The 144,179-nt window shown below is 42.6% G+C and overlaps 1 protein-coding gene across 2 annotated transcripts; it reads left to right on the top strand.

Moving 5' to 3' along the window:
* Positions 1 to 65,860: 65,860 nt before the first annotated feature.
* LOC121282306 (sestrin-1-like) lies at positions 65,861 to 122,558 on the top strand. Of its 2 annotated transcripts, XM_041195968.1 has the most exons (11): positions 65,894 to 66,002; positions 76,326 to 76,447; positions 95,541 to 95,606; positions 100,471 to 100,671; positions 103,481 to 103,663; positions 104,564 to 104,803; positions 106,968 to 107,118; positions 107,721 to 107,839; positions 109,681 to 109,871; positions 113,240 to 113,384; positions 120,456 to 122,558. In XM_041195968.1, exons 4-11 carry the CDS (start codon positions 100,480 to 100,482, stop codon positions 120,543 to 120,545), a joined length of 1,311 nt encoding a protein of 436 aa, XP_041051902.1. In that variant the 5' UTR covers positions 65,894 to 66,002; positions 76,326 to 76,447; positions 95,541 to 95,606; positions 100,471 to 100,479; the 3' UTR covers positions 120,546 to 122,558. The 2 variants fall into 2 exon arrangements, with proteins under 2 accessions (XP_041051901.1, XP_041051902.1); XM_041195967.1 differs by lacking the exon at positions 76,326 to 76,447 and having other exon boundaries at positions 65,861 to 66,002.
* Positions 122,559 to 144,179: the final 21,621 nt, after the last annotated feature.

The raw sequence follows: 144,179 nt of genomic DNA, 5'->3' as shown, positions 1-144,179 counted from the left end.
GCATTTTTATGAGGCATGCTTTCTTTCAGGTGCTTGATTGTGCTGCATGGACAGTTTTTGCAGCTTTTTTTTTGTGCTTTATTTTATTATCGGCAGCTCTGCAGCTCCCCGAGGCAGCTGTCTGCCTTCATGGAGCTCAGTGGAAACGCTCACCCGTGCCCGTGGTGACGATGTGGCCCACCCTTTTCCCACCCCCACCCCGGCAGCACTGAGTTTTTCAGCGCGCGTCCCACGCTGACTGGCTTTTAATTGGCCAGCCAGCGTGAAATTGCAGTCGGGGCCGGTTTCCCGCCCACTCCAGGGTCCGCTGATCGTGCATGCCTGGTGAGGGAAAAATTCAGGCCATACTTCTTAAATTATGCTGCCCGGAATTGGACACAATATTCCAGCTGAGGTCAAATCAGTGTTTTCTTAAAGGTTTACTATAAACTCCTTATCTATACTCTATATTTCTACTTATAAAGCCCAGGATCCGGCATGCTTTAATACCAACCTTTCTTGCCACCTTCAACAATTTGTGGAGATATACACACCCAGGTCCTGCTGCTGGTGCACTGCCTTTAGAATTGTATTCTCTATTTATTTATTTTTATTCATTTACGGGATTGGGCATCACTGGCTGGGCCAGCATTTATTGCCCATCCCTAATTGCCCTTGAGAAGGAGGTGGTGAGCTGCCTCCTTGAACTGCTGCAGTCCCTGTGGTGTAGGTACACCCACAGTGCTCTTCCTCCCAAATGTATCACTTCACAATTTCCTGTAAGTTCCCATCCATGCCACATACCATCCTGACTTGGAAATATAACACTGTTCCTTCTAAATCCTGCAACTCCCTCCCTAATAGAAAATACCTATACCACACAGGCTGCAGCGGCTCAAGACACCATCTCAGCACCACCTTCTCATAGGCCATTAGAGATGGGCAATAATTCTAGCCTTGCCAGTGACACCAACATCTCATGATAAAAAAAAATGCATCTGGTGCAAGAGCATGAGACTAAAATGTAATGCACAAAACCAGACAATGGACTGATGTGGCATGATGCTCTGGTCTCCTGCTGCTCTGTGCTACTTTGGCAATAGTGGGCAGGTCCAGAGCATCAATTCCTCATGGAGTGCTTTCCAAATCCCAGCCTTGGTCATTCGTGTAGAGGATCATCATGAAGGGCCACTTGGGAGGACAATGAGATGCAGGCCGCTCCCTTGAATATATCCCAAAGGCTAGATGCACATTGATATACAGAAGCCTAGGAGCCAGTTACATGTCCATCTTTTTCCCATGCATATGACACACATGGGGCTACCAAGGGGAGAAATTAATGAAGTGAATGTCTCATTTTCTGCAGCTCCGCTATCCCACTTCAATGCCGAATAACTCCCAATCTTTTTCAAGCTGAAGTACTGATAGGTAAGTATATAAAAGCATAATACAGTGGAGGCTGAAAATCTGAAATAAAAATAGAAAATGCTGAAAATACTCAGAAAGCCTGGTAACATCTGTCGAGAGTTAACATTTCAGGCCGATGCCCTTTCATCGTAATTGTACTAATGAAAGGTCATTGATCTGAAGCATTAACTGTTTCCCTTTCCACGGGCGCTCTCAGGCCTGCAAAATATTTTGAGCATTTTGTATTTATATTTTAGTGATATTTTTGTTTGGTTTCAAGGTGCACTGTGTCTTAAATTAATCATATTTCTAATATAAATTGTCAGCTTTTGTATATCTGTTTGCTGTAACTTTTTACCCACCAGGAGCCCTCTAATATAGCAGCTTTGAGCACTATAGAATCTTTCATCATTGTCACAGCTGTACATCTTGCCTAAAGATGGCAAATATGCAGTCACAGTTGGTTAAACAATTCCCATATTGAAATAGTTGACATTGGCACTGGGTTGGCACCAAAGACATATAACACCATAGAAAAAACATTAGTAGCTGAAGCATTGACTAAAGCCTCCTCTGTTGGTTGTTGTAGCTAGCTATGCAGACAAAGGTGTTTCCACGCTGAACCTCATGATAGAGCTGAGTTAACTATCTCAGCCTGTGTGCTGTCAAAGGCCAAGATAAATGGTTTTGCTGTCACGGTTCAAAGAGTGAAAATCAGCCAAGTTTCCTATACTTAATCACTCCTGAAATATTCGTGCTGGAAAGAGGACATTGGATGAACTATCCTGACTCACCATAGTCAAATAACTATTAACTTTGATGCCTGAATTTTCCTGATAAAAACTGCCCTACTTCAGGTGGTACAGGGAAGCCTGGTAAGAGAAATGCAGAGAGGGGCTGCAGGGAATGGAAGGTGAATTTCTGTAGATCTGAGGCTTTCCACCAATTCCCACCCCAAGGAAATACCATCGTAGTGTTTGGGGCCAGATATATGAAAGCACAGTAAATACTGGAAGCAACTTCTGATATACAAGATGACTGAAATCTCAGGGTTTAAGGGTCATTACTATATTTTACAAACATTATTAAATGAGAATTCAGGTTAGATGAATAGCTGTCATAAATCTCCTCAATAATCCTGATCACAGCTGAAATGGCAAGATAGTGACATCATGAAGCCCACCATTGCCTTTCTCTTCCGACCTTGATTTCACTCACTTCTGCCAGGACCACCAATGGCCAGCCTTTCCCCCCTGCCACAAGTAAATGCCAGAGGGGAGACAGGTCACAGGTACATTGGAGCAGGAATAGGTCATTCAGCCCCTCAAGCCTCTTCCGCCAGCCTTTCAGAATATGACTGATCTGTATCTCAACTCCATTTGCCCACCTTTCCTCCGCATCCTATGATACCATTGTCGAACAAAGATGCAGCCATCTCAGCCTTGAAAACTTTAATTGACCAGCACCTTTTGGAGGAGCTAGTTCCAGAATTCTACCAGCCTTTGTGTGAAAAGGTGTTTCTTAATTTCACTGCTAAATGGCCAAGCTTTAGGATTATGTTCCCTTGTTTTGCATTCTCCCACAGATGAAATAGTTTCTCTGTACCTAACTATTGAATCCTTCTTACATCATAACACCACAATTAGATCACCCATCAACCTTTGAAACTCAAGGGAATACAAAATATATTGAAAACAAATTATCTCGATTCAAGTTTTGCTTATTTGCTTTTTCTTCATCAATGATTCTAATGCAGCAGCCCATCTACAAAAAATCCACAGTAGCCACAAACTATTGGTTAAAATCTCTAGCCATAAAAAAATGATATAACCCTGTCAAGCAGTTTAGGCAGAGACTGCTGAGTGGATTCAGAGTCCGCTTGCCAATCAGTCAGCACTCTCTTCTCATACAGTTGTTGTTTCCCATGACATTGGTATTCTCGCGATTGTCCTGATGGGTGCTTGTCAAAAAGCTTTGACAAAATGCCATTTTTCAGCAATACTCAAGTTCTGTACTACCAAACAACTATTAACAGAGTTGTTGACTAATGATATCAAGCAATCTCTATCAATCTATTATGGGGAGGCGATGATGTAGTGGTATTGTCGCTGGACTAGTAATTCAGAGACCCAGGTAATGCTCTGGGGTACCTGGGTTCGAATTCTGCCATGGCGGATGGTGGAATTTAAATCCGATAAAAATCGGGAATTAAAAGTCTGATAATGACCGTGAGATGATTGTTGTAAAAACCCATCTGGTTCCCTAAAGCCCATCTATCCTTTATGGAAGGAAATCTGTTGGCCTCCATGTGACTCTTAAATGCCCTACAAAGTCACAAAAAGAGAATGGGAATGAAATAGGTTGAACCACCTGGCATCGACCTAGGCATTGGAAACGACAATGGCAACCTCAGCCCCGTTGACCCTGCAAAGTCCTCCTTACTAACATCTGGGGGCTAGTGCAAAATTGGGAGAGCTGTCTCACAGAATAGTCGTCCTCATGGAATCATACCTTACAGAAATGTCCCAGACACCATCATCACAATCCCTGGGTATGTCCTGTCCACCCAGCAGAAGTGGTATACAGTCAGGAGGGAGTTGCCTTGGGAGTCCTGAACATTGACTCTGGACCTCATGAAGTCTCATGGCATCAGGCCACACATGGGCAAGGAAACCTCCTGCTGATTACCAAGTACCGCCCTCCCTCAGCTGATGAATCACTGCTCCTCCATGTTGAACACCACTTCGAGGAAGCAGCAAGGGTGCAGAATGTACTCTGGGTGGGGGACTTCAGTGTCCTTCATCAACCTGGTGAAGCTATGACACAGGACTACTTGTGTGCTAAACAGCATAAGCAGCAAGTGATAGACAGGGCTAAGTGATCCCACAACCAACGGATCAGATCTAAGCTCTGCATTCCTGCCACATCCAGAGTACCACTACTGGCTGAGTCCTAAATGATATAGCTGCCAAACTGAGTCTGCGGCAAGTGGTGAGGGGAAAAACGTACTTGATCTCATACTCCCAACCTGCCTGCCGCAAGTGCATCTGTCCATGACAGTATCGATAGGAGTGACCACTGTACAGTCAGTGTGGAGGATACCCTCCATCGTGTTGTGTGGCACTACCACTTGCTAAATGGGATTGATTTTGAACAGATCTAGCAACTCAAGACTGGGCGCCCACAAGGCGCTGTGGGGCAGCATCAGCAGCAGAACTTTAATTGAACACAATCTGTAACCTCATGGCCCAGCATATCCCCAACTCTACCATTACCATGAAGCCAAGGGACCAACCCTGGTTCAATGAAGAATGCAGAACAGCATGTCAAGAGCAGCACCAGGAATACCTAAAAATGAGGCATCAACCTGGTGAAGCTATGACACAGGACTACTTGTGTGCTGAACAGCATAAGCAGCAAGTGATAGACAGGGCTAAGTGATCCCACAATCAACAGATCAGATCTAAGCTCTGCAGTCCTGCCACATCCAGTCGCGAATGATGGTGGACAATTAAACAACTCACTGGAGGAAGAGGCTCCACAAATAGCCCCATCCTCAATAATGAAGGAGCCCAGCACATCATTGCAAAAGATAAGGCTGATGCATTTGCTATAATCTTCAGCCAGAATGAGTGGATGATCCATCTTGGCCTCCTCTGGAGGTCCCCAGCATCATAGATGCCAATCTTCAGCTAATTCAATTCACTCCAAGTGATATCAAGAAACGGCTGAAGGCACTGGATACTGCAAAGGCTATGGGCCCTGACAATATTCTGGCAATAGTGCTGAAGACTTGTGCTCCAAAGCTTGCCGCACACCTAGCCAAGCTGTTCCAGTACAGCAGAAACAGTGGCATCTACCCAGCTATGTGGAAAATTGCCCAGGTATGCCCTGTACACAAAAATCAAGACAAGTCCAATCTGGCCAACTACCGCCCCATCAGTCTGCTCTCCCTCATCAGTAAAGTAATAAAAGGGATCATCAACAGTGCTATCAAGTGGCACTGGCTTAGCAGTAACCTGTTCACTGACGCCCAGTTTGGGTTCCACCAGGGACACTCAGCTCCTGACCTCATTACAGCCTTGGTTCAAACATGGACAAAAGAGCTGAACTCCCGAGGTGAGGTGAGAGTGACTGCCCTTGACATCAAGGCCGCATTTGACAGAGTGAGGCATCAAGGAGCCCTAGAAAAACTGGAGTCAATGGGAATTGGGGGAAAACTCTCCACGGGTTGGAGTCATACCTAGCACAAAAGAACGTTGTTGTGATTGTTGGAGGCCAGTCATCTCAGCTCCAGGACACCACCGCAGGAGTTCCTCAGGGTGTTCTCAGCCCAACCATCCTTAGCTACTTCATCAATGACCTTCCTGCTATCATAAGGTCAGAAGTGGGGACGTTTGCAGATGATTGCACAATGTTCAGCACCATTTGCGACTCCTCAGATACTGAAGCAGTCCATGTCCAAATGCAGCAGGAGCTGGACAATGTCCAGGCTTGGCCTGACAAGTGGCAAGTAACATTCACACCACACAAGTGTCAAGCAATGACCACCTCCAACAAGAAAGAATCCAACCATCGCCCCTTGATGTTCAATGGCATTGCAATCACTGAATCCCCCACTATCAACTTCCCGGGGGTTGCCATTGACCAGAAACTGAACTGGACTAGCCATATAAATGCTGTGGCTTCAAGAGCAGGTCAGAGGCTAGGAACTGTGTGATAAGTAACCCACCTCCTGATTCACCAAAGCCTGTCCACCATCTACAAGGCATAAGTCAGGAGTGTGATGGAATATTCCCCACTTGCCTGGATGAGTGCAGCTCCCACAACACTCAAGAAGCTTGACACCATCCAGGACAAAACAGTCCACTTGAATGGCACCACATCCACAAACATTCACGCCCTCCACCACCGATGCACAGAAGCAGCAGTGTGTACGATCTACAAGATGCACTGCAGGGATTCACCAAGGCTCCTTCGTCAGCCCCTTCCAAACCCACGATCACAACCATCTGGAAGGATCAGGGCAGCCGATAGATGGGAACACCGCCACCTGGAAGTTTCCCTCCGAGTCACTCACCATCCTGACTTGGAAATATATCGCCATTCCTTCAGTTCGCTGGGTCAAAATCCTGGAACCCCCTTCCTAACAGCACTGTGGGTGTACCTACACCACATGGACTTCAGCAGTTCAAGGGGGCAACTCACCGCCACCTTCTCAAGGGCAACTAGGGATGGGCAATAAATGCTGGCCCACATGGAATCCCACATCCCATGAATGAATAAAAAAAATACTGTCCTATAGAATCAGGCATGTGCTGAATTTGTAAAATGTATTTAGGACAGTTTTCTAGAACAACATATTTCACAATTTTGACTTTGGATTTGATAGTTCCGGACATAACTCCATTATTTAAGGAGTTGAGGGCTGGGGAGTGTGAGGGAAACAGCCCTGTAGGCTAACTAAAAAAGGAAAATGTTTCCTTTTCCTGACGTAGCTGTTGCATATCTTGTTGCCACGTTTATAGAGCACCTCAACTCATCCATTCATACACAAAAAAATTTAGGCTAGACATTTGGGTGCATCTCATGTTACATCCAAATGCTGTTTTTAAAGGAAAATGTTGATGATCACCACCGATTAACTGTGGAGCAAGTGGAAACTGCATAAATCTGTCAGAGAACAAGTGTTAACAGAGACTCTAAGCACAGATGGGCTCTGTTTGCCCTTATTGATATCTGTAGCTTCAATTTACAGGGAACTGTCACCTTTGTCCTTGTAAGCAATGTGAGGCTTCACTTTCCTAAGAGGTAGCTATGGTTTGCAACTAGAGCTGAATCATGGCAGCAACAAGGTATGGATAAGACTTTGCCTCTCAGAAAAATGACCCATGAAACTTGCTAAGCCATTTCCTCCTCAGAAAATTGCAGAAGAGATAGAATAAGGAACAGAAGCAGCCTACCACTGCAGGGCCTGATGTGCTGACCCAGTAGAAAATGGGGAATTGCCAAAGTCTGAAGGCTGCCATTTCAGAAAAGCAGGCTGACACCACAGTTGCAATAGAATGGACCATGACTACAAAGTAGCGAAACACAACCTACACTCTCAACAAGTAAAAAGATCATGGTCTATGGACTTATTGTCTGAAGGAAAACATGAATGTTACAAATAATAGGATGATGACAAAGAAATGTAGATAGGCCATGTTGTTCAGGCATATGTATGATTTGGAGAGGACCTTAGATCCTTTAATTCAGGGCTGCATAAGCAGTTTTTAAATGAAAGTCTTATCAATTGATCCAGACTTTCTAGTTGCACATCAGCCTTATCTATTTTATCTTCTATCTTACGTTCCTCCTCCTCCTCAGCACCAGGCTAGATTTTCTGTTCCTCTGGCTGAAGGATTTCCTCGCTTAGTGCATCACGGTACAAATGTTTGACTAATGTGACAAATGTCACCAATGGTGGACTGAGAAGACTCAGAAGCAAAAAGAACTTATAATTTTCTTTTTATGTAATACAAGGGTGACTTTCACAGTTACAGTCAGTGCTGTATTAACTCGGTAATTTTGTTTATTCATTTACAGGACCTGGGCTTCACTGGCTAGGCCAGCATTTATTGTCCATCCCCAAGTGCCCTTGAGAAGGTGGTGGTGAGCTGCTTTCTTGAACCACTGCAGTCCCTGTGGTGTAGGTACACCCACGGTGCTGTCAGGGAGGGAATTCCAGGATTTTGACCCAGCAACAGTGAAGGAAAGGCGATATACTTCCAAGTCAGGATGGTGAGTGGCTTGGAAGGGAACTTCCAGGTGGTGATGTTCTCATGCATCTGCTGCCCTTGTCCTTCTAGATGTATACACACAACCTGTCGTGAAGCAGCAACAGTGAAGGCAGGTCTCCTCAGACAGGCCCAAGTAGCCTTGCTGAGGACTAAAAACTTATTTTCTGGAATGATGCCAAATTGATGCCAGATGCTTGAGGTGCAAGCCCAGCCTATTCTTCCTTTTATCTGATCTCTTCTCCCTCATCCAAATCCATGATAACCATTGGTAGCCCCAGTGGAATACCTGTGCTGAACTCACATCGTTAATAAAAGTGTTGTTACTACAGATCAGTGTAACAGAAGTCTGATGTTCTTGTATCTTTGTCTTCTTGTGATATTGCAAAATTGCATCTGTAAGCAGCAAAAAAAAGCTGCATAAGCAGTAATACAGAAACAGCAATGTGACAAGGCAGCAAAATACAACTTGCACAAAAACACTCAGTCTGAGTTTTGGGAGTCACAGATCAGTAGTGAGCAGCATGGAAACCAGAAAGCATCTTGTCTTCTACAGGGAATCAGCAAACAAAGAGTGAGGAGGCCAGAAAGCACAAAGAACTCTTTGTGGGGCCAATTTGACTTAATTTCCATTAGATTTAGATGTATAATGAGGGCTATGCATGTTCTCATGCCTTGAAAAAAAATTAAAATGCCTTGATTCCCGAATCTAGAGTGCAGCAATGATGGCATTTGGGCCTACCTAGCCAATTCTGTGATGCATTTGGAAAATGTGTGGGTGTACAAGTAAACTGTCAGACCTTCTCAATTAGATTCCAGCCTATAACTCACTCCAGGATGCACACTATTCCATACTAAACCATCGGAATGCTTCAGTTAGGTTGCTGCCTGGGACAGGCTCGATAAGCCACCTGTTTTCTTCCTGACCATCATGTTCATGTGTGTATTTACCCCTGAATTTCCATTATTCTATAAATATACCCCCTGATTCCCTCAGTTAGATTACAGCCTGTAGTTCACTCCCACCTATCCATTGCTCTATAGGAGAAATATAGTGAGGCAAGACTTCAAGCATAAATACTAACTGGATCTGAGTAGAGTGGAGATAAGGTTCAAACACAAGCAGGCCAGTTCTGCTTTCTACACTCTTGTCTAATGAGGTTCCGCACCAGGAGAGCAGCTTTACAAAGTTTACCCTGAAAGTAAGCTGTCAGGACCTCTTGATGAGAACCCAGCCTGAGATTTGCTGCTAGGCATTCATTATTCCATACGTAATCTTGGTATAAGCTTTAGTATTTTGATTTTCAAAAGGTTAAGTTACTTCTGAAAATCCAGGAATCTTTAATGGCACAACTACCCTGCATTGGTAATGAGTGAACTACATTTACATTGCCCACCTTGACCTGGAATTACCTGCTGAGCATGACCTGGAATTTGCACCTATCCCTGCCCTTTCCTGTTGCCATTCTGCTGGTATCAATTCATGCTCAAATTTCCTGCTAAACTCAGTAGCATATGCCCAAAGATAAAGCGGGTGTAGCTCAGCATAAATGGCTATTGAAGTTTGAACATAATTGGAATGTAATCAAGTTTGCAATACTTTAACTCAGGTTTTCAATTATTCCTAACATTGATTAATGTACAGTAAAAATTTATTGTAAATTATTGTTCACAGTTCTATGGAGAGTTTAAGATCGCCATAAAACTGTGCACAATTAAAAGATATTTCTCAGGTTCTCGTGAAGGTCTTTTGAAATTCCCATAGAAATCTTCTGGCATGTTTAAACATAATGTAACTTTTTCAGGCTACATGTGTATATATTTGTAAGAATTGCACTTAATCATTACTAATGATACAGAACATATTTTGTAATAAAACAGTCTTTGAAGTTAACAGAACCTGTGTCTGATCCTTCATCATTTTGTTTGGGGGCCGCTCATTGTGTAAAAGCCTCCCCTTTCGATGCAATGCATCCAGTTGATGCATCACGTGCCTTGATTCTAGCTGCCACAATCTTTTTACAAGGACAATACCAGAACTGATTCCATCAATTGCACCCAACACTCTGAAAAGGCCAGCAATCCTATGGAAGCACAATGCCCTTTGCCTTTGCTCCTTCATGGGCATTCTAAATCTCCAGCCCTATAGCACAGTCTGCTGTCAACTGCAGACCCATTGTCCCTTGATTTATCCTGCACATGCCATATGTACCAGGAAGGATCAAACCCATAAAAGCTGAGGGCCATAGTAACCTTCGTTTCCACAGTCCAGACTCTGCTGCATATGAATCGGGCCTTTACGTCAATGGGGAGCAAGTGCCAGTGTCAGCTGCTAGCCTCGTTTGTAAAGAAAAGTCATTGCAATGTCAGCAAATCAAACCATCTCCTGGAATGTCAAGTGAGGTCTTTACATTCTCCAGGCAGGTACTTGCTTGAGGGGTACTGTTCCCACTAGCAGTGCTCCACTCACAGGACCTCCTGTCTCTGGTTCTCTACCTCCTGCACCTTCTCCTCCTCTATTACAATATAAAGCAGGGCTAGTGCCAGCTAAAGAACTATTCTTTTCTTCTGAAATTAACTACAAATTGGCTGTCTGCATAACAGGATGAGAACAGGGCAGCAATTATGCTTCTGCTTCAGCTGACTATGGGTATCTGTGCACTGAAAATCTGATCACAATTTAAAGAGAGGCTCTGAATAACTGTAAATGCAGGTAACTTGCATCTGTAATTAGAGGGTCAGGATATTCTATAGTTGGAGATGCATTTGATGCAGTGATTGATAGAAGCTCATAAAAGACCCAGCTCTCTCTCACCACCACCTCTCTCCATCCACGACTGTCACTGAATTGTCATACTGCTTGTCCGACATCCAGTCCTGGATAAGTAGAAATTCCCTAAATATTGGGAAGACCAAAGCCATTGTCTTCGGTCCATGCCACAAATTCCATTCCAACTCCATCCTGTTCCCTGGCAACAGGAAGGCTGACAGAGCTGGTGCACGTTAGATTTTAATTGCTCCATTGGAAGCACTAAGCTATGGAATTCCTCCATTGAAACTTCTCTGCCTCCCTACCTCTCTTTCCTCCTCTAAGATGCATCTTAAACCTATGTCTTAGGCAAGCTAATCTTATGTCCTAATGTCTCATTTTGTGGCTCTTTGTCAAATCTTGTTTTTGACAATGCTATTTTGAAGCACCTCCGGACGTTTTAAAGGCATTATATAAATGCATGTTGTTGTTGGTGAGATTTTGCTATGTTTATAACACACTTGCATATAATTCACACAAAAATTCTGTGACCTTTTAGACTGTATTTGTTTTGCACCCAGATTGCACGTGTTTATGGGTACAAATACATAGGAATTTCCAACCCTTTAGGTTTTTTTGCATGTCTGAGACTTCATATCATAATGGTCGGATCCATTTCCTGTTAATGGCTGTCCTCTTAAACGTCTATGTAAGCCTATAAACTTCTCTTGTTTATTACTTTGCAAAAGCTATCAGGCAGCAGAGCTTCAAATACTGTATGAGCTCAACTTTGCTAACTTGTGCAAGGCCAGCTTGAGGCGATTGTGTTCTGCCCCCTATTTGCGTATGAATGCACAACTTCTGGTGCCTGGCTGCTAGCTCTCCCATTGCTCAGATACTCACATCACACCACCTTGTTGCTGGGCAGAAAAAGAAAGCGACAACACACAGCCAAAAACAAACTGATGAAGAAACGTTTTCTTTTTTTTCAGAAAGAAAAGCAATTCCCTCATTTCCATAAAGACTAGATATAAATGTGCCAAGGCACTGACTCCACTGCTTTCTTCATTTAGTCTTTGGATCCTTCAATCATTCTGCATTCGGCAGCAGTAATTAGATCAGAGAGGAAAAGACTGCACCTCAAAACCCCGCCTCCCCCAGTGCTCTGATTGGTGCTGAAGCATCTTTGTAAGTCTACCACTGGTGTTTCAGATCTGCTTACTGTCTGCATACAGACGCGCACAAATAATCAGCAGATTCACAATGAATACCTTTGTACTTTATTTGAGGAGCCATACGAAAAGCAAGAGAGAGAGAGAGAGAGAAAGGTTATTTCAGTGAAAGTGAGAGACAAGCTGAAAGAAGTTGATGATGTCAGCCTGTTAAGCTGTAAAATGTACCAGTTTAATATTGAGGTGGCCTGCCCCCAATCTGCACTAGAGCTGGTTCAATGGCTAAATTTGTGGGGGCCTCATTTTTCAGGCATCCTGGGTGGGCCTCTAAAACAGGTATTATGTGTAGCTGAAGGGTGTTCCGGTAGAGCAAGAGTTAATGTGGGATTGCCCAGAAGGGAAAAAACAACAGTTCAGGCCGGTATTCTTATTTCCCAGTTTTTACTGGTTTTCTCTTCTGGGTGGGGAAGCAGTACGGCCCAGGTATGAAGTAGAGAGTCACGTGATGGTAGACTGTATGTAGTAGAATCTGGAAGAAGCCAGCATAGAGACAGCACCCATGCAGGAGATGTTATGAGTTACCAATGTATGGTTTATACTCAGCCATACAAACCTCCAGACCTCTTAGTGAGGCACCCAAACAACCTTACAACAAGAAAGCTGCAGCAGGGACCACAGCCGATGTCATAACACACGTCAGCCAAATTAAACTGAAAAATAAGAACATTTTAAAACCGAAGGCAGAGCTTAAAGATTGCCTTCCAGTATATTTCCTCCAATTTAAAAGTTCACCAAATAGCCCAAGCTTCTTGCTTTAAAGGTTTCCTGCAGAGTGAACAAGCTTAAAGAAATGGCACTGTCAGGGCAACAGGAGCCGACCAAGCATGGGAAGAACAAAGAGAAGTTAATAAAAGGCTGCTGTGGAGCCATCTCGAAGAAAACAACTTTATAGAGGTACTCCCCTGTTATGAAAAATGGTCATGGCTGGTAAATGAAAACTACCAGACCAATTTGAGCTCATGCAAGGGCCAAACCACAATTGGACATCTTGGTGAAGAAATATTTTGGATTACAGGAGTGCATCAGGGTTAAGTAAAACAATCAGAAGGAGTACAAGCTAATGTGTTTTTATATTTGTTTGGTGTATTTGTGGATGAAGTAATCATAAGATAAGTTATAGTTGCTTCCTCAACCATATTGGGTAAGCTACTAAAAGCTTTTAACAGGTATTTTAAACTCCGAGATAAAAACAAAAAAACTGCAGATGCTGGAAATTCAAAAGAATAACAGAATTACCTGAAAAAACTCAGCAGGTCTGGCAGCATCGGCGGAGAAGAAAAGAGTTGACGTTTCGAGTCCTCATGACCCTTCGACAGAACTTGAGTTCGAGTCCAAGAAAGAGTTGAAATATAAGCTGGTTTAAGGTGTGTGTGGGGGGGGCGGAGAGAGAGAGGGAGAGAGAGAGAGAAGTGGAGGGGGGTGTGATTGTAGGGACAAACAAGCAGTGATAGAAGCAGATCATCAAAAGATGTCAACAACAATAGAACAAAAGAACACATAGGTGTTAAAGTTGGTGATATTATCTAAACGAATGTGCTAATTAAGAATGGATGGTAGGGGACTCAAGGTATAGCTCTGGTGGGGGTGGGGAGAGCATAAAAGATTTTAAAATATTTAAAAATAATGGAAATAGGTGGGAAAAGAAAAATCTACATAATTTATTGGAAAAAAAAGGAAGGAGGAAACAGAAAGGGGGTGGGGATGGGGGAGGGAGCTCACGACCTAAAGTTGTTGAATTCAATATTCAGTCCGGAAGGCTGTAAAGTGCCTAGTCGGAAGATGAGGTGTTGTTCCTCCAGTTTGCGTTGGGCTTCACTGGAACAATGCAGCAAGCCAAGGACAGACATGTGGGCAAGAGAGCAGGGTGGAGTGTTAAAATGGCAAGCGACAGGGAGGTTTGGGTCATTCTTGTGGACAGATCGTGTGGTCTCCTCTACATTGGAGAGACCAAACGTAATCTAGGCGACCGCTTTGCAGAACACCTGCGGTCTATCCACAAGAATGACCCAAACCTCCCTGTCGCTTGCCATTTTAACACTCCACCCTGCTCTCTTGCCCACATGTCTGTCCTTGGCTTGCTGCATTGCTCCAGTGAAGCCCAACGTAAACTGGAGGAACAACACCTCATCTTCCGACTATGCACTTTACAGCCTTCCGGACTGAATATTGAATTCAACAACTTTAGTTCGTGAGCTCCCTCCCCCATCCCCACCCCCTTTCTGTTTCCCCCTTCCTTTTTTTTCCAATAAATTATATAGATTTTTCTTTTCCCACCTATTTCCATTATTTTTAAATATTTTAAAATCTTTTATGCTCTCCCCAACCCCACTAGAGCTATACCTTGAGTCACCTACCATCCATTCTTAATTAGCACATTCGTTTAGATAATATCACCAACTTTAACACCTATGTGTTCTTTTGTTCTATTGTTGTTGACATCTTTTGATGATCTGCTTCTATCACTGCTTGTTTGTCCCTACAACCACACCCCCCCTCCACTTCTCTCTCTCTCTCTCTCTCTCCGCCCCCCACACACACACCTTAAACCAGCTTATATTTCAACTCTTTCTTGGACTCGAACTCAAGTTCTGTCGAAGGGTCATGAGGACTCGAAACATCAACTCTTTTCTTCTCCGCCGATGCTGCCAGACCTGCTGAGTTTTTCCAGGTAATTCTGTTTTTATTTTAAACTCCATGTTGTGGAGAGTGCAAACCTTAAAAGAAGGCCCAGAACACTGAAGTAAAGCGCAGAAGGGGCAAGCAGACCACAGGGCAAGGGAGAGAGGAGACCCCAGAGCTGGAGAGACAGGCGACCCCAGGCTGAGAGAGGCAGGAGACCGCAAACTGAAAGAGACAGAAGATGCAAGGCTGAGTGAGACAACAGTCAAGCAAACTGCAAGATGGTCGCAGACCATGTTAGCGTAGTGAAAGTGCACGAGCCGAAGAATTTAGTGCAGAGGGATGAAGAGGTTGAGAAGCAACCAAAAGACTTTTAAATTGAGCTTTTTGAAAATGCCGACACATTACCCAAACTGAAACAGCAAGTGGCAGTGATTGAAAGAAAGTTATCTGAGGTAACACAAAATAAACAAACCCTGCAAAAAGAAAATGAAGCTATTCCACAGGAAAATGTTTGTATCAAAGCTGAGTTAGAAGAACTCACCCAGAAGCACAGCCAGCACAAGAGCAGATGGAAAATATACTCAAAGAAGTTGCTGGCCTGAAAGACTCTTTGAGGAATCAATACGTGACCCCGGAGAAACATGACGAGCTAAACAAAAATGTTGAATACTATAGCATTGGAACTATCAGTAGTGACAAAACAATACGCTGAAGCACAGTGTGAGTTGGCAAGAGGTCAACAAGAAAATAAACAGTTAAAAGAACAACTAATCATCCTTCAAGTTGAAATGCAAAAGGAGTACATAACCTTTAAGCAACATGAAGAAATGAAGACTGCCTTGAACAACGGAATGGAAGAACAGCAGAACAAAGTCAAGGAAAATCTGTTGAATTACAAGAAAGTTCAAGATGAAGTAATTGATCTTCACAAAGAAAAGAAAATCCTGTTGAAGAACCTTCACATGCTGCAAAGATCCATTGGGTCAAAGTTGTTCCTCTGGAAACTTATGAAGAGAAGCAAAATGAATTTAATGTCACTCTGAATGAATTGAAGAACTCCGTCACAGCTGTTCTGATGATGCCACTTTCAAAAACAGTTCCTCTGACATGTCCTCCTTCTTCCTTAACCGAAGTTTTCCATCCACGGTGGTTGACAGGGCCCTCAACCATGTCCGGCCCATCTCCTGCACGTCCGCCCTCACGCCTTCTCCTCCCTCCCAGAAACATGATAGAGTCCCCCTTGTCCTCACTTATCACCCCACCAGCCTCCGCATTCAAAGGATCATCCTCTGCCATTTCCGCCAACTCCAGCATGATGCCACCACCAAACACATCTTCCCTTCACCCCCCTCCCCCCGGTGGCATTCCGTGGGGATCGTTCCCTCCAGGACACCCTGGTCCACTCCTCCATCACCCCCTACTCCTCAACCTCCTCCCACGGCACCTTCCCATGCAACCGCAGAAGATGCAACACCTGCCCCTTCACTTCCTCTCTCCTTACCATCCAAGGGCCCAAACACTCCTTTCAAGTGAAGCAGCATTTCGTTTGCACTTCCCTCAACTTAGTCTGCTGCATTCGTTGCTCCCTATGCGGTTTCCTCTATATTGGAGAGAGCAAACGCAGACTGGGTAACCGCTTTGCAGAACACCTTCAGTCTGTCCGCAAGCATTACCCAGACCTCCCTGTTGCTTGCCATTTCAACACTTCACCCTGTTCTCATGCGCACATGTCTGTCCTTGGCTTGCTGCATTGTTCCAGTGAAGCTCAACGCAAACTGGAGGAACAGCACCTCATCTTCCGACTAGGCACTTTACAGCCTTCCGGACTGAATATTGAGTTCAACAATTTTAGATCTTGAACTCCCTCCTCCATCCACACCCCCTTTCCATTTCTTCCCCCTCCTTTTTGTTTTTTTCCAATAATTTATATAGATTTTTCTTTTCCCACCTATTTCCATTATTTTTAAATGTATTTCCATCCATTGCTTATCTCTACCTTTTAGCCCTTTTAGTATTCCTTCACCCCGCCCCCACTAGACCTATCTGTACCTTGTCTGTCCTGCTTTCTATTCTTAATTAGCACATTCCTTTAGATAATATCACCATCTTCAACACTTCTTTGTCCTTTTATCTGTGACATCTTTTGGTTATCTCCACTGGTTGCTTGTCCCAAGCGGTGTTTAATATTCCAGGAGGAAAGAGTTACAAGAAAGAGACTAAAGAGCTGAAGAACCAGCTGAGTGGAAAAGAGGAGACCTGAAAGGAAAAGCTGTAGAACCTTCCAAGCTGCGAGTGGATAATGAAGCCATAAGTGAAATGATTACATAACTGAAATATGTGAAGACTTCACTGGAGACAGACCTGGCCAACAGTGAAACCAAAATGAAGGACAAAGACAAAGTTCTGCTGCAGATGGAGAAAGAAAAGACAGAAATAAGATCAGAAAATATAAATTCGATGCTGAAGATCAAGAAACTATAAGAAAAAGCACTGGATACCTCAAACTTACTGAGAACCATTGAGCTGTTGAAAAATGAAATGGCTGAAATGAAAATCAAGGACCTAGGATATCAAGAAAAAGTACAACAGTTGCAAGAGACAGTATAAGTTCTCACAAAGGAGCATGAAGAGTCTCAGAAACAACTAGCAGAAGTAAAATTAAAGAATGCGAGCTGGAAGGAGAGCACAGGGGAATTAGGCTCTGTTAAGGAAAAACTATTCAGTGTACAGAACCAACCTTCATGTACAGAAGATGAGTTTCCTACTGCAAAATTAGAACTTGATGAACTTCAAGTGTCAGAAGTCTCTATTAAGGATTGTGAAAATTGCTTGGAACAGGAGAATGCATTGCTAATGAATCTGAACAGTTGGCTGAATGCAGAATTAACAACCAAAAGTGATGAAATTCTTGAGCTTCAATCCAATCTGAAGAACATGAAGGATGAGATGCTCAGTATGGGCAAGCATATCCAGAGTTTGAAAGCAGATAAGGAAAATTCTAAGAAACAGATTGAGGATCCAATGAGTGACTTGAACAAGTCTAAAGAGCAGTCAGTAACCATGGAAGAAAGACAATGAAAATAACTGAATGCCCAGGTGAAGTTGTTAAAATTATATAACAGTTTTGCAGATAACTCTGAAACAAAGGCAATTGAACTCACCAGAGTAGTTGCTGAGCTAAAGAAAAAGATTCACAAGGTTGGTAAAGATTTGGAAAATAAAAGAGTAAACAAATATTTGGCTAAAATTGTAAAACAACTGGAAATGAATGTTCCGATTTTGAAATGTCAAAAACTTGGCGGACCCACGGAAAAAGAAAATCCCTGTCCATTCTGGGAGGGAACGGGATAAGCTCAGTGTCTGGACAAAGTAGACGGGTTGTTGATAAAGAAAAACGCAACTTGAAAGAGCGCAAAAAGCGAATCAAGCAGTGACAGCCAAATACCAGAAACAAAAGCCAAATGAAGAAAGTCAACCCAAAACAACTGAGATTGCCATTGCTCCAAACCTGACAGGAACGAGACCTGGAAGATTAGTCATGCCTCCAGACTATCTGAATTTATAAAGTCAGAGACTTGGGGAAGGATTTTCCGGTCGGCGAGCGGGGGCGGGGCCCACTCGCCAATGTGTAAAATGATGCACGGTGATGTCGGGCAAGCGTCCTGAGGTCACCGAGCATCATTTAGATTTTCAGTTCGGCGGGCACGCAGCCAACTCGGCTGCATGCCCGCTGAACTGTCAAAGGCCTATTATGGCCTGTTAAAATTTAATTAAAACAGTTAAATGAGCTGCCCATCCAACCTTAAGGTTGTCGGGCAGGCGAAGAGCCCAGGCGGCCTTCGCATTTTTCATGAAACCTCATCCATGGAGGGGATGAGGTTTCATGGAGCGTTTTAAAATTCAATAAAAATTATTTAAAAAATTCATTGACATGTCCCAGCTCATGTGACTCTGTCACATGAGGGGACATGTTTTAAAAGTTTTTTTTCCCCTTCATTTAACTTTTCAAATATTAAACTGATCTCCCTGAGGCATGCGCAAAAGAGCGCAGGCCCAGACTCAGAGAATTTCCCCTCCCCTCCACCCCACCGCCCGTACAGGGAGCGCTCAGTGCTTCCGGGTGAGTGTCACACTAGGCAGTCCTTAATTGGCCCGCAAATGTAAAACGGCAGCGCAGACCCAATCGGGGGAGCCAATCGGTTTGCATTCGCTCCTGCCCACTCCGGCACAACCCCCCTAACGGGGGGAAAATTCAGCCCTTGAAGTGGGGGGTGGGGGGGGTGTCCGTGGGTGACAGAGAAGGGGTAGCATGGAAATAAACATTGCATTGTAAATATATTTTGGTAAGGACTTGGGTGGATGTATAGTATAAGGGTGGGCAGGCAGATCAAGGATTAATGCGGGACTGGGGAAACAGTACTGCCTACAGTATGGTGTAGAGAGTCACATCATGGTAGACTGTGTGTAGTCGCGTTCTGGAAGAAGCCAGCATGGAGAAAGCTCCCAGGCAGGGCTGTACCTTGGAGATAGTTATGTATTACCAATAAATGATTTATGCTGAACCATACAAGACTCCAGACCTCCTGTTGAGGCAGCAAACAACATTGCAGTAATATGATCCTTCAATTAGTTTAGAGGCCAAAGGCTTGCTGGACAACCCAATTTTTGAAATCTGTTGGCAATGAGTGGGATCTGACCAGCTCAGGATTATACAACACCTCAAGCATCTGCCATTAACATGTAGGGAGGTGGAAATTATTTACTTTTTAAAAAATATTCCACTGAGCAGGAGAGCTCAGCCAATTCCACAGGATTCGCAATTATCACCAGCTACCCATCACTACTGCCCCCCCCCATCGACCCCAACCCTCCCACCCATCCCACCCCCAACCCCCAACAACCCCAACCCATTGTAGCTCATTATACTTCTCAATGTCTTACCTGAGGGCTGCATGAGCTGCCTTTCTGGAAGCATGACGAACACAGGCAGCTCACTGTGAGTATGCTGACAAGGCTCAAAGACCAATTTTGATCCTCAGGCCTCTTAGATCTAACAGCTGGTTGTGCAACACCAAATCTGGGCCCAAAAAGTGTTCCAATCCAAAATCTACCTCCATGTACAATTTGTATTTACTCATTTTTGTTTCATTGGGCACCATCATACGAAGAAAAATAAAATCAGATCATCGAGGTGGTAGTGATGCTAAGAAACGACTCCAATTCTTGTGGTGTAGGTCTCTGTGATTTTTGGTTCTTGTTTTACAGTAAGATATGTAAGCACACCACCTTCTCAAGGGCAGTTAGAGATGGGTAACAGTGCTGGCCTTGTCAGTGACATTCATATCCCAAGAAAGAATAAAACAATCATTCACCACTAGTGTATTTTCATTGTTTGCTTTGGTGTGCTGTTCTGTGTCTGAGAGGAGATGACCCATGGGCAGAATCCCATTGTAATCAAACTTTCTTTCTTAGTTGGGACATCCTGCGAAATAGGTTTGTAATACTTGGAAACTATGAGACACTAAGCATTAGCCTCTCTTTTGAGGCTAACTTCTTTCCATTCCTCAGTTGTCTCCACATAGTTGGCACCATCCAAGACCAACAAGTGGCAGCTTGGGACCAAGGATGCTGTGAAATCTAAGAGATTGCAAGAGCTGCCCAGTGGCTATTCTTTCATTAATTTTCTCTCCCTTCCTCCTTGGAACCATCCATTCTATGCACTGAAGCTCCCTCAATTATGGCCTCGGTGCTGGCAGCCTTCTATTTTGTAAGATGATAGTTTGCGTCTTAGTAGCCAACACTTTGTTAATCATCGCCTGATGCGGCTCAGGAGCCCTAGTCTAGCATGGCGGTCCCTGCTGCAGTTGCTGCAGAGGAAGACAGTTGGCTGAGAAGATGCGCAATTCGCCGGACTCTGTTTTCCCTGGGTCCTCTTCTTAGCCAGCTGAGCTTTTCATTTCTGATCACCTACCCCAATGCTCTTCCAAACAGTGAGACTCCAGAGATCACAGCCATCAGCCACTGTCTCCCAATTGTGAGTGTCGATGTCTGCCAACTTCATATCTCAATTGTAGGTGTCCTTGTAGTGGAGGTATGGGTGACCAGGAGATCATGCCCAGTGGCCTGTTCACCATACAGAAGGTTTTTTGGTATATGCCCTTCATCCACCAATGAATATGGTTGAGCCAGCACAAATGTCATTGGCTTAGCAATGAGTGTATGTAGATGGATTGGAATGCTCCAGGACTTCTGAGTTGGTGACCTTGTCCTGCCAAGAGATTCTGAAGATACATCTGAGACAATGAAGGTGGAAACTGTTCAGCCTTTTCTCCTGCTTAGCATATGTTGTCCAGGTCTCACGACTGTAGAGGAGTGGTCTGAGGACACAGGCTTTGTAGAATCACAGTTTGATGTTTTTTTCTCTCAGGATGCTATTAGTCCACATTCATTATGTCAGTTTGGACTTTTGTGATGTGTATGTTGATTTCAGCATCAAGTGACAGGTTGCTGGTAGTTGTGGAGCCTAGGTATATGAAGCTATCAACAACCTCCAGCGTCACATTGTCAATGCTGATAGATGGTGGTATGGGAACGCTTTGGACTACGACATTTCTCTTCCTGATATTGCTGATCAAACCAAGTTGATTAGCTCAGATGATTAGATGGCTTGCATATGGATCAGATTAATACCATCAGCATGAGGTCCAGATCCCACACTGGCTGGGGTAGACTTGAGGTCTCATCATGGCATTAATTAATCAATTACTGCCAAATGGACCACCAATAGTGATCAGGAGTTAGGTGGTATGACTCTTGACTAATTGCTTAATTAATTTTATTTATTAAATTTCTGATTAATGGGTAGAAAATGTTTGAGCTGTTCAAAGCCCTGAACATCAGTACTAGAAAATAGAATGCTTTCAGTTCTGGGAAGCATTGACAGCACCAAGCAATCCCAGTTGGGATGAAGAATAAAGTATTTTTTACAATGCCCAACTAGAGATTTGAGCCCAACATCTACAAGGTGCCCCTACACCAAGAGTGGAGGTCTATTTCCCACACCAGCCGCTCCTTAAAGGGTCTCAGAGTGAGATTGCAAATTTAATGCTGATTAGTTCCAGATGATGGATATTTTACAGTGAATTCATCCCAATTGGGAACTGGGTTTGAAAAGCCTAATTTCATTGCTTTTTGGACACTTACAACTGAAAGAGAGGATATTTGTCACCCCATCAATCTATGATACAATTGAACACAAGCCTTAAAAATTCAGACTGTTCTTATTGCCTTTGCTTCCCACTCCATTAAAATGGATCAATCTTAGCTCTTACCTCCAAGAGCACAGCATCAAACAACATTCAGGAGGGTGGGAAATCCCCTAACAAGCTTTGCAACAGCCATCTGATCTGCCACACTTCCCTGATGCCCTAGGATCAAATTCCTTGGCAGTTCTGTCAATCTCCCACCATAACTCTAGCTGATTCCCTGTTGCTTCCTGATGTGTCTGATTCACTTTGTAAGGGCAGAAGAGACATTTCTCTTCCATTGGTTCAGCAGTGATTCAGCCTATCTGTGGAGGCCAATGGAGCTTCAAATGAGTTGAGGTGTACTGACCTCCAGATGGGCAGATAAGCCTTCTTATACATGGTGTGGTGGGGGCTGGGGGGGTGGGTGGGGGGGGCACCGAATGGGTGATTGGGGTGGAGGGAATGAGAACATAGCCAGGATTGGTGGAGCATGTATAATCTGCTCTTTAACTGTGGACAAGCACTGAGCACATGGAGCAGGCAAGTATAAGACATGTGTCCATAGTGGTGATTATGTCCAACTGCTCCATCCAAATTAGGTGCTCATCCATTAACCCTAGAAACTCACATTAGACCATCACTGGAGTACAGCAGCTGATCCCTGTAACTCCTCGTCCCTCTGTAATCCCCTGTAACCCAGATCATATCTTAAGAATATTAGCTCCCTTTAACTGTTACCATGATTTAGGCTAAAGCTGAGTATGTAAACCCTGCTGGATGCAAATTTTCAACAAATTTGCTTTCATTCTTCTCTCACTCTCTCTCAGGGAACTTAAAAATTCTACAAGCTGTTTAGAGACATAAATGCCCCCACACCTGGTCTCCGGCTTGATGATGTTTCTTGGCGTCAGAGTGATTTTTTTTGCATTTAAAGGAACAGAAACACCTAACAGAAATAGCACAGAGTAAAGCCGAGCTATTTTCATTTTCCTTTCTCGAAACTTTCAATTTTAGCAGCATAGCAACACCTGAGGGGAAAGGGCAAATAAAACAACATCTGAGGAAACTCTATTTCATGAGGTGAGTCACCCACTTAGCAGCCTACACTCACAAATGAAATCAAATGCCTAGTAGAATCTCATTGCCGTTAGCTGCACCCTCACAAAGGCAATCCTCTTTTAATCAAAAACAGAGGAAGTTCTAATGAAGGGTCTACAATCTAAGCACTACCTATCTTTTTCTTTTAAGATGCTGGCTGCCCTCTTACATATTTCTAGTATTTTACTGTCTCTATTTCAGTGATTTCATTGTTTTTCTTGCCTCACAGGAAAACATCAGTTATTCTTCAAACAAAACCTACAGTTGCAAGAGTCTCACATTTCAAAGCCATATTTTCTTCATGGGTCTTAAGTCTGGTCTTTGAATTTTTGTTCACAGAATAGTTCTATTTGATTGTGCCCTCCACTCTACAACAAAACCTCTCCAATTTCCTTCCCCCTACCTCTCTGTCTCTTTAGAGGGCACTGATTTATACTGGCTCTGTAGCCTCTGATAGCCTCTTGGTAACTTACTCCACACCAGGAGTGGAAGCATCTATATGTCTCTAAATAGTTGGTACAACTTTTAAGTTCCCTGAGAGTGAGAGAAAGAAAGAAGAATGAAAGCAAATTTGTTGAAAATTTTGAAACATTCTGTGGAGAATTTTTCATGAAATCTGCAGGACAGTTCCTTTCTTTGTAATCAAATGGATATATCAGGTCTTGGCAGTAAAAGAAAAGCGTATGAAATTATTACATAAACACTGGGTTAATTTATTGAATAAGCAACATCTGCATGAACAGTGAGGTTTTATTGTACATTCATTCAACAATTAGTGAGCCTGATTAAATTTCATCACCAGTCTTAGATTTCATCCTTTGACACCTTTCTTTGATTCATTGTTGGTAATGCACAAGGGTAACCTACAGCAATAAGGAGTGTCATTTCAAATGGTTCTCTTGGTGAGTTCCTGATCTTGGTTATGTTGCAGCGTGCAGAGAAGTGTGTATTAGGGGTCATCCCATAGTGAAACCTAGATCCAGGTCAGTTTGATCAGTTTCTCTGTCAGAAGACATGGAAGACTGAGATAAAAACAAAAAAACTGCGGATGCTGGAAATCCAAAACAAAAACAGAATTACCTGGAAAAACTCAGCAGTCTGGCAGCATCGGCGGAGAAGAAAAGAGTTGACGTTTCGAGTCCTCATGACCCAGTAGTTCTGTCGAAGGGTCATGAGGACTCGAAACGTCAACTCTTTTCTTCTCCGCCGATGCTGCCAGACCTGCTGAGTTTTTCCAGGTAATTCTGTTTTTGACATGGAAGACTGGTTGGTTAATTTTCTTTCTGTTGCTGATTGCAAGTGGAAGGTTAAAAATTAGCATCCAGCAGGACTCACTCACTCTTCACACTCTTATTGTGTGAAGATGGACAGGATTACTGGCAGGTTATACATCTGTGAAGGATCCTATCTTATCCTCACCCAATGTTTACACATATTGGCCTAGAAATTGGATTGTGCAGCACAAAAACGGTGAAGTGTCCAATATGGCATGAAGTGTGCACTCACGCATTCTGTGCTAGAAGAGCAGCAGGTGCCAAATTAGGGGTCCCCCAAAGCTGTTCAAAAAGCATGCTTGAAACCAGCACTAGCTCTATTTTCTAAGCAATTCTAGCAACTAAGGCACCTTTCTCATATTGGATTACGCCTGACCAAAGCATGCAAGCTGCAATCAGTTTTCTTAAGCCTAAAGCAACCAAACCCGTAACAACAAAAATGTGCACTTAAGTAGTGGCACCATTAACATAGCAAATTGTCCTAAAGCACTTCACAGGACCAATCATCAAATGCAATTTGACACCAGTCCACAGAAGGAGACATTATATTAGAATAGGTGATCAGTAGCTTGGTTAAAGAAGCAATTTTTAAGGAACATCTTAAAGAAAGATAGAGAGGCAGAGAGGTTTAGGAAGGGGATTCCAGGCTTAAGATTTAGGTGGTTGAAGGTTTGGGCACCAATAGGGGAGTGAAGAAAATCAGGATGCACAATGGGCCAGAATTGAGGAATCTCTGAAGGTTGTAGGACTGGGAGACATTACAGAGATAGTGATGAGGCCATGAAGGCATTTGAACACAAGAATGAGAATTTTAAATTGGGGTGCTGCCAGACCAGGAACCAATATGGGTTGGCGATTACAAAGGTGTTGAGTGTCCAGTATTTGATGTAGGTTAGGATATGGCAACAAAGGGTTTGGATGAGCTCAGGTTTACAGAGTTTGTAAAATGAGAGTTTGGAATAGTCAAGTCTAGATGCAACAAAGGCATGGATGAGGGTTTCAGCAGCAGATAGACTGAGTCAGGAGAAATATGGGCAATATTATGGAGGTGGAAATAAGTGTTCCTGGTGATGGAGAGGTTATGGAGTTGGAATCTCAGCGCAGAGTCAGATAGGATGCCAACATTTCAAACAATCTAGATCAGCCTCAGGAAGTGACCAGTGAGAGCGATGGAGCCAAAAGCAAGGAAACAGTTTGTGGCGTGGACCAAAGAAAATGGGCTTTGTCTTCACAATATTTATTTGGAGGAAATTTCTGTTCATTCAATTTTGGATGTCAGCTAAATAGCATGACAAATCAGAGACAGTGGAGGGGTCAAGAGGTGGTGAGCTGGTAAAGGGTGTTGTCAGCATACATGTGGAATCTGACATTGTTTTATCAGGCATTGTCGTTGACGAGTAGCATGTAGCGAATGGAAGGAGAATGGAAACACTAAGCTACAGCCAGGTTGCGAAGGGTGAGGAAGGATAATTTACCCTGGTCACTCACACAAGATGTCACATGACTTTGAGGAGGACTGTCTCAGCGAAGCAGCAGGGACTGAAACCTGAAAGGAGAGGATGAAACATAGCATTGAGGGAAAGGAATGCATGGATTTGGGAGTAACATCATATTCAAGGACTTTGTGGATGAAAGAGAGATTGAAGATGTGGCAGTAGTTTGCAACAACCGAGGGGTCAAGGGCAGACATTTTGAGAATATGGTTGATGATGACTGATTTGAAGGTGGGGAAAATTATTAACAGTATCAGTTAGCAAGGGGGCCAGGCAGTTTGGTGGGAATAAGGTCAAATGAGCAGGAGTTGCGTCTCGTAATCGTGATGAGCTCAGGTAGATCATGAAGGGAGATAGGAGAAAAACTAGAGAAGGACGTAAGTTATTTTCTAGGACAGGGGCAACCTTGGAAGAAGTTTGCTTGGTTTGCTTGTGAAGAAAGGGAAACAGCAGAGGCGGCTGATTGGACAATCTCAATATCAGTGACAAAGAAATCCATGAAGCTCCTCGCACTTGTTGTTGGAGGTGAAAGTAAAGGTGGAGGGGAGAGGGGTTTACAAAGACAGTTTGTAATGGAGAAGAGAAGCAGCCCTTAAAAGGACCACTGGAGGATGCCATGAAAGGGATATTAATAAATGAATAGAAGAATATGAAAGAAATCCAGTATGTTGACAGGTTGAGAGGAGGAGGCTGCAATGTTTACATTCTCAAGCAACCAGAGCACAGCCAAACTGCAGAGATCAGCATTCATCACTTAATGTAAAAAGGAAAGAGCAGCACGATGGAAGTTGAAACATTTAATAATAAGTTGCATAGGTGGTTGAATGAAAGGGGAAATGAAGAGATATGGGAACAGGATGGACAAATGAAATTAGGATGATTGCTCATGCGGAGGATAAAAATCAACAAATATTAACTGGATTGCAAGGTTTATTTCTGTGTTGTAATTTTTAGGCAGTGGTCAACTTTATCACTGCAATTATTTAAATCATGTTGACATTGGTTGAGAGAAATCAAGAAAGACAGGGTCTAGCTGGAGTGACTATGTAGAAAGACTGAACTTTAGTATTTGATATCACAATTTGCAGACTTGCACCACATACATTGATTAAAAATCTGATTCTATTGGCCCAATTAATAGAACATACGAGGAGTTAGCCCAAGTATCAAAAGAACATCTGAGCCCGAAGCCATTCCTTGTTGAGGAAAAGAATATGATATGGGAATGAGTTAATCATTCTGAGTTAATTAGCAAAAATTGTAAAGAAAAAAGTGTTTCTGGCATTATGATTATTTAGGTTGGTTGGTATCAGTCACTATTCAAACTGAGGATTAGTAAATGCATAGCAATGTTAAATCCCATAAGTTTAATATTTCTGTGTTTAGCACAGCTAAACAAACCTTATACAATCAAATTCAGCTTGCGCAATAACAGGTCACATGGCTTGGTTAGTGAAAGTGTCCTGCTGTTATTTTGCAATCTGGTCTCAAGGTGGAAGTCCATTTTCTCAGTCACATATATGGCAAATTTATGCCAATTAAAACTGGATCATGCCATCAATGTTTACCATCAGATTTGGTTAAATTGATGTCAGTTCTATTTTTTTATTCTACTCATTTTGATCTTATCAATGTCTGTCAACCACTTATGAAGATAGCTTGTCTCTACTTATTCTTGTACAGTGGGGTAGTCTCAAAGTAGATTTCTTCACAGCTGCCATCAGAATCTGGACAGCATTGTTGGATAAGATGCACTTTGACCGCAAACTTGTTAAGCACTTAATTGTTATCCCACACTCCTTAATCATAATCTGGCAAAATTGTGACTATGCTAATCTGCTGAAATTAAGAAGGATTTCACAAAGATTTGTCAATATGAAGGTTGGTTCATTCAGTATTTTCTTCCTTTCATTTTAGAATGTTGTGGCACTATACCAGTTGGTGGGTGAGTGGGCTGCTCACTCCTACTAATTGCTAGATGGTGTGCAACAGTAGTCAAGGTGATTACTTTCTCCTACTCATTTTCATGAGAAATACTTCATCTCCTGAAGGCCACAAATTCACAGGACTAAAAACTGCATTGCCCTAGTTTTTGGGTGTGGAGGGCACAATTTGCCACTTGCACATGCAGATTTAGCTGGGGACTGCGCCGTTTTCATGTACCTGCCTCATCTGCATGATTGCAGCATTGGTCCAAGCAGCTCCAGTACTGCCTCGCTGTCCTCCAAGCTGCCTGCTGCCTGTGCGCGCAACAGTGGGGGAGGTCCAATAGTGTTGTTTGATGATCACGTGGTACAGCCAGCCTGCTGCTCTTAAAGGATAGCTGCACAAAAATGTTGCTATGATTTAATTTATTGTAAAGTGAATGCAGGGCAGACAGAAGGTTTCAGAATGTAGCAATGGAGGCATTACTGGTGCAGGTGGACAGGGAGGTCAACTTCTCGAGTCTCATCCCAAAGATGTGGCAGCAGTACCACAAGAAGTTGTATGACCTCATGCTGGTGGTCAAGGTCAGTGAATGTATCTTCAGATGACATACTCTACACAGTGCTTCACCTACTCCGCATGCTGTTCAATGTACAAAACTCATATCACTGGCCCAACAGCACTCCCTGGCTACAGGCTGCTCAAGCCCAGACGAATCAGCACATTCTGTTTGCAACCCTTGTTCTAGCCTCCAGTGCCAGTAACTGAGCTAGTGGCTGTTCATGTCAGATCAAGTGATGGGGCCTCTTCATCAGTGCTGTGCTATTGTTCTCATTCCTCTTCTTGAGGCTCCTGTGTTTGGGCAGGTGGCAGCTCTTGGGTGGCTGAGAGCAGAAAATCAGAAGGGGAAGGTTAGTATGAGGGAAGTGGGTGTGGGAGGTTGAATGGGAAATGAGAGGTCCAAGGTCACACCATCTGCAACTTGCTTATCATCTTAGATGGTAGGATGACGGTGTGCTGGAAGTCAAAAAGGGGCATAAGGCAGAAACATACTATCATTCCCTATGTTCTCAGTGATGTCGGATGCCACAGGTCCTGCCACAGTGTGTTTCCCCATGATGCAGAGAATCAGCTCCTCTGTTGGGCTTAGGAAATGCAGGTGTCCTTGTCCCCCTATGATCCTGTTCTGTTCTCTTTTACAGTGTGCAGCTCTCAGAGCTTACACCTAACATCCAGATACTCCATCTCACCCTCACACATCTACCAATACTACCAGCCTCACACCCACTTCTTGCTGCCTCCAAATACCTCCAGCTATTCAGCTATGGCAGGCAGATTACCCAAATATAGTGCTACACCATCACTAACATTCTGTCCTCTCTCTTGCAGAGCAAGGTGGCACACAAGATAGCACTTCAAGGAGAAGGCCTGCTAACACCTTCCCAAGAGCAGATGGAGATGAGCCATAAATGCCAACCTTGCCCCAGTGACATTCATATTTCAAGACTTGAGCACAAAAAGAAGTGACAACCAATGGATTACTTCTGACCTACAGCAACTGTTGTTATGTAGAAAACACTGCTGGCAATTTGTACATAAGGACGGACCATGATAAAATGTAGAGTAATTTTCACCAGGCCAGGCAGCATCTGTGGAGCGAGAAACAGAGTTCCAAAGAAGAGTCATATTGGACTCAAAACGTTAACTCTGTTTCTGTCTCTACAGATGCTGCCAGACCTGCTGAGTTTTTCCAGCACTTTTTATTTCAGCGCTCCAGCATCTGCAGTATTTTGCTTTTATTATAGAGTAATTTCATTTGACTCAGCTTGATTCACTGGAGCTATGGCATCAAAGTAACTGGAACAACAGCATATGGAAGTTTCGTCAGGAAACACCTTGCTTGGTTCCTACTCAGCCACTGCTTGTGAGATATTCTGCTGGAATAATAAATCCGCCATATGATGCTATACATCCCCCAATGTATCTTCTGCCATTTGTGTGGTAGATGAGTCTGGAACATACAGGGTTAATGTGAGACTGAGTGCAGTACAACCCACACAATGATGTAAGAAGGCACATGACTCAGATCTAGGGCCAGTGTTGTGTTGGCCAGAGACATGTTAAGACCTAGATAGCTCCATGCCTGTACCATTTACTGTATATTTGTATATAGTTACAAGTAGTTAATAAACACTTGCTGTTAACATACAGAAGACTATGAAGACTTCTTTAACTGACATGTTGTGTAACCAGCACCATCCCAACAATTTGTGTGCTTAAGCAACACTGGGTGTATGGAATGAATGTTCCTGCCTGCCATCCAGTGTTGTTACGGAGATGATGGCGTGTATTTAAAATTTAAAGAGCTGAAGCCTAGATGCAATTGATCAGTTACACAAACTAAGGATTTTTTCTTCATTCTTGGGATGTGAGCAATGCTGACAAGGGCAGCATTTGTTGCCCATCCATAATTGCCTTGAGAAGGTGGCACTGAGCCACCTTTTTGAATTGCTGCAGTCCATGTTAGGAATGGAGTTCCAGGATTTTGACCCAGTGACAGTGAAGGAACGGCAATATAGTCCCAAGTCAGAATGGTGTGTGACTTGGAGGGGAACTTGCAGGTGCCGGTATTCTCATGTGTCTGCTGCCCTTATTGTTCCAGGTGGTAGAGGTCACTGTTTGCAAAGTGCTGTTAAAAGAGCTTCAGTGAGTTGCTGAAGTGCATCAGTGCTGCCACTGTGCATCAGGGTGGAGGGAGTGAATATTGAAGGGGGTGGATGGGGAGCCAATCAAGCAAGCTGCTTTGTTCTGGATGGTGTCAAACTTCTTGAGTGTTGTTAGAGCTGCACTCATCCAGGCAATTGGAGAGTATTCCATCACACTCTTGACTTATACCTTATAGATATGGGACCTGCTTTGGGGAGTCAGGAGGTGAGTTACTCACCACAGAATTCACAACCTCTGACCTTCTCTTTTAGCCACAGTTTAATAAAAGATCTTGCTCCCTATTATACTAGCACTGGATCTGTTCACCACCATATGTTGCAATGCGCCTCTGAAGTGTGCTGTAGCCAGACTGCCCAGTCAACACCCCACCCTTTCGCTCAAGACAGCTCCCAGGCTCACTCTCTGGCAGAGGGCCATGAACTTGCCAAAATGATGCAAAGTAACAGACCCTGGGAAATAAATCAGGGTCGTGATCATTGATAGGGCTGGACAGAACTACCACCCTGACAGAGGTGCACTAAAATATAGCAAAACAGAAAATAAAACCCAGCAGCTGTTACAACAGAACAAACCAATGCCCTGGCCGAATGCCGTAAAGTTGGTTCGGACCATACCAAATCAAGGGGCAATAAGTATAAGATAGTCACCAATAACTCCAGTAGGAAAGTCGTGAAGAACTTACTTACCCGGAGAATGATAATAACATGGCACTTACTAACTGGTCGAGCAGTTTAAGGGAAAGCTAAGTAAATACATGACAGAGAAAAGAATAAAATGTTATGCTGACAGAGTTAGATGAAGAGGGGCAGGAGGATGCTTATTTGGAGCACAAACACCGACTTAGATCAGTTGGGTTGAATGGCCTGTTTCTGTACCCGTATCTTCTTTGTGGTTCTATGGTTTTTGAACTGTGGGCTTGAGGGCAGGAACCAAAGCTACTTTTGAACAAACATAGATGGCATGCTTTGTTCTGTCAAATATATGATAGTGAATTATTTTTGAATCTGAGCGTTGGTAATAAAAATCCACTCGAGACTGGTGAAAAGGGTACATATGTGGCTGGACCTGTGTTAAGCTAATTTGGTAGAAGGCAGCAAATCAACACAAATCTTCGGTAAGGTAAACCAGCTGATTCCTGCAATAAGAACAGATTACAAGAAATAAATGGACTATGTAAAAGAAGCTTAGCACTCAAAAAGATTGCACACTCAAGGAGTTAGATTATCAACTTCCTGCAGCAAATATTATATCAATGTTAGATTGTACACTTGTGTATACTTTGTTTAAAATGTGTTCAGTATTTTTAACTTAAAACAAAGTGTAATGTGAAAGGTTACTGTTGTCAAAGGCTGGAGAGAGAACCTATGGAGGCAAAGGATAAATTCCAGTAGCTTAAAAATAATTGCCCAACAAGGTTTACGGCTCATTATCTTGGTGCTGAAAGCCTCCCTCCATTTCAAGGCTAGGATAGATATGAGAATTTAGGAGGAAAATGATCTAAGACATAAACTGAAATGATCTTGTTACAAATGTGAGACTTTTAAACTGTCTCTTCTAATTTAAAGTTAAAAAAAGTGTCCTGGAATGGGGGATGGTAATCATGCTGAACTCTGCCCAGAGTCAGGCCGGTGTCATTCAGTTGCCATGTTGAAATTCATAGAAGCTCAAGTGCCAGTTTTCACTCCTTGACAGGAGTAGGCCACTCATCCCTTTGAGCCTGCTCTGCCATTCAGTGAGATCATGGCTGACCTGATTATAACCTCAGCTCTGCATTCCCGCCTACCCCCGATAACCTTTCACCCCTTCAAGAACCCACCCACATCTGCCTTAAAAATTTTCAAAAACTCTGCTTCCACCATCTTTTGAGGAAGAGAGTTCCAAAGACTCACAACTCTTTGAGAGGAAAAATTTCTCCTCATCTCTATCCCAAATGGATATCCCCTTATTTTTAAACAATAGCCCCTAGTACTAGATTATCCCACAAGAGGAAAAATCCTCTCCACATCCAACCTGGATTTTATATGTTTCAATCAAGTCACCGCTTATTCTTCTAAACTCCAGTGGATACAAACCCAGCCTTTCTTCATAAGACAACCCACCCAATCCTGGTATTTGTTTAGTAAACCTTCCCTGAACTGCTTCCAAAGCATTTACATCCTTAAATAAGGGGACCAATACTGTACACAGTACTCCAGATATCCAGTGGTAGGATATGGTAGAAAAGACCCAAAAATGCAACACCCACACAAAGGAAGTGAATAGATCACCATATAATTTGTCTGCACTAGTGTTGGTTCAGGGATGAATGTAGAAAACCAAGAGAACTTGGTGCTCTCCTTCAAATAATGGGACCAAGATAGATAGGTTCTTGATTGGTAAGGGAATCAAAGGTTACGGGGAGAAGGCAGGAGAATGGGGTTGAGAAACTTATCAGCCATGATTGAATGGCGGAGCAGACTCGATGGGCCAACTGGCCCAATTTCTGCTCCAATGTCTTATGGTCTTATGGTCTTATGATCTAAAACATCCATCTGTGCAGGAAGCTTAGTGCTTCATCTGAAAGATAGCACCTAAGTAGAATCGACACTTCTTCAGTACTGACCTAAAATATCAGCCTACGTTTTGGACTTAAGTTCTGCGGTGGGGCTCCCTATGACCTTTTGCCTGGTGTTACCTGTCGAATCAAGTTGATATTTGAGAGATACAAGTTACCATCCAGGTAACAGGTCCATGTTTTCTCTTCTGCACAATAATACTGCACCCACCGTGCCACCACCACCCACCCCCCCACACCAAACCCCCCACCCCCCACCCCCGACCCCCAACCCTCCCATCCTTTCAAGGTGACACACATCCCTCACCTTCCCCTCTTATGACTCAGACTGAAAACTGAGAAGAGGCAGGGGCTCTGTGGCACTGAGCACTCATGGTCAGACACTGAATCACACACTTTCTGGCCATGAGCCTTTCCTGCTACTAGGGGATAGTCCACACAGGCCAGCAATGTAAAAAATACAGTCTGAAAACACATCCCACCTGTGACCAGGGCAATTTGCAACCCAGTGGCATTAAAGGGTGAGTTAATGGTGCTTTTCCTCCTCTGTCCACCAGGTTTGTGCGGAGCTTAAAACCAGCATAGACACATGTTATAGCTCAGCTTAAGAGAGAGGTATCAGTAGCTACACCAGCTTATTTTTATCACTGTGCTCCCTTCAGAATCAGTTATATCACATAAATGCAGTATTCATTCAAGCTCTTTCAGCTTGGGATCTTTTTTGATTCTTCTTTGTTGGAGCTAATGAAGTCAAGTCAAAAGGATTTGAGACACCAACTGGAAAATTTTAAATATTATATACAAAAAACATAAATGTAATGTAACAACAAGAATGAGTGTGAAAAGTGTTTATCTGGGAGCTGGCACAGCAGGCTCCCTTTAAAGTTCCAATCTTCATCTTATTCCAAAACAACGCATGCTGTGCTAAAAGCTCTCTCTTTCATTACTGTTGCATTACTAACCAGTGCTGTGTAATAAAAAGTTTCTGTCTTGCAAGGCTAATATTCCTGTTTACAACAGACTATTCTCAACAGTTGCCGTGGATATTCATCTTCTTATCCTGTTCATTGGGATGGTGTTACCTTGTTGCAGCATTATTTTTTTTCCTTTATTCATTCATGGGATCTGAGCATGGATGGCAAGGCCAGCATTTGTTGTCCATCCCTAATTGCCCTTGAATTGAGTGCCCAGACCATTTCAGAGGGCAGTTAAGAGTCAACCACATGGCTGTGGGTCTGGAGTCACATGTAGGCCAGACCGGGTAAGGATGGCAGATTTCCTTCCCTAAAGGGACATTAGTGAACCAGTTTTTAATTGCAAGCAATGATAGTTTCATGGTCATGATAGCCTTCAATCTGATAAAAGGTCAAATTTTTTGCATAAATCTCATGGCCATGAAATTGGACTTCATAGCACTGTTGGTTTCGGTACAACCAGAACCCAAAGAGGCTATTGATGGTGTGGGAACTAGTTCCAGGGACTTCCAGTGTGGCCATGTACATTAACATCTTTGGAAGGGCGATGGTGTGGGAATGCCATGTGTGTAGTGGACGAATGGAGAGTGGGCAGATCGTGATATTGGTCAGCATCTATCGTCAATTTGGCACCTAACCTGCCATTTTGAATTTGACAGATGCTGTTAAATCTTGTCTTAGACACAAACAGCTGTACAAGGCGACGCACCCCTATGAATGCCCACCACCACCACCGCCGCCCCCCCACTCCCCCCTCCACCGGTGCCAGCCTGCATTATTTAAAGGTATCAGCATAGGACTTAGAGGTGAGATTCTTTTGACTTTCTTTTGCTGCTGTAGAATTAGTGCATACTGTGTTGTTGGAGGAGATCTCACAAGCTGTTGGAGTCAGGAGGGAGTGATGTTGGACTTTTGCAAGGAGTTGAGTGGAGTTTGAAGGCCCCTGAGCAGAAAGCTTGCTCTCAGCTATGCCTGCAGTCCCTCTTGGGCTGCAACATGACAGGAAGATGAAGCAGAGAGGGCAGAGAGGAGAAACTGTCCACAGAGGGAGGAGGAGGAGGGATCTCAACAAAGGGCCTTGCCCAACTAGGGTATCAAAAGGGAAGTTCTACTTCTACCTCTGTCAGGATCAGTGTCTAAGGTAGCCATAATTCACTAAGGAGGTAGTCACTGCACTGTGCCATCTCCTCCAACCAGACCTGCAGCCACAGGACAGGGTGAGGATGGTGCTGCCAGTGGCTGTCAAGGGCAGTATTGAGGAAGTGTTACCTCCACTTAGGTGCTATATTTCAGATGAAACACTAAGCTTCCTGCATAGGTGGATATTTTAAATGCCACTATTTGAAGAAGAACACAGAGTTCTCCTGATGTCTTACATTTATCCCTCAATCAACACTAGCAGAGACAATTTGTATGATTATCTATTCATTTCCTGTGTGTGGGTGTTGCATTTTTGGGTCTTTTCTATCGTTATAACTATAGATTGTTACAATTCCTGTAGTGACCACTAACCTTTAAAAAGAAATATGAATTATCCAGCGACCAATGGAAAGAATTGTACAACAAGTTCTCAAGTTTTAAGACTTTTACTCCAACAAACAAACTAAAATCAACACTGCTAAACATTATTTAGTAGGCTGACCTCGCCAACACTTCACAGTTCCTCTTGCATCACTGTATCAGGGACCTCACCAAGGCCCTGCAGAGGGGACTTCCTAGTCTTCTCTCTAAGCAAAAAAAATGCACAGTGTGTGGGCATATGGCTTTACCAGGGTGGCAGGCTTCCCAATTGCCATCAGGCTCACAATGGGGGGATGTAGAATCACAAAGGTTTCCACTCCCTTCAGATGCAATTAGCATGTGACCAAGCACAGGCAATCATGTTGGTGAATTCTCGTTACCTGGCATCAGCCATAATGATTTTATCCCTTGCCAGTCAGCCATTCCCACCACCCCTGAGCCACCATGATAAGGGCTTTAATGCCTGACCACACATGGACAGTGCTCGTGCAATGAGAGCAATGCTGCTACCAGGAAAGTTGTAGAGTAAACTATTGGTGCTCTCAAAGGTTCCATTGCCTGGACCACTTAGGGGGGTGCTCCAATACTCAGAGTGGGTCCCCCAATTCAAGATGGCTGTTGCTTACCTTTAGGCCATCAGCAAGTAACTCGAGGGAGAAGAGGAGGAGGAGTGAGAAGAGGAGGCAGAGAGAAGCAAGCATTTGGTACATCACTACTTCAGATGGGCTATCTCTGATCAGCTCATTAGGCTTTGGTTTCCTTAAACATCCCCAGATGATCATTGCTCCACAATTTCCCATATTTCCATCCTCTGCTACAGACCATTGTAGTACCCTCTTGACAAAAGTCTTGAAATTAAAATAACACCACAAAATCAATTCCATAATAACTTTATCCAATAATATTTCCAATAATATAAACAGAACTATTCACCCTTGTACTTGCCCTTCATGCCTATCTTACAGATGTCTTTGCCTGACCTGGTGCTCCTAGTGCAAAGTAACTCTGGTAGTTGAATTGTGCCTATTGGAAGGCTGAAGCTAGCCTATTGGGAGGCTGCAGATGTCCTTGTGGGATGTCGTCCAGCAGCTCTGGGCCTTGGAATGCCAGCTTCACCAGCAGTTTGGGCTGTTTGTCTGAGAGGCTTCGGCAGGGGCACTGGCAAAGTGGCAGTGGTGGGCACATGAGTGCTGTCAGCCTGAGAGAGGACAACATCATGTAGCCACTGCTGCTACCCTGGGGCGGCTCCTCAGCAATCCTCGTGAAGGCTCAGTCATTGAGTGTGCTCAAGGTAGAGATCGACAGATTTTTAGATATTAAAGGCATCAAGGGATATGGGGATCTAGCTGAACATGGAGTAGGCCTGAGGAGCTGAATGTCCTACTCCTGCTCTTACGTTCCTAGTAATCTGCAGGAGCACAGATTATTGACTGCTGGGAGAACCTGCAACCTCCTTTAAGTATGGGTTTCTGCAGCCAGGATGGCATTAGTCTGAGCCTGCATGGCCACAAGCTGAGCTTTCATGACCTCAGTCTGAGCTTTGACTGCAGGACTGAGATGTTGGGTGGCTTCAGCCTGTGCTTCAACGGAAGCTGAGACAATGGTCACCAGATACTACATCGCGGCTGGGTCCGCAAGTATTGTCATGGAGTTGCCCATCAATTGCAAACCAGAATGGATGGGTTCTGAGCTCTGCACAAAGCCCTGTACCAAGTTGGAACTGGATTCCTCCATATTCCCTGACAGAAACACAAACTCTGTAGTCAGCCTGCAAGTGCACCAAGCATTTCTGTGTGCATATCCATAAATCTTTTTCTGTATGCTGATTGAAGCCCTCATCTGACTCCTCTGTAGCAGGATTTGTCTGCAGTCTCGCCCATTGATGAGTTGGCACACATGCAATCTTTTTCCCCTGTCCTGGCTGCAGCCAACTCGTGCTTGCTGAGTCACCACTTGATGCTCACACCTCTAAAAGATGCACAGCGCCAGTATCTGAACCAGTGGCTTCAAGCGTCAGGTCAAGTGATTGCTCGTCTTTATCAGCCGTGCATGGTGATGTTGCACTGGCCAGCCAGCTGGCAAGTCCTGCATCTCTGAAAGCAAAAATGCAGAAGGAGAAGGTTGGGTGAGAGAAGGGTGCGGATGGAAAGCAGGGGCTGTGTGTTACACCATCTGCAGCTTGCACTTTATACCTGTACCAGGTTGCAGGATGAGGGTGAAGGAGGGTTTGAGAAGGTGCATAAAATAAGAACATGGGGTGATGTCAATGATGCCTGTCCCTGCCGTCCCAAAAATTGGGAACGCCATCGTGTCCAAGGGGCTCAGGGGATGCAGCCGCGCCTGTTCCCTGGCCATTTGGGGAGACAGTGGCAGAGTAGTATTGGAACTAGACTGGTATTCTAATGACCCAGGGTAATGCTCTGGGGATCGGGTTCAAATCCCACTCACAGCAGATGGTAAAATTTGAATTCAATTTAAAAAAACCTGGAATTAAAAGTCTGATGATAACCATAAGAACTCATCTGGTTCACTAATGTCCTTTAGGGAAGGAAATCTGCTGTACTTACCTGGTCTGGCCTAACTGTGACTCCAGGCCCACAGCAATGTGGTTGACTCTTAAAATGCCCTCTGAACAAGGGCAATTAGGGCTTGGGAAATAAATGCTGGCCTAGCCCATGACACCCACATCCCATGAACAAATAAAAAAAATCTCTCTGCTGCTCCCTCTTTTATGTACTTCCTTGTCCTTCGAGAGAGAGGGAAGAGCATCAGCAAGTCTGTTGCAATGCATTTCAATGATGCGTATGCCACAGCTGAATAGCTGGAGCTATGTAGGGGTGAGGCTCACAGCAGTGGTAAGCATGTGAGGGTCAAGTGGGTCACATGAATGTTAGCCATGAGTCCTTTTACAAGAGATTGCTGAGGGGTTAGTGATGTGGTGTGGCGCATTGAGGAATTTGTGCACTTGTTATTAAACAGATAGGAGATGGCATTTGAAGGTACATTCATGTGAAGCCATTGAACTTTTTGCAGAACTGCAACCGGGTCAACACAGCCAACCACAGAGCAAGCTATTTTAGATCTGGTAATGTGCAACAAGACAGGACTAATTAATGGCCTCATAGTAAAGGTGCCCCTAGGGAGCAGCGATTTTAACATGATTGAATTTCACATTCAGTTTAAGGGAAAGAAGAGTGTCTAAGACTAGTGTTGTAAACTTAAATAAGGGCAATTATGAAGGTATGAAGGCAGAATTGGCTAAAGTGAACTGGAAAATTAGGTTAAGGGTTAGGGTTGGGATTAGGTCAGTAGAGGAGCAGTGACAGACATTTAAGGAGATATTTCATAACACACAGCAAAAATACATTCGAGTTAGAAAGAAAGACTCTAGGGGAAGGACCCACCAGTTGTGTCTAACTAAAGAAATTGAAAGAAAAATCTTACAGTTCTGTAAAGGTTAGAGGAAGGTCAGAAGATTAGACAGAATATAAAAAACAGCAAAGAATGACTAAAAGATTAATAAGGTGGGAGAAATTAGAGTACAGAGAAAGCTAGCTAGAACTATAAAAACAGATAGTGAGAGTTTCTACAGGTATTTAAAAAGGAAAAGTATAACTCAACTGAATATTGGTCCTCTACAGAGTGATCTAGGTGTTTAAATAATGGAAAATAAGGAAATGGTGGATGGAATGAACAGATATTTTGCAAAACAAAAACAGAATTACCTGGAAAAACTCAGTAGGTCTGGCAGCATCGGCGGAGAAGAAAAGAGTTGACGTTTCAAGTCCTCATGACCCTTCGACAGAACTTGAGTTCGAGTCCAGGAAAGAGCTGAAATATAAGCTGGTTTAAGGTGTGTGTGTGGGGGGCAGAGAGATAGAGAGACAGAGAGGTGGGGGGGGGGTGTGGTTGTAGGGACAAATAAGCAGTGATAGAAGCAGATCATCAAAAGATGTCAACGACAATAGTACAATAGAACACATAGGTGTTAAAGTTAAAAGTTGGTGATATTATCTAAACGAATGTGCTAATTAAGAATGGATGGTAGGGCACTCAAGGTATAGCTCTAGTGGGTTTTTTTTTATAATGGAAATAGGTGGGAAAAGGAAAATCTTTATAATTTATTGGAAAAAAAAAGGAAGGGGGAAACAGAAAGGGGTGGGGATGGGGGAGGGAGCTCAAGACCTAAAGTTGTTGAATTCAATATTCAGTCCGGAAGGCTGTAAAGTCCCTAGTCGGAAGATGAGGTGTTGTTCCTCCAGTTTGCGTTGGGCTTCACTGGAACAATGCAGCAAGCCAAGGACAGACATGTGGGCAAGAGAGCAGAGTGGAGTGTTAAAATGGCAAGCGACAGGGAGGTTTGGGTCATTCTTGCGGACAGACTGCAGGTGTTCTGCAAAGCGGTCGCCCAGTTTACGTTTGGTCTCTCCAATGTAGAGGAGACCACATTGGGAGCAACGAATGCAGTAGACTAAGTTGGGGGAAATGCAAGTGAAATGCTGCTTCACTTGAAAGGAGTGTTTGGGTCCTTGGACGGTGAGGAGAGAGGAAGTGAAGGGGCAGGTGTTGCATCCTTTGCGTGGGCATGGGGTTGTGCCATAGGAGGGGGTTGAGGAGTAGGGGGTGATGGAGGAGTGGACCAGGGTGTCCCGGAGGGAGCGATCCCTACGGAATGCCGATAAGGGGGGGTGAAGGGAAGATGTGTTTGGTGGTGGCATCATGCTGGAGTTGGCGGAAATGGCGGAGGATGATCCTTTGAATGCGGAGGCTGGTGGGGTGATAAGTGAGGACAAGGGGGACCCTATCATGTTTCTGGGAGGGAGGAGAAGGCGTGAGGGCGGATGCGCGGGAGATGGGCCGGACACGGTTGAGGGCCCTGTCAACGACCGTAGGTGGAAAACCTCGGTTAAGGAAGAAGGAGGACATGTCAGAGAAACTGTTTTTGAATGTAGCATCATCAGAACAGATGCGACGGAGGCAAAGGAACTGAGAGAATGGGATGGAGTCCTTACAGGAAGCGGGGTGTGAGGAGCTGTAGTCGAGATAGCTGTGGGAGTCGGTGGGTTTGTAATGGATATTGGTGGACAGTCTATCACCAGAGATTGAGACAGAGAGGTCAAGGAAGGGAAGGGAAGTGTCAGAGATGGACCACGTGAAAATGATGGAGGGGTGGAGATTGGAAGCAAAATTAATAAATTTTTCCAAGTCCTGACGAGAGCATGAAGCGGCACCGAAGTAATCATCGATGTACCGGAGAAAGAGTTGTGGAAGGGGGCCGGAGTAGGACTGCAACAAGGAATGTTCCACATACCCCATAAAGAGACAGGCATAGCTGGGGCCCATGCGGGTACCCATAGCCACACCTTTTATTTGGAGGAAGTGAGAGGAGTTGAAGGAGAAATTGTTCAGCGTGAGAACAAGTTCAGCCAGACGGAGGAGAATAGTGGTGGATGGGGATTGTTCGGGCCTCTGTTCGAGGAAGAAGCTAAGGGCCCTCAGATTTGCATCTGTCTTCACTGTAGAGGATACAAATTACACCCCAGAAATAATTGTGAATCAAGAGGTGAAAGGGAGGAAGGAACTTAAAACAATTACATGCAGGGAAAGGGTACTAAGAAAATTATTAGAACTAAAAGCTGACAAATCTCCATGCCCTGATGGACTTCATCGTAGTGTCTTAAACGAAGAGTCTGCTGAGAAAGTAGATGCATTGGTTTTGATTTTCCAAAATTCCCAATATTCTGGAAAGGTCCCATCAGATTGGAAAATAGTGAATGTACACTCATGAAAGGAGGGAGACAGAAAGCAGGAAACAACAGGCCAGTTAACCTCATGTCTGTCGTAGGGAAAATGCTGCAATCTATTATTAAAGAGACTATGGCCTGGATTTTCTGGCCCCGTTGTGGTGGGACCCATCGTGGGAGATTTGGCAGCCCAGCCAAATGTCCATTGACTTTTGGCAGGACCAGATGGATGCCAGCAGTGGAGGGGTTGGAAAACCTTGCCCTATAGCGGGCACTTAGAAAATCTCAATGGAATCAGGTAGAGTCAGCATGGTTTTGTGAAAGGGAAATCATGTTGATTAATTTATTGGAGTTTTTTGGGGGAGTAACCAGCATTGTAGATAAAGGGGAGCCTGTGGATATGCTGTGCTTAGATTTCCAGAAGGCCTTTGACAAGGTGCCACATCAAAGGTTACTACACAAAATAAGAGTGCATGGTCTCGGGGTAACATACTAGCTTGGATAAAACATTGATTAGCTAACAGGAAAAGAGAGTTGGTATAAGTGGATCATTTTTGGGTTGACAGGGTGTAAACAGTGGAGTGCTACAGATATCAGTGCTGGGGCCTCAACTATTTACAATCTATATCACTGATTTGGATGAAGGGGCCGAATGTACAGTTGCTAAATTTGCAGATGACACAAAGATAGGAAAGTAAGTTGTGAAGCGGACGCAAGGAGCCTGCAAAGGGATATAGATAAGTTAAGTGAGGGGGCAAAAATTTGGCCGATGGAGTGCAGTGTGAGAAAATGCAACCTTGTCCGCTTTAGCAGGAAGAATAGAAAAGCAGCATGTAACCTAAATGTAAAGAGATTGCAGAACTCTGAAGAGCAGAGAGATCTGGGTGTCCTGGTACGTGTATCAGGAAAGGTTAGTATGCAGGTACAGCAAGTGATTCAGAAGACAAATGGAACGTTGTCATTTATCAAAAGGGAAATAGAATATAAAAGTAGGAATGTTTTACAACAGCTGTATAGGGCATTGGTGGGACCACATCTGGAGTACTGTGAGCAATTTCGGTCTCCTTATATACGAAAGGACGTAATTGCATTAGAAGCAGTTCGGAGAAGGTTCACTCAACTAATTCCTCGGATGAGGGGTTTATCTTATGAGAAAAGGTTTGACAGGTTGGGCCTGGTATCTATCGGAGTTTAGAAGAATGAGAGGTGATCTCATTGAAACATATAAGATACTGAGAGGGCTTGACAGGGTGAATGCTGAAAGATTGTTTCCCGTTGTGGGAGAGGGTATCAGCGATTGACAGGGAAGTGGCGTTGAGGCCACAATCAGATCAGTCATGATCTTATCAAATGGCGGAGCAGGCTCGAGGGGACGAATGGCCTACTCCTGCTCCTAATTCATATGTTCATATGTTCACTGAGAACAGACCTCCATGGCTCCCTGTTCCCGTTCCCTTTGTAGTGTAAATCTGGACGGCCCCCTGGTTCCCTGCAGAAACAAGATGGGTGGGATTTTCCCACCCCACCCACCACTGGGATCATCTGGTCCCGCCGAAAGTCAATGGACTTCTGTCTGGGCCTCCGAATCTACAGCGGCGGGTCCCGCCACGGCGGGGCTGGAAAATCCCGGCCGTTGTCTCTCCCCCAGCGTTGCATCGGGGAACTTGGGAACCCTCTCTCTGACCTCCAAACGTTGGTAATCTTCATTCTTTGTGAGAAACGTTTTCCGAAATAGTTGCGTCACTTGTTGTTGCCAGAATGTACCTCCCCGTTGAGAGATGCAGGCTGGCTTTAAGAAATACAGGCTAGTTTTAACTCATGCTAGCTGTGCATGAACCTGGGCCTGTGGCTGAGCACACAGCCAGCCAACAGCACATTTAGCACTGGGCTGCATGCCCCGTTCTGGAGATAAGCAAGCTTGCATGAAGTTTACGTGCTGCCTGCATTATCTTGACCGAGTGCTGGGTAGTGGCACATCGATCCTTGAGCCCACAAACCAGCCCAACATTTGAGAAAATCCAATTGAAATGGCAGTGCTGATGTTTTTGCTCTGGATGGTGCGTGTGCATGCAGGAATGAAAGAAAATTGTCCAGTCATGATGTTTCATTAGCAGTTTTATTCTGACTTTTCAAGTTACTTGGCTGTTATGAATAATGAAAGTTTTTTTGCGCCCAACAGCGAAGTGCACATATCTGCAGTAAAATGGGCCAAGAAATCGGCAGGAAAGCCTGTTTCGCTGCTCAATACCTGTAAGTCTCAATAGACAGAATCTTTGAAAACATTTCATGGCCCGTAACTTCTGGGCTGTGGAGGGTGGTAACTGTGGAGTACCCCAAAGAGGCGCTGGGATCCCCCTGCCCCAAAAGTTCCCAGTTAAGGATTGCACGGCAATTGCCCAGGAAGTTCAAACTTCCCTGCAATGGGAGCCATCCAAGAGTACAATCTAAATCCCAAATTTTGGATGGCTTTGACTGTCTTACAGTAATAATAACCCAACCCAGAAAAAGTTAGAAGAATTAAAATCACTTAAAACTTCTGGATAATGGTAGCACTGACCCCACACCGCTCCCTCCCACCCCCCACCTCCCACCACTCCCAACCCCCACAGGACTTCCCCCAGCCCCCAACCCCTATGGGGCCCCCATCTACCTCCTGATCTCCCACAGGATCCCCCCACCCTGTCATCTGACACCCCCCAAGGGTCTACGCGATTACTCCCCTGATCCCCCAAGAGACTCCCCCGACCCCGGCCCCCACCCATGGGGCCACCCCGCAGTTAGCACCCCCTCCCGACCCCACCCCCACAGGATCCATCCAAGTCCCCCTGACTATCCTCCCATCTCCACCACTGACCACCTCCCTGAGCACCTGACCCCCGACAACCTGATCCCCCCCATCATTGACCATTCTCACTGACCACCCCCCCCAACCACCTGCTTCTCCCACCCCACTGACCACCTGATACCCCCCCCCCCAAGTGACCACCCATGCTCCCCCCCACCCCCCAAATGATGAACTAAATACCTAAAAATACCTAATGACAAATTGACACGCCACCGCCACCACCCCCCACCCCCCCCCACCCCCCCAACCATTTCCACCTACTTTACAAACTCACTTTCTCTCTGGCTTCTGGCTGGTCCTATAAGCTTACCCGCTTTACGACAGCTAGTGCCATAAAAAAGGGAGAATGGCTTCCTTACCTCCATCTCTCCTGCCCTCGACATAAAGCCTCAGTAGCCCACTGCACTACACTGTTTACGGCCAGCCTGAGGCACAAGGTTAGGCAAGAACGGAGTGGCTTCATTTCCAGGTATGTAAGTAGGAGCAGAGTGGCAGTCCGTCTCTGATTGTCACTCCACGAAAGTTACAGGCCATGTTTCAGCTCGTTGGGGGCAGCCCACAACTTTGGGCTGGACAATAAAGGAATACGTTTTCACCTTCATCCGAGTGGCTATCGTAGAAGGCTGATTATCTCCTAGGTGCCAAAACGGCCTTATTCTAATTCCGTTGAAACCAATGAGATGAAAACCGAACAGGTTCTGTAAGGGGCAGGCAATCTGCCTAGGCCTGATTCTAGCCGAGCGGTGAAGGTGAAGGTTTATCCTAAAGAATGTGGCAAAAAGTCATTGATTACAATAGCTCAACTATGGTGGTGACTTGTGGGAAGGCTTAGAATATGGCAAAAATGTCAGCTCTGCAGCTGAACAATATATGTGGATGGTGAATTTAATTCTGAGTTGTAAAGATGTCCAGGGAAAATTATAATAACTGCACAGCAAATCTGATGAATTTCTAGCTGCCAAATCAGCCAGACTTAATGTGGAAATGTAGGTATATATGTACAGAGGATGAAGGTGGAAATTGATTTACATTTATCCAAGAAACATTTTCCTTACAGGGAAAAATATTAAGGAAGATAATATGATTTTAAATAATAGGTCAGTGCAAATCGCATTACATATGTCAGGAAAGCACATGTAATGGATTGCAGGGAGGAATTTAAATCATACAATATAATTTTAATAGCTCTTATGTTTTAAGGCCAAACTCACATAGGACAGGAGACCAAGGATGTAATAGGCAGCGCATATTCACAGGAGAAATTTCTAACTGCTCAGGAACAGTAGAGGGAATCTCTGGAAGGCACTGATCTTCTGGAGCTTGAAAGGATGCATGGACTGCCTGATATATGTCACATTTGTAGTATAGTCGTCTGGCCCATATCACATTAATGTGGGACTAAGTCCAGACAGTGATGTAAGAAAGAACATGACTCACACCTGTTATGACACGGCAGAGTTTGACTACATCTCTATGCAATCTAAGCCAATAAAAATGGTTCTGTATTTTTGCCTGTGTCTTTCTAATTCGTAAATGTCCCCCCAACCATTGGAATTTCAGGACCTCATTTCTAAATGGAATAACAAACTGATGCACTTCCCTCCAGTTTTCATCTGCTGAAACATGATACAGCCGTCACTTTCTCATTAACACATTACCCTTAAGGTAATAAAATTCTGGAATACATTCCGCCTCTATTTCTGAGTGAGCTGTCTAACACAACTATCTTATTTGCATATCCTTTCTCTGTAACTCTATCAACTAAATATCCAACTGCATTATCCTCCACTCTTTCTTCTTGAACAATGTTGTCAAAAACAGTGTTAGCTATTTGGACATCAACACCTTCTCCCTGCCTTTTAACCTCCTGTGCTTCCTGTTTCAACCTGTAAGCCTGGATCTTGTTATCACACAATCTGGAAACAATCCAGGATTCTCTCTCTGCGACACTTCTGTTGAAAATACCTCTACAGGCTGCTCAACTACCATAGGTATCACCCATATCTGTGACCCAGCTATATCATCACCTAAAATAAATTGAACCTTTGCAATGGGCAATTTTTTCCACTACTCCAACAATCACCTCATCTGTTTACTCTTTAAATTTACCTTCTCCAATGGCATAGGTTCAGCATCTCCATGAACTCCACTTATTATCTCCTGTTCCTGCAAATACTCCCTCTGAACAGCAAATATCACTTTCCCACAACATTATGGATTGACTAGCCCCTGTGTCTTTTAAAATTTTAATATCTATACTTACTCCACCCTGTACACATGGAAAGACTTTCCCTTCACATAGAAAATCTTTAAACATTTCTGCAACCTGCTCCTCAGAACTCCCTTGGATAAATTGTGAACACATTCCCGCTTCTTTACCTATCGCCTATTCTTCCTGTTTTACCTGTACACAAACTATTGGTTTTCCCTGTGCCTGAACCTCAGAACCCACAGTACTTTTACTTCCAGAACTTTTCTGCATCCCATTAACACTAACAGATTTTCGCTGTAATTTCCAACACTGACTTTGTGTGCCCAACTTTATTACAATGAAAACACCTCAATTTTCAAGTGTCACTTCTACCCTCAGCACCTTCCTTTTTGCTCTGAGAAAAAGCTTTCTGGGAATTTCCACCAACTCCTCTTCCCTGACTACCCACTTGCCTTTCACCTTCCCACTTTCTATCCTCCTCGGATTTTAAAGGGTGACGAAAAAATGTTTTGATCTATGAACTAACTCATGATCATCAGCTATCTCTGCTGCGTGTCTTACTGTTTTAACCCTCTGTTCCTCCACATGAGTTCTCACAACCAAAGGAATTGAATCTTTAAATTCTTCCAAAAGAAATACTTCTTTAAAAGCTGCATATGTTGTCTCCATCTTTAGTGCCTGTATCCACTGGTCAAAATTACTTTGTTTTACTCTCTCAAGCTCAATATAAGTATGCCCAGGCTGTTTTCTCATTTTCCTAAATTTCTGCCAGTATGCCTCAGGAACCAACTCATATGCACTCAAAATAGCCTTTTTTTAGCAACATCATATTCCGCCGACATTTCTTCTGACGATGAAGCATAAACCTCTTGTGCTCTACCCACCAACCTAGATTGTAACAACAATGCCTAGCTTTCCTGTGGCCATTTCATCTCTTTAGCTATCTTTTCAAATGAAATAAAGAATACCTCCATATCTCCATCATCAAACTTGCAAAGAACTTGCACAAATTTAAACATCTCCCCACTAGGTTTTAGGTTAAAGGTATTCTCATCATCAGAAACTTCCTCATCTGATGTCTCCTTTTTAAAATCCAGCTTTTTAAGCAGGTACTCTCTGCCTCTTTCCTTCATTCTCTCTTCTATTGCTAACTTTTCCCTCTGGAGATCAAGTTTTCGCATTTACATTTCTTTTTGAAATAATCTCTCTTTTACCTTTTCTTTTTCTGCTGCCTCTAGTTCCAGTTTTCTCATTCCCATTGCTTGATCAAATTCAAGCCCTTGTATTTCTAACTGAAGTCTCACTACCTCCAGCAGTGACTCATTTGTGGCAGGTATCCCTTCCAACTTTAAATTCTATGCTATCACTTCGACCATGTCTGCTTTCTTTGCCGCTTGGGTAACCTCACCTCAATTTATCTTCCAACTCTGTTAACTTACCCTTAGACAAAATTTGTAATCCAGTTAGAATTATATCTTCTACTCCCAAAAAACTTTTAGCCATGGCTCCAGCCATTTTGCAGTCTCACCACTTTGAAAATACCTCACACCAACTCCTGAATTTAAAGTGCCTCTTGTACTCGTAACCTTAAGATTCACCGACCCTGAAGCAATCAAAGAATTTCAAATATATTCTGCAATGTGTTATGATGTGGCAGATTATGTGTGCCGGGCAGATCAAATCCATGAGGGAAACTTGATCATGCGGTCACAACTGGTTTGCAATTTGTATTTTATTTTTAGATGCATGCCTTGAATTCAGAAGTAATAAGACTACCATGACTTCAGAGCTTTTTAGAAAACTAAATTAAACATTTATTAACAAAAGAAAAGATTTCAAGCACATACATAGGTCTACAAATTACTACTATAATAACTTCTAATCTGACTTCATCTGACTCTCAGTTACACCTCTGTTAAGGCAACAGTAAAAACAAATAGATTTAAACAGACCCAGGCAAAGCAACACAATACCCTGGACAATGAGTTTCAAAGTGAGTTTTCTCAGCTTTGGTCTCTGAAGACAGCAACTCAATACATAGAGGGTGGAGGCTTTTCACACTTGTTTTAGAATGCCTTCTCCTCTTACACATAGCCTCATCACCTTTATACATGTTTCTCCCTTTTTAATGCAAGTTCCATTGTTCCAATATGTCTTTGCAACTTTATTTTTCTCATAATATAAATCTTTTATAGTGCTAATTTTATCAGTAACCTTTGGGAAAAATAAACACATTGTTTGGCTTAGCTTCTTCTGGCTATGTGTAACATCTTATCATTTCTTTGAAATTCAAACTACACTAAGTTATCTAAAAATGCAAATTTTCCTTACACCTCACATTCTAAAACTTCAGCCATGTTTATATATTTAGCATTTCAAACATAGCTTCTTGTTGATAACTCAAAACCTCCAGACCAGCTGTCTCCAATTCAATTAAATCTCCCCACACACACATACATACAGAGAAATTAATTCAAACCTCGCTATTAACCCACTTTTACAATAAATCGCAATAATATTATGAAAATTTATATATGTGCATGACACACCGAGGGTCAGGTGAGTGTTGGACAGAGCCCAGTGTACCAGCAAGCAGGGAGACAGCTCCCAGCGTGTACCCTTAACTGTATATTTGTAAATAGTTCTAAGAGTCAATAAAGACGTACAGTTAGCCTACGTATGACTAGGAGGACTTCTTCAGACCTAATGAACTGTACCCAACACCCTACAATGACATTAACAATATATTTTACATTTTTGCCATTAGTATAAGAAGCAGAAGCAAGAGTGTGCACTTCAGCCCTTCGAGCCTGCCCCACGTTCAATACAATCATGACTGAACTTCCACCTCAGTTCTATCTTTCCACACTATCTCCATAAATCCCTTTTCTTTTGATCCTTGACTTGAATAAAGTCAGTTGAATATAATCAGTTACTGACTGAGTATCCACAGCTTTCTAGGGTAAAAAATCCCAAAGATTCTCATAGGACCGAATTTTCCGCTTCCGTTGGTGTTGGGCAGGCATGAGTGGATAATATGGTGAGAAGGCCAAAATTCAGTTTTACGCCATTGTGAAACCAGTTTGTGATCGGCCACTCCGCCTGTCAATGGTCGCCTTTCCCATCATCCAACGTCGGGAAACTAATTTGAAAGCATTTCTATCTGATCATCTTGCCTGCTTGCCGGAATCATCCCTCGATGCTAGATCATCAAATCACGCCGATGTGTTTCACAACTGAACATAAACAATGTGCAGCTGGTGAGCTGCACACCATTCAGGACTTTGAGGTTTGTTTGCCTATCTTGCTTCAGGCAGCACTCATGGTCATCAGCACCAGGCTTCATAGGCAGCACCACAGCACTTTTAGGGGCCTCACGGGCAGGTCTCTACTTACCAGACCAGTTGTAAGGTGGGGGTGGCTTTTCAACAGCTGCAGGACAAGGGCTTGCTTGGCAAAGAGGGAGAAGTGGCCTCAGGCAAGAGAAGAGGCTGCAAGACAAAGGCTATACTGGGGAAGGGAGGTATCCCAGGGTGTGTCTGGGGGCACATGTTGTTCTGTGCAAGTGGCCTCAAGAGGTTGAGGACTGAGAAGGCAGTCTCCAGAGGAGATGAGGCTAGATAGAGATATGAGGGCATGTGTGAAACAGTGAGTGCTGATGTCCCTTGAGCCAGACATGAGTGAAATGCCAGTGAATGTGTGATGGTCTTGCGAGTGTATGTGTTTAGATGGTTGCCTTACCCTAGTGGCATGGATGAGATCATTCAGCCTCTTCCTGCACTGGATGGTGAACCTCTTCTGTGCAGCATTGTCACCACCTTCCAAGCCAGAGTGGTGACACTGATGGGGCTCCTACAGCCAGAGCTGGGGTAGAGGACCTCACGGCGACCTTCCACTGCATTCAGCAGGCACCCCAGAGAGGCATCACTAAATTTGGGGGTTGTCATCTTCTTTGCTTTTGGGGCCATCTGTCACCTCGAGCAGTCCTGGCCTGAAGACATGAAGTAGGTATGGACTCTGGTGTGCTTTAAATATGGCGCCTGGAACGAGGAAACCCTGAGATCATGGCAGGCAAATCTGAGCCCGCCCGCCAGTGAGCTGCTGTGTTCCCTGTAAATTCATGATTACTAAGGCATTGGGAATGGGAAGATACAGCACGAAAATCCACCATTGCAGCCAACGGGTAAAATATTCTTTTTCCCGCTTGCTATAGCACTTAATGCAATTCTGGGTCGATTGCACCCATAATTTCTGCAAAGAAAACACAGTTACAAAGGGCAGGATTTTCCCCCTGTTAGGGGCAAAGTTGAAGTGTGGGCACGCGGAGGTGTGCCTCTGATCAGCACCCCTGGTTGGGGGCGGGGCACCATGTTACACAGGCGGGCCAATTACTTTCAGAATGCCGCCAGGGAGGGATCTGAGGACCCCATACAAGCTTCTACGCTGAGACAAATTAATAGATACTTTGAGGAGATGTTCTCCATTATTGGAAGGCATGAAAAAGTTCAGGAAGAGTTGATTGGTAAAGACATTTGAGAGTTTTTGGGCACTACCTAGTCATGCAAAAGTGGCTTCAGACACTAGCTCAGAAAACAGTGATTGCACAGCAACTCAAGAAAAATGCATTGAAAGCTTTAAAGGAGATGAATTAAAATTAAGTAGAGGTGCAAGTAGTGTGGTTTCCGAATCACAGGCAGCTTGCTACTTGGCTTGGCAGTTATCCGTTTGAGCAGGGGCATTTAGGAGCAGCATGACGTCCACACGAAAGCGCTATGCACACTGTCACATGAGTTGGGACACGTCCATAACTTTAAAAAAAATTTTAATTACATTTTTTAAGACCTACATGAAACCTCATCCCACCCGTGGATGAAATTTCATGCTTTTTCCAATTCCTGCCGGGGCTCCTGGCCTGCCCGACAACCTTAAGGTTGGACGGGCAGGTCCATTAATTGCTTCAATGACTCTGTCAATGGCCTCAATTGGCCATTGACAGGTCGGCAGGTACACAGCTGATTTTACAGTATTTATGTTCCACCTCCCACCCCACTTCATCTCCTTCTATCAACATGTGCTTCTATTCTTTTGTCCCTCAAGTAGCTTCCCCTTAAATGCATCTGTGCTGTTCACCTCATCCACTCCAATGTGTTAGCGAATTCCACATTCTAAATATTCCACAATCTAACTCACGGTCTAACCAATCTCTAGTTAATAACCAATAACTGAATAGAAAAGTGTTCATATACATTGATTGTATTCAAGTGCTTCATAGCTGATGTAATTACAGCTCATGACTCAAGGAGAGCTTTAATACTAATAATGCCGTCTATTCTTTTTACAGACAATGGCAAATCTTGAGGTCTCCAGAGTGCATCCACAGAAGAATAATACTGAAGAACACCAAGTATAAATGCAAACATAGATGTAAAGCAGCGACTCACATATTGACACTTTCTGTGGCTATTATTTAATTATATGGTTGAGGCAACAAAGCATAATGGTGCTAATGGGTTAGCAGTAGTGGGCTTTTTTGAGGGCCAGCAGGTGTAATCCAGAGGTCTAGCCTGTTGTCTGGCCATTCTTGAGTTGTGTAGGATTCAAATCTCAGTGGACATGCTCTTACAAGTTATGGCCCTGAGCGGTGACTTAGCCCCACACCCATGATTTTACAGTACAATGAATGGATGACCTTGTTTGTTTTGCAGCTTAACATTGAGCATGAAACAAAGCCGGTGGCCACTACAATATACGACATTGTCACAAGCATGTAAATGTTCCACGGCTGCTATGGCGGATTTGGAGATTCAACATTAAAAATCAGTCAAGCTTAGTTTTAACACATTTGGAGGATACTTTCAGAATGCCGCCAGGGAGGGATCTGAGGACCCCATACAAGCTTCTACGCTGAGACAAATTAGTAGATACTTTGAGGAAATGTTCTCCACTATTGGAAGGCATGAAAAAGTTCAGGAAGAGTTGAGTGGTAAAGACATTAGTGACAGTTTTTGGGCACTACCTAGTCATGCAAAAGTGGCTTCAGACACTAGCTCAGAAAACAATGATTGCACAGCAACTCAAGAAAAATGCATTGAAAGCTTTAAAGGAGATTAATCAAAATTAAGTAGAGGTGCAAGTTGTGTGTTTTCCGAATCACAGGCAGCCTGCTACTTGGCTTGGCTGTTATCTGTTTGAGCAGGGGCATTTAGGAGCAGGGCCAACACAAAGCAAATACCACAGAACAATATGATTCACATGAGATAAGCACAAAAAAAAACACATGGAAGATTTACACCACCCACATTATTTACTATATAAAATGATTACCTTTAATGTATATTGTAGTCTGACATTCTTTTGCAATGTAGAAAAAGAAAGTTCATTTTTTAAAATAGACTGAACACATGCAGACCGTAACAAAAGGAGCCAGCAGTACCCTAACTGTAAAAATGTCCAAGAGAAAGTTATGATGAATTACTGTGGCTGCTAGTTGCAACAGGAAATGTATGCATGTGGGCGCAAAATGAAATACGGCTTCAGTTATCTCTGTCTTGGAGCAGTGAGCAGCATACTGACTGACTCCCATAATATCCCCATGTGTACCAGCAAGGATCCAGTAGCTTAAAACCTGAGGGTAGTTGTTTCCTTTATTGCCACAGGTAGTGAAGAGGAGGTAGCCAACTCTCCTTGCAGGTCACCATCAGCCAAGTGGCCTACTCAGTCACAGATTTCCTGCTGAGCCTGAGTACCATGCACTGCAGCCCTATGGTGTTGACGTAGCTGAAACTGTCACAGAAGTTCTGTTTCCTGTGGTAATTTTCAGTGCAAATGTGTGCCTCCTTTTACCCTCTCTACTGTCTGATCATCTTCAATGTTCTCTGTCTGGCAATGGTAGCTGCAGCCCTGTGTTAGAAATGAAAACTCCACCGCTCTATTCTGCTCTGTGAGTACTTCAAACTTAACAGTCTTTCATTTACTTGATATATGTAGCTCAGACTTCTGAATGTGAACTCAGAACTTAAGTTTTGTTTTACTCAGCACCCTCCCCTGCGCCATTCCCTTGGGTGGAATAGAATATAAAATAAATTTAAATTATTCAAAAGTGAATTTAAAACAGATGTTGGAACAAAATGCTGCATATAATCAGCAGGTCAGGCAGCATCCGTGGAGAGAGAAAGAAGAGTTAAAATTTCAGGATGATGATCTTTCAAAGGCATTTCCAGCATTTTCTGTTTTTATTTCAGATTTCCAGCAACTGCAGCATTTTGCTTTGTTATAACAAATGTCTCTACATAAAGGGTTTGGAATAACCTTTCATGTAATTAGGTGGAGTACAGGACACTAGGATATTTCAAAGTACAGTTGGCCACTAGTCTGGGGCAGGGTGAAATACTTGTGGGACAAAACTCTTGTCTGTGGTGTTTTTTTTATGTTCTGCGGGCATTAGCAGTCCTTACAAACACCTGCTAATTTTCATTAACTCCTTTTAACTTGGAAGCAAGATTTGACCTAATGGTAAGCACAGAAGAAATGGTTGATACTGTTTTCTACAAGTCTACAAATAAATTTAATACCCAGATGAAAATAATAAGTAGCCTTAGTCCTACCAGTCTCTGGTTAGACCAGTTTCTCTCCTGGTGCTAATGTAGCAAACCTAACACTATTTTGTAAACCTTAAGGAAAGACCATATTACTTTCCCTGCCTTCAGTGTGTTTCATAAGTCTGTTTCTGCAGTGGGGTGAGTCAATCTCTGGGAAGCATGCTAGACCTGTCTGTATCAATTTTCGTTTTTCTACCCCCACCAACAGGAGCCGAGGGCATGAAGTCAGCCAAGTGGACTGCACTGCACTGCACTACACCACAGCTTTAGGCCCTCATTTTTGTGTAGAAAGTGCCCTGCCTACCATCAGTTAATTTGATATTTGATGTGGCACAATTAGAAGGAAATGAAATTATATTGATATTGTTAGCTCAAGTGAAAATTGCAAGAAGTTTTTCCAACGCCACATTCCTTCAAGTAATTAAAATGTTTGAGGAATTCCATGTCAGTGATGGTTAGAAATGCTTTATGTTTGTATGCAACATGGCCGATTCATATTAAGAAAAAGCTATATAAGATAGTGGGAGGCATTAGTCCCACACATACTTGCAATCTGACTCAATAAATGTTAACAGAGAATTAAAGGTAGTACATTAGTCTGGGTTAATAAATAGCCTAAAAGCTGGATTGAGTGATCGTAATTACTATCAGTAGCAGGTTACTGCAATCAGACATTTTGACGCAGTTCACTTTTGGGGGTTGCTAACAGAATATCACTAAAAATATCTCAAGCAGCACTTTAATTTTAGGATGTTCAAAGATGCCCTGTACTATCCTCAAGTGTTCACCCTCGTGTTAAAATGTATTCCATGTTGTATCTTTCAAAAAAATAAAGAGTTAAATTCAATGATTTTGCTTCAGGAAAAGACTAATAAAACACAGCAGCAATGAAATCTTTGGGGGAAGGTTTGCATCACTTCATTTTGTTCAGTAATATTTGAAATTATTTTTTACAACTTGGCAATTGCTTGATTAGATGTTGAACTATTGACTTTAAAGAATTTCAACGGACATTTTTTCCTCACATGCTGACCGAAATGAGCTTTGCATGCGTGTGAATACTTGGTCAGCGGATGTTCATATGAGATAGAACTTGGTTTGCTGTGGGCCGCCAGACAATGTCTCAAGTACTGATACTAGCTGACTAATGCCCAACAGGCGCACTGTTGTGACTCATCTTGTTCTTATCGCAGGAAAAACTTTCATTGTGGTCATACTGTAAGCTCCAGCCAACATGACTTAGATCATTTTCACTTGTTGAAGAAGCACTTTCTTCCCCCTTGCCTTTCCACAGGTTATGTTGAGTAAAGTTCGCAAATATCATACCTCACCCTTTACTTCAGAAGAGCCAGCAGTATAGCAGTGGTAAAGAACTTTTCCCACACCAATTATATTAATGGCTTAAAAACAAAAAACTGCGGATGCTGGAAATCCAAAACAAAAACAGAATTACCTGGAAAAACTCAGCAGGTCTGGCAGCATCGGCGGAGAAGAAAAGAGTTGACGTTTCGAGTTCTCATGACCCTTCAACAGAACTAGGTGAAGGATTCACAGGTAATTCTGTTTTTGTCTTATATTAATGGCTTCTCTGAAAGCACTATCCAACTGTGCTTACTGAGTCTGGCTTTGTGTTGTGACCCAAGAACAGTAGGAACTATTACTGCTGCATCTAGGATGGCTATAGCTATTCAATGAAGTACAATTCATACCAAGTTTTCAACATGCATTTATGGCTTTTCAGATTTCTATTGCAGCTGCTGCTAACCATGAGATTAGATTTAGGACACCCCCAGACTTTGTGATTCATGAGGAAATGCACTTTTTTCTTTTCCTGCTTATTCTTCTCCCTAACTTTTCTCTCCTCTCCTCTCTGCTTCTCTACAATGTTCTCTACACTATCCCTCTCATCTTCTCACTTTTCCATTTGCCTCTCAACTTGTTCCATCTGCTCTTTTCTCCTCTTTTCTTGCCTCTCTTCTCAATTTCCATATCACCCTTCCATCAGTTACACCAAGTGCTGACATATCGTGTGGCTCCTAACAGATCATGGAAGCCCACAGCACATGAGAGGTTAGGTGAATGGGCCAAACTTTGGCAGATGGAGTTTAATGTGGATAAATGTGAGGTTATCCATTTTGGTCGGAAGAATAAAAAGATGACTTATTATTTAAATGGAGAGAAACTTCAGAATGCTTCAATGCAGAGGGATCTGGGTGTCCTCATGCGTGAATCGCTGAAAGCTAGTATGCAGGTACAGCAGGTAATAAGGAAGGCAAATGGAATTTTGACATTTATTACTAAAGGAATAGAGTATAAAAATAGGGAAGTGTTGTTGCAACTGTACAAGGCATTGGTGAAACTGCAACTGGAGTACTGTGCACAGTTTTGGTCCCCTTACTTGAGGAAGGATGTAGTTGCATTGGAGGCGGTTCAGAGGAGGTTCACTAGACTTATTCCAGAAATGCGGGGTTTCTCTTACGAGGAGAGATTGAGCAGTATAAGCCTTAACTCGCTTGAGTTTAGAAGGATGAGAGGAGACCTAATTGAGGTATATAAGATGCTAAAGGGGATGGACAAAGTAGACATGGAGCAAATCTTTCCCCTTGGGACATTCTAGAATGAGAGGCCATAGTTTTAGGCTAAGGGTTGGTAGATTTAAAACAGAGATGAGGAGGAATTACTTTTCTCAAAGGGTTGTGAATCTGTGGAATTCATTACCTCAGACTGCAGTGGATGCTGGGAAGCTGAATAAATTTAAGGAGGAGATAAACAGATTTTAAATTAGTAACAGGATGAAAGGTTATTGGGAGAAGGTGTGAAATTGGAGTTGAGGCCAAAGTGAGATCAGCCATGATCGTATTGAATGGCGGGGCAGGCTCAAGGGGCTGAATTGCCTAATCCTGCTCCTAGTTCTTATGTTCTTATGAGAGCCCTGATTTTAGTTCAAGGTGGGTGCGGTGCAAGTGGGTAGAAAATCCATATTGGTGTTCAGTGTGAGGCCCAGATCATTTTAGGTCCTGGCCTTCAATTGAATAATGAAGCAATGTCTCCTGCTCAAAACTGACTGGAGTGAAGTCACAGCCAGCAGATGCGAGTGTGAAAGCAGGAAAGGGGCCGTGCAGAACCATCAGGGATCCATGTGAACAGTCCCTGGCCTGAAGTTAGTGCTGGAAGATGTTGGGCGTTGACTGGTTCTCCAAAGAGCTGCTGGTGTTTAGAGGACCAAGGAAGGCCAAGGCTGGAAAGGCCCAAGGATTTCTTGTGAAGCCTGAAGGGAATCACAAGGAAATGCTCAAAAACACTTGGAATGAACACAGCCTCTTGTGGTCACTCAGTTACCTCCTACCAGGTTTGGCAACATTTTGCCCATTAAAATCACATTGCATCACAAATCATGTCATTGGGTTACAACTTGAAGTAGGCACCCACCTGACCAGGACAGGCAGCCCTGCTGAGCAAGTTTTCTAGTAGGTAAATAAGGCATTGGGCAGGAATACATTGGAAACAGGACGCCGACACCTTGACTGGCATTTTAACTGCCCACCCATCCCATTTGGATGTTAGTGATGTTGTTGGGACCTTTCCCCATCATCTTCACCAACTGTGACGATCTTCAGAAGGAGCCTCTTATTAGGATTGTTATGTTTTGAGATCCCTGTTTATTTCTCCTGGGAGAAATTTTTGGTTTAAGCTCAAATACAGAAGTGAGACACTGAATTTTAAGGGTTAATTCAAAAGTGCTAGCACTGTTTTTAACAGAGGATAGGCTGGGCTCATGTGAGCAATAGTTGTCTCAATGGACATTTTTAAAAAGAACAGTAAGCCAGCAAAAGTGTTATCTTTATCAGGCTGAGATAAATGGTTAAGTCAAGAACACATTCAAATGATTACAGCATGCATAGGCACTTGGTATGTTGAAATAGATGCCCTGCTTCTGATCTTGTTGAATTGACTGGCAGAAATCCCCTGCTGCCAAGGTAGTAGCTAGTTCAACTGGCAACACAATTGACTAACCTCCAAAGGGAGAATGAGTCCATGCTTACCTATCCAGATATGGAACAATATAGGAAACAATGGTTCAAGGGCCAGTTGGGCAAATCTGCTGTGAGAGGCAGGTTGAAGCCAGTTGACCTCAAGAAGAGAGAGAAACAAGCCCAGAATAAGATTTAGTCTGATTTAGAGAAAGGGTCAACCAAAATAAAATGTGAATAATTTCACCAACAAGGATGATGTGGCATGTTTTAATACTTTTGTTATTATGGGAAGGGAGTCAAATTAACTTTAAAGGTTGTCATTTGTTATGACTGCATATACTTTACTGCTTGTAAAATAAAGCAACTTACTGATCCACACCTAGCCTTGTCTTAATAAAGCGTTAATCAGTCTGCTTTTTGGATAGGTGAAATGCACATCAGGACATATTTGTGAATTATGATTTTCAATTGCTATAACAAAAGGGTTTCATTGTTATAATCCCAGCTCATTCTATTGAATGACTAGACATTGTAGTGATGAATGCTGATTGTAAGGAACATGAGGTCTGTTTTTAGAGGAAACCTCCAAGTGTATCTAAACATCTCCAGCAGTATCACCAGGAACACTGGCTTTGCCAATCCCTTTTCTGAAGCTGTTTCTGTGCTCAAGCTTCAATCTTGAATGGAAGTATCCTAGGTTGAGAGGTGAGCTCAACTGCTGAATGGGTTCACCACTGAATCTGCCAGCAGTCCCAGTCATTGCTCCCCAAATAAACTTTAAAGACTAGTGAATTCTACCAAATACATACAAATCCTGCAACTTTGACATATTTTGATCATTCGACATTATTCAAACAGAGTTTTGATATTGAACATACATTACTAACGCAAATGGCCTTGAGTCCCAGTCCATGCATGAACCACAACAAGGGTGTTGGGTGCAACTAGATAGAGGTTAGCCCATTTCGCCACCCAGATTTCACAGGGATTTACCCATGATGCAATTTGGAATTGGAAAGAAATTGAATGACCATATCAACCTTCTCCTCTACAAAATCACCCAGGAAGCAGTAAATTCACTGTGCTCATCAGCCTTAGCTTCAAATAGCAATTCAAAAACTCCAATCCAGAAAGGTTCTGCAACTCAATGGCTATTCAGTCATATTTGATCTGGTCCAACTTTCTGATGTCTCTCCAACTGCAACAACTTTTGTGACACTTTCAAGGCTCATCACAGTAATTCATTAAAAAAGTGTAGCTTGTAGAGATAAATTCTGCACTGTTGATCAAAAGGGCACTGTGAAAATTTCTTTTACAAGACTTCAAATGTGTACCTGAAAGGGCGGCATATCTGTGAGGAATCAAGATTTGTGTGGGGCTGTTTAGTACAACAATTACAGATTCCATAACTAGATTAATGAACTTTCCAACACTTATAATGGTTAGGTAGTTTCTTCACTGCTTTAAGAGGCATTAAAAAGTCATTGCAGCTGGAATTTTAGGTTTTTTACATTCACAAGGTGCACACCTTCCTGCAATTTCACTCACCTGGTGAAAATAACAAATTCAGATGAGTTTTATTACTCTTTTTTTCAATGAACAATTTCAAATGAATGCAAGTTGTCAGAAATCTACAGAGCAACAGTAGAAAACCATGTAGAAGGACAGATTAACCTCTGTATCTCCTCGTCCTCCTGGTATGGTGATATTTTCTGACACCTTCACCTTCTGTTACCAAGAAGCATACATTGTGCATGGAGTTTTAGGTGTTAAATTAACAAAACAGTAGCAAAGTACAACTTTGTCAATCAAAAATGTCCACTAAAACATGCTGGGTGTGGCAGGGTTGGGGGGGTGGGAATGGTTGTGGGTTGGGGTTGTCACAATTTTATCTAATCATGGGTAATTTTTGTCTTTTGGAAAGCACGATTAAAATTATATCAGAAGTTTTCTATTGATCAAAATTAGTTCAGTTGATGGATTCTTCCCTAGATGTAAATAATTTTATCTATAATCAGAGATTTCCCTTCTGTAAACTATGTAAGTGTGTATTGTTCAAACTAGAGCGAAGAAGATTGAGGGGTGACTTGATAGAAGTTTACAAAATTATGAGTGGCATGGACAGAGTAGATAGTCAGAAGCTTTTTCCCAGGGTGGAAGAGTCAATTACTAGGGGACATAGATTTAAGGTGAGAGGAGAAAACTATAAAGGAGATGTGAGGGGCAAGTTTTTTACGCAGAGGGTAGTGAGTGTAATAGTATTCGCTGCCAGAGGAGGCGGTGGAAGTAGGTACAATAGTGGTGTTTAAGAGGCAGCTTGACAAATACATTAATAGGATGGGAACAGAGGGATACGGACCTCGGAAGTGCAAAATGTTTTAGTTGACGGGCAATATGATCGGTGCAGGCTTGGAGGGCCGAAGGGCCTGTTCCTGTGTTGTACTTTTCTTTGGTCTCAGTGAACAGTTTTAAAACCCTTTTAAGGATTGTTCAGCAGTGACTTACAATTCATTTTTAGCAAGTCTATGGAAAATTCTTAAAACATACATCACCACACCTTTGGACAATTTTAAATTTACCATCTACTCATGTCTTTCAAAATATGGTGAGTCAGGGGAATAATTATTATTAATGTACATGTGCTAGTGAAGTCATTTACAATATTGCCTATCATATTGGTGAAGCTAACCCCTAATAACTGGCTTTAAATCGAAGTTTCTCCAATTTCATTTTTGCACATTTTCCATATTTTCTTTGTTTGTTCCCTTTAAAAGGGAACAGCTAAACTAATGCACACCATCACCCCACCATCCCCCACCACCTCTCTTCAATCCCCATCCTATTATCTCCAAATGTCTTCATTTTACAGGTTTCCCAGTGGGAGTTCAGATAATTGATTCTGAGATATTACTATCTCCACTGTTTCCAGCACCTTCTGAAAATGTGAAAATGGACAATATAACATTCTCAAGAGAATATCCAAAACATAACATTTTTTTTTTGCACACGCACCTTTTCTTATTAGCTGGAAAATTATTAGCAGTAGAAAGGGACCAAGAGGAAAAGAGTAACAAAGGAACTGAGGAGATGGAGAAATTTGACATTAATCAAAATACTGAAAGCATAAACAAAAGTATGGGACAAATTTCAGTGACCTCACATTTTTAGCATTGGTGGATTCAGGATTTTGTATTTTTACAGGGGAAAAGGGGGGTGATAAGTGTAAAATAACATGAAAAACAATGAAAGCCGTTTGACCCATTTACGATAAAACAAAAAAACCAAAAACATTAACTCGTCCTTTCTCCTGAGAAGTGCTGACAGACCATTTCATCATTTATAGAATTTTTATTATTTGGTCCATCAAGTCTGTTTCTTAACACAATGTGTTAAAACAAATTTCAACAATGTCAAACCTTCATTGTCTCCTATGCTTTCCTACTGGAATTCTCCCATTGTTGTTCGTGCTCTGTTGTTTTTCCCATAGATCTTGGGCTATTTATGACTGTATCCTTCCAATGCCTTTGTCTTTAAATTGCCTGCTAGTCTAATCCTTGTTGAAAAGTATCCTTCATATAGTTTACAACTCTTTGCAACTGATTAAAATCTGCTAATAATATGTCAAAAAAATAACCTGGCTCCGTTGAAAGCAGACAGTGGATTTGAACTCCGACTTGTTAGCCTTTTCACTTTTTAACTTTCTTGGACATGTCCAGGCTTGTACTTGTCAGCCCTATCTCAGAGGCCTCGACTGCCAGACTGCCAGTTTTGATAAAGGTTTACAGCCAAAATGTGAGCACACCAACTTGCCTCATTTTGTAGGACTATTGGCTCTGAGTCACATGATATGGTTTTAAGGCCACTCCAGGACTTGAGCACGTAATCTAGGTTGACACTCCAGTGCAGCACTGAAGGAGTGTGCAATGTCAGATGCTGTGTTCTTTACGTGAAATATTGAGCACTAATTCTGTCCAGCTGTGCCAGTGGTTCATGCAGATGTGAAAGATCTCACTATTCTAACTGCAGAAAAGCTAGAAGTGTTCCTGGTGTCCTAGCTGGGTGACATTTCTCGATTGACCAAAAACGGATTAACTGGTCATTCATCTCATTGCAGTTTATAGCAATCTTGTTGTGCCCAAAGTGGATGTCACATTTGCTTGCAAAGTGAGAAACACAGTATTTCAAATTAATTCATTGCATCTGAAGCAGATGTCTCTGAGGCGCTTTATAAATGCAAGATTATTTTCAGTTGCTGTGCGATTCCATTAAATTCTGTCTTAATTAAATTGCATCCAACTAGTATCATGGAGGTAATCTTCACTTTAGACAATAGCATTAAATGCACAATATTGGTTCAGCCATACATTTAAAAACCTGTACTGACTTTCGCTTCTATAGTAATTTTCACTAAAGTAATTTTTTGTTGCTGCTAATTATTTTCAACCCACTTGTTTTTCTCTTTTTTCATTTCCTAAGGTTGTTGCGCCTTACTAGAGCACAATTCCGTAGATGCTAGATTCCATAGATTCTTCGCTCTTACCATTTTTCATGGTTGATTTGTCTCTGAGTGTAGGCATGTCAACAATGGAAAACAGCACAGCTAACCTGTTCCTATCCTAAAGTAATGCCCCCATGGTGTCAGTGGTGGCATGGTGGCAGCTTTTGCACCCTGAGTCAGAAAATTTGTGTTGAAGTCTCATTCTAAAGGCTTGGGCCTAAAATCTGTTCTAATGCTTCAGTGCAATACAGGGGTACTGTGTTTCAGAGGAGTTGGCTGCCCTCTCAGGGTGATGTCATTGAACCTATGATATTATTCGAGGAAGAGGTAGGGAATTATCCTGTTACACAGGAGCAGGAGTAGGTCATTCAGCCCATCGAGCCTGCTCAGCCATTGAGTACGATCATACCTGATCATCCACTTCAATGCCTTTTTCCCACTCTATCCCCATATTCCTTTATGTTATTGGTATTCAGAAATCTGTCCATCTCTGCTTTAAATATACTCAGTGACTGAGCTTCCACGGCCCTCTGGGTTATAGATTTCCAAAGATTCACAACCTTCTGAGTAAAAAAGTTTCTTCTCATATTGTTTTAAGTGGCTTCCTCCTTATTTTGAAATTGTGTCCCCGGTTCTAGATTCCCCAACATCTTAACTGCATCTACCCTGTCTACCCCTTTACATGTTTTGTAGTTTTCAATGAGATCACCTCTCATTCTACGAAACTTTAGAGAATACAGGCCCAGCTTCCCCAATCTCTCTTCATAGGACAGTCCTGCCATCCCATGAACAAGTCTGGTGAACATCTGTCGCACTCCCTCTATGGCAACAATATCCTTCCTAAGGGGACCAAACTGCACACAGTACTCCAGGTACGGTCTAACCAAAGTTCTATACAACTGAAGCAAGATTTTGCTACTCCTGCATTAAAATCCTCTTGTGATAAAGGCTAACATACCATTAGCCTTCCTAATTGCCTGTTGCACCTGCATGTTAGCTTTCAGCATTTTATTGGCAAGGACATTGACACTTTCTAATCTCTTACCATTTAAGAAATACTCTGCACATCTATTCCTCCTACCAAAGTAGATAACCTTACATTTTTCCACATTATATTCCACCTGCCACATTTTTTTATTCATTCATGGGATGTGGGCGTTGCTGACTAGGTCAACATTTATTCCCATACCCTAATTTCCCTTGACAAGGTGGTGATGAGCTGCCTTCTTGAACTGCTGCAGTCCATGTGGTGAAGGTACACCCACAGTGCTGTTAGGGAGGAAGTTCCAGGATTTTGACTCAGTGATAATAAAGGAATGGTGATATCTTTCCAAGTCAGGTTGGTGAATGGTTTGGAGGGGAACTTCCAGGTGTTGGTGTTCCCATGTGTCTGTTGCCCTTGTCCTTCTAGATGGTAACAGTTATAGTTTTGGAAGATGCTGTCTAAGGAGCCTTGGTGAGTTCCTGCAGTGCATCTTGTAGATAGTACCATCTTGCTCACTCATTAAGTCTGTCAAAATTCCCTTGAACCAGCTTTAAATCTTCTTCATAATACACATTCCCACCTAGCTTTGTGTCATCTGTGAACTTGGAAATATTACATTTGGTCCACAAATCCAAATCATTGATATATATTGTGAACACCTGGGGCCTGAGGACTGATCCTTACAGTACCCCACAGTCGCAGCCTGCCAAAATGAGAATGACCCATTTATTCCTACTCTGTTTTCTGCCTGTTAACCAATCCTTAATCCATGTCAGTATATTACCTCCTATCCCATGTGCTTTAATGTTCCTAACCAACCTCCTGTGGGGAGCTTTATCAAAAGCCATCCGAAAATCCAAGTATACTATGTCCACCAGCTCCTCTTTATCAATTTTTAGTAACGTCCTCAAAAAAATTCCAACAGGTTTGTCAAACATTTTGCATTCATAAATCCATGCACAATCAGATAATTATTATCCAAGCGTCCATTTATCACATCCTTTAGAATAGATTCTAGCATTTTCCCGACTAATGGGGTAAGTTCAACAGGCCTGTAATTCCCTGTTTTCTCCATCCCTCCCTTCTTAAATAGTAGGGTGACATTTGCTACCTTCCAATCTGCAAGAACTGTTCCAGAATCTATGGAATTTTGGAAGAAGATCATCAATGCATCCACTATCTCCATAGCTACTTGTTTCAACACTCTGGGATATAGAATATCAGGTCGTGGGGACTTATCAACATTCAGTCCCATTAATTTCTCCAATACAACCTTCTTACTGATACTAATTCTCTTCAATTCCTCATTCTCCCTAGTTCCTTGAATCTCTACTTCTTTGTATCTTCCTCAGTGAAGACAGATACAAAGTAATCATTTAGCTTCTCTGCCATTTCTCTATTCCCCATTATAAATTCTCCTGATTCTGCCTGTGATGGACCCACATTTGCCTTACCAATCATTTCCTTTTACACATCTATAGAAGATTTTACAGTCTGTTTTCATGTTATTTTGGTAGTTTATATTCTCCCTTTTATCAGTTTCTTGGCCCTCCTTTGCTGCATTCTAACATGCCCCCCACCCCCCCAATCCTCAGTTTACTACTATTTCTGGTGGTCACTACATTACTATTTATGGGACCTTGTGTGCACATTATACCAGTGACTATTTCATTAGCTGTAAAGTGCTCCTGAGGTCATGAAAGATGGTATATAAATGCAAGTCTTTCTCTCACACATGCTCTTTACAATTGCTGGGAATCCTTAACACCAATTCTTTTTGCAGCGATGCTTTTGTTGCTTCATATAAGTCACATCAGCAAAAAAGTAAGCTTTGCAAACTATATTTTGGAGTGGGAACCGTCTCTTTCACTAGCTTCGCATATTGAGAAGTGCTGGGGCAAAAGACTGTGTAAAAAAAAAGAATCCACTTTATGATAAACATTTTTTTTCCCCCGATCTGCTGCAACTTGATCGCAACCGTAAAGAGTCTGATGAAATCTCCTCTGGTGATTGGATCATCAGCCTCCAGCTGTCTACATTCTGGTTGGCCGGCGCGCCACCTTCCTCTTGGATACAGAGGGCGGGTCACTGATTGGCCGGCGGTGACGCGTGCAGGGCGGGGCGGTGCGGAGAGGCGGCTTTGATTGGGCGAGGGAGGATGGGGGGGGGGGCAGTCAGCGAGGCCCGCCCCCTCCCTCCCTCCCATGAAGGGGGGGGGTGGGGTGGGGTGGAGGACGGACCGAGCAGCGATTGGTCGTCGGGGGGCGTTTGAGTGACGGGCTGGTGCCTCCTTCCGAATGAGATTGTGTCCTGACTTGTAGGGAGGAAGAGACCGGCTTTGCGGGACAAAGCCCCGGCTCCAGCGGCACAAACCAGAGGGAAGGAGAGAGGGAGGGTGGAGGGAGGGAGGGGGGGGGGGGAAAAAGAAAGGCAACAACGGGGGACAGAAAAAAAAGCTCAATGCAAAGAAAATGATCATCAGCATCAGTGAGGAAAACGACAGGAACCCAGAGAACATGGCAGCGGGGGAATATTTAAACCGCTGTCAAAGGATCTCCAGACAGGTAACCGTGCAAAAAAAAAAATATAGAATATGAACAAAAGGAATAGCAAAGAGAAAAAAAGCAGCAGCTCCCTGTGCATTTAAATAAGCTAATTTCTTTCCAGATTGGGGTTAGTGACAGGCTGGCCACCAGCCACCCCTCACATTCCAATCTGGTTTATTATCACATTATTTTTTTTTTTCTCTCTCTTGTGTTCTTGCAAATCTTTCATTTGCAGCATTGAGCCCGGCGACTTGCAGAAGAATTCAATGAAACTTGTTTTGTCCAGTTGCATTTGCGTTAAGCTTTCTATTTTTTCTTGCTCCTTCCCAAGTTAAAACATTTGTCTTCCTCGTAATGCAGTGTTCCTTATTACCTACCAACACCTCCCCCCCCCCCCCATCCCTCCCTCTCCCCCTATTTTATATATTTTTCTTGTTTGTGGATTTCAGTCACAAAGACACAATGAAAAAGGTGCATTCTGTTGCATTTTCCTACTGACTCGATCCTTCCATTGAATTATGAAATGAAGGTTTGATGCAGGAGATTGTAAACTTTTTGCAAAAAAAAATTTCTTACAAGGTATTGTAACTGTTTTTTTCCTCCCTCACCACCACCACCCCCCTCCCCCCTCACCTTCCCCCCTCCCCCCTCACCTTCCCCAGTCGGCATTAATTGTGTATAAATTTGCAGAATCTTTCCTCGATTACATTTCAAATTACGTTGGCCAATTAAAGTGTGATTGAAAAATGTAAAAATAGTCATTCTAAAATTACAGCGCTGCAAATTCCACCGCATCGAAGTGTTAACTACTGCTCCGAGATGGCAAACATGTATATGTGCTGATCATTTTAAATGTTCCAATTCCATTTTAGTTCAAGGATATGATTCCTATTGTGATGCAGTGATCCTATACGAATCGATTAAAATGCAATCTGCTTGCATCATCTTTCCGTTTTCTTTATCCTCCTGTACTTTACATTTTTTTTTTGTCTTGCTGTAAAGAAAGCATTTGGCCAACATCGATGCCAATCAAAGTTGTTTTTCTCTTTCAGCCGTGCCCGCAGTATGTGTTCTGCCAGGGCAGGGGGAGCTCTGGTTGAGATTTACTTGTTTACATCATTGCTGGATTTATTCCAGACCCCTTTGTGATTTCGTTTAAAGCTGCAGATCTCCCCTTTCAATCTGCCAAATTCTGCAGTTCACCCCACTAACAAACGCTTCTGCATTCACATTGGTGTGTAAAGACAGACAAATAGATTTATTGTTGCAATACAATTGCATTTTTTTTTTTGCAGAGGAAAATTCCTGGAATTAAATTTAGGCTGTGGAGAGGTAACATGAGAGAGACAAAGCCTTATTTTTTTCGGTGTGTTTAAGTTTCTGTGATCAAACCAGGAAAAAAGCAAGCGCCAGTTTGACTTAAATTCATTAGTGCCTGTGATGTTTTATCAAGAAGACTTGGCATTCTACAGTTGCTTATCCTTTTTCTTGGTCATTTTCTCATCCTTTGTGTGCTCATCCTGATTTCTCGTTCCACAAATTTTTGCTGCAAGTTTGTCACAAATGGAATCCAAGGTTTAAGAAATACATGGATTGTTTTCTTATCGAGCTGCATCCCCAACATGTAGTGTTGAATCTGTTCTTTTTTTCAGTTACTGCTTCTGTGTTTTAATTAAAGACCCAGTGCAGAATTGTTAGTAAGTGGGGCTGACACAAAGCTCTAATGAAGTGCTGAAGCCTTGCTGCCTGTTTACTAGCTCATGCTGATTAAGATCACTTTTGGACTGGACAGTTTATGAGCTGACTGATCCAATTTTTAATATGGAAACAGGTATTGCTTAAGTCTGTTTTTTATAAAACGTCAATTTTCTCACTTATGAATCTTAGGATTTGGAAGCATTAATTATTACGGTCATTAAAGTTTTCATTGAACTTTGGTCACAGCAAACGTCTAACCGCCCACTATTCTACACCTTAACCAGTCTGGACTGCACAGATTGACATAACCGTAACAGTCCTTCAGGATTCTAGGTTTTGATCATTTAAAAGGATAGAAGCACCAGAGGGGAAACCAAACTCAGTAAAGATATCTGGGCAATAGTTTCAGACCTGAAGACCATTGTGCTAAGCTTGAGGTTTGAACAGTGCTGATTCTGTTTGAAAGTCAACTGGTGCAGTTGGGGAAAAAAAGGCGGAACACTGTAGATCTAATCATCTTTAATGAAAATAGCTTATGCACTCCTTTGCTGTAAACAGAATTGCACCACTATTGTTCTCTCACTATCCCCTCAGACAATCACCGCCATTCCCCTCTTTTTTATATGTTTCCCACTGACATATACTAGTATATATCTTTTAGGAAACGAATTTGATGCCCAGTTTTCTCCTGAAGATGCTGACTCATACTGCTCTGTTTTTATGGGCTCCAGAACTGTCTGGTACCTTATGCAAACGAGTATTCTTTGTGTGTGAGCTTTGACATGATGACTGGCCAGGCTTTTTAAGCTGTGGGTGACATCATAGCCAACCCCAATCTAGTCCTGGTCCAGCATTCACTTATGTAAACCTTCCAGCAGGGTCACCATACGCGAATCAGGAGCATGAAATCTGGCTATTGGAGAGACCAGTGTTAGTGGGCTGAACGGTCTGTTCTTCTCTATGACTTTTGCTCTTTTAATGTAGGTCATGCATTGGACAGTTAATAACATGATTTAAACAGCTTAATAGCTGGGAGTGACCCACCAACACGAGCAAGTGGTTCCCACCAGTGGTAAATGTGGGAAAGCGCCATGGGGAAAGCAAATGTACAAGCCTTTTGTGGAAGAGAAGCTTTGTATATTTAACAATTGGAATCGAATAAAAAGGAAACAGTGGCTTTTTAAAAAAAACAAATTACCCCGTCAAAAGTAGGTCAAATCAAAAGAATAAAAATTAGGAAGTTCAAAGAGGAAAAAAGATGGCCAACTCAATAATTTTCAAAACAGGCCCTTAATAAAGGTTTATGAAAAATGGTGGAAATACTTCACGAGTTTGTCAGGGGAGTGTTGGGAAGAACTGATTACTGGTGGAAGAAAACTGACGCAGTTTTCAACGTGATGGGCAAGGAAGACAACCCATCCAATACAGCTTCCAATTCTGGTAAGTTTTCTTAACATATTATTTTACCATGTAGTTCACTGCCCAAAACTTCCAACCACATATAGTCTAGGTTACCATGATATGGGAAATAGTAGGACAGGATGCAAATGTATTTATAATAATTGACAACATTTGTCTTCAATTCACAAAGTTTGGTCGTCAAAAATGATTTGATATCTTGTGTAAGCCCATTCTTATTTTCAAATTTAACCCTCAAATCACACACAGTCAAAATCATATATTCATAAGTCATACGTTCATATCTACACATTTCCAAACTTATCCACTCCTAAAAGTTCATAAGGAAATACAACCATCAGGCAAAAGGAAAAATTGAAAGAAAGGAAGGGCACTACTGCCATTTGACTCCCTCAACATCCAAGGAGCCAGGAAAAGACAATTTGGGGACCATTGTAAGTTTAGTTCCAGGACCCTTAACCGACCACCTTACTAGAGGATGGGACCTTTGCTTGGGCACATTGAAAACATGAAGGGACACATCAGCCATGGGGGGTCAGGAGTTCTCCAACTCAATTTCAACCAACCATCACAGCTTGAGGCAGGCAAGGAGCATCCCAAAGCCTCGAAGCACTGTGAAAGTTTCGAATGTTGTGTAGATTTTATGCTAACTGCATAGCAACATTGCTTACTGTGTCACTTTATGCAAATTGACAAGGGGACAGCTAACTGAACAGAATTGGCTTTAGTTGGTCTCTTGACAGTATTAGTCTGCATCAGGTGTCTTAATGAGCCCAGCTCAAGTATGTCATTATTCAGAGCCCCTTGAAATCTTCTGTTGGTCCGCATGTCTGAATTTTTGGGAAATGTTTGAGTTCGACTTTAGATAAAGCGCAACTCCATGTAGACTGTCCTTGTGGTAATGTCTCTGCTCCCAGTATCGTACATCAAGTAGTTTACTGCAATGATCACCTTAATGTAGTGGACCACCAACTTTCTGATGTTACTTATGTAAAAGTATCCATTATAGTTCTTTTGTTTTTTTTTCACTGAAATCATTAAATAAACTATTATTGTCGTTGATGGGTTTAGGCCTGCTTAATCAGGAAACTCTATCAAAATAAACTGGAAATTCACTGTTGGGATGAATGGCACAAAACATAAATATTCTAGGGACTTCTCCTTAGCTAGAAAAGGTTGTTAATTATACCTTTTCCAGCTCTCTCAAAGGCAAAATTGATAAATCTGTCACCAGGTATAGTCACCAACGACACAGATCAGGAAAGTTCAAGACCGGGTTCCTGGTCTGCGCTGATATTAAGCAAGAAAATGATCCTCCATACCTCAGGGTTGGTAAGAAAAATGGTTGCCATTCAGTGGCTGCTGCTGAAAAGTGTGAAAGCAACACCCTCTGATGATCCAACAGTCTCCCAATGCTGAGTCTAAGCTCAAGTGTGAAGAATGGCTAGTTGGGTGCCATCCAAGAAGGCTGTCAGCGCCTTGCTGTTCTCCAGGAAGAGTTAGCACCTCCAGGAGTGTTGGAGGAGGAGCAGATGTTAGGGAAGGAATCTTTTTCCAGCAAGAAAGCGTTTGCATTGTTACATATCAAAAAAGAAGCTTGTACAAGATAATTGCTGAAAAGAGAGACGTGTTGCCGAAGCTTTTCATCTTACACTCATAAGGACAAATGCAAGAATGCCAAATTTCAAACAATCACAACAATTTATACTTCAGGAGGAAAAAAGGCTGATTGGTTGAGGCGTTGCCATGGAGAAAGCAATAGGGAACTATAAACTCCCTTGCAGCTAAAAAGGCAGATGGTATGTTGGCCTTAATTGCGAGAGGACTTGCGTACAGGAGCAAGGATATCTTACTGCAGCTGTACAGGGCCTTGGTGAGACCACCTGGAGTGTTGTGTGCAGTTTTGGTCTCCTTATCTAAGAAAGGATATATTTGCTGTAGAGGGAGTGCAGTGAATGTTCACCAGACTGATTCCTGGGATGGCAGGATTGTCGTATGAGGAGAGATTGGGTTGACTAGGCCTGTATTCACTGGAGTTTAGAAGAATTAGAGGAAGTCTTATAGAAAGGTATAAAATTCTGACGAGGCTGGACATACTGGATGCAGGGATGATGTTTCCTCTGGGGGGACTAGAACGAGGGGTCACAGTCTTGGGATACAGGGTAGACCGTTTAGGACTGAGATGAGGAGAAACTTCTTCAGTCAGAAGATGGTGAACCTGTGTAATCCTCTACCACAAAGGGCTGAGGAAACCAAGTCATTGAATATATTTAAGAAGGAAATAGATATATTTCTAGACTCAAAAGGGGTCAAGGGGTATGGGGAGAGTGTAGGAGTATGGCGTTGAGGTAGAAGATCTGCCATAATCATATTAAATGGCGAAGCAGGCTCGAAGGGCCAAATGACCTACTCCTCCTATTTTGTAGATTTCTATGTGCTTCCGGGTAATTCAGAAAGGCACAAGGCTTGAACATATCCCTGCTGTTTGCAGGGGTCCCTACATATTAATGTAGCAAACAAAAAACTACAGTTAGATGTTATTCTGTGATTGGGCAGCATTTGCTGAACAATTCTGAGTGTGCTAATAGTTACATTAACAACCAATTTAAGACTATCAGTCAAACGTGACCCACATTCATACGCAGAGACCCTTCTCTGCAAACAAAAGGAATATGTTCAAGCCTTGCATCTATTTTGAATTACCAGGAAACTTGGGAAGCTTATTTTCCCCATGGCTTTCTCGGTGGCAATGCCTCAGCCAATCAGAGTTGGCTTCCCAACCAATCAGCACTTTCTTCTGCAGCAGAAACTTTTGTGATTGTTTGAAATTTGGATTTCTTGCATTTGTCCTGGTGAGTACAAGACGAAAAGCTTCGGCAACATCTCTTTTTTTTCAGCAATATATAAGATAATTGCTTGGATGTTTATCAGCACATCCATTTCTGGTGGCTGATTTTGAGAAAAGCTTACAGGGCCTGACATCTTCTTGGCTCCTTGATGCTGGTCTTAAAATGTAGTTCAACTGGGGACAGTTTCTCAGCTGGTATTGAGCCTGAATCTGGACTCAGAAGAATGACCAGTTTGGCAGTATCAACCTGGCTGGTTGGATTGGCCATCCAAGTGGATAAGGAGATCTTCTAATCAGCTTGACGTTTGGTGGTCACTACTAAATATTTTTCTGTTTCCCACTCTACCTCTCCTACCCGAGTCACATTCCCAATTTGAAAGAAAAATCCATGATCCTTTGTCTTGGTTTTGGTTTCTGGAGTGTTCTGACAAATGTATCTTTGTTGTGGTTCCTCATTTCCTTAATGTGCATGGAAGCTGGATTACTGGGACACTTTGTTTTTATGACTGGCTATGTCCAGTACACTTTCCACTTATTTCATATGTCGTAAAGTTCCTTTGCGCAAATTTTATAATTATTATTGAAGCCTTTACATACCACCTCCAGATATCTTCTACAATTGCATCATAGTTTGTCAGTGAATCCAAATCATTCTGTAAACTTCAGCCATTTTATATATAGTACAGCATATCAGGGCCAATTTATCTAATGTTGGTCTAACTATGAAGGGAAATATTAAACCTAGATGCTGCCTGACCTACTGAGCAGTTCCAGTACTTTTCTGTTTTTGTTCCTTTTCAGATTTACCGTTAAGCGCACAGGAAAAAATTGCAGAAAATGGCAGTTTGCCTTATCTTCAGTAAAATCTGCTGCTTAATCACTAACTTAGCCACTATTCAGGAATCCGTTATAACTGCTTAATTCAGTGCATGCTGTAAATACACCAGAATAGCTGCACTGAGACTTAAGCAGATTGATGTACTGTTAGTATTTTGAAAGAGCCCAATTAACCCTTGTTCCCAATTCTCAGGGATCTATTATTGGAAATAATTTGGTGCAGTAACAGTTTTCTACCCCTTGGGTGACTTTAGTATATTTTGTAAATAGTGACTATTATTGCTAGCCCTGAAATTCCTGGTGGTGCAGCATTTAGCTAATCTCCAGCCTTAGCCTCTGCCATTAAGATCTCTCAGCAGACTTATCAGCTCTAAAGAACAGGCACTTCACCACCAACTTCTTGGACAACTAAGGATCGGCAATGAATGCAACCATGCCAACCTCGCTCATACCCTAAGAGCAAATAAAAAAGTAGGCCTCAGATTTTCCCATAATCCTGGTGGAGTTTATGAGATTAGTGAGAGGGCATATCATTTACACAGGACAGCTGTATACAAGTGCAACTTTTGACTGCATTTCTGGTTCTCATCTGGCCTATGCTGCTGGAAAGTCCCCAGCATCTGTCTACAAGGTGTGGAGTTGCCCAGGCCCCTTAACCTTGGCAAGCAATTCACAAAAACAAAATACTGTAGATGCTGGAAATCTGAAATAAAAACAAATACTCAGCAGGCACAGCAGTATCTGTGGAGAGAATGCTTCAGGTAGATCAGCATTCATCAGCTAGCTGGTTTCTAAAAGAAAATATTCTTCAGAGGTCCAGCCTTCTTGAACCAGAAATGCAGTCAAAAGTTGCACTTGTATACAGCTGTCCTCTGTAAACGATATGCCCTCTCACTAATCTCATAAACTCCACCAGGATTATGGGAAAATCTGAGGCCTACTTTTTTATTTGCTCTTAGGGTATGAGCGAGGTTGGCATGGTTGCATTCATTGCTGATCCTTAGTTGTCCAAAAAGTTGGTGGTGAAGTGCCTGTTCTTTACAGCTGATAAGTCTGCTGAGAGATCTTAATGGCAGAGGCTAAGGCTGGAGATTAGCTAAATGCTCCACCACCAGGAATTTCAGGGCTAGCAATAATAGTCACTATTTACAAAATATACTAAAGTCACCTTCGCCTGGAGCTTTCCTAGTGCACTTACCTCTGCTCCATACAAGACAATTCACTGGCCAGGGCAATAACTCACTGAGACATGAGCTGCATTACACCCAGTGAGTGAAGCATCCTATGTGCCATATGTAGGCCCCACTGGTTCCTAAAGGACAATTAGGATTTTTACACCATTCCATCAGTTTCCATAGTTTCTTCATACCATTTCACATATTAACCAAATTTATTAAATTTAATTTCACAGTTTATCATGGTAAAGTTTGAACTCCTAACCTCCAGATTATAAGTCCAGTGCCATTACCGTTATACCCTTGATTAGTTAGTCGGTGAATGTAGAAACCAGAGCCAGTCTTTACTTGATACAGAGTGAATTGTTACAGACATATACCTCCTAGCTTGATTTGCACCCTGTGTCAGTGTCTCTTTATATGTGCTCAAGTAACCATCCAATCAATGGCCTCCATCTGTATATACTTAACCCCAATTGATACAGTTAACAACTCTCCTTACTAAATGACCTAATGATGCGATCTTTGTTTTATTCAATTGCTATGTCAGTTAACCACTTGACAGTTGGACAAAAAGAACAATGTTTTCATGAGTAACGAGTACAGGGGAATAATTGAAACAGCAATGTAATCTGTACATCAATGAACATTTTACTTATTTACATATCTAGTGGAGAATGGAATTGGCAGCTTTGGGTTTGGGTGTAGACTGAGATGATCAAGTGCTTAGAGATTCAATATACAATTAATTGAAAGAATCAAGGGGCCTGTTGTGTTTTTTATATATAACACGTGAACAAATGTGCACCTTTATTCACCATCTACACACCTACCAATTTGCTTACTCGTTTATGGTCTGTTTTTAAGTTATATACTTCTATTTCATGAGCTCTCCTTTAGCTCATATAAATCACAATGATCCTGTGTGTTCACATTGTATTTGTAAAGATTTAATCGAAGTTGTATAAAACTAAAACTGAAATAATTAACTGATGTTATTCTGCTCATTGTTCAGCATTTCGTAACACATTACGATGATTACTTTGGCCACACGTACTTGGATCTGCAGCTCATAAGCCCGCAAAAACACATTGAACATTTTCTTCGGCACAAATTCATTCCTTTGACTATTTGCACTTTTCTAGGAACAAGATTGCTGTAATCTTTTGGCTTTGATGGTTTGCCATTGGCTACTTGACTTTCGAAATATGTTGCTTTTGGGATAATCTGATGCAGCTTCATGGCTGCACAGTATTTTTGTCTGAACCTGTTGGACATTTTGAGGAGCATATTAGCAAGAGGTATCCTTCATTGCTCGCAGGTTTCAAACAAATGTGCTGGAAAATCATTGAGGTTTGCCCTCAACCTTTGGTCTGCCTTGCATCCATCAAAGGAATATCTTGGAATTTTGATAACCTGTTCATTCTATGGAGAGATTCATAAAGTATCCTATATTGGACAACATGAAACAGTTTCACAGAATTATGTAACTTTGCTAGAGGCGTGCTAATGGCTAGGAATGAACCCCTGGCTTGTAAGAGTCGTGGGTGCAGTTAATGCATTTAAGTAGATAATGAGAAATCTGAAGTTTTGGATGGAGCTGCTGGAACATAGCAAGGCGCTGTGGTCAGGGCAACAGTGACAATTCACACAATTTATAGTGAATTACTCATAATATAATTTAAGAGTTGTTTTTAATGTTGATCAGCGCTCAAATACATACTTACCAGTTGTCTAACAATCAACTAATAACTGTCTTCTGGGGCGTGGGGTACAGTTATTAATAGGCCCAGTTGATTCTAAGGGACATGTTTAGCAGTGGGAAGTAGGAATCAAGATCTCTGTGGCAGAATAAGCCAAGGGGTCCACAATGCTCCTAGATTTCATTAATGATTGATAGCTATCTAGCACATTGATGGGTCCTGGTGGGATATGATACCTCTCTAAGTCACCTGTAGATAACCTGTAAGCCAATATCTTAATGGGTAGGGTGGTCCTAACTGGACAATCACCATGACACTTAACAGTTTTCTATGCTGGTTATCTGTACAGAAGCAGCTAAGTAAACCAGCAAGATCCCTGTATGCGCCATGCCTTCTGCCAATTTGTACTTGAGTATTCTACTCTATATTTTCCTACATTACAATGGTGACTACATTTCAAAAGTACTTTATTGGTTTTAAAGCGCTTTAGGATGCCCATGATCTTGAAAAGCATTATATAAATGCAAGTTTTTTAAAATTTTATTTTATGTGCTTGGGCACATGGGATGTTTCCCATTGGGGAATGAGTGCCCATTCTGTGTCTGGCAAACAGGATCTAATTGTGTAGGTCTCTCTCTCTCTCTCTTTCTCTCTCTCTCAGTAGTTTGGTTTGAATGGTCTTGAAAAAGGTGATGGATTGATTTCCGTATGTGTCAAAGATCTGGAGGACAAGATCTCTGTCCTCAACATGGAAATCTCAGTAAATCAATCGGAAAATGAAAGGTAAGACCAAGGCATGGAACAAAATTTAGGCCATTTGATCCATGAAGTCCATTCTCTTGAGACCATGTATAATCAACCTTAGCATGGACTCTGTCCAGCTATTTAATCTCCTACGAAGGAAAGTTCTGTATAAATGCAATGCAGAATAGTAATGTAGCACAAGGTTGAGATAGCATTGATTGAATGTTTTAGTCTTGTGAAACATGTATGTTGTTTCCCTATATTACAACTGTGATTACACTTCAAAAGTGAATCACATTGGAATGTCCTGAGGTCATGAATAAGACACTGTAAAAGCCAGTGCTTTCTTGTGTTATTCTGTATGAATGTCCTGACCGCCATTGTTCTATGCACAGTATATACTGAACAGTTAGGGCAGAATTTAATGCCCTCACCTCTGGCGGGTTTCATGGTAAGGGTCATTTATTTCGGGTGGGAGGGTGACAGGTGAGGACCCTGTTGCCTTCCTACCTCCGGCCTGATTAAGACTGTGGAAAGGCCCATGGATGGCCTTCCAGCTCTGCCATCAATTGCAGCCCTTAAATGAGCAAATTAATGGGATCTCGCCAGGCTGGGAACATGACAAGCAAACCCTTGTACGTTTGCTTGTGGGCTCCCGGGGGATGGGGGTTGTTGGGGGTTTCCTCATTCAAAGGCACCTGAGGGACTCCGCATCGGGAAGGGGAGGGGCCCTGCTGAGAACCCCCTGCCCTTGCTGCCATTTGCACTTTCACTGTCATCCCCATCCAGAGACCCCTGCCAACCGGCATCACACCTGTGGCCTGGGATCCAGCAACAATACTTGGCTTTGAGTGGGTGTCGTACCATCTCCCTGGTAGCACTGCCATTCAGTAAAGGCCTCGGCGGGCGGGACCTCTGCCCCCAGGGCCCTTGATCCCAGGGAACCCTGCTACTGTCTGCTTAAGTAACCGAGTGGCACTTAATTCGTTAGGTCTTCCCTAAAAGAGGCAACGTGGGACTCCTGTCATCTCTCCAGGCAATGGTCAAGATCCCCGGCGCCTCCATTAAATCCAGCCCCTAGACTTCAAATGACTTCTTTCTCAGTTATTGGTAACGATGGCCTAAGCAAACTTAACACCATTCTCTGTGTCAGTGACATCCTGCTCAGCTGTTCACTCTCCACTTAACTAAAATCAGCTTTCAACATAGTTAATTTTGGAAATAAACCTCTGTTGTAAATGGCTAAGAGTTAAGAATTTAATTGTACACATACATACATACACACCCCTAAAAGAATTTGATGTATGCTATCTATTTTATCAAGAATTACAAAATTCCAGTCTGAGCAACGTTTGTGATCCACTCGGGCTTTGATTTTGTGGGTTGCTGCATGTCCTTACCTCTCGAACGCATTTTAAGTAATACTCAAGTTCTGTACTACCAAACGACCATTATTATCATCGTTCTCAGCCAGCTTATTTAACATTTTAGTACCATTTGTACCGTAGGGAAAAATTGTACTTAAGGTGATATGCTTTTAACGTGTGACACTCTGAATTTATTACCTCAAAATGCTTCCAGCACCTTCACCACTAGTAATAGACTTGTAATCATCAATAATTTATTCTGGTGTTATCTAGCTCAAAGCACACTCTTCAGACATAATCCAGATTGGAAGAACAGCAGAGGAGAGGAGAAAGTACAGAGTTAACCAATGAGGGCTTTGAATTCTGGGCCTGAAAACTCATCCAGTGTAATATCTGGACACTCTGGTATTTAGAAGAGCAGTGTAAGATTTCAGTCAGCAGGCCACACTGAATATAGCATCGAAGTGAGTCAACTGTGTCTGGTGTAATTCTTAAAACTAGGCATGTTTCTTCCATGTCCTGTTGCTGATCTTGCATTTTAGAGTGGCAGCCAAGGGACAGGCTCATGATCCTCAGCGACGCCAGTGAGAAGTGTAAGTGGCATCACCATTTTTATTTTCTGAGCCATATTCCTGTCCCTGAGTTAAGCTTCAGTTGGAACAGGGAATAATAGAAAACGTGTAGATATACTAGTCACAGAAATGTTACTGGGAAATAAACGTGAAAAGGTGCTGGAGAAAGCTTGTGAGTAGTGAAGAAAGTCTTATCTTAAATGTGTGCTTTCTTCTGATGGCACCATTTGCTTCTAGCTAACTGTTGCATGGGCGGGGGAGGGAGTGGGGGTGGATGTGACCTAGAAAATGCCATGTTAGCTAACCTTTCATGGCCCAAACTGGTTGGGTACCCTGGGCAATTGGTCAACAATGAGGTGAGATGCAGATCAAATGCAAGACTAACCAGACTTTGGAGTTTTTGTTGACTAAGAGAGTTTGACCAATCTGCAAAAAGCAAAGGAAGGTAGGCTTCTTCGCAAATATAAGATCTTTTTTAAAAAAAAAGAGCTGTTTAGCTTAAAAACCTGTTGGTTTCACTTACCACATACAGAGTGATCTGTGGTGATCTCTGTCCAGTCCATTTAATTTACTGAGGAAAGGCCTTTCCAACTTTCTCCCTGACCCTCCAGATATCTATCTGACCTTACACCCGATATTACTATCAACAGATAACATGTGCATAGGCCCAGCAGTTTAAGAAGTATAATGTCCCATGTAGCATTTAATCATTTCTGTCTGCACATATCCTTGCAATCATCAATCATATTCTGAAACAAAAATATTTATAAGGATCTTTTTCAAATATACTAATCAACATAGTATCAACTGCATTATCTGAGAACCTGAACGATATCCATTACTCTGTGGGCAAAATGGCTTCTCTCTAATATAAAATTAAAAATCCTCAACTAAAGCTAATGTCTTTTAATTCTGCACTCAAAACTCAAGTTAACTAAACTGCTTACATCTGCAGTATCTGTTGCACTTAGCCTTGTGGGACCTGGTTTAAATCATTGTGAAAGGATGATATATTGTCTTAGGAATGGCCTCAGTTAAACTTAAAGCTGGCGAGACTATCCCAAAATATTATTAGAGTGGAAAAGCTTGATTCAAAACTTGATCTATACTAGTTTACTTATGGGAAGTTATATAGGGCATTTCATGGCCACTGGATGTCTCAAAGCACTTTATATCCAATGAAACAACCATTATGCACTTTGCAAACTCCCAGAAACAGCAATGTGATAAAGACCAAATAATCTTATTTTTGATGTTGATTGAGTGGTAAATATTGGCCATATCCCTGTTCTTTTTCAAAATACTGTTGGGATGCTAATTCGCATCCTGGAACAACCTATTCCAGAATCAACATATTAGCTACTGGGGAAACTTTTTGCTCTAGTTTTGCTCCAGCACAGTGTATTGCAATGCGTTTCTTAACGGAGCTTTTTCATTTTTTATTTACCCCCAAACGTATTGCCTCTGAATTTTCTGGTGCTTTAAACATAGAAAAAGACTTGCATTTATATAGCACCTTTAATGAACACAGACATCACAAAGTTCTTTAAACCAATGAAACAGAGCAGCCATTCAGCACACAACAAACTCCCACAGTTAGCTTTGTAACAGTGACCAGATAATCTGCTTTTAGGATGTTGATTGAGGGATACATATTAGCCAGGACACCGGGGATCACTCCCCTGCTCCCCCTCAAAATTAGGCCACGGGATCTTTTACATCCACTTGAGAAGCAAATGGGACCTTGGTTTATTGTCTCTTCCAGAAGACAACCCCTTTGACAGTGCAGCACTCCTTCAGTACCCTGGAGCCTTCTGACTCAGAGGCAAGATTGCTACCAACAGAGCTATGGCCTCAACCAAACAGCCACATCTGCCATTAGGTATTGGGAGGCTATTCATTATTGGGGACAACACAGCTAAGCATATTCCTGCCCTTGCCCCATTTCTACATATGCATCATTTGGGTGAGTTGCTGGAATGATCAGGAACTGGAATTCTGTCAGCAATGGCTTAGTCGGTAACATTCTCTCGCCTCCTGGTTTAATCACAAAAAATCAAGAGTTACGCTTCAGTGCGGTACTGAGGGAGCACTGCACATTGCTGTCATCTTTCGTTAAACTGAGGCCCCATCTGCTAGCTCAGGTGGATATGAAAGATCCTGACAGTATTTTGAAAAAGAACAGGGATATGGCCAATATTTACCACTCATTCAACATCCATAAAAAGATTATTTGGTCATTATCACATTGCTGTTTCTGGGAGTTTGCAAAGTGCATAATGGGTGTTTCATTGGATATAAAGTGCTTTGAGACATCCAGTGGCCATGAAATGCCCTATATAAATGCAAGTCTTTCTTTTTATTCCTGGCTGATTTCCCACCAGACACTGTCCAAGTGTATTGAAACCAGTTAGAGCCCCTCCATTGCTGTCCCAATTGAAAACAAGCAACACAGCACAGCCGGGATGGGGGCTGGGGAGGGGTGCAAATCTGGGACTCCCCACTCGTCATCGTACTAGATGCCGTATTTATCCATCAAGCCATTGTGGAGCCTGGCTTTAAATTCTTCAAGAAACACCGTGGAAACATTTGTTTAGTACAAGAACAACTGATGACCCAGTGCCATCATCTCACATCAATGCAGCAATCATTTTAGCAGGACAGCAGTGCCCTTCAATAATCAAAAGTTCCAGACCCTGGAGTGAGGATTTTGTTGCATATGTTGGTTGAAGGCCTGAGGGAATGAAATTCAACTAGGGGTGGAGGAGGGAAGCACAAGCAGTGTTCAAATGGGCAATAGTTAACCCAGAGATGCAGACCTGTTGATACGATCACTCAGAATTTAGTTCTGCTGCAAGTCAGCCTCAGTAATCCACAAGAGATACCAGTGGCAGATCTTCACACATCACTTCTGCCCATGGAATAATATAGCCTGGAACTCTCTCCCTTAAGAAATTCATTGCTGAATCATGCTTGCCATAGCATACATATTAGCTTGTGGGAGGCTGTGCTTTGTTCCTTGGTACGCAGCACAATTTCTCCAGATTGTTCTGTGCTCCCAGCATCCCACTAAGTTGAAATTGGTGGAACAGGTCTCCTGGTTACAGACAGGTTACAGCTGTCTGCAGCTGCACTCTGTTTTTCTGTCTCCCAATGCCCCTCTGAGCTGGGTTTGCCCAGTGACGTAATCAATACTCACTACTTCCATACAAGTAGTTCAATAACACTAAGCAACCAACTGAGAAATAAGCAGGAGAACATCAATTCTAGTTCTTATTGGAAAAAGTGGTACCAAGCATGCAACCCTCAAATAAAAAATATTTCCTTCTCTTTTTCTTTATTCTTTCTGGTCCACTTGATTTTGTCTTTCATACTCTCAGCATCTCTTTGACATGTTTTTGTGTTCCTCCTCGCTTTTCCCACCACTCCTCCCCCCACTCCCTTTTCATTTTCCTTTCTCTGTGTTTCTTTCTTTCTGTTCAATCCAAGCACAATGCAAAAAAACTCTAATGACAATTGGAAGTGGAGTTCTGATCTCTGAGAATGTCCAATAGCTGATTGTGGCGCCCATAGTGTTGAGCCACATTTGCAACAGGATTTACAGGATACTCAACGAAGGGGTTGTCATCATAGATGACGCCAGCTGCTCTAAGTGACAACTTGTAAACAGATTTTCCTTTTGTAAAAAAGAATATGTATTTTTGAGGGGTCTGCAATCGCACTGCAGTGCTGTTGAAAATTAATGACTTTGTTTTTGCCTTATTTTAATCAGCTGTGGACCCCTGGGAACTGCAGCATAGTGGTGCTAGTTACTACTCACAATCAAAAATCTGCTGTTAATGGAAAATAAGTGCTGCAGAGGATTATTAAAGACACATTCTCCACCCACTCTCCCCCCACCCCCCCCCCCCCCCAAGCACCCCGCAAGTGCCTGTAGCACAGTACCGAAAAAACTGCTGATAAATTGGCATAAAAACCCAAAGTCCTCCTTTACTGTTACTGTTCCACCTGCTTAGCCCTGAATATGATCTCAGTTTGTTTATTTATTTATTTATTTTTTTGCAAATGAATTTGTTTGGAAATATTCCAATATCCACACTTGAGACCACACGTGCACTTTTCAGCAGGGACTGGGCCACCGGAGATTGAGAATGGGAATTCTCTTACAGTGTTTTTCCTTTTGTTGTCCCAAGCACCCCAGATAAAGATCACCTTTTCCTGATTGTGCGGACACATTGTGGACTCTGATTCCATAGGCAGCCAAATGGTATCTCCTTTGTTTTTCATTTGTGAGCCTCGTATCAGATGGCCAACTGACCATGGAACTCATTATAGCAAAGTCAAGTTTTGTCCACACACGCACGTACTCTCTTTCTAGCAGGAGTCAATGACGTGGGAAGTTCTGCTGATTCCTCCCTCGCCCAAAGATTCTGAAGCTAATTATTATTTGGTTGAGGTCAACCAGCTCAGCAGGGACGCAAACTGAAGGGTACTCAAGAATCTCTGTTTAAAAAAAAAAGTTGCCATAGAATATACTGAGCAACTTGGAAGACTTTGTAAAAGAGCAACTGGTTGAAGTCAATTTAAAGGGACCTGTCAAAAATGAGTCACCTTCAGTCAATTTCCTAACTGAAGGAATTCTGTTAACTTAGAAGGGACACTGCTGGAAGGGAGCTGTAACCTGCAGGGGGTGCAGGTTAGGATTTGGACTAAAGTCCTAGCCTTACCTGTTTAGAGAAACATTATGGGGATAAAGGTATTGCTAGCAAGGCCAGCATGTATTCAGAAACTGGTAGTGAACCTACTTCTTGAGCCGTTGCAGTCCATTTGGTGAAGATACTCCTCCAACTTGCATTCCCTGCAAGCATGATTCCTGCTGGGAGTGCATTTTGTGGAATTTTCCAGTTATTACTGAACCTATGCTCCTTTATACTGCCTTAATTATAAATTGCAGTTGCAGTTCCCATCGTGAGTTGATAAATATAAGGGTTTTATGTGTAAGACAGTGAGCAGGATAGTGACAGACTTCAGAAGGACTCGGGCAATCTGGTGAAATTGGCAGATTAAATTTAACACAGCGAAGTGTGATAAAGAGAGGTGATACAAAATAAGTGGTAAAATTTTAAAAAGGGTACAAGAACAGAGAAACTGGGTGTGTAAGTGCACAATTCATTGAAGGTGGTAAGATAATTTGAGGAGGCTGTTTAAAAAAAGCATATGGGATCTTTGGCTTTATAAATAGAGATAAGAGTTCAAAAGCAAGGAAGTTGTACTAATCCTTTATAAAACACTGTTTAGGCCCCATCTGGAGTATTATGTTCAATTCTGGGTACCATATTAAGGAAAGATGTCAAGCTATTGGAAAGAGTGCAGAGGACAAATGCTAGAATGATACATGGGACACAGCACTACAATTACATGAAACTAGGATTGTCCTCCTTACCTCAAAGAAGGTTAATAGAGAATTTGGTAGAAGTGTTCAAAACCGTAAAATATTTTGATAGAGTAAATGGGGAGAAACTGTTTCCAGTGGCAAAAGGGTTGGTAACCTGATAAGGTAACTGGTAAAAGAACCAGAAGTGACATAAGGAAAAAAAATCTTTATGCATTGAGTTGTTAGACCCGGGATTACACTGTCTGAAAGAGTACTGGAAGCAGAATCAATAGTAACTTTCAAAAGGGAATTGGATGAATATTTGAAGAGGAAAAACACTAGCAGCTGTGAGGAAAGAGCAGGGGATGGGACTAATGGGATAGTTCTGATAAAGGTCTGGTATAAGCACCATGGTGCTAATAGCCTCCTAGTTTGCAGCAAACTTCAGAAATTTGCTCCACATAGCCAGCTAAAGTTACATAGTGACAGTTGACATGGTACAGTCAACATGACATGCATTAAGTGACTTTTCCGCCTTGTGGGCTGGTACATCTGACCTTACATAATTACAAGTGGGCACCTTTTGGATGAATTGGCATGAATCACCCCTTTGCACATTTTCACAAGGAAACCACAGACCTCAGTGTAGCTCCTCACCCTAAGAGCACAGAAAAAGTCTGAAACTTGACATTGAAATCATGAAATTGAGGCCAACCACTCTGCCACCTGTAGTTATTCACCGTTATGCCCAGGCAGGAATATCATCACCAGACCAATACCATATGGCAGTCAGGTACTAGGAGGTGTGTGGAGAGCTCCCTTATCAGGAAACAAAATCTTACCATTTAAGATATATTTTCTTTCCCAGGTTGTTAACTATAAATTTTTGCATGGGATATAGAGCACGGAATCAGGCCATTCAGTCCAGCCGGTCCATGCTGATGTTTATGCTCCACTCTGCCTCCACCCATCTTCTCTCATCTAAATCTATTCATCATAAATCCTTATTTCCTTCTCCCTCATACATGCTTGTCTAACTTCCCCTCAAATGCATCTGTGCTATTCACTTTAACCACTCCCTGTGGTAGCGAGTTCCACGTTCTCACCACTCTTTTGGTAAAGAAGTTTCTCCTAAATTCCCTATTGGATTTTTTGGTGACTATCTTTATATTAATGGTCCCTAGCTATGCTGTTCCTCACAAGAAGAAACATTCTCTCTGTATCTCCCTGTATCCACTCTATCAAAACCTTTCATGATTTTAAATACCTCTATTGGGTCACCCCTCTTTTTTTCAATAAAAAGAGACCCAGCCTGTCACTCCTTTCCTGATAGGTATACCCATGCATTTCTGGTGTTACTCTTGTAAACCTTCTCTCCACCTTCTCCAGTGCCTCTGCATGCAGTACTCTTAAGTATGGTCTAACCAAGGTACAATACAAATTTTAGCATAACCCTACTTTTCAATTCTATCCCTCTAGAAATTATTTCACATTGAAACACATCTGCCACTTCGGTAGTTTACCTGCAGTGTTTCTGCCACTTTGGTAGTTTACCTGAAGTCTTTCACAATCCTCTTGTCATCAGAAAATTTCAATATTGTTCTTCCATTCTGGAGTAAAAATATTTATCAATATATAGTAAATGAGATCTGACCCAAGATGGATCCACATGAAGCCCAACTCGCCCTGTCTTTACAGTCCAAGAATTTTCTTTTTACCCCTGACCTTTGGCCCGCTCTTGAACCACCTCTGTAGCAATGTGGACACACTCCCCTTAATGTCATGTCATATACTGCTGCTCTTGGTTACCCTTTAGTAGGAGAAACTGGACACTGGGATAAATGCCTACAGTCTAGTTACGGCAGGAAAGCATTCCTGCCCTGTCCATTCTTTAGTCAGGTCTCATGATAGCCAAACACTATCAGGCTACGGGAACCGAGCAGGAGAGTGGGATTGACTGGATGGCTCTGTGGTTAGCTGGCATGGACTCAATGAGCCAAATGGCTATCTCCTATACTATCTATGACTGTATCCAAATTGTTGAACCTCTGATCATCTCACATTATGGAAACCTCTTCAAAAAAGATCTTTTTGCTATTTCTGTGATTAATTTGCTAAAAACAACCCAATTTGAGAAACATTAAAATATAAAAGCCAACATAGAAAACATTAATGTCTCATGGCCGTCACTTCCTATTTTGTTTTTCCGATCCTTGTGAAATCCTGTGGATTCGATTAAGCGCAGCATGTAAAAATGTGTATAGTCCATTTGATATGGTTCAAGGCCATGTAGGCTCAAATTATTCTATTTTTCAGCCATTTGAGGTTGGGATCTGCCAGTAATAATTGGAGTTGGGCTGAGAAAAGCAGCGAACTTCCTTGACGGGGAATCAAAAAAAAAAATTAATTCGTTCATTGAGTTCAAATGGACGGTTAAAACTTGTTAATGACCAGTGGGAGCTTGGGAGGGGCCAGTCCTAAAAGGATAGTTCCTGATAAGTAATCCAATACAGCATCAGTTCAAGTTAGTGACAGATGAGGCTTCCCATGGGCGGGCAGCTGTTATGTCTGTCAGTAGCACGGTCGGTATGTGGAGGCGTCACGTTTCAATGCTGACAAGGACTAGTAGTAACTCTTTCGAGTACAAACCCATTTCCATCTCTTTCAGATGAAGTTACATTGTTTCATAGTTTGCCATTGTGAGATTTGAACTCTTGATCTTGGGGTTACAAGACCAGTACCATAACCACTTGGCTATTTAGGCCAAGCCCACGGACTAGTAGTAGTTGAATAGGATATCATGAGCCTATTAACCCGTTCTTCGTTGACCGTGTGCCAGTTTATTACTGTAAACAATCGACTGCAGCAGTTCTTAAATGTGTTGATCTCCTATCAGGTAGTGTTTCAAACCACCTGCAGATATTTGGAGGCAAGTGTTAAACTTGCTCATCATTGGGTGACATAATTGCTTCAGAGCTGCATTCAGGCTCTTCATGCTGCAAAAGATTTAGTTAATCAAACTTATTTATTAAACAGAAACTACCACGGAACAACTCAGAAGGTTCATTCTAACAAAGCTTACCTAAAATCTTTTGCTATCCTGCTTGTGAGAATTCTGTCAGTGTCTTATAGGACCACTGCCTTTAGCTCCCCTTTGGCAAAGGTAAAGTCTCTTGGCTTTGCGCTTTGAGCACAACAATACTCTGGCCTCTGTCGTGTTATCTTTCCTCACCCGGGGCAACAAAGGAGGCTCTGCCGTTAGCCACAGTTTCTTTAGGAAAGGGTATAGCTGGTTTTGAATTCCACACAGCAACCCTACTAGAAGTACCAATGTACAGGTACCAGATGAGAATAAGAACAGGTTCAGCTATTTCAGGTAAAATCCTAGCACTTGCTGTTCAAGATTTGCCCATGATTTTTTTTTATTAACAAAATTTGTTCTTTTCATGCAATAATACGGTGTGGAAAAATAGGTCAGAACACTTTACGATAAGATCAAAGAAGAAAGACATGGAGTAAGTGATGGAAAAGATGATTAAAACAAAGTACTATTGAGGAAAAGATATTAAGAGGCTTCTGAAGGAAACGAGAACAGTAGCAAGAATAGTTTTGGAGGTTTAGGGTAATCTTTGTCCCCACCAATGTTTTTCTGTGTAGCATCTTGTTCCATTGGGTGATGAATCTCCGTAAAAAGAAATACCTCCTGAGATCTAACCTAGTTCTATGTTTGCGTAATTTATACTCACTTGTCCTGGTCCTCCCTAACCTACCTAACTCAAATAGCCTATCCTCATGGACCAAATCTAATAATTTCACTATATAAAGACCTCAATCAAATCTCCATAAAGTCTATGTGTTTCTAGAGTTTAAAAAAAAATCTATTTAAGCCTATTCTGGTAATCAAGGGCGTTAAACCTAGGTATAGATCTAGTGGCCCTGCTCAGAACCTTTTCCAAAGCCTCTATATTGCTTACCATGTGAGATGGACAAAGTATTCTGACTCTGACACTTTTTTTTCTTAAAAGAATGAGGAGATAAAGGCCAGGTGTTTCAAAATGGGATCTTCTGGCCTTGAGGTGGAAATTTACAAGTAGTTCCAATTCATCTTTCAGGTGAGAGGTTAAACTGAGGTCCCGTCTGCTCTCTCAGTTGGATGTAAAAGATCCCCTTACACTATTTTGAAGAGCAGGCAAATTCTCACCGGTGTCCAGGCCAAAACTTATTCTTTAATCTAGTCATTATCACATTACTATTTGAGATTGCTGTGTGCAAATTGGCTGCTGCATTTCCTACATTACAACGGTGACTACACTTCAGAAATGCTTCATTAGCATTTTGGGTTGTCCAAAGGCCATGAAAGACGTATAAAAATTCAAGCCTTTCCTTTATTGGCCCCAGCAGTTAATGAGCACCTGAAGTTCCTTATACTTGTCGATTCAGGCAACTTTCTCACAGAAAAGAAAAGAAAGGCTTTCATTTACATAGTGCTTTTCATGACCACCGCACACCTCAAAGTGCTTTACATCAACAAAGTACTTTGAAGTGTGTAATATAGGAAATGCAGCAGCCAATTTGTACACAGCAAGTTCCCACAAACAGCACTGTGATACTGACCAAACAATCTGGTTCTTTTTTGGGGTCGATTGAGGGATCAATATTGGCCAAAGCACCAGAGAAATAACTCCTGTTCTTTGAAGTGGTACCATGGGATCCTTTACATCTACCTGAACAGGTCCACTGGAGTGGGACTTGAACCCAGAACCTTGTGACTGAGAGGCAAAAGCTCTACCAACTGAGCCATAACAAACACACCAGGAATGCTTGATCAGTAATGCTACAAACATCATAATTGTCTACGCGTGAGCAACGCCATGGAAAAAAAAATTAATATGAAGAATAATAACTGATAACTAAGATTGAATTACAACCTTGAATCTATTTGAATAATTTAGATGGTTTAAATATCAGATGATGCATATCTGAGGGTGTATTACAGGCCAGAATCTAATCAAGGGGTTTGGATAATTTCATGAACGATAGCTTGACACATTTGGGGGGAAGCTAATGAATGGACTATAATATCGAGAGCATGTGGGAACTGCGTACTGAGTACTGAGGCTTGAATTACCTGATATGTTAGAGCTGCTTGCAGTTTCTGAAGTCCAGCCACTTCCAAGTGCCCTGAATGGGGACTGGGATTTCTGAGTTGAGATTGGATTTTGGTAAATCCAAGCAACAGAATAGAGATTTCAGACGAACTGATGTTGGCCCTGGCACAGTGGAGATGGCCTGGCATGACTGAACAGCCACCAACTCCATAGTCCATAGTGGCACCAACAATGCTGCACATTCAACCAAAGTACCTTCAGAATAAGGAAGAAAAACAAAATTAATTCCAGAATTTTGCTGTTGTGTAACATCTTCGTCAGAAGTACATTGTTATAAATATATATTTTAAGATGAAAATGAATGTTGTGCTGCAGTGTGTAATGTTGACCAGTCTTTCAAGAATGGGGGATATTTGGAAATGAGCCCAGAATAAGTCTATATACGTTCCAGAGCAGAACATTACTGTCGAGGAAACTTAAAGGGCCCTCAGAACTGAAGGGACGACGAGGTATCTTGCCTTTGGTGTGTACAGACTAGCTGCTCCTAAAGACCAGGTGCAGGGAGGAATTTCTAGAAACCTGTAGTCCAAATTTAAATTGTACTGTTATTGGGCTTTCAACATGTGGGGCTCCATGGTCACTTTCTCATGCAACACTTAGATTTTGCTGGAATCACAGAGATGTGAAATTTTCCAATTGTGCCACTGGATTGTAGCAATAGCATCCCCTTGTGATTTGGACTAGACTTTAGTACCTTTTTGCACGTATTTCTTTAATCTCCATGGCAGACTTTTAACCAATAGGTGAGACAAGGTTTTATTGAAGATGCTAAGCTGCTTTTATTTCACAGTAAGTTGAATATACAGAGCAACAGTTAATCACGTAATTCGATAAGTAAAACTTTGTGTAATGAGATAGAAATAATAAATATGCTATGCTACCCCGTTTGACTTAAAGTTAATTTTCTAACTGCTCTCTCCTATGATCCATCCTTTTGGCTGCCATGCAATTTTTTCAGGCTGCTCACTTCTGGGCTTTTGCTCATCCATGTCCATACAGGAAGCTGGGACCTGGTTCCTAACTCCTCTTTCTGGATTTGGCCAGAACAGTTGCTAATCAAGACGGCTACTGCATCGCACCTCTTTTTGAAACTAGCTTTGTGTAAAGCTCAACTGGTGTTAGATGTGGCTTGGCAGGTTGCGCTCGTGCCCCTTGAGTCAGAAAGCTGTGGAAGACTCAAGCACATAATCCAGGCTCGCGCTGAAGTGCTTCACTGAGGGAAGGCCTTACTGTTGGGGGTGTAGTCTTCCAGGTGAGACATTACAGCGAGGCCCCATCCGCCCTCTCAGGTGGATGTAAAATATTCCGTAGTGCTATTCAAAAAAGAACGAGGAGTTCTCCCCGATGTACTGACCAATATTTATCCCTCAACCAGGATCAGTTAAATTATCAGCCCATTTATCTCATAATTATTTGTGGGACCTTGCTGTGTGCAAGTTAGTTGCCATGTCTCCGACTTTACAGCAGTGAGTATATTTCAAGAAATGCTATATTGCCTGTAAAGTGCTTTGGGACATCCTAAGGTTGTGAAAGGTGCTGTACGGATGCAAGTTCTTTCTTTAACAGGCAACAACATTCCATTTTCCTCCCTTCGCCCACAGTATGAATATCTATTAGGAGCCCTTGGGATGAGATTACAGTTCCCCTATTGTTTCCGATAGTCCTTCATAATGCTGTTTGTGTCTGACTTTAGTACACATCTGGAAAGTGGCTGTGGGCCTCATTTTCAAACTGTGGAAATCCACTTTGTTTGTCCACACCTAGTATTTTCAAGTACCTTTTTTTTAAACATAGCCTTTAAATGGAACAATGATTTTTCAAAAAATCAAATCCTGAAATGTGACAGTGAGTTTCAAGCTTGAGAGAGAGGGTCCCATCCACTGCAGCCTGATTGAAGGTGACAGGGGAGGGAATGTCTAAGAAGAGTATGTCTTGATCAATGCACTCCTCCACATCTCTCGGGAGAAAAGGATAGCAATAAAATTGTTTTAGCAGTTATTTTGTAAAGGGGCAAGTTGAGAAAAAAAAAAATTTTTCTCGATGACAGAAGAAAATTTTAGTGCTTAAATATAACTCCTCAATACAGGAAACTCAGAAACTTTTCCTCTCAAACCGTAAAGAACAAAAGAAAGCTGTCAGCTGCAGTCTTAAAACTTGGTCTCAGGCCAAGGTGATGTTTTGTTTAATGCTGACATGCAGTAAATTTCACCATCCAAAGCTGCTTTTTGTGAGTACCTTTCTATACTGTCGGTTTAAATAAACCGGCATAATGCGTTGATGAAACTAAGCCGTGGTGACATCATGTTAGTATGGGCTTTTCAGCTCGTTGCATTGGATCGGAGACTCATGGAAGAAGTCTTGCAGCAAAATTTTAAACCAAGCTTTAAATTTATACTCTGCGTAGTTTCTGTGGTCATTAAGTAACGGGTGTTAGTGTAGGGGAAATGGAACACTTTGCCGTTTCAGGCACTAGTGCCAGCATCAAGCAATCTGTGACAGTTATAGCACACTTCAGAATGTAGCATAAATGAAGCGTAGAACCTCAGAAGAGTAACTCCTACTCGAGCCTCCACCGGTGAGATTGCCAATATGTCAAAGTATTGTTTTTTTCATATTGAAGTCTGTTGGCCGGGACTGCTCGGATGAAATTAAGTGTCTACTGACTGAAAGGATCCTGTGTGAACTTAGGAGTATGTGGGCATGAGCTTGCAGCACAAAGCGACTCATGAAATGGCACAAAAGTAGCAGTCTCAATCTGGCTTCAATGTTAGTTTCCGAGGGAAGAGAAAAAAATAGTCACCGTGCTGCAGTGAGATTTCGTTTTTTGCAAATGGAACTTGGGTACATTTTTTTGGGGTCAGAGGTTTGCACGTGAATGCTTGTTGCTGACTGCGTGGCAACATTGACAAGAAGTATTTCACGCTCCCGCATGGACATCTGCCACCTTAATCAGCACAAGAAAAACTTGCAGCGTAAACTTTCTCCAGCATCAACGATAGGTAGCGCTTGGGCTGTTTGCGTCTTCATTCAGCGTTTGTACCAAATACTGAACCAAAATTGAAGAAGCAAGTCTCAGAAAATGAAGTACGTGTGTCTGTGTGTGTGTGTGCCTACGTATGTGCATTTAGGGGCCGATAACATGATGGCAGCTGCCCAGTGAGCTGACCCAGGACAACACCTGTGCTGCATCACCGTGGCCATTTTATTTACCCATGGGAAAAGACAAGGGCTGGAAATTGAACTGCATTTTTCGGACACTACATAGGACCCAAAATGGTGAGCAGACAGCGTGTGCACATCTGGCTGGCAGCACAATGCCTACCATATTGGTTAAGGACAAAGGAGAGGCGTCTTTTATCCATACATTAAACAGGTGTTAGGCCTTTTGCACATGGATTTGCCATGAACATTGAAATATAGCCTGCAGCCCAACATCTAGAGAACCTCAGACTTCCCAATCAGGGAGGCGGGGCACGAATTAACATCTCCTCCCCCCAGCAATTAAAGATCGTTACGGCACAATTTCTAGACCAAGTGTTTTGGCTTGAGCTAAATCTGTAATGTTGCTTGAGGCTAGGGTGGGAAATGGAAATATGACTGCACTGATAAGTCAGCATGGCATGAAGACGTATTGTTAAATATAAACTCTGCATCTAACTGTGCTAAAGCTGACTGGAAAGTACATGTTGCTGATGTTGGATTCCTGAAATTAGAAAATGTTCCATTGCTCAGTAATGATTTGCTTGGGAATATGGTTGGGATTTTTGTGGAAGGAGGCTGAGTTAACTCATACCGCCAGTTTAGGGTGTGTGTGTGGAGGGAAGATCGTAAGAGTGGTACGGCTACAAGGAGTAATGTTTAAGCCAGCTCAAATGCCACCAGTGTTAATGTGCTGAATGGTCTTAACCATGACTTTGTAAGGCGAACATAAGGACCTTGGAGTTAAAAGTGGCCTGACCAACAAACTTGAAGGGTATCTTGTTGCACTTATAGACATAGGTGCAAATCTACACTGATTGCATCTTTGGGTTCATACTATAAATTATTTTCAAAGGGTTCTAGTGGCCAGTTCCTTAGAGCCTCCTGTTGTGCATACAGTTTTGATAACTGCAAAGATATCAGTCTGCTCTGAAACATGTGTGGTTACTTACTGAAGCTGCTGCAGTGCACACTTTTCCAGAGGCTTCAGTGGGCATGTTAGTGCCAGTTAACTCTGCAAAACCATACCGTGCTCCTTTAAAATGTTGCCGTGATCTTTTCCAACGTGAGTAATAACTGACCTTTGACCATTAATAATCATTTAGTTATGACCAACATTTATTGTCACTTTCTTTGCCTCCATTTTGTGTTTTTCTCTTGGTCTCCCTCTTTATCTGTGATGCTGTTTATATGTTTAAACCTCCGTCTTTTCCATTTCTCTAACTTTCATTCTTCTATCGCTAGCTCGGTTATTACCTCTGTTTCTGTTGTTCTTCCCTCCTGTTTTCTGTTCTGCTTAGTCTTTTTTCTCTTCCTGTTTTTCTCTGTCGATATTTATTTCTCTCCTACTGCTTGCTTTCTCCCTCTGCTTCTGTTTTTTTTATGTTCTCTGCCTCTGTTTCTCCCCTTGCTACAATACTTTACTCCCTCAGCTTTTAGGTGTTTCTTTATCCTCCATTCATGCCTCTCTGCCCAGCTACACACTAGTGAAACGTGATAGATGAAGTTCAGAATACACTGATAGATTATCACTTCAGTACTGTGTTGACACGACCTAGATACGAGCAGCACTACTGTTCCACATTTCACTCCACAGACATATATTTGCAGATCTCCACAGTACGAGCTGGACGTGCTGTTCTGCGTCCTGGGTTATTTGAAACCCCCTCATCTGTCTTGTGTTTACTGTAAAGCTTTTCAGTGCCAGAATTTTAAGCAGCTTTGCCTGCTGCACAATTGTTGGACTGATTGATTTTGTTTGTAGGCATTGCCTTATACTTGGGTATTGTTCCACAGGCAAGGACCACCCAACAGTACCTCGTTTTCATACTTATTAATATCTGAACCTAGAGATTGTTGGCTGGCTATTTTGTCATGTAGGGTATGATAGCTGTACCGGATCTTGTTATCGCTCTTTGCCCTTACACCCAACAACTTGCAATTATATAGCGTCCCAAGTTGCTTCACAGCGGTGTAATCAATCAAGCCACATACAGAAACATTAGGACAGGTGACCAAAAACTGGGCTGCAGAGGTAAGTTTTGAGGAGTGTATTTTTTGTTTTAATTCTCATTTCTTCCCTGGGTTTTTTTGCCTACTTAACTTGAAATCTATGTCCTTTGAAGAGTTTATGAAAATGTCGGCGGTAAGACATCCCTTCAACAGATCTTATTGAAAAGGTTTCTAATTGCAAGTGAATGATACAAGATTCATGTACAAGCAGCAAGTCTGCAGTAGCCAGTGGTGCCAGAAATATGGGGGAGAATTTTCTCCCCCTTCGGGTGGGGGGTTGTGCGGGGTCGGACGCGGGCATGGCATGGAGCCAATCGGTGCCCCAGATCAGGTCCACGCTGCCATTTTACCTGGGCAGGCCAATTAAGTTCCGCCCAGCGTTGTGTGCTCCCTGTGTGGGCAGGGCAGTGGGGTGGGGGGGGGGCGCGTTGCCTGAGTTGGGAAAGAGCATAGAAATCTTCCTGAGGCACAGAGGTGCCCCAGGGAGGTCAGTTTTAAGTCCAAAAAGTTTAATAAAGTAACGAGAAAATTTTTATGATATGTCCCCTCATGTGAAATTGTCACATGATCTGGGACACATGCATTAGTTTCAATGAAAATTTTTGTCAAAATTTAAAATGATTCATGAAACCTCATCCCGCCCGTGGATGAGGTTCCATGAAAAATGCAAAGGCCGCCTGGGCTCTTCGCCTGCCCCCCCACCCCCCCCAACCTTAAGGTTAGACGGGCAGCTCCATTAATTATTTTAATTGAGAGTTAAATGGCCTTAATAGGCCTTTGACAGTTCAGCGTGCGTGCAGCCGACTCAGGTGTGCGCCCGCCAAACTGAAAGTCTGAATGACGCACGCCCGATGTCACCATGTGTCATTTTACACCTCGGCGAGCGGGCCCCGCCTCGGCTTGCCGAGCCAAAGATTCAGCCCGTGGATTCCTTGCAACTTTTGCTGGAACTTTTGGTAACCTTGGTCTCTCTGCTGCAAAATTTCCACATTTTTTTCAGCTTAGCCCTTGCAACTGTAGTCAGTCCTGTCCTGAACTTCCCTCTCTTGTTTCGTCTAAACCCCAAATACACCTCTCTTCCTCATCTCTCAGTCTGCACACTGCTGAAATTAAGAGTCAGCACTCTGCCTGGTGCTTTAATTCATTTGTCCCCAGGATCTTTAGAAGCTCCTCCCTTTCCACCCAGAATCTCGGGGTTTTGAAACCAAACCTGGCATTGTCTAATGGTTGTTTTCTGATTTACCTCCTCTTGTTCTTTTAAACCGTGCCAGTGTTCTGTACAATGGGCCTTGACCTTTTAGCCAAGTTTCTAAATATATGAAAAAGAAATAAAAGGAAATTAACTGAAGCTTGCCTAGTTGTGAAAAGAGCTTTGAAAGGTAGCTGAATAGTACATCAGTCTGGCGTTTAGTAACATTTCTTCTCCTGATTCTCTTCCAGGACCGGGCAGGCAGGGTCCCTCGACCATGTACCAATGGGCAAAATCCATTGATACCAGAGCATGAGGTAATGTTCAAATTAATTCTGTTTTACTGCAAATAAATTTGGAAAATGAGCCATTCTGGTAGGAAAAAAATATCGAATGGGCTTATTTTAGAGATGCACACTCCTGGTGGGCAAAACTCCCCTGCGAGGGAATGTAATTGAGAAATCCATAGGGGTAACGTACCCACTCTCCCAGCATGTCAGATACCCCAGTGATGGCGTGTGATCATAAAATTGGTTCATGTATCTTTTCAGTCCTTCCAGTTACCTTTGTTTCCCTTCTGAAAGCGCAGCCTTAATACTGTGGGATAGTTCTACAGGCACCTCCCACCCACCAGCACCTTGTCCACTGGCTATTGCACGTGTGAACCTAGCTAATGCACGTGTGATGTTCAATCATAGGGACATCATTGCCAACCCAATTCTATCATTCTGAAGTCCAATAGGTCACCGAATAAAAATCAGGAATCAGAATCCTGCCTGATTAATTTTTCAACTCCCAAGCCCGAATGCAGCTAGTGACCCATATTGCTGTCCCAGCCTAGAAATAACCTGGGGCTTTTGTAGTCTGCATGGCTCAGTTTAATCTTGAGTCTTGAAAAGACGTTTCTAGAACAATCATTCGAAAGGTTGAAATTTCTTTTGCCAACCATTTACGATTGCAGACTTTTAGTTTATTTTTTCGTCATCGGCACTTGTTGTGAATATTAGACGAGAGGGTAAATGTGCGGCCTTCCTCCTAAACATCTCTACCTGAGCTGCTGTGCAACCAGACGTTAGGCATATATTACAGAAACATGAGTGACCCTTCCCTCCAAGTTTATCCCACTCCCAGGGAAGCAAGTGTTTTTCCACTTGATACTTTCCACCAAAGGCGGAGCTTGGCCTATGCTAGCTTAGTGAGCAAATATAACATCATAACATATGAATTAGGAGCAGGAATAGACCTCTCGGCCCCTCAAGCCTGCTCTTCCATTTGATAAGATCATGGCTGATCTAATTGTGGCTTCTACTTTCCTGTCTACCCCCTATACCCTTTGACTACCTTGATAGAAAAGAATCTTATATAACCGAACCTTAAAAATATTCAATGGCCCTGCCTCCACTGCTTTCTAGGGGAATGAATTCCACGGTCTAATGACCCTCTGAGGGAAAAATGTCTCCTTCTCTCAGTGTCAAATGGGAGACCCCCCACCTTATTTTAAAGTGTGTCCCCTAGTTCTCGTCTCCCTTATATGGGGAAACATCCTTTCAGTATTCAACCTATCAAGTCCTCTCAGGATCTTATATGTTTCAATAAGATCATCTCTCATTCTTCTAAACTGCAATGGATATAGGCCCAACCTGTCTAACCTTTCCTTATAAGACAGCCCCTTCATTCCAAGAATCAGTCACGTGAACCTTCTCTGCACTGCTTCTAATGCAGTTACATCCTCTCTTAAATAAGGAGAGGAAAACTGTGCACAGTGCTCCAGGTGTGGTCTCATCAACCTCCTGTACAACTGTAGCAAAACTTCCTTACTTTACATTCCATTCCACTTGCAAAAAACAACAATACTCCATTTGCCTTCCTAATCACTTGCTGTACCTGCATACTAATATTTTGTGATTCATGTGAGAGGACACCCAGAACCCCCTGTACCTCAGAGTTCTGCAATCTCTGTTCATTTAAGTAATATGTTGCTTTCCTCTTCCTCTTGCCCAATTGTACAAGATCGCATTTTTCCCAAATTATACTCCATTTGCCAAATTCTTTCCCACTCACTTAACCTATTTGTATCCCTTTGCAAACCTCTTATGTCCTCTTTACAACTTACTCTCCTACCTATCTTTGTGTCATCAGCAAATTCAGCAAACATACATTTAGTGCCTTTATCCAAGTCATTGATATAGATTGTAAATCGTTGAGGCCCCAGCACTGATCCCTGTGGCACTCCATCTGTCACATCTTGTCAACCTAAAAATGACCCATTTATGCCTACTCTGTTTCCTGTTGCCAACCAACCCTCTATTCATTCAAATATGTTACCCCCTACACCATGAGCTCTTATTTTGCATAGTAACCTTTGATGTGGCACCTTGTCAGATACCTTCTGGAAATCCAAGTGCACCAAGTGCACATTGCTTGTTACTTCCTCAAAAAATTCTAATAAACTAGTCAAACATGATTTCCCTTTCACAAAACCATGCTAACTCTGCTTGATTACATTAAGATTTCCTAAGTGTCCTGTTATGACCTTCTTAATAATAGATTGCAACATCTTGCTTGAGAGATGTTAGGCTAACTGGCCTGAAGTTTCCTGCTTTCTGTCTCCCTCCTTTCTTGAAGAGAGAAGTTACATTCACTAATTTCCAATCTGATGGAACTTTTCCAGAACCTGGGGAATTTTGGAAAATTAAAACCAATGCATCTATTATCTCAGCAGCCACTTCTTTTAAGACCCTAGGATGAAGTCCATCAGGTTCTGGGGACTTGTCATTCTTTAGTTCTAACAATTTTCTCAATACCCTTTCCCTGGTGATTGTAATTGTTTTAAATTCCTCCCTGCCTTTCACATATTCATGTACAATTATTTCTGGAATGTAATTTATCTTCTCCAATGAAGACAGATGCAAACTATCTATTCAGTGCATCCGCCATTTCCCTATTTTCCATTATTAATTCCCCAGACTCTCTCTAGACGATTATCTGCTACTGTGTCTCTGCTGACCTATCCTTTAACCTGATTTCCCAGTTCACTTTAGCTAGTTCCGTCTTCATACCCTTAAAATTATCTTTACTTGAGTTTAAAACACTAGTCTTAGACCTACTCTGCTCCCTCAAACTGAATGGAAAATTCAATCATGTTATGATCACTGTTCCATAGGGGTGCCTTTCCTATGAGGTCATTAATTAATCCTGTCTCATTGCGCATTACCTAGTCTAGAATAACCTGCTGTCTGGTTGGCTGTAGAATGTGTTGCTGTAAGAACTGTCCTGAAAACGTTCTATCTTTGCCAATCAGATTCATATAATCTATATGTAGATTAAAATCACCCATGATTATCATAATACCTTTCTTACAAGTCCCCACTATTTCTTCCTGTATACCCCGTTCTATAACGTAGTTACTATTCGGGGACCTATAAACTACTCCCACAAGGAACTTCTTAGCTTTGCTATTTCTTATCTCTACCAAGCCTGATTCTGCATCTTGATCTTCAGAACTAAGGTAATCTCTCACTATTATACTAATGTCATCCTTAATTAACAGAGCTAACCCACCACCTTTTCCTGGTTTCCAGTCCTTCCAAAATGTCACGTACCCTTGAGTATTCAGGTCCCAGCTTTGTCACCTTTCGGCCATGATTCTAATGGCTAACAGATCTTACATATCCGTTTCTATTTGAGCTGATATTCATCCGTTTTATTATGAATGTTATGCATATTCATATTCAGAGCCTTGATTTCTGTCTTCTTTACTATTTTTGCATGCTTAGCCTTATCTGCTGGTGCACTCTTAAGTTTGTACACTCTGCTGCTTCCTGCCACGCTTTGATTATCATTTCCCTTAATGCTATCTTGCTCTTTTGCCTTGTCCTCTCACTTTAATTTATCACATCTTTCCTCACCCCCACTATTTAGTTTAAAGCCCTCTCTACTGCTCTAGCTCAATGACTCGCCAGAGCACTGGTCCCAGCCTGGTTCAGGTGAGGACCATCAGAATGGGTACAGCTCTCACTTTCCTCAGTTCTGGTGCCTGTGCCCAATGAATTGAAATTCATTTCTCCCACGTGAATCCTTGAGTCATGCATTCAACTCTCTAATCTTATTTGCCAATTTGCTTGTGGCTCAGGTAATAATCCAGAGATTTTTGAAGTTCTGTTTTTTAATTTAGCCCAGTCTTATCTATGTCATTGGTACCTACATGGATGACACTGGATTCTTCCCCCTCCCATTCTATAAGTCCCTCTCTAGCCCAGAGCAGATGTCCTGAACCCTGGCACCGGGCAGGTTATACAACCTTCTGGACTCGCTCTCTGAGAATTGTGTCTGTATTGTCCCCTACTACCACTACCTTCCTATTAACTCCCCCTGCTTGAATGCCTGTACCATGGTCAGTTTGCTCATCCACCCTGCAGCCCATACAAGCTATAAGAACCTCGAACCCGTTGAACAATTACAAAGGCTGAGGTTCCTCCATTGCTCCCTTCTCCATGCTCACAGCTGCCTCGTTCGCAGTCACGCCTTCCTCTCCCTGGCCATGGACCAAATCAGAAGACCCCAGCCTAAGAGGCGTGACTGCCTCCTGGAACAAAATATCCAGGTAACTTTCTCCCTCCCTGATGCATCACAGTGTCCAAAGCTTAGGTACTCCAGCTCATTAACTCTGAGCCGAAGTTCCTGTACTTGCTGCAGACGTGTTTGCCTTGGATCAGTCTGTTGTCCATCAGCCGCAGCTGCAACGCATCACCTGCCCTGCCATCTTTAGTGTTTCAATTACTTAATTGTTTTACTAATTAAATTTTAATTAATGGCTCTAGCCCTGCCTGTGCTTAAATTCTTATTATTTCAATCAGTATTCTGCTTACCCCAATTGAAATTCCTAGTTTAGATAAGTTAATTAGGAAATACTCACCAGCCACATATAAGGAATAAAACAATGTAACAAGTTGCACATACACGAAGCAGGGGATGGGGAAGGTTAAAAGTTGCAACAATCTATAGTGTTACTGCAGCAATCTTGACGTGCAAATCCCCTTTCCACATTTGGGAGCAGATGGTGTAAGCGGAGTTAAAGAACTTGTGAAATTGATAAACTTAATAGTTAGCCTGACTTCTTTGAAGTGAATGGATTTTAAGAAATTATACTGACTTTTCTGTTTTGTGTGTTTTTAATGTTAGATCAACAAGATGGGTGCAGAGAATGAGCGGACCCACCTGTTGTTTGTGAAAGCACTGGGCAGCAGGAGCTGCCTAGATGGAGTCGTGCAGCTCATGGGATGCCACCCTCAGTACCTGGAGTCATTCCTGAAAACCCAACACTACCTGCTGCATATGGATGGACCCCTCCCTTTCCACTACCGACACTACATCGCCATCATGGTAATGTCATTGTGCCTTTTCTGCCAAGCTTTAGAATATAGTGCGATTTGTTGTGGTATTAATGCACAGGGCACAGCATCCATTTTACCCAGTTTCGGATTTTGACCTCTCCTTGCAGAAGAGGTACCACTACTGGGGTGTGTCACATTACTGGGGTTTGTCACACTGCCCCCTCATGGCTACCCTTGGAGCAGTGTGACCAGCTCAGCCTCTCAGTCACAGACCTGACTGGTGTAGAGGAACATTTGTGAAGGGAGCAAACATGTGCTTTGTTGGATGTTAACACATTATAAGAAGGGGAGGGGTGAGGGTTTATGATTAACTTTTACCTTTTTTCATTCTTTTTTTGCTGGATCATATCTCATGTTTTCAACCTCTAACAGTCAACAACAATAACTTGCATTTATACAAGCACCTCCACCTGTAGTAAGGTTGCTTCATAGAAGTATTATCAAACAGAATTTCACACCGAGTCACATAAGGAGATTATTGGACAGGCGAATAAAAGCTTGGGCAGAAAGGTAGGTTTAATGGAGGAAAGAGAGCAGGAGAGACAGGGAGGTTTAGGGATGGGATTCCAGAGCCTGGCACCTTTTGAAAGCTGAAGGCACCTCAGCCAATGATGGGGTGTTTAAAATTGAGGATACACAGATCAGAATTGGGAGGAACACTGATTTCTCAGAGGATTGTAGGATTGGAAGCAATCATGGAAATAAGGAAGGGGCAAGGGGAAGGAGGGATTTGAAAACAAGAATGAGAATTTTAAAATTGAAGCATCCTCTAGAGCAGGTGTTAGTTGCACTGAAGCAGAGAATTCTCACAGAGGTCAGTATGTCATCAATGGAGTTTTCCAGGTTGCCCACTGAAGCAGTTGAAATTCCCGGTGATGTCTAGTCCTGGTAAGCATCGTCCACTGTTGGAGCTGGAATGCTGCAATAATCTAATATAGTGAGGTGCACTTAAATAAATATGTTGTAGGCAAATAGGCTATTTAAACAAATCAGGATCCTTATACAAGTCCTTTTCACCGTCCTTTCATTGTTTTCTTGGGTCCTTGTGTCTCTGTCTTGAGTCACTGAGAGGTAGGACGCCATTTCAGCCTGGCGTTAGCAACAGTGTCCATATCAGACTCAACACCACACTGAAATCTCGATGTCTTCTGCTGGCCTTCATTCCAGTCTCAAAACGTTTTAGGGAATTTTTGTTTGTGCCGTTCCCCTGTAGCCTATTTGATATGTGTACCATTTCCAGCCCAGGAGGGGCTTTTTTACTTGCTCTAGGGAAATCCCTGTTACTTCTAGGGGACATTGTTACAGTATAAGGGGACACTCATTTAAAACTGAGATGCAAAAGAATTTCTTCTCTCAGAGGGTAGTGAATGTCTGGAATTCTCTACCCCAGAGAGTTGTGGAGGCTAGATCACTGAAAGCATTTAAAGAGGAGGTAGATAGATTTTTGAAATATCAGGGAGTTGAGGGCTATAAGGAGCTGACACAAAAGGTGTTGAGGCCTGGGACAGATCAGCTATGATCTTATTGAATGGCGGGGCAGGCTTGAATGCCCAATTCCTGCTCCTAATTCTTACCTTCTTTCTTATGTTCTAGTTAATGTTTCAAACATTTTTATTGAAAGAATGCCATCAGGAATACTAACTGCAATGGGTTAATGCAGCAGTTTGAAGGAGCTGAATGAACGAGGCACAGTTGATGTTGAGCTATCTCTGTGATAGGGATTGTGAGGGAAGAATAATCACTTCACTAAGGGTGTGAAATCTTCCCCCATTTTCTGTAGCGGTTCCCTCTTTATGTTAACTTCAGTAACTTCATCGAACCAGCGTTCTGTGTTGATGACTGGAATGACCACACCATCACCAACATCAACCCAACTCCTTTGTGATATTCACCTCAGTTATCTCTCAGCAGCATCTTGCCTCAACGAGAATCTCCACCCGTTAACCCAGCTCCTGCATCACTCAAGCTCAATAATTCCCACCAGAGAGCACCCCTGATGTTTTAAATGTTCACTATTTTTATAAAATGCTCAAAAAATGAATACAAAAATACTTATTCTCTGAAACTATTTTTATAAAGGGGGATTTCTTGGTGAGGATGCTTCTTTAAACCAAATCATTCATTTTAAATTAATTTTGTCTTTAAAGACAGGGAAACTCACAGGTGCCTAAATCCCAGGAGTTATTTGTTCTTCCTCGAACCATGTCCCCCCTGTATCAGCATATAGTGTAAAGTGGTTGCTGAGTATAGAGTCCATTATCTGCTCTCAGGTGGAGCAAGCCCTTGATTCTTTCCCCGTGGACATGTGTTCAGTGCTGTTTGAGAATTCAGTTTTCCTCAAAATGATGATACCATTTCATGATGCCAGTAGTCCTCAAGTCCTTCACTCAAATGGTTGGCTGTTCTAGACAGTGTGAGGTTCAGATTTCTCCACTTTTGGGTTGTGAACCTTTGGAGCCCTCTACTCCAGAGAGGTGTGGTGCTTAGTCGGTCAGTGTATTCAAGTAAGGGACCAACGGATTTTTGAATATTGAGGGATATTGAAGGTAGTGCAGGAAGGCATTGCTAAGGAAGAATATCAGCCGTGATCTTACTGAATGGTGGCGCAGGATCGAGGGGCTGAATGGCAGACTCCTGCTCCTATTTCTTGCACCTCTTTCCCTCAGTGGCACATAATGTGCTGCAATGACCCATCAAGGAATGTTGTTTAATTTACTGTGGCTTCAGGTCCTAATCTTGAACTTTTTTGTTAAACCTTCACTCTTTTCTTTCTTTCTCAAACACACATACCTATCTAGGCGGCAGCCCGACACCAGTCCTCTTATTTGGTGGAGGTTCACATTAATCAGTTTTTGCAGGTGGGTGGTGACCCACAGTGGCTGCAGGGGCTCGACTGTATCCCTCAGAGACTGAGGAACCTGAATGAGATCAACAAGATCCTGGCACATAGGCCCTGGCTGATCACCAAGCAACACATCGAGGTGAGATTCAACCTTCTGAGAACATACCATCTGGGCTAAAGCTGAAGCTGAGCCACTGTTCAACCACATCCTACATATTTGGACTCCCCGTGACTTGATCATATCGACACAAATAAAGTGGTAAACTTAAAACGGCAAGACAATTTTGATCAATTGTTATTTATATTCAAAAGTAGATCAGTAGTGTCTGTGTACTGCAGATCCAGCTTTGTTCTGGTTTCATAGAATCATTCAACACAGAAGGAGGCCATTTGGCCCATTGTGCCTGTGCTAACTCTTCAAAAGAGCTATTGAATTAGACCTACCCACCTGCTCTTTCCCATAGCCCTGCATATCTTTTTTTTCCTTTTCGAGTTTAGTTTCCTTTTGAAAGTTACTATTTAATCTGCTTCCACCATAGATTCAAGCAGTGCATTCCAGAGCATAACAACTTGCTCCAAAAGGAAAATAAAACCTAATTTTTCCTGGTTCCTTTGCCAGCTACTTCTAAAACTGTGTCAAAACTAAAACAAAAATACCTGGAAAAACTCAGCAGGTCTGACAGCATCTGCGGAGAGGAATATAGTTAACATTTTAAAACTGTGTCCTTTTGTTTTGGAGACTCTTACCAGGAAACAGTTTCTCCTTATTTACTCCATCAAAATCCCCTCTTAGTTTGTAGAGTGCACTAGCCAAATATTTTTACTGGGCAAATCTGATGAAAATCTATTCTCTGATATCTCTTGCCTTACTCCTTGGAGTCAGTTCAGAATAATGTTATTAGAGGCTGGGAGTATCTCTCTCCGTTGTGGGAGAAAAAACCAGAAAAAGCAATGAAATAAATGAAGCAGGGGAAAAAAAAAATCAAATCAAAATATTTTTCGCTACCTTCTTAAAATTTTGCATTTTCTATCTACCTAGAACTTGCTGAAAATTGGAGAGCACTGTTGGTCACTGGCAGAGCTGGTACATGGGGTTGTGCTGCTGGCTCATTACCACTCGCTGGCGAGTTTTGTTTTTGGCTGTGGGATAAGTGCTGAGGGAGGACACGAGGGTGGCCATGTCTTAAGGCCATCGTCGATTAACAACCAGTGCTCTGGCGACACAACGAATGGGAATGGCAACATCCCAGACCCCTCACTGGCACATCGCAGGCGAAGGGTAAGCAATATCTTGTTGGTGAGGGGGTACGGGTGGGAGGGTTAATGTTAGGTCGTACAGAGAGCTACAGTACTAGTGCAGTGGAGCCCTGGCTAACTTTACACAGGAAGATTCTGTGATGGGTAGCGAATTGCAGTTATAACCCTTCATATAGCAGAGAACCATTTTCAGGAGCACCCCTGTATTTTTTCAGGGCGGAATTTTATTAAATCATTTTATTTGAGTTGGAAGTGGCTTTACCAATAATATTTCACAGAACCACATGGCTGCTTCGCGCCTAAGTGGATAGGCCCAACTTCTTCCACTGATTGTGCAGTTGTTTACTGGCAGTGCAATTTTTTTTCCACCATTTTGAAAAATGGATTTACATTTGATGGGGTGTGCATATGCAGTCTTTTGTAAATGTAGGTGCAGTAATCCCAAACAAAATTATGTTGTTACTCCCCATTTCTCATGACACTGACCGTTGCTGAAGTGCAGTTCCACTGGTACCACATCCAAATGACCACCACATCCTAATGACCATTGGTCATTAACGAGACAGTGAGGGCTGAACTTTATGTAGCCTGCTAGTGAGGGATAGGAGGTGGAGGTGGAAAATGGTGAGGGGTGGAGTTCCCGTCACCTCACCGCCATGCGGAAGATGATAAAGGCCCTTGCACTCAGTGGCCAATTATGCATTTAAGTAGCCATTTAGCAGTCTCCTCCCCCCGCCGCTGGTGAGATTGGTCATTGGGATGGGAGCCCCAATAGCAGCTCATTACCTGCACAGCAGACCTAAAAACTAGCTGGGGCTTCCCTGAACAGCCGCTGGCTTTCCCGGCCAGTCATCAGGGCTTCTGCCTCTCTGACAGAATCCTGGTCCTGAGTTTCAGAAGGCTATTCAACTCCAGTTACGTATCACAGCTGAGCCCACTCCTGTCCCCATCCAGCATTTAAGCACAATACAGTGGTGCCTCGGTTAATAGTTCCCTCGCCTCTGAGTTACAAAGTTCCCAGTTCAAGTTGCACTCCAGGACTTGAGCACAGAAATCAAGGCTGACTCTCCATTGCAGCACTGAGAGAGTGTTGTACATCAGAGGTGTGTGGTCTTTCAGAAGAGATGTTAAAATGTGGCCCTGTCTGTCCTGTCAGGCAGATGTAAAATATCCCATTGTACTCTTTTGCAGAAGAGCAGGGGAGTTATCCCTGCTGCCCTGGCCAATATTTATCCCTCAAATAGCATCACAAAAGCAGATTGTCTAGTTATTACACATTGTTGTACATGGGAGCTTGCTGTGCACGAGTTGGCTGCCACGTTTCCTACAACAGTGAGCAATACTTCATTGGCTGTAAAGTGCTTTGAGACATTTGGTGGGCATAAAAAGCACTTAAATGCAAATCTTTTTCTTTCAAATACTTCTCAGCACAAGTCAATGGACTTCAGTCAATCTGACACCATCATTGTCTTTCCTCTCCATAGCCTTGTGGTGCTCAGGCCTGTTGCATTCTACTATCCTTTAGATCAGCAAATCCAGCACCAACTATGAATTAAACTTTACTTTCCTGGCTGCTGTGTCTCTGTTTCTCACTGCATTTTCCCACTAAACCATTGGGAAAAATGTCATCCCTTCAAGCCTTCTGCTGAGCTTTGAACTCTGTTGCTGTCTCCTTTATATATGAGCTGATTCATTCTCATCAGTTGAAAAGACAACACAAGAACACTGGTTGGGATTGAATCTACATAATCAGTAGAACAGATCAAGGGAGGAACATAAATATTGGTTAGTTTGTGGTGGGGGGGGGGGGGGGGGCGGGGTGGTGGAGATGTGTGTCCCGGCTTCGGTAGGCCATGGACTTGCTGCATGTGTAATGAGGTTTTGTAGCTCAACACTTGATTTGAGCGGGGATTGAACGTTGTGGCCTTGCTTTTGTCAAGGTGTTGGGGGAGAAGAGGAGTTGGATTCTGAATGTCCTAATCCCACTGAATAAGGAGGAGGATGATTCAGTTAGGTGTCAATCAAGTGCAGTGACAGCCTAAGAAAGACCAGGGCTAATAAAAACAGAAAATAAATACTCAACAGGTCTGGCAGCATCTGTGGAAAGAGAAACAGAGTTAACGTTTCAGCACCATGATCTTTCATCAGTACTGCAGTGCTGACTGATTATATTTTCATTTCTTCAGTCAGTGGATTATTCCAGTGATTCCGAATGTTTGGCAGACAGGATGCAGAAATTCCAGGCAGAGAAAGAGAATGAAGAGGAGATGCTGCGGGAAGAAATATGGATTGGATTGGAGACAGAAAAAGACACAAGTCCACCAACAGTGACCAGGGGTAAGCAAGGTGCCCTGCAACTGGATTTTTATTTGTATAATAATCCTGTTTCCAACTATTAATTTCATTCCTTCTGTCTTGTATTTCATTCACCCTGCCAGTAATTAGTTTCCTTTCTCTGGAATATGTTTGCCTGCTGCGAACTGTTGCCAGGAATTTGAGGCTATTCTCCTTAACATGTGCATCCCCTCCATATTTAGAACTAATGTGAAATAATCAGTAATGAGATGGAAAAATGTCTTGGAACTCCAGAGTACCGCACAGTAATATGGTGGCATCTACATTTACTCTCTCTCTGTGACTGGGCTCCACATCTCAGCCACACCATTCTCAGGGGCGGAAGAAGGGGAAATCTTGGGGAGAGTCATTACTGGGCTGCTTCATCAGGTCGTATTAGCGGTCAACACGAGCAGCATAGGCAGAAAGCCTTGGAGCAGGTCATCCTGTTAATCACTCGCAAAATTGGTAAGACTAGAAGAGGGATTGAAAATAGGGAACAAAAACTAGAACCCTCACACAGAGAACTAAAGTGGAAAAAGAGGGAGAAGGTTGTTGTTTTTGCGATCCCTTTTAATCCCCTGCTTCTGACTTTGATTACACAGCTCTGGAAGATAAACCTGTCACAATACCTGACTTGTCCTGTTACGTGGAAGACCCTGAGTTTGGTTACCCTGAATTTGCCAGAAGAAGTGGAGAGCAGCTGCCTGTTTTCCGAGCTCAGGTATAATCTCTGCCGTAGAATGTGGCAAAGGCTGCTTGTACCCTACCATGACATTTAGGCTGTGGGTACCCATATGTGAAACTTGAAATTAAGACTGATTTACAAAGTTGGGAAGGAGAGATGAGAGGTTTATACCAAATTTGACACTGAAGTTAACATGGTTGATTTCTTTTGCTTGCTTGCATCTTGTTCCCTTCTTCCTCTAATGAATAAACAAGAGCTGACATTCTGGACTGGGCTCTGAGGCTGACTGTCACTGGATTCAAGGGTTGAATCTAAGACTAAGGGTGGAGACTAAGAACATAAGAAATCTGCCATTCGACCCATCGAGCCTGCTCCACCATTCAGTAAGATCATGGTTGATGTGATTGTGGCCTTAATTCCCCTTGACTTCCATGTAGATCAAAAACCAGTCTAGCTGAGCCTTGAATATATTCAGTCACCCAGGCTCCACTGCTCTCTATGGAAGAGAATTCCAAAGATTTAACAACCCTGAGATAAGCAATACCATTCATCTCCATCTTAAATGGGAGACCCCTTATTTCTAAACTGTGTACCATAGTTCTAGGTTCCCCCACAAGAGTGAACATCCTCTCAGCATGTACCCTGTCAAGCCTGCTCCGAATCTTATATGTTTCAATAAGATCATCTCTCATTCTTCTAAACTCCAATGAGTATAGGTCCAACCTGCTCAACCTTTCCTCATAAGTCAACCTTTTCATTCCAGGAATCAGCCGAATGAATCTTCTCTGAATTGTTTCCAACGCAAGTACATCCCTCCTTAAGTAGGAGATCAAAACTGTACACTAGGTGTGGTCTCACCAATGCCCCTGTGCAGTTGTAGCAAGACTTCCCTACTTTTATACTCTATCCCCCTTGCAGTAAAGGCCAACATTTAATTTGCCTTCCTAATTACTTGCTGTACCCGCAGCTAACATTCGTGGTTCATGTACAAGGATGTTCAGATCCCTCTGTACTGTAGCATTCTGTAGTCTTTCTACATTTAACTAACCTACTTTTCTATTCTTCCTGCCAAAGTTTTGCAATCTCACATTTTGCCACATTATACTCCATCCACTAAAGTTTTGCCCACTCATTTAACCTATCTATATTCCCTTGCAGACTCTTTGTATCCTGCTCACAACTTGCTTTCCTATTGTCAGCAAATTTGGCCAAAATATAGTTGGTCCCTTCATCCAAGTCATTAATAGAGATTGTAAATAATTGAATCCACAGCACTGATCCCTGTGGCACTCCACTTGTTATAGCTTGTCAACTTGAAAATGACCCATTTATCCCAACTCTGTTTCCTATTATTCAGCCAATCCTCTATCCATGCTAATATATCACCTCCATCACCATGAGCTCTTATTTTGTACAGTAACCTTTTATGTAGCATTTTTGGAGCCTCTATTTCAAGCTTGATATTAAGGTTGATATTAAACTGTAGGTGCAAGTGACCTGGTTTGATAATGACTTACATAATAAAAGGAAGAACCTGTGTTCGAGCCTTGGCTCTTAGTTAGCTTATACAACCTAAATTCAGAAGTTGACGTAGGGGCTGACGTGGATAATGAGAGAAGGAGCTATTATCTCAGTAGAAGACTCGACTGGGGTGAGTGCCTAAAGGCCACAATGCATAAATTAATGCTCACACGGATTTATAGTGGAGGTTTGATACAGAGCGTTGATCAGTATGATAAAGTTGCATATTTAAAGGCCCAAAAATAAAAAGTGACCAATCTCCTTCCTTTCTTTGTCCTTCTCCCCACCAATCCTGTTTTTCTTCTGGCCATTGTCACATGTTAAAAGACTGGTTGTATTTGGTATTTCCTTGACAGGACTATTCCTGGGAAGACCATGGGTTCTCACTCGTGAACCGGCTGTATTCAGACATTGGCCACCTCCTCGACGAGAAGTTCCGCACTGTGTACAGTCTGAAGAATGGCACCATGGCCAAACAGCGAGGCTGTGACTTCTCAGCACTCAAGAGGGGCATTTGGAACTACATACACTGCATGTTTGGTATTAGGTAACTTTAACTGTCATTTGTACAACACCATTTTCAATAAAACAGTCGGTTTCTTAGAAAAGTTTAAAAACTCTCAGAGAGAAGACAAGGAAAGAACCCCATATCGTGTAGGTTGAAATGTGAACTAGGTCATTTTCTTACCATATAAAATCACCCACAATTCTTTCTCTTTCTGTGGTCATAAGAACCCATTCATGAAACAGAGATAACCAGAGTAACTTAAATATTTTCTCTCTTCCCCTCCTCAAGGTGTGGACTTATAATAGAATACGTTTCCACAGGTGTTAGTCCCTTTCTGGCAACCTGTTCAACCAGCCATTCTTCGTGTGTGATCTTCAGCATCCATACAAGTATAGCTTCGAGCAATAGTCACTGGATAATTGTAAGATTTTATTCCCCACTTCCCCAGCTCAGTGTCGCAACCCTCCAGATGCCATGATTGAGAGAAAGCGCTAAACCCAAAACCTTTGTGCCTAGCACCACACTGGGGAGTGAAGTTACCCTGTATTATCATGGAGCTTGGAGAGTGTGTCAGTGTTTAAAATCCACTGATGAAAAAGAGTAGTATCACTGTCACAGAATCACAGAATGGTTACAGCACAAAAGGGGGCTATTTGACCCATTGTATTTTGTGCTGACTTTCCGAAGGAGCAGTTCAACCAGTGCCACTCCCACATCTTCTCTCCATAGCCCTGCACATTCTTTTCAGATAATAATCCAATTCCCTCCCAAAAGCCACAGTTGAACCTGCCTCCACCGTACTCTTAAGAAAATAAGAAATAGGAACAGGAGTAGCCCATTTGGCCCCTCAAGCCTGCCCCACCATTCAATAAGATAGTGGCTGATCTGCCCCAGGCCTCATCTCCCCTTTTGTGCCAGCTCCTCATAGTCCTCAATTCCCCGATATTCAAAAATCTGTCTACCTCCTCTTTAGATACTTGCAGTGATCTAGCCTCCACAACTCTCTGGGGTAGAGAGTTAAGCAGTGCATTCCAATTTTTTTTATTCATTCATGGGATATGGGCTTTGCTGGCTAGGCCAGCATTTATTGCCCATCTCTGATTTCCCTTGAGAAGGTGGTGGTGAGCTGCCTTCTTGAACCTCTGCAGTCCCTGTGGTGTAAGTACACCCACAGTACTGTTAGGAAGGGAGTTCCAGGATTTTGACCCAGTGACAATGAATGAACAGCAATATATTTCCAAGTCAGGATGATGAATGACTTGGAGGGGAACTTCCAGGTGGTGGTGTTCCCATCTATCTGCTGCCCTTGTCCTTCTAGATGGTAGTGGTTGTGGGTTTGGAAGGTGCTAAGGAGCCTTGGTGAATTCTTGCAATGCATCTTATAGATGGTACATACTGCTGTTACTGTTCGTCAATGGTGGAGGGGGTGAATGTTTGGGGTTGTGGTGCCAATCATGCGGACTGCTCTGTCCTGGACAGTGTCAAGCTGCTTGAGTGTTGTGGGAGTTGCAGTCTTCCTGGAAACTGAGGAGTATTCCATCATACTCCCAACTTGTGACTTGTAGATGGAGGACAGGCTTTGGGGAGTCAGGAGGTGGGTTACTCGTCACACGATTCCCAGCCTCTGACCTGCTCTTGGAGCCAGAGTATTTATATGGCTAGTCCAGCTCAATTTCTGGTCTGTGGTAACCCCCCACCCCCCAGGACGTTGATAGTGGGGGATTCAGCAATGGTAATGCCTTTGAACATCAAGGGGCGATGGTTGGATTCTCTCTTGTTGGAGATGGTTATTGCCTGACACTTGTGTGGCACGAATGTTACTAGACACTTGTCAGCCCAAGCCTGGATATTGTCCAGGTCTTGCTGCATTTGGACATGGACTGCTTCAGTATCTGAGGAGTCATGAATGGTGCTGAACATTGTGTAATCATCAGAGAACATCCCCATTTCTGACCTTATGATAGGAGGAAGGTCATTGATGAAGCAGCTGAAGATGGTTGGGCCGTGGACACTACCCTGAGGAACTCCTACGGCGATGTCCTGGAGCTGAGATGACTGACCTCCAACAACCACAACCATCTTCCTTTGTGCTAGATATGACTCCCAACTAGTGGAGAGTTTTCCCCTGATTACCATGACTCCAGTTTTGCTGGGGCTCCTTGATGCCACACTCGAGCAAATGCGGCCTTGATGTCAAGAGCAGTCACTCTCATCTCACCTCAGAATTTGGTTTTTTTGTCCATGTTTGAACCAGGTAATGGGGTCAGGAGGTCAGGAGCTGAGTGGCCGTGGCGGAACCCAGACTGGGCATTAGTGAGCAGGTTATTGGTAAGCAAGTGCCACTTGATAGCACTGTTGATGACCCCTTCCATTACTTTGATGATGGAGAGTAGACTGATGGGGCGGTAATTGGCTGGCTTGGATTTGTCATGTTTTTTGTGTACAGGACATACCTGGGCAATTTTCCACATTGCCGGGTAGATGCCAATGTTGTAACTGTACTGGAACAGCTGGGTAGGGGCACGGCAAGTTCTGGAGCACAAGTCTTCAGTACTATTGCCGGAAAATTGTCAGGGCCCATAGTCTTTGCAGTATCCAGTGCCGTCAGCCGTTTCTTGGTATCACGTGGAGTGAATCGAATTTGTTGAAGACCGGCATCTGTGTTGCTGGGGACCTCCGGAGGATCTCCTAACCATTGGATGTGTGAATAAGTTTTTCCTCATGTCGCCATTACTTTTTTTGCCAATTGGTTTAAATTTGTGCTGTCTGGTTTTTGATCCTTCCACCAATTGGAACAGCTTTTCCCTATCTACTCTGTCTATACCCCTCATGATCTTGAATATCTCTCTCTTCAGGGACCACGCCCTATGAGGGCATTGGTGACCATGGACTTCCATATCTTGGCCCATGGTTATGCTTGGCATGGCAATGCAATGGTTTGCCATTGCCTTCTGCAGGAGGCTGACCAATCTCTCCTGCTCTTACCGCCTGCCACAGGCATATGTTGGAAGAATTTACAAATTGGTACTCAACCTGTTTGGCCAAATTATGAATGCACCTTCCATCCAGTCCTGGGGTGGAATTTTACAGCCCTGTCGCGGCAGTCCAGATCTCCTTTGACTTTGGTGGGACCAGAAAATCATGCCGGTGGGAGGGTCCATAAAATTCCACCCCTGGAGTAGGACTTGAACCCTGAGCTTCCGGCTCAGAGTCAGGGACACTACCCATTGGGCGGCAAGATCTCCCATGGCTTTGGCCACCTCTATCAAATCTAATAAAACTAATACAACATTTATAGTGTAACAGAGAAAAAAAAACTTAGAAATAGTCAGTATAAATCATTTACACAAATGCACTGGAGATTATTGACTGTAATCACTGAAAAGGTTTCCTTTCCCAATTGACAGGTACGATGATTATGATTATGGTGAGATGAATCTTTTCTTGGAGAAGAATCTGAAGGTTTACTTGAAGACTGTGACTTGCTACCCAGAAAAAGCAAAGCCTCAGATGTTTGAGAGGTACTGGAGGCAGTTTAAATATTCAGAAAAGGTGAGTATTAATCCAGAAAAGCATTAGGTAACGTATACCTAACTGAGCCTTGGTGAGACATAACAAAATAATGAGTCCTCAAAGTAATTGGTAACACCCTTTGAACAGCTACAGGTATTATTGCATTAAATCGGACTACAATATTAGCACAGGATGTTTACCTCCACACCATCACTGTGTGTACAAGTGCCCCTGAGCATACAACATGTGTGCTCATAGGCACTATTCCCTTAGTGTATAATTGTGCACTATTCCGCTGGTGCTTGCATATGTATATATTTTCCAAGTGGAGTTGAGGATTATCAGATCAGCCATGATCTCATTGAATGGCGGAGCAGACTCAATGGGCCAAATGGCCTACTTCTTCTCCTGCGTCTTATGGACTTATTCTCAGGATGTGGGTTTCACTAGCAAGGTTGCATCTTTTGCCCATTCATAATTGCCCTCAACTGGTGGTTCTGGACCTCTTTTTTTTGAATACCGGTTGTGGTTTGATATAACTGAGTGGCTTGCTCAACCATTTCAAAAGGCAGCTGAGAATTAGCTACAGTTCAGAAAATCCAAAAGCTTCATGGTCATTTTTACTGATGCCAGCTTTTTACTTCCAGATTTTCTTCCTAATTCAAATTTTCAGGCTACCAAGCTGGGAGTTAAACTCTCACTCTACTGGATTATTAGTTCAGACCACTATCTTAATAGTCCGGTAACATAACCATACCCATCTTTATGCAATATTCCCCATGTATGTATCTGTGTAACATAGAAATATTTGAATTACATCAAATTTACAGCTAGGAAATAGGCCATTCGGCTCAATTGGTCTCTGCCAGCGTTTATGTGCCATATGAGCCTCCTCCAAGCACTCATCATCTAACACTGCCAGCATATCTTATTCCTTAGGCGCTTATCTAGCTTTCCTTTAAATACATCCATGCTTATTCCCACAACTACTCCTTGTGGTAGCGTGCTCTTTGGGTTAAAAAAAAGTTTCTCATGAATTCCCTATTAAATATATTTGTAGCTATCTGGCCTTGAGTTTTGATTTCGCCCACAAGTGGAAATATTTTCTTGATGCCTATCCTATCAGATCCTATCAGTATCATAAAAACCTCGATCAGATCATCCCTCAGCTTCCTCTTTTCTAGGGAAAAGATGCCTAGCCTGTTCAGTCTTTCTGATAGCAAATTGAATGTGAATTGTAAACTGAATGCAAGTTGTGAACAACTTTGATCCCAGTACCAATCTCTGTGTGTTCCAAGTAGTGGATGATATGACTTCTGCTCCCAAGCCTTTATACACACAAGATGACAGAGGTCACATGACTATGGCAAGCCGCAGTGCACCAAGGCACTTCTCCAAACATCCCCTTTTTCATGAAAAGATAAAGCAACTTGCAAGTATTTGCAACTGCAAGTCAGGCACATACATGGTCTACAACGAAAAACTGATCATTCTAGTGTGTCACTTTGTCTGTTCCTCCATGTGCATTACATATACAATCCTTGTAGCATTCAGGTCTTCTAATGGTATGCGTGCGGGTTGTTATTGGCTGTTTGATCACTCATTCTTGCGGTGATGATGCCTTTCCGAGGAATGTCACTGCCATGGCGAGTGTTGCTGCTGTGGTAGTTGTTGCTGCTGATCCGTTGTCTTTGTGGGGGAATGGTTGGCCTCTGGGACTGATAGTCGTTCAGTTCCTTGTGTGGTTGGTGAACCCACACTTTCCTCATCAGCTGTCTGCTCCAGTTGTACGTACATATCTGCAGTTAGGACAATAGATCTGGTCATTCAATGTCGCCGTGTATGATCAAGGTTACAACTTCTCTGCACAGGTACCAAGTTGCCAGGTGGGCTGACTTTTGTGGAGAGAGTTGAATGTTTGCACTCTGACCAGCTCTCCAAATCTCAGCTCTGGCAATGATTTGGCAGCTTTATCAAAGTGAAATTTGACTTTCTATCATTTCACTTTACCTTTGTCACTCATTCCTGTTACAACTTCTGGCTTCAGTAGTTTTTTTAGTTATTGGAAGAGTAGTTTGGGTGCAGCATGACAATGGTCGCTAAACTGGACAACTTTCCCTGCCTTCAGTAAGTGTGTTTCTTCACTCTAGGATTGTCTTGTACCAATCTGTGCTGGATATATTTGATTTTTCAATGATCCCTTTGTCAATTTTCACTACTGCGTCAGCCTTTCCATTTGACAGGGGTTAGTGTTGAGATGATGCGTAGTGCTGAATTTCCTAACCATTTACAAAATGTCTGAATTCTTCACTCCTGAACTGAGGGCCATTGTTACTCATCACAATGTCAGGAATGCCATAACGACTGAAGTGTGCTTTCAGGCATTCTACGATCTCGCTGGTGGTCATTAACTTCAGCTTGTCTAACTCCCAATAGTCTGAGTCAGTTCCAGTGAGAGTGAAGAAGTCTACTCCAGACTTCATCCATGGTCTGTCTGGGATGTCATGTCATGAGTCACTCTTTAGCTTGCTTAGCTTAATGTTCATCATAAGCACTGCACTGGTTACTATGGTCCTTGATCTCATTGTTCATGTTTGGCCAGTAGCGCACTTCTCTTGCCTTCCTCAAACTAGACTCAATTTCTTGCTCGCTTGCATGGATGTGCTTTAACATCTCTTTTCTCCACTCCTTAGGGATGATGACTGCAGTTCCTTTGTACAAGATTCCCAGTACTCTCTTATAGCAATAGGTGTGTCCTTGATGGTTTCAGGCCAACCATTCATCACTACTTTCTACAGCACTTGGAGTATTGCATCTTGTTGTGTAATTTCTTGATCTAAGCAAGATGTCCGTCTGTCAGAGTCAATGTTTCTGCTGCATTGATGACCGCCAAAGCATACTGTGCTGTTTTTTTCTCATTGAATCTGGAAGATTTCACATTCTGTACTAACATCAGCAACTTTCTTCAAAGGGAGTACGGCTCTTGATAGCATGTCAATGATGTACATCCACTTCCCCTGCTTGTATTTCACATCCAAATCATATCTCTGCAGATGAAATAACACTCTTTGCGGACGCTTTGGAGCAGATAGAGGTGGTTTCAGAGAGATGCATTGAAGTGGCTTGTGGTCAGACTCTGCCGTCACTTTGTCTCTCCTGAGCAGGTGATTAAAATGTTCACAAGCAAAGACATTAACCAGGCACTCTTTCTCAATCTGTGCATAATGTTGTTGAGTTTGTGTTAATGCTCTTGTACAAACACAACTGGTTGTCCTTGTTGCATGAGGGTTGCTCCAAGCCCTGTCTCACTGGCATCACAACTGCAGGGCGACCTCATCATTAACATCATAGTACCTCAGCACTGGTGTTGGCATCACTAGTTGTTTGATACGAGTGAAAGCTGCTTCATACCATTGAACATCCATTGCAGTGAGCTTGAGTGGAAGTTCACACTCTGATGACAAATTGGACAAGAACTTTGTTAGGTAGTTTACAAATCTTAACATATCAAAGCATCGCCTTCACATCTGTTGATTGCTGCATCTCTGCTACAGTTCTCACCTGATCAGGATCAGGGAGGACTCCTTCACTGTCGGTACATGATCTATGTACTTGACTTCAGTCATCTTCGGTTGCAGTTTCTTCTTATTCAGCTTCAAGTTCATCTGGCAAACTCTCTAGTAGCAGTCTTACTAGATTCTGATCACGGTCTGCAATGGCTTCTTCCATCGTATCTCCACATCCATTGAGCAGTGGATCATCAACAATCATTCTACACCTGGAAGATCATTGACTATCTGATGGTATCTACATTGATACGCTTCTAGAGCAATAGAAATACCAAACTGCATGCACAACCATCTGTACCTCCCAAATGGCATCCAGAATGTAGTCAGAAAACTGCTACTTACATCCAACTTCACTTGCCATTTTCATCTTTCGCATCTAGGGTGCCATGGCAAACTGCGGAAAAATTTCTTCAATGGTTGCCATGAGATCTCTTCAAAGATTTACCGAGGTCCTTTAGATCTATGCACATTCTCAGCTTTCCAGGTTTTTTCTCAGCTACCATACTGCTAATCCAGTCTGTAGGTGTTGTCACGTTCTTGATTACTCGCATCTTTTCAAGCTCCTCTATCTTGTCTTTCAGGCTGAACTTGAGAGCAGCTCGAACTCTCCTCAGAAGATGCTGAGTTGGTCTCACATTCTCATCTACATCAAGATGATATTCACCAGGAAGACATCCAAGACCTGTGAAAACATCTTTAATTTTTTAGATTTTGTTCAGCTGTCAATGGCTTTGTGCTGTGCAAAACACTGCAAACCTCTACTGGTAGATGGAGGGTTATCAGTCCAAACCTTTAACTTGTTTCAGCTGAGATGAGTCGATTTTGCTTAGTGTCTACTATTTGGAACTGCAAATATTCTTTCTTCTCATTGCATTGGGTTCTGTTTAGTTTGCCCTTTTGGGGTGAGCATTGTTCCATCATATAGCCTCAATTTTACCTTTGATGGTTTCATTTTCAGGTCATCATCTCAAGCACAGGTCTATGAAGCTCATGAGGTTGCACGTAGCAGCAGTGTTTGTCTGACACTTAACATTAACTTGATGTTGTCCTTCCACAGTCATCGTTCCAATAGTCAGAAACCATTTTTTTCCTTGATACTTGAGGGTGCCAAGTTGTTTGAAGGTGTAGAGTGATTTGTCAAGATCATCATCTGACTCCTCTTCAGCAACCATCTTTATAGGCTTGCTTCTTTTCTTTCCAGCAAAACACTTGCATGCAAAGCGATTCAGCTTCTTGCAGTCAGAGCACTGCTTTCCTCGCGCTGAAAATGCTTCCTTTTTTTTATGTGGTGTCCTCCACAGCATTTAGATCCAGTATTCTGGCCTTGGTCTTTTTGTTGGCCCTTCTGTAAATAGTTCCTTCTTTTCCCCATTATCTTGTGCTTGGAAGGCCTGAACTGCCTCTCCGCAAAGTGGGAAACCTTGTCAGTTCTCCCATCAATACTCATCAGTTAATGATTGACCACTTGAGAGCTTCTGCCCATGTCAATAGCTTTCTTGAGAGTAAGTTTCTCTTCTCCCAGCATACATGCTGTCACAACAGGATCTTTTGTTCCTAAGACAGTCCTATATTTGATTAGGTCATCCTTCAGTTGCTCAAACTCTCAAGATTCAACTAGACATTTCAATGCAGTCACATACTGATCAATAATACCAACCACCCCCCCCCCCCCCGCCAACTCCTGAGCTCTGGTGTTGAACACGTAGCGTTCATAAGTAACATTGGTAGAAAGCTCAAAGTGGGTCTTCAGGCCTCCAAAATTTCACAAAACTAGCTTTTCTGCTCATCATTGAGGTCTAGGGTGCAATACAGCTTGTACCATTCTTTCCCCAGCACTGATAACAGAGTTGCTACCCTTACATCTTCAGGTTTCTTGTTTAATTCTGTGGCAATTTCATAGTTCTGCCACTGAGACTGGAAGAATTTCCAGTTTATTTTCATCTGCTTTCATCTCCACAGGAGCCAGTATTGGAATATTCAAAGCTCAGCCAGTAGTCAATATCCTGTACAAAGCTGTAGACTGAAGCTTTGATTACTCTTTGCTGGTTCTTACAACTGCTGGCTCTCTTCCATCTATCAAAATCCTCTCCATTTCAGCCGCACAACCCTGGCGCCATGGGCAAAATTTTTAGCTCGGCCAGCAGACGCGCGCCCGACCCCCTCGAGTGTAAAATGACGCGCGTTGACGTGGGGCAAGCGTCCCAATGTCACTGCGCAGTCGCGCGATATTTCGGTCGGCGGCCGCGCACGGGAATCGACAGTGCACCCGCCGACAATGAAAAGGCCTGTTAAGGCCATTAAAAAGACAATCGACTGACATTTTTCACTGTCCGTCCAACCTTACGGTTCAAGGGCAGGCGAAAAGACCAATTGGCCTTTGCACTTTTTAGGAAACCCCATCCACGGGCGGGATGAGGTTTCCTAAAGCAAATAACAATAAAACAAAACTTTTAACGTTCAATTAATTTTAAGGCAAATGAGGGGACGTGTTTTATTACGTTATTCGTTTATTTTTTTTTGAAAATGCTTCATCTCCCTGAGGCAGCTCTGTGCCCGCCCCACTCGCACTTCCCCTCAGCAACCCCCCCCCCCCCACCCCTGCCCAGGCAGCGCTGAGTGCTGCCATTCGTGTTTCACGCTGGGTGGGCCTGCCAGCCTGAAATCGCCTTCCTGCCTCGATTGTGGGCAGCAGTCGGCTTCCCGACCACCCCCACCTGAGCCCGCCCGACAAGGGAAAGATTGTGCCCCATGTTTCAACTGGTGGATGAAATGGCCTCTGCTCTCAAGCCTTTATATACACAGGATGACATAAGAGGTCACGTAACTATGGCAAGTCACAGTGCACAAAGGCACTTCTCCCAGCACTGCGGAAGATTACTTCCCACTTTCTGCAGTCTGTATTAATCACTGGATGTTACATTTTGTAATGAGTTTAATGGGCAACTAATGCACAAATCCAGCAAATTCTTAAAAATAATGTGTGAGGCATGTGGCGGCATCCGCCATGGGAGATTCGGCAGCCCAGCCAAATGTCCATTGAGTTTCAGTGGGACTGGACAATCCGGCAGCAGCGGGTTGGAAAGACGTGCCCGCCCCCCTCACCCCGCTGTTTGGGTGAAGTTCTAGACATTCGCAAGTCACGGCATATCTCTTAATCCTCTGAACTTGCTGGCTGATTGCAGATGGTAGATCACACACATCATTATTTATCAGCATGGTCCAGCCCAATAACTATACAGTGGCTACAACTAAGCAAAAACAGCAAACTATGGGAATACTCAACACCAGCAAGGGAAAAATGTTTGTGGCTTGAGATGGGGAAGGGATCTGGAACAAGTCAGCAGAATCCCATGAGTTCTGAACTGTCTTTTTCTTTCAACTGCTGACTGCCCTGCTGTACATTTCCAACATTTTGGTTTTTACTTTCAACTTCCGGTATGTGTGCCTTTTCATTTCAGTGATTCACCCCATTTGATTTGTGTCACTGTTTGCATGTTACTGTACTTATACTGTATTTATACTTCTTTGTCTCTGTTGCTAGGTTCGTGTGAATCTGTTGATCCTGGAAGCTCGGATGCAGGCAGAGCTTCTCTATGCACTGCATGCAATAACCCACTATATGATCTCTTAAGAAGATCATAAAGAAGGATCTCCTCACCTGCGGAGGACTTTTTTTAAAAAAAAAAAGACTGAACATAAGCTTAAAGACTTGAACGTCTTCTTGGATGGAGGCATCGCAGGGCAGCTGGTACCATGCCGCAGGGTCTGCGGCAGTTAATGTGCAATTATTGACAGTGACACAATCGAGCATTGTGACTGTGTACAGAGAATGATGTAATTTCACAAAAGTGTTTCATGCCTCAACACCAAGTATTCACTTGAGGATTTTCAATCTCTCAACAAGTTTCAGAAGTCAAAAGGCTATCACATCAGTGGTTTGCGTGATTACCATCAACGTACAGAATATTTTCAAGCCTTGATGTTGGGACAGATGAGCCCCCTTTTTTTTTGGAAAAGAAAGACTTATTTTTGCTATGAATAGTAATAACAGATAATATGTTTGACACGTGTTGAGTCTGTTTCATATTGGAATGGCGTTTCCAAATCCTTGCCATATTACTTTTGGTTTTATGACTTATCCAAAGCCTGTGTGTGTGCGTGTGTGTGCGTGTGCGTGTGTGTGGGTGGGGGGAGGGGGGTGATGGGGAGGGGTAGAGGTTAACTGTGCCAATGAGCTGTGAATTTTGTAAATCTTGGGTGACTGAATAAGGGAAGAGAGGAAGGACAGTGAGCCAATGGGACTCAACATTTCTTGAGCTTGCCCAAAAAGGCACTAATGAATCATGTGAATTTTCTTCCCTACCCTGGTCAGTGGTTATAGAAGGATGCACTGCCATAATGCGGTGTGCCAACTGAGCATGGTTGACTTACCTAATCCTACTGAACATTCAATGACAGGATCCTCATTATGTTGGCCAATATAAAAATGGGTTCAGAAGCCAAATCTACACAGGCCAACATTAACAATTTAAGCTGTTGATTAGTCTGGTGGCCTCCAACACTTCCAATCTTTTGAGGCAGTTTTGGACTTCCTTACCTGAAGTTCTCTCATACTATTTGCATGTGCAGTTGGTTCATTGACAGCACTGCATGTTTATGCTTTTCTAGTTGGGAAACAAAAGCATCTCTTAAGGTCTCAGACAGGTTCTTGATATTGGTATGAGTATGGAAGCTATTGGATTGGTCACCCTAACTTAACTGGAGTTGGATCACTGTTGAACTGTATTTTATTTAATTTTTTTTAACATTCTATCCAGTAACAGTGTTACATTACAAGAAGTAGAACGAAATGAGAAATCAAAAAGTGTATATCACTAGTAATTGACTTGTACAATGATTGCTGTAGCTGGTGCTCACTATGCATGTAATGTGATCCTTGCCACTACAAGCAACAGCAGGACAACCATCATTTTCCATTTACTGTCAGACAGTGAAACATGGGGATGCCAGGATCATGTGGAAGTAGCCGCAATATCAATCTGCAATTGGTGGCTCCAGATCAAGCCTGGTTTCTCTGCTTGTTACCACCATGCAACCAACCACGCCCCTCCCCAACTTTTTTTTAAAAAAAAAATTGCTGGTGCTGGTCTATCATTAGGTATAACCAGTTTAAAAATACTAAAATAACACTTTTTTCTTCCTTTTTAGCGGTATAAATGTGACTGTAAAAAAAAAAAATATATTGTAAATGGACACCATTTTGGAACAAATGGTCCTGTGGCTGATGATGTGTGGAACAAGACAGTCTTGTTGTGGTCACGATCTAGATCATCATCTTCATCGTGATTAGAATCCTTTTACATGGTGTGTTCTAATTGTGCAATATGTTTACGTGGGGACTATGGTTTAGCGATTGACTCTCGTTCCAAAATGGAGTAGCATTCAGTCATCAATCTCACAAGCCTCATGTGCTTTTCTGTTCTTTTAAGGATGTTCTTAGGAATCCAAGAATAAAGAAAAGTTCAGAGCAATTGCAACATATCTGTCGCTGCTGTCATTGTCTTTGATGTAACCTGAGAGTTTCAAAGCTCTGCAGTAGCATTTTATTTGCACCAAAATAAAAAGAAACTTTTTTAAACTGTGAGGAAAAAGGCTGTCAGTTATGCAGTTCTCTCTGGCTCTGCTGATTTCTGAGCGCATAAGTTAATGTTCGACCCCTTCTACACTCTCCCCCTTCTACACTCTCTTCGCCCCCTCACTGTTTCGCCCCTCCCCCGCCTTATATTCTATCCTCTTTGAAAGTAATGACTCATGCTAGGATAGGATTCCAGAGCACCAGCAGCCCCCCACCTCACCCAAATGACCACCTTTAGCGGGTGAGCCTAGATAAATAAGGTCAGTCTTAACCTGATCCCATTCAAGCATATGCTTCATTATGGATTACTGAAAAAAGCAATTGGGAGCAGGAAGCCCAGTTGATGCCCCACCTCACTGACTCTCAGAAAAGGGGAAAAGAAACTTGCATTTTTGCAGCACCTTTCACAACCTCAGGACACTGTAGTCACTGTGGTTATAAAGGAAATGCAGCAGCCAATTTGCAGACAGCAAGCTCCCACTGACAACAATGGGATACTGATCAGATAAACTGTTTTTGTATGTTAATTGAGGGATAAATATTCATCAGGACAGCAAGTATAACTCCCCTATTCAAAATTGTGCCATGGGATCCTCTATGTTTCCCTGAGAAAGACAGAGCCTCAGTTTAGCATCTCACCTGAAAGATGAGATTGGAGTATTAGACCTATTTTTTGAGCTCGAATCTTAGAATCGGACCTGAACCCTCAACCTAACTCAAAGCTGAGAGTACTACCAACTGAGCCACTGCTGATTATAGTCATGATGTCTCTCAGCCAAGCGAGTAAGTCCAACTGAAGTGCCAAAATCAATTCATTACAGAGCAGGAAAAAAAACATGGAATATTCTGGCCTACGTTTATGGAAGGGAAATCATGTTTAACAAACCTACTGGAGTCTTTTGAGGACGCAACTAGCAGAATAGATAAGGGAGAACCTTGTGAGGTGTATTTGGATTCTCAAAGGTTCTGATAAAGTCCCACATAAGAGGTTAGTGTGCAAAATTAAAGCATATGGATTGGGGGTAATATATTGGAAGGGATTGAGAATTGTTTAGCAGACAGGAAACAGTAGAAATAAATGGGTCTTTTTCGGAATGGCAAACTGACTAGTGGGGTACCGCAGGGATCAGTGCATGGGCCCCAGTTATTCACAATATATTATCAACGATTTGGATGAGGGAACCAAATGTAATATTTCCAAGTTTGCTGATGACAAGAAACTTGTTGGGAATGCGAGTGCTGGTGAGGATGTTACGAGGCTTCAAGACAATTTAGACAAGTTATGAGTGGGCAAATATATGGCAGATGCAGTATAACATGGATAAGTTTGAAGTTAACCACTTTGGTAGGAAAAATAATGGCAGAGTATTATTTAAATGGTGATAGATTGGGAAATGTTGATGTATAAAGGGACCTGGGTGTCCTGGTTGCAAGAGGACTTGAGTACAGGAGCAAGATGTCTTACTGCAGTTATACAGGGCCTTGGTGAGACCACACCTAGAGTATTGTGTGCAGTCTTGGTCTCCTTACCTAACAAAGGATACACTTGCCATAGAGGGAGTGCAGCGAAGGTTCACCAGACTGATTCCTGGGATGGCAGGCTTGTCATCTGAGGAGAGATTGGGCTGATTAGGCCTGTATTCACTGGAGTTTAGAACAATGAGAGGGGATCTCATTGAAACATATAAAATTCTGACAGGGCTGGACACAGGAATGAAGTTTCCTCTGGCTGGTGGGTGTCTAGAACAAGGGGTCACAATCTCAGAATACAGAGTCTGCCATTTAGGACTGAGATGAGGAGAAACGTCTTCACTCAGAGGATGGTGAACCTGTGGAATTCTCTACCACAGAGGGCTGTGGAGGCCAAGTCACTGAATATATTTAAAAAGGAGATAGATTTCTAGACCCTAAAAGAGTCAAGGGGTATGAGGAGAGAGCGGGAGTATGGCATTGAGATTGACTGTCAGCCATGATCACCAGAAACACAAATCTGCCCATAATAGTCCTTTTGCATGTTCGATTGCTTCCACTGGATATTAATATGCATTAGTTTCCATTGTGCTGAATCTATTCACTTATACTACAGAGTGGATTTAGCAACAGTAGGAACTGCACATGTCCATTTTTTGGTCTACCCAGGTCAGATGCAAAAGCTGTTGATGTATGCTGCCTTTTCATAGATGATTTTACCACCTTTAACACAGAGATCATTGGACAATTCTGTATTTAGGTTTGCCTCTAATGGTGTTCTCCAGTTCCATAGCACACAGATGCTACAACCACGGATATTGCAGTACTGTTTGCATGGGACATGGTGTATCTTTCTTGGTCTTGACTCTCACTATTTCTGCCATTGCATCGTACACGCAGGTGTTGCACAATTGAAATTATTTTTTTTATATTTGCCCTTTCTTGAAAATTAGCAACAATTTTAATTTTCTAGTTTGCATCCAATTTTCTTTGTAAATTGAGCAGCGTCTTTCCATATTATTGCTTTCCTGTTAATTGCTTTGGGAAGTATTATAAGGCAGCTTATGCAAAATGCAACAGCACCTTTCACTGGCAAAAAGTATGTATTACACCCTAGTCTCCCTATCCAAAAGTAGCAGTATAAATTATATTTCAGCTTTTAAAAGAAGAATCTTGATGTTTTTCCTTAAATGTGCCATTGAAAAGTACAGTTAATGCTTCCCCTTCTTAAAAGTTTTCCATTAGAGCTCTAAGAATGGCTAGGATTTTCTAATCCTTGCAAGGTACATCAATTCCTCAACCACCATTGTTCAAGGAATAACTTGAACACAAGATATGAAGCAAGGCCCTATCGATTATCCTTTTGGACAAAGTGACTATGGCACTATTTAAAAATGACAAGCGATTCTCCTGATTCAACATACCTCCCTTAGTAAACATCATGAAAAATACATTCCTCTGTCATTCATTTACTTACTGTCTGTCTAATCCATTGGATGTGAAGTATTTTGGAACGTCCTGAAGAAATGATATATAAATGCAAATGCTATTACATACGTAAGAGACCATGCTTTTAACTGAGATAAAAGCAAAAACTGCGGATGCTGGAAATCCAAAACAAAGATAAAAGTACCTGGAAAAACTCAGCAGGTCTGGCAGCATCTGCGGAGAGGAACACAGGTAACATTTCAAGTCCATATGACTCTTCAACAGAACTAAGTAAATATAATAGTAAAAATGCTTTTAACTGAGATGGGCAGCAGAAATTGAGGAACGTTCACTTTGCAGCTCTCTCCCTCTTGACTAACAATAATAAGTGACCTTTCCTGTTCTCCCATGTCATATTGTGTCCTCCAGTTCCATAAAACACAGATGACCCACTTACAGATACTGTCTGCAGCACTGATTTCCCTTAGCTCACTATTTTGAAAACAAACGTTTTGATTCTAATCTATGAAACTCTGGGGGCAGCTTCATTTTGGAGCACACAGAAGCTTCAATATTGATGAGTAATCTTACTGAGCATTTTATTATTTTTGCTCAAAAGTCCAGTATCTACTGCAAATGTTGCATTTCCTGCCAGTGGAGGGGGGTGGGGGGGAGGGGTTCCATTGAAGAAACAATTATTTTTTTCAATATACCTCTACTCACTATGAATCAATTGTTAAAATTGTGCCTGTTCCATCAAACTGAATTTTCCGTCATCAATGAGTTTTTCATATAACGTCCCAATTTGAGAAAAAGTTTCCAGTCCACATTGATCACTCTTGGGTGGCCTTTGGATAGAAATGAGTTTACTCTCCCAAAATCCAATACTACAGGGCTCAACTTTGGCTCAGGTTGGGTTTAAAACGATGGAGATTGCAGGGTCAGTGCATGTTGCAGAATCCAAATAGGACATCATGTGTATGGTCCTTCATTTCAATTTTAACCTAACTATAAACATTAGAATTAATAAAGTAAACAGTAGGCAGTGGTGTAGTGGTGTTATCACTGGACTCATAATCCACAGCCCCGGGGTAATGCTCTGGGGACCTGGGCTCAAATCCCACTATTTGAATTCGAATTAAAAAATGTCTAATGATGACTATGAATCAATTGTCATAAAAACCCATCTGATTCACCAACGTTCTTTAGGGAAGGAAATCTGTCATTATCTGGTTTGGCCTACATGTGACTCCAGATCCACAGCAATGTGGTTGACTCTGAAATGACCTAGCAAGCCATTCCGGTCTCCATGGCAATTACGGATTGGCAATAAATGCTGGCCTAGCCAGTGATACCCTGCATCCCACAAACAAATTTTTTAAAAAGTAAATACTCAAAAGAACCCTAAACATTGTGCATACCCTTCTCAAATAGATTAAAAGTATTTTCTGATCCAAATTCGCAAAGATATTAGATCTGAATTTATGGTTAGGAAAGCAGGTTTAAAATAAGCCTACTCAAAAGAATTGTTCATGTTATGGAATCATCCACCAAAGGAACCCTACCATTTTGAAGTAGTTTTTAGAATCTGCTCTTTCACGATATGTATTAGTGAATTAAGCTGGGGAAGTGAAAGGACTTCCAATATTTTGAAGCTTGCAGAGAACCGACCCAAAATTAATTCCATTCAAATAACAAAGTTAACACCTAAAAAGCATGAAATGCCCTAATAATGTGCCACTCCCTGCAGGTGACCAGAAAAAGTCAATCTTATGCCTTATTTATCCTTAGTATGCAAACCTATGCACCTAAAGGACAGACCTTAATACTGCTGGGCTAGGCGAGAAAAAAATAAACAGCACTGACCCTAATTACTCCAAAGTGACAGGATCAACACGTCTCATACTGTTTTCCAATATGACCCCATTTTAACACTTGGAAATTATGTGACCCTAGAACAAAACTGCAATAAAGCAGCAAAGTAACATTTAGGGTATAACTATCAAAGTTCACATATTATAGATGAACATTTATCATAGGAAATGAAAATCAGCGTTTTTACAGTATCTTGTAAACATGTTATTTTATGTACTCACCAGGCCTAAAGAGAAACATGCATGTTGCAATATAGTTTCTTAAAATCCCATTTTGCAAGCTCAGGGTAAGTTCTCCCTGGATTTGGTCTGAGAAAGGAAACTCACTGTCACCACTATTTCCCTATCCCTGTCTGTCAGGTGAAGATCCCCGCGCCCGCACCATCCCCCCACCTACACCCCACCCCCTCCCAACTCCCACCTGCTTTCCCATTTCCTTGCTCCACCATTTATTCTCAGATCTCTCATTTCAAAGGCTGTTGAGCTGTAGGGCAGGGGAGCACAAGATTCTGCTGCAGACCAAGTGAAGGGCTGAAGGATGGCCACAAGCTTAGCATCAAAACCAATCGAAAAAAAGTGAGTGGCAGCAGAGGGTGCAAAAGGGTGTAAACTAAATGAAAGATCAGTGAACATGCCAGGGGGAGAGGTGAAGCTGTGATTGGAGGGCTAGGGTAAGGGGGCAGGGCCAGGAAAGAACTCCAGAGACTGCAGCTTATGACATAAATTCACAGCTCACAGTCTTCATCTTACAGTGTATTGACTTGTCCTGTTTCCTGTAACTATGAAAGAAGAGCTGTCCCAGAATCTGCAGCGATACTTAAAGCCCTCTATTAGACTACATTGTATGAGATTAAAGTGATTCTCTTTCTTGCAGCACCATTTGCTGTTTCTGTGGCCCTAATTGGGGTTGTGACCCACAGTTTGGGAACCACTGGACTAGATGAAATTTGGATATGTGCTGATTGGGTAAGGATATAATCAAGTTTGACTGAGGTACCAGACATCCTGATTCACTGACTAGGCTGACAAATGGAGAATAGCCATTTGGGCAACATAACAGGGTAGGAAAGTTTCATTTTATTTGTTCATGGGATGTGAGTATCGCTGGCAGGTCCAGCGTTTATTGCCCATTCTAATTGCCATTAAAAGGTCACGGTGAGCCACTTTCCTGAACATTTGCAGTTTATAGGAACATATGAAATAGGAGGAGGAGCAGACCATATGGTCCATCAACTTGTTCTGCCATTCAATTCGATCATGGTGACCTTGGGCTTCAACTCCACTTTCCCACCTGCTCGCCATGTCCTTTGATTTCCTGAGACACCAAAAATCTATCTATCCCAGCTTTAAATGTATTCAACAATGAAGCATCCACAACCCTCTTGGGTAGAGAATTCCAAAGATTCGCAACCCTTTGAGTGAAGTAATTTCTCCTCATCTTATTTATGACCACCTCTCATTTCTTCTAAACTACTCAGCCTCTCATCATAGGACAACTTCCTCATCCCAGGGACCAATTTAGTGAACCTTCATTGTACTGCCTCCAACGCAAGTATATCCTTCCTTAAATGTGGAAACCAAAACTGCACACAGTAGTCCAGATGTGGTCTCACCAAAACCCTGTACAATTGTAGCAAGACTTCTTTATTCCTGTGCTCCAGTCCTCTTGCAACAAAGGTCAACCTACCATTTGCCTTCCTTATTGCTTGCTGCACTTGCCTGCTAACTTTCTGCACTCCTTTTACGAGCACGCCTAAGTCTCTTTGAGCATCCACACTTACAAGTTTCAGACCTTTTAAAATTATTCTGCTTTGCTGTTCTTAGAACCAAAGTGAATAACATTATACTCCATTCCCTATATTATATTCCATCTGCCATCTTGTTGCATACTCACGTAATCTGTCCAAATCTCTTTGCAGCCTCTCTGTGTCCTCCCCACAGCTTACCTTTCCACCTAGGTTGGCATCATCAGCAAGCTTAGATACATTACTCTCTGTCTCTTCATCTAAGCCATTAAAATAGATTGTAAATAGCTGAGGCCCAAACAATCAGCACTGATCCCTGCAGCACTCCACTCTTCACTGCTTGTCAACTTGGAAAAATTCCTGTTTATGCCCACTCTCTGCTCTCTTTCCATTAACTAATTCTCTATCCATGCTAAAATATAATGAGCCCTTATCTTGCCTCTACTTTTTGTGTGGCAGTTTCTCAAATTTGTTTTCATATTCTTTGATGGATGTGGGCATCGCTGGCAAGACCAGCATTTGTTGCCCATCCCTAATTGCCCTTGCACTAAGTGGCTTGCTAGGCCATTTCAGGGGGCAGTGAACAGTCAACCACATTGCTGTGGGCCTGGTGTTATATGTAGGCCAGGCCAGGTCAGGTCAGGACAGCAGATTTCCTTCCCCAAAGGATATTAGTAAATCAGATTTTTATGACAATTGATGATAGTTTCATGGTCACCATTACTGACAGTAAATTTATGTTCCAGATTTATTAATTAATGAATTTAGGTTTCACCAGTATGTCCCCAGCACATCAGCCTGGGTCTTGGATATCTTGTCCAGCGACATTACCACTCTTCCCTTGCCTTTTGGAAAGCCAGATGTGCTAGATCTATCAGTTCCTCTTTATCTACCCTACTAGTTACATCCTCAAAAAAACTCTAATAAAATTGTCAAACATGATTTTCCTTTAGTAAAACCATGTTGACTTGTTCTAATCCTACCATGATTTTCTTAGTGAATTATTAAAACTTCACTAATAAAAGATTTCAGCATTTTCCCAACAATTGATGTTAGGGTAACTGGCCTGTAGTTACACTGCTTTTCAAGAAAGGAGGGAGGGAGAAAACAGTGAACGTTTGCATTTCATTTTCATGTAGTATGGTATATATTTTCACTGCGGATATAAAAGGAGTTCCAGGATTTTGACCCATGACGGTGAAGGTACGGCACTATAGTTCCAAGACAGGATGGTGTGCGACTCGGAGGGGAATTTGCAGGTGGTTGTGTTCCCATGCGTCTCTTCTAGATGCTAGAGGTCGCAGGTTTGGAAGGTGTTGTTGAAGGCAGCTTGGCGAGTTGCTACAGTGCATCTTGTATATGGTACACAGTGCTGCCACTGTGCATTGGTGGTTGAGGGAATGAATGCTCCAAGTGGTGGATGGGATGTCAATCAAGCCAGCTCCATTTGCCTTCCTAATTACTTGCTGTATGTACGTGCTAACTATCTGTAATTCATGTAAAAGTATGCCCAGATCCCTCTGTACTGCAGCATTCTGCAGTCTCTCTCCATTTAAATAATATTCTGCTTTTCTATTCTTCCTATCAAAGTAAACAACTTCACATTTTCCCACATTATGCTCCAACTGCCAAATTTTTGCTCACTTACTTTAACCTATCTGTATCCCTTTGCAGACTCTTTGTAATGGCAAGTCTTGCTTTCCTACTTGTGCATCAGCAAATTTGGCTACAATACAGTCGGTCCCTTCATCCAAGTCAATTAGATCGTAAATAGTTGAAGTGCCAGCATTGGTCCCTGCAGCAATCCACTAGTTACAGTTTGCCAACCTAAGAGTGACTCATTTATCCCAACTCTGTTTCCTGTTAGTTAGCCAATCCTCTATGCATACAAATATATAACCACATCATCATGAGCTCTTATCTTGTGCAATAACGTTTTATGCGGCACCTTATCAAATGCCTTTTGGAAATCCAGTTATGCTAGGTCTCCTAATACCCCTTTATCCACCCTGCTTGTTACATCACAGACTCACAGAATTTTAATGGCACAGAATTGGCCATTCAGCCCATCGTGTCTGCACTGACTCTCCAAATGAGCATTATGACCTAGTGCCATTGCCCTGCCTTTTCCACGTACCCCTGCACATTGTTTCTATTCAAATAATCATCTAATGCCCTCTTGAATGCCTCGATTGAACCTGCCTCCACTGCACTTCCAGGCAGTGCTTTCCAGACCCAAACCACTCATTGTGTGATAAAAGTGTCTTCTCACATCACATTTGCTTCTTTTGCAAATCACTTCAAATCTGTGCCCTCTCGTTCTTGATTTTTTTTAAGGGCGCGAACAGCTTCTCCCTATCTACTCTGTCCAACCCCCTCATGATTTTGAACATCTCTATTAAATCTCCTCTTGGCCGCCTTCTGTCCAAGGTGAACAGTCCCAACCTCTCCAATCTGTCTTTGTAACTGAAGTTTCTCATCCCTGGAACCATTCTTGTAAACTTCTTCAGTACTCTCTCCAATGTGTTCACATCCTTCCTATAATGTGGCACCCAGAACAGTACTCAATATTCCAGCTGAGGTCTCATGAGTGCCTTATATAAATTCAGCATAACCTCCTTGCTCTTGTACTCTATGCCTCTATTGATAAAGTTAATAATGTGCTTTATTAACTGCTCTCTCCACCTGTCCTGCCACCTTCAATAATCTATGCACATATACACCCCAGGTCTTTCTGCTCCTGCACCACCTTCAAAATTTCACCCCTTCTTTTATATTGTCTGTCCATGTTCTTCTTACCAAAATGCACCACCTCACACTTCTCCACATTGAACTTCATCTGCCACCTATCTGCCCACTCCACCAACTTGTCTATGTCCTTTTGAAGTTCTACACTGTCCTCCTCACAGTTTACAACACTCCCAAGCTTTGTATCATCCACAAACTTTGAAATTGTCCCCTGCACACCAAGATCTAGATCATTAATATATATCAGGAAAAGTAAGGGTCCCAATACCGACCCCTGGGGAACTCCACTACAAACCTTCCTCCAGCCCAAAAAATATCCATTGACCATTACTTTCTGCTTCCTATTTTTGTATCCACATTGTTACTGTCCCTTTTATTCCATGAGCAATAACTTTTCTCACAAGTCTGTTGTGTGGCACTGCCTTTTGAAAGCCAGTGTACACCACATCAACAGCATTACCTTCATCAACCTTTTCTGTTACCTCTTCAAAGAACTCCAGCAAGTTAGTTAAACACAATTTCCCCTTTAGAAATTCATGCTGGCTCTTCCTTATCAATCCATATTTTCCCATATGACCACTAATTCTATCCTGAATAATTGTTTCTAGAATCCTGCCCACCACTGAGGTTAAACTGACTGGTCTGTAATTGCTGGGTTATCCTCTCATTCTTTTTTGAACAAGGGCATAATGTTTGCAATTCTCCAGTCCTCTGACCAGTGTCCCTGAAATTTCTACTCTCACTTCCTTCAATAAGCTTGGATGTATCTCATCCAGTCCCAGTGCCTTGTCAACTTTAAGCACCGACAGCCTATTCAACACTTCCTCCTTATCAATTTTGAACCCTTCTAGTTACAGAGTTTCCTTGTCTGTCACCATGGCCTGGGTAGCATCTACCTCCTTGGTAAAGACGGATGCAGAGTATTCATTTAATACCTCAGCCATGGCCCCTTCATCCATGTGTGAACTCCGTTTTTGGTCCCTAATCAGCCCTACTCCTCCTTTACCACCCTTTTACTATTTATATGCCTACAGAAGACTTTGGGATTCCCTTTTATGTTGGCTGCCAGTCTTTTCTCATAGTCCCTCTTCGCTTCTCTAATATGCTTTTTCATCTCCTCTCTGAACCTTCTGTATTCCTCTTGGTTCTCAATTGTATTTTCTACCTGACATCTGTCATAGGCACACTTTTTCTTTTTTATCTTAATTCCTATCTCCTTTTTCATCCAGGGAGCTCTGGGTTTGTTTGCCCTACCTTTCCCTTTCAATGGAATATACCTTGACTGAGCCTGAACCAATTATTTTTTGTAGGTAACCCATTGTTCAGCTACAGTTTTCCCACCAATCTTTTGTTCCAGTCTAACTGTACCAGCTCTGTTCTTGCCCCATTGAAGTCAGCTCTCGTCCAGTTAAATATCCTTACTCTGTATTACCTATCGTCCTTTTCTGTCATCCTAAAACATACAATGATCACTGTCTCCTAATTGTTCCCCCTCTGACACCTAATTGTTCCCCCATTGACACTTGATCTACTTAGATGGCCCATTTCCAAGAACCAGGTCCAACAGTGCGTCTTTTCTTGTTGGATCAGACACATACTGCTGTCAAAAATTTTCCTGAACACAATTTAAGAACTTTTGCCCCCTCCACCATCACTGTTCCAGTCTACATTCAGGTAATTAAAGTCACCCAATATAACTACTTTATAATGCTTGCATCTCTTTGTAATCACCCTGTAGATTTGTTCTTCTACATCCTTCTCAATAGCTGGCCATCTATAGACTACACTGAGCAATGTAATTGCAGGCTTTTTGTTCCTTACCTCTAGCCAAATTGATTCTGTCCTGAATGCTCTGGGATGTCCTCTTTCTCCAGCACTGCAATGGTCTCCTTAACCAATACCGCTACCCCTCTTCCTTTCCTTTCTTTCCTACCTTTTCTGAACACCTTGTACCCAGGAATATTTAATGCCCAGTTCTGTCCTTCGTTAAGCCAGGTCCCTTTTATCACCACTACATTATATTTCCACAAGGCAATCTGCATCTGTAACTCCCCATTCTTCTTTATTATACTCTGTGCATTCACGGAGTGAATACATCCTCAAAGAATTCTAATAAATTTGTCAAATATGATTTCCCTTTCACAAAACCATGTTGGCTCTGCCTGATTGAATTCTAATTTTCTAAATGTCCTGCTACTACCTCGGTAATTATGGATTGTAGCATTATCCCAATGACAGATATTGGACTAACTGGCCTATAGTTTCCTGCTTTCAGTCTCCCTCCTTTCCTGTATGGAGGTGTTATGTTTGTGGTTTTCCATTCTGCTAGGACCTTTCCAGAATCTAGGTGAACTTAAGAAGATTATAACCAATGCAACTACCATCTCTGCAGCCATTTCTTTTAAGACTTATTGCAGATTTCTCAGCCTCCAACCAGCTCTTGTAAACATAGTGGACTGGACTTTACTCTCCCCTAAGTGTGAACGTGGGGTGGCACATAAAATCCAGCAGGTGACCTTCCCACAGCTGACCCTCCCACCCTGGCCTTTTGAAATTTTATGGAGGGGGCAGGGGAGAGGCATCATGTCCTTGGGTCTATTGAGGCCCTTAATGGCCAGTTATCACCACTGCCAGTATTTTACCCATAGCTAGGGCAGGTCCATGCCATGCAACAAGCCCAGCAACTTTAGCTGCACAAGTTGGTGTTGAGCCAGGGGGTGGGGGTCCCCAGGGCTCGTCATCCAAAAGTCATTCCCCCTTTAACCTTCCCCTCTGGGCTCCTGCACCCAGCCCCCACCGAAAGACCCAACCCTAGCATTACCCAGCCTCTTCAGCATTAGGGACTGCGCGTAGTCCCCGCAGTGGCTGCCATCCATGGCTGGCGCTACTAAGCTGCTGGTCACTGGATTGGCCGGAAGCTCTCCAAGATGCGAGTTCCTCCCGAGATAGGAGTGGAAGCCTCGCCTTAAAGCAGTTAACGATGAACCCAGTGTTAACTTGCTGTGGGGCCGCCGTTGTTATCATGGGTGACCTCCCCCCCACCCCAACCTTTTAGCCAGTGGGGGGCGGAGACTATACACCCTGTGAAATTCAGCTCAGTATTTAGATGGCCAGTACAGTTAAGTTTCGGGTCAATGGTAACTCCCACCCTCAACCCTCCCCCCCACTCCACCCCAGATGTTGATGGAGGGGAATTCAGTGATGGTAAGATGCAAGATTTAAGGGAAGATGGTTAGATTCTCTCTCCTTGATGGTCATTGCCTGGCACTCGGGTGGCACACTGTTACTTGTCACTTATCAGCCCAAACCTGAATGTTGTCCAGGTCTTGCTGCATGCGAGCATGGTCTGCTTCAGTATCTAAGGAAGTGCTTAACACTATACAATCATCAGCAAACATCCCCACTTCTGACTTTATTTTGGAGAGATGGTCATTGATGAAAATAGTTGAAGATGGTTGGGCCTAAGTCATTACCCTGGGAAGCTCCTGCAATGATGTGCTGGGAACAAGATGATAGGCCTCCAAAAACTGCAACCATTTTCCTTTGTGCTTGGTATGATTCCAACTGGTGGAGAGTTTTCCCTCTGATTCCCATTGACTTCAATTTTGCTAGGGCTCCTTGATGTCACATTTGGTCAAATGCTGCCTCGATGTCAAAGGCAGTAACTCTCACCTCACCACTTGAATTCAGCTCTGTTTTCCATTTCAGACCAAGGCTGTAATGAGATCTGGAACCAATAATCCAGATGGAATCCAAAATGAGAGCTAATTAGCAAGCTACTGCTGAGTAAGAACCACTTAATAGTACTGTCAATCATTCCATTATTTTGCTGGTAATTAAGAGTAGACTGATGGAGTGGTAATTGACCTGATTGGATTTGTCCTGCTTTTTGTGGATGGGGCATACCTGTAATTTTTCACATTGTCAGATAGATGCCAGTGTTGTAGCAGTACTGGAACAGCTTGGCTAGGGGCACAGCTATTTCTGGAGCACAGCCTTTGCTGTATGCAGTGCATTCAGTTGTTTCTTTGTATCACGTGTGTTATGGCATGGCTGACGGAAAATGCCGAGCTGCCCAGACAGAAACTTGAAACAGCTGCCAAAACAGTTCTCACAATTTGTATAATATGAGGAGAGGTCCTAAAATCAGGAAATGATGTCCCTGACTACTTGCGATGAGTTGATAGAACATTTATTAAAAGAATAAAGGAAGAAAAAACACAATTACAAACACACAAGAATGGCTTTGCACAGTAAACACCACTTTAAAACAGTTCCACAAGATGTTAACTTAACTACCCTCAGAGCTAACCTTTCCCTTTTCTGTTTGGCAATACCCTTGTAGATTTCAAAATCTATAGAACTCCAGTAATTTTTACCACGCCATGCCTTTTTCCTTGGGGTGTCTTCTGAGGCTGACAACAACTAGGTCTTTAGGTCTGGCCTTGTTCACACTATCTTCTTGGAGTTCTGCCTAGTTACCCTGCTGTCTTCTGGGAAATCTGACCAGCTACCCCCCACCTAGGCATCAGTTTTTCCTTAAATGCATTCCTTCCCTTTGAACTCTCCATTGTCTCAACCAATCTTTCAGAAATGCTTTCTTCCCAGAATTGATTAAACGCGTTTTGTTACCCTCGCTCTTAGATTTGTAAAAACAAACTTACCCTATCTTTATCTTACTTACACCTTTTACAACCTGCATATATTCCCCTTTGAATTAAAACAACTCAAATCAAAAACACTCTTGTTATTGCTTTATGTAAAACTTTAATTGAAGTTCCTCTTGATTCATTAAGATATCAAACCACTTCTTACTGTTGGTTTTGGCCTCGTGCAGTCACTCTGGCTCTTACTCCAATTACCCCAACCGCCTGCCTTCAAGTGCATAAGAAAAATGACAGGGTCATTAGCAGGTGAAAAATAGTACAATGTCTTGCTTTCTTGATATGTGGGGTGAATCTAATTGGCTGAAGACTAGCGTCAATGATACTGGGGACCTCAGGAGGAGGCAGAGATGGATCATCCGCTCAGCCCTTCAGATTGAAAATGGTTAAAAATACCTCAGCCTTACCTTTTGCACAGACATGTTGGGCTTCCGCATCATTGAGGATGGGGATGCTTGTGAAGTCTCCTCCTCTAGTTTGCTGTTTAATTGGCCATCATTCACGACTGGGTGTTATAGGAAAGCAGAGCTTTGATCTGATCCATTTAGGACTCGGATGTCGGTTCGGGTTAGGACAAGTGATGTTCAACATGGAGGAGCAATGATTCATTAGCTGAGGGAGGGCGATATGTGGTATTCAGCAGGAGGTTTCCTTGAGACTTCATGGGGTCCAGAGTTGATGCTGAGGACTCCCAAGGCAACTCCCTCCTGACTGTATACCACTCTGCTGCCAAGTCTGCTGGGCGTGTCTTGCCAGTGGGACTGGACATACCCAGGGATGGTGATGGTGATGTCTGTCACATTATCTGTAAGGTAGGATGCTGTGAGGATGACCATGTCAGGCTATTGCTTGAATAGACAGCTCTTCCAATTTTGGCACCAGCTCCCCTGATGTTAGTGAGGAGTACTTTGCAGGGTCGACAGGGCTGAGGTTGCCATTGTCATTTCCAGTGCCTCGGTTAATGCCGGGTTTCATTCCTTTTTTGTGACTTTGCAGTGGCTTGTTACTACTGAGTGGCTTGCTAGGCCATTTCAGAGGCACCACATTGCTGTGGGTCTGGAATCATATGGGTTCCTTCCACGACAGATTTCCTTCCCTAAAGGGCATTAGTGAACCAGATGGGTTTTTACAATTGACAATGGTGTCATGGTCATCATCAGACTTTTGATTCCAAATTTTTAATGAGTTCAAATTCCACTATCTGCCGTGGTGGGATTCGAACCTGGGTCCCCAGAGCATTACCCTGGGTCTCTGGATTACTTGTCCAGCAACAATATCACTATGCCATCGCCTCCCGCAAGTGCCCTCGGTAAGCCCTTTTGGTTGTCCAGTCATTAGTTCAAATGAGGTTAGTCTGGTCTCACGGTTAGGAGTCGCCTGCAGTCTCATCAGGATACTCGGCAGCAGATCAGCCCAGCCCTTTCCATGCAATGAACTTGGAGACTGACCCTTTGATGGTTCTATTCATTCTCTCCACCATACCCAAGCTCTGCAGGTGGTATGGTATGGTATATATACCACATATTGAACCTTTGCTCAATTCCCAACAGGTTGCATGCCTGTTTAATTATTTTACCTATAAAATGCATTCCCTGATTTGGAGTCTATCTGCAGGGGTATTCCCCTTTGGGGTATAATTCCTTCAGCAAAATTCTCCTACAGTATTAGCGGAACAATCTCTTCTTGCGAATACTTCTACCCACCGGGTGAATTGGTCTATTACAAATAAGCAAATGAGGCATTCCACCACCCGTTATATTTAGCCATGGCGGGGGGGGGGCTCCAGATCCCATCCTCTCTTTCTCATTTTTTCTATTAGTTTCTTACTTCTATCTGTTAAGAATTTAGTTATTGACCCTTCCAGTCCCCAGTCACTTATTCTCATCCAGTCTGGACATGTTATACTATACCTACCTCTGGCCTTTGTTTCAGCGGTTCTGACCTGGCTGTCTTCTGGTGCGGCTCTACCTTGCCTGCCACCTAGGGGCAGTTCTGACCTGTGTACTGGCAGCTCCCAGCTGACTGCACAGTTCCTGCTTCCTCACCTCCAGCTGACTCTCAGGTTCGGGTCTTCGTGAACTGTGTCGCACTATGGCCGGACTTATACCCTAACTATGGGTGGTAAAGTAAAAGTACTCACCCGCTTGGTGCATGCAACCAATTGGTTCCTCAGTCGCTCGCAGCACCAATTGTTGTGGAGTATCTAAAAGAAACTCGACACAGTCAACTGCAGGTAGATTCAGAAGTAGTTCTTCATTTAGTACAAGTGTGCACACATAGGAAATGCTCTTTCAGAATGCTCTAAAAGGCAATTTCTATCGGCTATGTATACCATCTTTTAGGGTAACTCATCATTAACTCACAATGTTCTTATTCTCATCTTGTATGTCTAATTGCTACATCCTTAATTACAAATGAGTTTACAATATAAACATGGAATGACCTGACTGTTAGCACAAACAATGTTCCAAACAATGTACTTTGCTTAACTATCCTGAAGTTTCACTGCAGTCCCTAGCGTTCTGCATATCTTGACTCAGAGATCAAGCTATCCAGTTTATTACAACTCATAGACAATTCGTCAACTTATTTTATCCTGTCCCAAAGGTCATATTCCTTTAGCTTTATCATGGACTGACCCGTAGGCTAGTCATCAGCTTCTGGGTCTGGCCAAAAGGTCATATGCATTCTAGCTTTTTTTCCCCTAAACTGCAAACACTTAAAACCTATATCCGCAACTTGGCCAAGCCTGAGTAATCCAATGATGCATCCTGATATACCTCTTGAGGGGATATAAAACCAAAAATACACCATTCAGCCCCTTGAGTCTGTTCTGCTATTCAGTTAGATCATGGCTGATCTAACTCCATTTACGCCTTGCCCCATGCCTTTGGTTAAATTTCAGATTAAATAAACAATTGATCTATCATCAATTGGCATTTGTGGAAGAGTGTTCCAAACTTCTCCCACCCTTTGTAGGTAGCAATGTTTCCAATCTTCACTCCTGAAAGGTCTGGCTCTAATTTTTAGACTATGCCCCCTAGTTAGCTGAAAATCTTTATGCTCTTCAGTCACCCTACCCTTAATTATAGACTCTAGCAATGTCCCAACAACAGATGTCAGGCTAACTGGCCTTTAATTTTCTGGTTTTTCCTATCTCCTTTCTTAAATAGCAGAGTGCCGTGCACAATTGTCTAATCGAAAGGAACAGTTCCCAAGAGAACTTTGGAAGGTTATAGTTAGAGCATCTGCAATATTTTCACCTCACTCCTTTAAAACCCTGGAAATGGAAACCACCTTATCGTTAGGATTTGTCACAATTTATTGGCATTATTTTCTTCATTGCTGTTATTTTGCTTATGCTAATTTTGATGAGTCCATAATTTGAAATTAGTTGCCCTGCGATGTCTGTGATGCTGACTTCTTCCTTTGCTGTAACTACTAACATAAATTATTCAGCATGTCCACCTTATTCTTATTTTCCTCGACAACATCACTTTGTATCAACTTTCCAGGGGCGCACGGTGCTCGACCACACTCTTATTTCTAATGCAATTATGAAAAATGTGTTGATTTTGATAGCCCTTGTAAGCGTTTTTTCCTCCCACACTTCCTTTTTTGCAACTCTGTTTAGTCATATTTTACATCTTTCCCATTCTTCAGGATGTTATTTTCTGCACTTTTGCATGCTTCTTTTCCTTTTAGTTTTCTCTTAACTTCGGTTGTCTCTTACCTCTATTTGTGCATGATTGTCTTTTTGGCAAGTAGCGCTCTTGCCGCTAAGGGGTATAAAAAGAATTTAATTTGAGACACAATCACATTGAACACCTCTAATAAATCATCTTGTCATTTTACTCATTGACAAATTTGCCCATTTTACTGTGGACAGGGCCCTCATCCGTGTCCGGCCCATCTCCCGTGCATCCGCCCTCACGGCTTCTCCTCCTTCCCAGAAACATGATAGGGTCCCCCTTGTCCTCACTTATCACCCCACCAGCCTCCGCATTCAAAGGATCATCCTCCGCCATTTCCGCCAACTCCAGCATGATGCCACCACCAAACACATCTTCCTTTCACCCCCGCTATCGGCATTCCGTAGGGATCGCTCCCTCCGGGACACCCTGGTCCACTCCTCCATCACCCCCTACTCCTCAACCCCCTCCTATGGCACCACCCCATGCCCACGCAAAAGATGCAATACCTGCCCCTTCACTTCCTCTCTCCTCACCGTCCAAGGACCCAAACACTCCTTTCAAGTGAAGCAGCATTTCACTTGCATTTCCCCCAACTTAGTCTACTGCATTCGTTGCTCCCAATGTGGTCTCTACATTGGAGAGACCAAACGTAAACTGGGCGACCGCTTTGCAGAACACCTGCGGTCTGTCCGCAAGAATGACCCAAACCTCCCTGTCGCTTGCCATTTTAACACTCCACCCTGCTCTCTTGCCCACATGTCTGTCCTTGGCTTGCTGAATTGTTCCAGTGAAGCCCAATGCAAACTGGAGGAACAACACCTCATCTTCCGACTAGGCACTTTACAGCCATCCGGACTGAATATTGAATTCAACAACTTTAGGTCGTGAGCTCCCTCCCCCATCCCCACCCCCTTTCTGTTCCCCCTTCCTTTTCTCTTTTTTTTCCAATAAATTATATAGATTTTCCTTTCCCCACCTATTTCCAGTATAAAAAGAGAAAAAGAAAAAAAAATATTTTTTTTACATCTTTTATGCTCTCCCCACCCCCACTAGAGCTATACCTTGAGTGCCCTACCATCCATTATTAATTAGCACATTCGTTTAGATAATATCACCAACTTTAACTTTAACACCAATGTGTTCTTTTGTATTACTGTTGTTGACATCTTTTGATGATCTGCTTCTACCATTGCTTGTTTGTCCCTACAACCACACCCCCAATCCACCTCTCTCTCTCTCTCTCTCCGCCCCCCACACACACACCTTAAACCAGCTTATATTTCAACTCTTTCTTGGACTCGAACTCAAGTTCTGTCGAAGGGTCATGAGGACTCGAAACGTCAACTCTTTTCTTCTCAGCCGATGCTGCCAGACCTGCTGAGTTTTTCCAGGTAATTCTGTTTTTGTTTTTGTTTTGGATTTCCAGCATCCGCAGTTTTTTTGTTTTTATTACTGTGGACAGTGACTGTTTCATCAAATTGAAGTCAGCCTTACATAAATCTAGAATATTGGCAGCTGTTTCAAGTTTCTTTTAAACACTAAGTTGAACTCAATCATAGTGATCACTATCAGATAAATATTCACACACTGTTAAACTGTTAACTAAATCTGGATCATTACTCATTACTAAATCCTATAAGGCATGTCATTTTATTGGTTCAAGGGCATATTACTGCAGAAAACTACCCCAGGTACAGTCAAGAAATTTACGACCCTGCTGACATTAGCCTGCTTCTCTTTATGAAAGTTAAAATCCCCCATTAAAACTACACTGTCTCTGCCACGTACCTGTCTAGTCTCTGCATTTATGCAATTTATTATTTCACAGCTGCTACCAGGGGGCCTATACACAAGTCCTTTTCTATTGCTTAATTCCACCCATCAGTTATCCATGGCCTGCTTAACTCTTATTATAACCTTGTTTCTCAATGAAGTGATTTCATCCTTAATCACTATAGCTACCCCTGTAGTTGTAATAATGTTTTTTTAAATGCCCAGTCCTGACCTTCTCATTATCATGTCATACCCTCCAAGTTAAGTTTGAACCTGCAATTCATTTGATTTGTTCCTTCTACTCTGTACATTTGCATAAATAACACTTAATTAGGTCAAACACTCCAATTAGTCCTACTGAAATGTTTTACTTTTTTTAAAAATTTCTCTCTCCTGGTTCAATTATTCAACACTTTTTAATTTTCCCTTTACCTGTAGTGTCTAAAGCAGAATTTCTGACTTTTACTCTGTCTTCTCTTTCATTTATTTTCAAAGTATTATCTGTACTGTAATTTCCACCCAAGACCACACCCCCCCCACCCCCCACCCACCAACTTATTAGTTAAAAGTCCTTGTGACCATCTTATTTGTCCTCTCCATCAGGATCCAGGTTCAAATAGAGCCTGTTCCAATGGCACAGTTCCTTCCTATTCCAATACTGGTGCCAGTGTCCCATGAAATGGAATCACTCCACCCCACACCACTCCCTCAGTCAAATGTTCACCTCCCTAATCTTCTTAACTCTGTATCAATTTGCACATGGCTAGGTAATAATCCAGATCCACTTGAGGTCCTGTCCTTGAATTTAGCTCCAAGGTCCTCATGTTCACCAAGCAGACCCTCTTGCCTACCATTCCCTATATTGTCAGTCCCAATATGGATCACAACAATTGGACGTGCTCCTTCCCTTTCCAATACCCTTTCAAGCTGGTCTGAAATAGAACAACAGAACAGTACAGTGCCGAAGGCGGTCTTTTGGCACAATGAGTCTGCATCGGCTCTTTAGAATTGCTATCTAGTTGGTCTCTCACCCTGACTCTTTCATCTTTTTCCTTGCAATTTTTTGTTTAGTGTACTGTTCGTTGGACTTTGCCTCTTTATTTCAGAGTTTCAGTCCAGATATTGTTCCCTCTCATGGGGCAAGAGTGGGTCCAACTCACATTCTAGCTCAATGACTTTGAACTGGAGAGATTTCAGACAGAGGCGGCTACTGCATGTGTTCAATCTCTCTGTCCACAAACCACCACATACAACAGTCCAGACACACAACCTGCTCTGCCATATCTTACTCTAGATTATTTATATCTACTTTTTAGTTTGAGCTTTTCTCCCTCCCTTTTTCTACACACTATTTTGCAAGAAGCACTAAAACACTGGCCAAAATTTTTAAATACTCATTGGCTCAAGCTTCGTTAAATCACCACAATGTTTCCAGGAAAAAACATCCCCATCTCTACACCAAATTCCTACTCTTGTTAAATTCCCAATTTTTGCACTCTCTTTATGATGCACTCTTGTTATGACCATTCTGTGTTATGAGAGTGGGGTGAGAGTTGAAAAAGAGAATAAAACCAGTCTTATTATACTGTTACTTTGTTGCATATTTTAATGGAAATTAAATCGTCTTTTGCTGCCTTGCCAAAACATACTAGGGTATCAATTGCAGCTTTATCTAAGGCATTCATAATTTACAATACTTTCTTTTAAGAACTTCCTATTACATATTTCTATTACTTGGGTATTTCTGAAATAGGGCACATGATTGTGTAAAAGACTAATATTCTAAAACCAATCATTTAAACTTTTTTTGAAAAGTTTGAAAACAAATTCCTTAACCTCAAGTTTTGCAAATACTCCCATGTAGGTTTTTCTCACATCCCAAATATATAAGATTGGACTTAGACTTTACAACATTCTTCAATGAAACAACCTTATTCACCCACCTCATAAAAACTCAAATTAGTGTAGACTCTGGCTTTCACAGCAAGCTACTTATAACAGGAAACATTTGTAGTAATAATGTTTTGAGTAAAAATGTAAATTTTGTATGAATAATTTCTTCAGACATTTTTCTTCTTTGTCACACCAATTGCCATTCTAGATGCGGTGACCTGCTAAGATAACTATCTGCCCCACTCAATAATGATTAGGGAATAGCAATCCCAGCACAATTATGATGCAGAAGGTGATAACATTAACCTGCTGGCTTAGTGGTTCACTTAGTTCGTTTAAA

This window comes from Carcharodon carcharias, chromosome 9 (genome assembly GCF_017639515.1).
Source record: "Carcharodon carcharias isolate sCarCar2 chromosome 9, sCarCar2.pri, whole genome shotgun sequence".
Taxonomy (NCBI): domain Eukaryota; kingdom Metazoa; phylum Chordata; class Chondrichthyes; order Lamniformes; family Lamnidae; genus Carcharodon; species Carcharodon carcharias.
This window is presented reverse-complemented; position numbering and strand designations above follow the sequence as displayed.

Bases quoted from the DNA above. Each gene is read 5' to 3' on its own strand.
- LOC121282306 (XM_041195967.1), top strand. From the start codon at position 65,910: ATGATCATCAGCATCAGTGAGGAAAACGACAGGAACCCAGAGAACATG. The intron at 66,003-95,540 runs GTAACCGTGCAA...ATTCTCTTCCAG, and splicing joins GTCAAAGGATCTCCAGACAG to GACCGGGCAGGCAGGGTCCC. The intron at 104,804-106,967 runs GTAAGCAATATC...TCATTTCTTCAG, and splicing joins TGGCACATCGCAGGCGAAGG to TCAGTGGATTATTCCAGTGA.